Source organism: Ascidia mentula, chromosome 1, assembly GCF_947561715.1.
Source record: "Ascidia mentula chromosome 1, kaAscMent1.1, whole genome shotgun sequence".
NCBI lineage: Eukaryota > Metazoa > Chordata > Ascidiacea > Phlebobranchia > Ascidiidae > Ascidia > Ascidia mentula.
The window spans coordinates 3,704,646-3,846,467 of NC_138566.1; the positions used below are offsets into that span (position 1 = coordinate 3,704,646).

Here is a 141,822-nt window from a genome sequence, read left to right on the forward strand (position 1 = left end):
ATAATTTTGATAAAGCCGAATTCTCTACAAAAATGTGGTTTTTAACATATAGTTTAATGTCTGTTGTAGTCGTAACACGAGATGACCATGCCACGTGGGTTTAAATCGTTATCCACCCTATAAAGAGCTACTTATTTTGGAATACAAAATGATAACTACTTTTATGTATTTTTTAAAAATAAAGTTAAAATTCAACTAATGGTCAAATAGTCGACTACATGGAATACAAAGATGGGGTTACGCTTTATGTTTGTGACATACCGGAAGGCATGGATCTCCAGTACGTTGAACAAAGAATTAATGAAGTTCAAAGGTGTTGGTCAATTCAAATTGCCACGGATTATGATGGACAGCAAATTCCAAGACTAGCAGTTATTACTGTGACGTGTGATTCAGGTATGTGTTCAGACTGTAATGACAGTGTACCAAGAAACGACTGATTATTACGATTCAGATGTGAACCTTCTCATTCGTACCCACATCAGCACGGATTATCTTGGTCATAAACATTACTTACGTATTGCACCAGACATGGATACGGGTAAGTTGGTAATTTGTAATTAATCGGAATTGCTCTTCTGGCACTTAGTTTCTAAAGTGTTTATTTGAAACCAACGTTTCGTTCTGCCATCCGGCGAGACTTCTTCAGGGTTATGGTAATTTGTAGTTGACCAAACATTTCGGTAAAAAGTTTTTGTTGGGTTGGGTTGTGTTTCTGTAGCCTGTTTCGAGCTCGGCATTGGAAATTCTTTTGCCAAAGCGACATCCTCCAGAAATACCGCAGCAAGCAGTTTTCAACAGACAAAGAAAATGATAAGTCGCAACAGGATTTATTGCGAGGTAAGTTTTACGTTCTATGAGTTTTTTTCACATTAAGTTTGTAACTTATTTGCAGATCGGAGAAGAAAGTGGTAACTTCCAAACTAAGAAAAGAATCAGAATATCTTCTGGCGATATCTGCTTCTATAAAGTAATGCTTTGGCATTTAGTAACATTACATTCTTACCTTCGTTGTGCACGCATGCCTCTCAGTTGGTCAATCAGTTCAAAAGATTAATATTTTACCATAGAAATATCCTGCTTTCAGGTAAATGTAGTTGTCACGTCAACCTCGAATGGAAACCTTGCCACTTGCCAAGGTTCTGGAGTATCCAAAGCTTTGTTAAGACGAGCTGGAACCGAGTTTCAGGTAGATCACAACAAAACTTTTGAAACGTGGAGTAGTATACATTACTTTTAGGCTATGTACTATAAGTTTCTACCAATATAACCCGCTGCAAAAATTATCCTCATATATCATTAATTGCTTTACATCGGCATACAACAACGAAATCTCAAAGTTTGAGGCTTTTCTCTTTTGACTGTTTAATTGTTACATAGTAGTTGTTGCTTTTTGGTTTTTTAACTTTACTGCACGTGGTATAGCTAATACGTGGTGGCTTTGTATGTTGCAGTACAGTAAGTAAAATTGTAATAACAAGCATAAAAGATAATTACATGCCATTTTTAAGCCCAACCTGTTTGTATGAAAGCTTATTGGGGTAAACTGTATGTGGTGAATAACATTTACCAGTATTTTGTAGACACATATTATGCTGTTATAGTGTCGCGAGTTTTGTTAATTTCAGCACTTGCTATCTTTTTCTTACGACTCTCACTCGTCACGCCACGTGCTGGTCATTTGATTTACGAATAAAGAGCAAGCACGATATAACTTAAATGTTTTTACGCATTTACCTGTATGCATACATTTGTCTTTTTTAGAAAGCTTGTCAAACTGCCTACCGACCAGAACTCCAGTCAGGAGACGTGGTTGCGACCGGCGGATTCAACCTTGACTGCCAAGAAGTTTATCACGTGATACTAGACCACTATACCCGTGGCGCGGACGACGTGACGTTGAAAAGTGCCATTACTATGTGCCTGTGTATGGCGGAAAGTGCAGGTTATTCATCGATCGGTTTTCCTTTGCTGGGAACCGGGGGGTTTGGGTACCCTCTGGAGATTGTGCTTCGAAACTTTGTCGACGCAATGAAAAGTTTTCACGGGGGAAATTTACTTCAAATCGAACTTGTGACGTATCCCGGCGACGACTCCATTTTACAAGTTTGGTGTAAAATTTTTTTGAACTGGACTTGATTTCATTTTATAAGAAATTGGAAATTACTTTTTAATGTGTGTGATTTGAGAAAACAGACATTTAGGTTGTATTTTGATGCTGTTGTCATTATCCGAACTTCTTTTCACAATCAAAATAATGGCAGCAAAATTGATTGCTCCTATGCGGTTTTATGTGTTTGAGGTAAAATGCTACAAGTTTTGGCCTGTAAATGGCAAATGCAAAAACACACCTATATTTATTTGATTTGTATTACGGAGAAGGTTTATCTAAAAAAATCGAAACAACATATTCGGTTTTGTTTCAGATGATTCGGGAGTTTCTGTTTTCTGCTGATGAACTTAATGAAGGTAATTGTGTTGCGAAAGATTAATTCTCCTCTCGATACTAATACCAATAACATGTTTTAAACAGTATTTTTTATTGAAACCAACCTCACGTTAGACTCGCCGTCATCATCGACAAATACTAAAGACGAAGCTTCCCCTACAGCTTTGCGTCAGGTGTTGATTTTAAGCATTATTATGGGTCAAAAACGCAAATAGGTTTTAATAGGGAACCATAGAATAATTTTTCAATTTCGTTAAAATAAACTTTCGCTAAACCAGCACATCAAAAACCACGGTAGATGTGGAGTTAAACTAACAAGCTTAAAAAGTAAATTTGGTTCAATGACTACAAAATATTTACAAGTTAAAAATGTTAACGCTTAATTTCCAGAACTGCTTGCTCCAAGAACCGCTGATGCCCAAACAGAAAACAAGAAATAAACTCTGCATTTTAGTAAAGCAGAGCGCTATACCTTTGACATCTTGCGATGCGATTGTGAACTGCGCAGTAATGAAAACGCCTGATCAAGTAGTTTTCTCAAGTAGGTTGTATTTGGAAATATTTAAAAACAGTAGTAAATTAATGGTGTTTTGCCAATATATATAAACTCCCGTATCGGCTACAATTTTACTTTTATGTAATATTTTTGAGTAAAATACGTTTCATATTCTCTTTCAAGGACAAATCAACAAAGGCTTACTACTTTCCCGCAAAAAAGTTGTCGTAGAGTACAAAAATTCGATCAGTTTTACAAACATCATAGTGACGACAGGTGGAAATTTGTGCCAATATATGTTGCACCTACAGACACCCAGCGAAGATTTTGTATTGGAAAATCTACTTTTAGAATGCATGATTGAAGCTGACAAACGTGGGGCACGCGTATTGGCACTTCCCCAAATTGATACAGGTATCCACAGATTTTGAATGTTAAAAAGTCCTTGTTTGGAAACCTTATTTGGCTACACAACGTTACAGTGGTAGCTAACACACGTTACAAAATCACCAGAAAGGTTGGTTTCAGATAAAACAAGTTTGTCAGATGCACAAGCAGCAAAATGTCTTGCTGTGGCAATTGAAAAATTTAACAAAACCACATCAAAGGGTTTGGAAACCCTTGAAGTTTTGGTGCCTCAAACAAAAATGTTACATCTTTATCAAATGGAACTGTTTGGCGACATAGTGCATGACTGTACAACAGAATCAGGTTGGTGAATAAATCAGAGGCAAAGTGAGGCAAAGTTTTGTAGACCATAGAAAAAGACTTGTATGTTTCAAGCTACCGATGGTATTTCTGCACCAACTGCATCAAAGATGTTCGGCTTATCCAAATTCAAACCCGATATCGTTCCCAATATACCAGCATTTGTAAACCCATTTCGGAGCAACAGTAAGTCAACACCTACCAAATTTGATTATAAAACTGTAGAAATAAAACTATTGACGGTACAGATAAAGTGACGAAGGCATATGAAAGAGCAGCTGATGCAAACACAAACCCAATATACGGCGAATCAAAATTTGCAGGAGAAGCCGATTCTATTTGGGGTACTATTGCTTTTGAAACGAATGAAGAAAACAGCAAGAAGGAAACGGATTCCATATACGCCAAAATCAATTTAAAAGGCCAGAAGTCGAAAACCACAAATGAAGCAACTGCTAGGATGAACACAGTTGGCTTTAAATCTACAACAGCCACTGCAATAAAAGATGAAGGCAACAGCAAACCTGACGTTACTGGAACATTGACGAATCAAGTTGGCATCGGTTCTACATATATATTTTTTAAATTCATTTTATTATGCATGCAAGGTTACGTACACTCATGAATTCAGGCACCCATATTTATCTCTAGAAACAAGAGACTGATGACGAAAAATACGTTTCGAAAACAGTCAGCGACAAGGCAATAAAGTATTTGAGACTAGAGGAAGAACCTGAACTTCTGGAAATAAACAAAAACACAAGCGTCACCGTTAAAAAGATATCAAACAGGTAAAAATAATCGAAATCAGCCATTGTCCTAATCAGGAATATTTAATGTCCATTAGTTTTACAGGCATTTGTAAGATTACTAACTAGTTTACTTAGCAAATGCAAGCATTTTTATAGGCTAAATATTTAAAAATACTTTGCTTGTTTCCAAATCAGTATGGTTTTGGGCAAAACTATTTTGAATAAGTCCTCCATACTTATCATGCAATAGGAGAGATTAGAACAGTCTGAAAACTATCCGTCTTTGCATTGTTCAATGTGCGCGTTGGTTAAATAGTTCTATGCCGGCGAATCTACACCATTTCTCACCGAAAAATTTGCAAATATTATAGTGAGGTGATAGTGAAAGGTAAACCCGGGGAGTTTGTGGATGCCTACACCAAAACGGTTGATGCTGTTAATCGCTTTAAGGAAGCTCTAAAATTATCAGAAACCGTAACGTGGAAGCTCACTGAACCCAAAACTGATGAAACACAGAGTTTTTCCATCATCGCCAACTGTGAACTCGAAATGTTTTACAAGGTAATTTATGAAGCGCTTATTATAAGTGACGTGAGGAAGTGACTTTCGGGATGAAAATTGTTTAGAAGAATTGTTCTTCTTGCAAAAAATTTTTTTAGATTTTACAATAAACATTCTTGTAAATTAATAATCCTTGGCGACGACAGTCTCACTGAAAACAGTGTGATATCCGTTACGAGTAGTAAGTAAACATAAACGTAGTAAAATATGAAAGCTGGTAAAATACTCTTTGCCTAAACCGACAGCGAATTGTTTTGCAGAAAGATGAAAACGGAAAAGCAAGCGTATTGACGCAAATACGTGGAAGGCGCATTCAACTTGTAATTGACTTTTCAACAATGGAGGCCTCGGCAAATAGCACCTTATACAAATTAAGCCGAACAGAAAAACCGATATGTAAGTGGAATGTAGCAAATCAAACCTTTTTGCTATATTTTGTTTTAATGTGACACAAATTTATGGGGAATTCGCCTTACACATCATACAACTTCATCAATTACAGTTCTCGCCCAATACATATTTCGATATGTAAAAGAGTTGGCAGTAACAAAAAAATCTCTTAAATATAACAATAAATATCTCAAATTAAATGAACAAACTTTTCAGATAAACTTCCTTTGACTTGGATTGATATGCAAGGAGAAACTTTAATTAAATTCTTGGTGTCTGAAAATTCGTTTGAATATCAAAATATTCTTGACAAATTTACGAAAACCCTGAACCTCATACCAATCAAAGTAAGTTTTTTTTGTATGTGTTTAATTTTCCTACCGCTGAGAACATATGCTCATTATAGCCGTTTCATGAGCTCATTGGCAAACAAATAGTTTATCCGCAAATAACAAAAAATTTTAAATAAACTTTGCTTTAGTTGCAACGAATACAGAATCAAACGCTGTGGAATCAATATCAAGCTCAGAAACAAAAGGTTCAGGCTAAGTTTCCGAAACAACAAATTTCACGAGTGCTTTTTCATGGGACTCATGAAGGCGCATGCGACAAAATCCTTAAAGATGGATTCGACAGGAGTCACGCTGGAAGGAACGGTCAGTTTATATTTAAATATGCGTGCTTTATTTTGAAGATGTATGGAAATGCAATGTTTGGATTCAGCTCGTTTGGCTCGGTTTTCCTCGATCTGTATTTGTTTCAAGAATTATCTTAAATCCTAACTACGGTTTTTGTCTAAAATATTATTCACAAACATCTTATTCGGACAAATCGCACATATTACTTCTGTCGCCGCCTTTTGACAGGCAGAAATAAGAGAAAACCAGATTTGGCGACAGATTGCTTTTCGGTTATGAATTCGTCAGGGATCAAACAAACAAAAGTTATCTTAGTTCAAATAACTTCGAACCACAATTTCTTTATACAAGCAACACAAAGACATAAATGCAAAAGAACCATATTAATCGTTAGGAGCTAACAGACAGTTGCTTTTTGAACACTATTGTGCAAACGTTCAAACGTTGTCGTTTTTCCACAAACAACCATCAGAACGCGCCGATTTTTCCATGTTGTTGTTGTATTTTTCACAGGGACAGTATTCGGAAAAGGTGTGTATTTTTCTACCACCGCAAAGTACTCAACCAGTTACACCATGAAAAATGAAGATGGCCACAGACACATGTTTCTGGCTGATGTTGTGACCGGGAATTTCTGCGAAGGAAATTCTTCAATCCAAGCTGCTCCAATGCAAGAGGACGGGTCGCCATATGATAGCGCTGTTAACGATCTAAAAAATCCCAGTGTATTTGTCGTATTCCGTGACGCGAGCGTTTATCCGACCTATTTGTTGACTTACAGCGACGTGTTTTGTGCAACTCCCTTGTGATTTGCTTTTTGCATTGAAGTAAACGAAAATGGCACAGATTTAATTTCGCATGGTCTTCGTGCTTTTATGAATTTACGTTAACTGCTGTCAATTTGTCTTGCAAAGAAACATGTTTGTGAAGTCATCAAAATTTATAATTTATGCAGGATCTGCCAACGCTTTTAGGATGTATATCCGCATACATGTTGTCCCATTCAGCGTTACAACAAAAGAGTAAACGAAGCGTTGCGCTTTTCTTGTACCTGTGCAGAAGATATTCCATGTGCTTTGCTTCAACAAGAGTTTTGTTTTGTTCCAATATTCACCAAGCTTTGTTAATAAAACCGACAGCCGTTGAGTATAGTTTCCACTTTTACAGATTGTTAGTGCAAATAAGTTATCAAAAAGCAAACAGTGCGTGTGGACACGATTCGCGTGCATTGGAAGATAGGAAAAAAGTTTTGTGAACGCTGAGCTGAAAGGTTGGTCGGTGTGTTTAGCAAGTAAGCGGCACATTGTTTCCGAATTTGATGAACTGGTTTATGCGCTATCAGAAAATCTTCTGACACTGCAAGTAGAAAATCCACAAATACATACTTTTTGACAGGAAAATTAAATCTAGCATACTAGTGGTGAGAAGGCACCACTTGCCACAACCGTCTTGTCAGCATCATTTAGTAAACGTGTCGAACCAACCACAGCTCATGGGCAAACCTGAAATGAGTATACACGATAAATACATTGCAACGGTGGAAGAACAAATAAAAAGGTATGCAGAACTATATTGTGTAAATATTTAGTGTCAGTCGTGCCAGCAGTTCATAGGTAAACGGCTAATGTTTGACTATTGTCGTAACAGTATCTCTGCACGTTGTCAGTTCTGCTTTTAGGCTAATTCAGTTTGGCTGTAATTGTGAGCATATAGCCAAGTTGCCATACCGTGTTAATTTCTTAGCTTACCTTGTTGCGAGATCTCACTTAATCGTGCTTATTTAATATTATACACTGACTGTTAGCCAAATTGAGATTTTAGACGGACAAGTCAGGCAAAAAATGAAATTTAGATAAATCATCGCTTCTCGTCTACGAGGAAAGGTTGTCATTCTGACTCCGTAATTCACACTCTGTTCTCCGAATACAGGCACAATTTCAGTATTCCAGCATAATAAAATATATGCCTAATCTTAATTTTAATGATTTGCTTTTACCAGAAACGTTAGCCCAATTTTTCGTGCAAACCATGAGTGATTCTTCATCCGGAGATGAATTTCCTTTTTCTACTGACGATGAAATCGATACAAAATCCATCCGGGAAAGTCCCGTAGTCATCCGCTACCTTAAAACCTACTTGAGGCGAGAGAAGGATGCTTACGACAGACTGGAAGACGTAGAGTTGGATTTTAAAGATGGCGAAATAGAAATATCAGGAAATACCCGTGATGTTTCAAGAGGTAAGCTGATGTTTGTCTATTCATAAAGTGACGATTTTTTGTCATCTGTGAACAACCACCCTTTTCATTGTACCTTGATCGAACGTATCGCATAGCTTCGCGCTATCGTTTGAACAAACACAAGGCGTAATAGGAACTGTACAATTTGCAAACAATTGCAGGGCCCATTTGCGTGAAAGTAGTGAGTTAGTATCCATCAATAGATTGCTATTTCCAAGTTACCTATGGTGTCGGGCTGGTTGGTTAAAGTTTAAGTTAGTCATTCCTTGTGTAAATATAATTTTGTGTCGTTTGCGAAAAAGTAATAGTGCATGGTTGTTTTCAACGTTGGCAGCGTTCTACTGGATTCGAAATATTATTAGCGATTTGAGCAGAAAAAAGAAGTCAATCCAAGTTCCCGGAATTGCGAAATATCTCGCGGACAAAAATGGTATTAACTTACTGCAAAAAATCGCGAAATCCTGCTCATGCTCCCAGGAAATAAAGCAACCAAACCAACCAAAACTTGTACAAAATACAAGATATCTTTCAAGTTTCCAGGTACGTCCACACACCAACTTGCTGCTGGTTTAATCCTCCAGCAGACTCCAGTCATTGTTATTTTGTCATGCCATTCACGCTAATGTCTTCGTTACGTCGTATGTTGCCACCAGCTGAACCTATAGTTTTGTGGTATAACACATCGTGCTCTCTTTTTTAGCTCACATCAACCGAGAAGAGATCGACGACGCTGAAAATTACGTTTGGAGATATTACAAAGTTTCAGGTGCAATTCTTACACTGAATTAAACGCATGAACTGCAAAATGTTTTAAAACCGCACAAAGTATTATGGCTCTTTTGCGCATATAATATGATTTGGGTGAAAGCCGAGCCGACAGCGCTATTAGATCCCAAACAGTTGTTTTGGCCGTAGGTTCGTCTATGTTGATTGGTACATATCGACGGTGTACCACAAAGTGAAAATCTGTGTGCCTGCTAGTCTATCAGCTGGCATGTGCCACGATCACCAGCTGCACTGATGAGACCTTACAGTCGAAACAGTGTGTACACCTGTCTGCAGCTCTCATTGACTATTACGGCTCTTTTGCGCATATCATACAGAGTATGTTTTTTTTAGGCTGATGTCATTGTCACTTCGTCATCTGCTCAAAATATATCAAGTTGTGCAGGTTCTGTGATATCCCGAGCTCTACTTAAACAAGCTGGTGGTGAACTACAGGTATAAAGATATGTTCTATCATAATATAAGTCACGGTATCACGGTATGTTTGATTCATTTTACAATGCCACAATAATAGCTTGAACATAAATATGACCACAAATATAAACCTCACAACACTTTTTTGATGTTTTTTTGTAAAGAGTAAACAAATAAATTGCTAACGGTCCCCGGTTTCAGTTAATAATGGAATGAATTTGCTATGTCCCGACAGTCTTAAATCAAGGAAATACGTAGATATTTTAGGGATATTTTGACACTACTTTCGGTTTGGTGACTTCAGCAAACAATCCAGTTTTGTCCGCCTTACCCAAAGCACTCAAGCGTCAACTTTATATATAAGTGTTTACTCAACCAACATGACATTTGCATTCTAATTATCAGGAGGCATGTAAAAAAGCAAACAGAGGGAATCACAGCGTCGGTGACGTAATTAAAACACCTGGGTTCAAACTCTACTGTCAGGAAGTTTATCACGTGGTTCTGGATAACTTCGACCCCAGCAGCGGCGAACAAGTTTTGAAGAAAACTATCACGAATTGCCTAAACATGGCTGAGAAGTCAGGATATCGATCTATGGCGTTTCCTGCCCTCGGTGCAGGTGGTTTCCAGTTTCCACCGGAATTGGTTGTGAGGTGTTTTGACGAAGTGGTAAAAAACTACAATGGAAGCAGTTTACATGATATCTACTTGGCCGTATTCCCCAGTGACATGAATGTTAGAAAGGTATACAACATGTAGCAGATACCGGTTTTTGTAGAAGTTTTGAGTCTGAAGATTTGTGTGTCTGTGGGCATATAGAAGATAATTATTGTCCTTATTTAGTCATATATATATTTATTTATATATATAATTTTGATGCTGCAAGGTTTCAAAACGGAAAGCAAGTTAATATTAACATTTAATGAATTGTACTCTTGCTTATCAGGCAGCAGAAAATGTTTTGTCCATGAATGTCTCGCAAACTACTTTAAGCATTTCAAATGAAAAAAAAGTCGTGGTGTTTGTGAAGCAAGGAGATATTACTACAACCACCTGTGACGTCATTGTCAACTCTACCAATCGGTTTGATCTTTCTGGTGAGTTGGTATTGGTTCTGGATGTAGATTTTGCTCTTTATGAGTAGTTTGAAATTATTAGCGAGTATGATCAGCGAATGCTAACTAGAAACTGCTTCAGGTCAGGTAGGGAGAGCTTTGGTGGCAAAAGCTGGGAAGTCGATTGAAGATGAATGCAATAGCAATCCTTTAAAATCAACAACCAATATGCGGGTTACTTCTGGAGGAAACTTGTGTAAATATATCTTACACATCGACACTCCAACAGACACCGACGAACTGGAAAAGCTTCTCTATGAATGCTTCTGTGAAGCTGATGCATTAGGAGTCGACAGTTTAGCGATGCCACCTGTTGGTACAGGTAAAATTATTTATGTTCTAATATCGTCACATAGCAAGCATTTGAAATGCGTTACAAAAGTTTACCATTGAAGGCAACAATATATCCAACTAAACATACAGAATCACGCAATGAAATTTGTTCAGTTGAATGCGAGACTGAGCAAAAGTAAGCAAAAGTAAGAAGTTACTTTTCTTTGATTGTAGGTGGAATTGGTTTGGCCAGTGGTGTAGTGGCGAAATGCATGTCATCCGCTATTGACAAATTCAACGGAAGCAACCCGAAAAATGTCAAAAAGATCGAAGTATTCGTGTTTATGCGAAACATGGTACCTGACTTTCAAGGTCTTACCCAGGTGGGTGATAGGAAGAGAGTTGATTCTAGTTTCATTGTGCTGTTTTTTGAACTGGGAAGAATTGGATTACAACACGTTGTGTTTTGAATAGGAAAATTCTTCTTGCTTGCAGAATATTTCAAAATTTGCAAGCAAGAGCCTTAATTTTCTCAGTGTCTCTGTACGCCCAGGAGACATCACTTCTTCAACATGTGAAGCGCTTGTTAATTCAACCAGGCAGTTTAATTTGTCGAGTAAGTCAGTCACTATTTTCATTCTGCATTTTCCTGCCAGTGTGTAATTCTAGTTTTTAAAATTTAATTAGTTATAACCAAAGAAATTGGTAATATTTACCACTATTCATTTTACCGTGGTGATTTGCTGAACAAATCTACGGTAAATTATTTGATATTGATAATGCTCTTTATATGTTTGAAAAATTTCCAAAAGTACAATTAATTTGATGAAAGATTGGATGGCGTCAAAGATAATACCAAACATGGAATACAATACTATTTTGTGTTATTGATGGCATCTAGTTGGTTTTTACAAACATTTCTTGTCGAAAAGACAAATCGACTGAGTTTGGGTTGGGTTTAGATTTTAGCTGGCCATGATGTCAATGGACTGAATACCAAGTGAAATACAGAAAAAAAATGTCTAATGAGAGATTTTTTTGCCTTGCTTTAAAAGGTCAAGTAAGCAATGCGTTGATTGCTAAAGCAGGACAAGCCGTAGCACAAGAATGCTCAAACAATCCTATCAGCTCAACAAATAACATGCGGGTGACGTCGGGCGGAAATTTGTGCAAATACATCTTGCATCTAGCGACACCTAACGACACCAGTCAGATGGAGCAAGTGCTATTTGAGTGTTTTGTTGAAGCTGACAGACTGGGAGTTCAATCATTGGCCGTTCCTCCTGCAGGCACTGGTAAGTTGAAGATTTGTAACGTTGTTATGTGCAATACTACGCAGGGTGCTCAGCCTTATTTCAACTGCACTGTTTGCTGCCGTATTACAACAGTATTCCAGTAGAAACAACTAAATAAACTGTTTGTGTAAATGATTTCCATTACCATGATTAAAAAACACACATAAAATACCTTTATCTGTGCCTTATTTTATTTTTGGTTTGTAATGGGTAATGGAAAAAATCATGTTATGGGTGAACTTCCTACATGTCTGTGGGTTCAAATTATTGATTGTTCAGGTGCTATTGGATTATCAAGTGGTAAGGTGGCAAAGGGTCTTGCATCAGCCATCAACAAGTTTGATCAAAGAAAACCTAATAATTTGAAAGAAATTACCGTCTACGTTTATCAAATCGCCATGTTGAACGACTTTCAAAGAGAGGTGGCCAATATCCCAACGAAAGCATTGAGGTCATTCAAGCAACTCACAAGATCAGGTATTTGAAGGCAAATCACTACAAATCCAGTTATTCATTCTTAGATATGCTTTTTTTACATTTTCATTGGCACTTTTGTCATGAATAAATCACATATCTGTAATAAATTATATAAAACATATCAATGAACACTTTTACTATTGTACATTCAAATACTTACTCTCCGGTTCTTTGAAACACACTCAGGTTTTAAGCCAACAGATACTTCAACAGTTTGTGTCGAGTTCTGTTCCCGAAGCAAACACAACCTCGACAAGGTATGTGAATTGTTGTAAAATAATAAAAAAAACACCTTGGAATATTCCATCACGCCACACAGGCAATTGCAAAACTTGAAAAAGCAATCAATGAACTGAGTTTTACACAAATCATCAAAGACGAGGCAATAAAGAATTTCACACCCGGCGAAGAACAGGAACTGCAGAATCTCATGTCAAGCGAAAATATTTTGATCGAACAAGTTTCCAGGACGTGAGTCAATTGCTTTAGTGTTTTTAAACCAATGGTCTGTTCCTAAATTATTCCGTTGATTCCCAGTGAGTTGAAGATTCAGGGCTTAAAAACGAACGAGTCATCGGCATTCTCAAAAGTTAATCAAATCATAAGCGAATTCAAGCAAGCTTTACAGATATCGGATTACGTTGAATGGTGGTATTTACACCCGACCGACAACAAACTGAGAAAATTTCCTGTTCGGGCAAGCTTTGAACTTGAAAACTCATACAAGGTGAGCTAAAGATTGTATCTAGTTTTTTGCATAGATTTTAGTTGGACGCATTAGTTCCATCAAACTAAAAAAGTGACTAGACTAAGATATTGCAATCAAATTCCAGAGAAAGAGTAAGGAAAATTTTTTGTAAAACAAGATTGAATTAAATGTGAAGCAAGATTATCGTTTTTTTTATTTTAGAAAAACAACCAAGGTCAAATAGGTGTTACTGTTAACGACACGACTCCAAATATCTATCTTGCTGTTGACTTCTCAAAGATGGAATCGGGACTTTCCACCTACAGTGTTGAAAGAAGATTAGTCTCAGAAAGTGAGTGAATCTTATGTGTAATCATTATGCTTTATAACTAAATGAATAAGTACACGTTTATGTTTAGGACCTACTTGTTGGTGTGACATGGGAGATGAGACTGTGATGAAAGTTCCTGTAGCAGCAAATTCTTTAGAATTTACAAATGTTCTTCGGAAATTTCAAAAAACTTTACCTTTGACTGCAGTTTCGGTAAAATTAAAAAGGTTCTTATATATTTATTTTAACATTTAAATCAAGTTAGTTTTACGGGAACTGATTTTATTGTGTGCACACAAAATTATAGGAATGTCACATAGAAGAGATTTTTTTTCAAGAATTCGAAGTATTGTAGAATTCGAAGGTATTTTTTTGTTTATTTTGTAGTGATGTTATATTGCTGTTATTGTAGTGGTTTTGTATTACTTGTCAACTTGTCAAAGGCAATAGTATGTAAATGCTCCTTGAAAGATTCCAAGTTGTTACAATCGCGGATACTATAAGCTTGCATAAATCCAAAGCACTGTTCGTTTATTCTACTTAGCCATGTCAATGAATGTAAAAAATCAAATTTTTGACTTCTTCAGCTATACAGGATTCAGAACATTACTCAGTGGAAGCAGTTTCAGGCACAGAAAAAGAAGATTGAGAAGAAAATGCCAAAACAAACTGTAACCCGTGAGCTCTTCCATGGAACAGATTTTGCATCGAGTGAAATAATTTGGAAAGATATTTTCGATCGAAGTCATGCAGGAAAAAATGGTTTGTTGACTTTCATCATCCTTACACTATTAATTAAATGCTGAATTTTCATTTTTGCATGAATGTAATTTTGAAAAGGACGTTACGCTTTAAATTAAAATACTAATCAGCTTCGGGTCGGGACCTATGTTTTGCTGACAAACAGGCAAAACCAACTGTTCAGTATGGATTTATGTAGTGTGTTTTTGTACTTGTACAATCATCTATTATTTGCTACATAGAACCAATTTAACATTATTTTACCTAGGATTTCCCTATTTTTTGTGACATTTTTTATTTATACAGCAACCTTCTACGGGAAGGGAGTTTACTTTGCCACGACTGCCCTGTATTCTCAAACTTTTACGAGCGAAGATTCACAAGGGAATAGATGCATGTTCTTGGCTGAAGTAATTACTGGGACCTACTGCGTTGGCAGCGAAAAGACAATCAAAATACCGATGCAAGCCAACGGTATCCCATTCGACAGTGTGGTGGACAATGTTAAACACCCACAAAAGTTTGTGATTTTTCGTGACACGAGTGTGTATCCATTATATGTGCTCACTTATAAAAGTAGTATGAATTGTTAACTGACATTTTTACTCCATATGGGCGCAGATATTTTCTTTACAATCAAAGTCATACCACATAAAAAACCCACAACAATTTGGTCAAATCATCTGGCAAAAATAGCCATGATTAGCATTTTATTCATTTAAATTGATTGATGCTGGGCCAGGGGACTGTACTGCTAAACTTTTGTTTTCGTTTAAAGTTTTTGCAGTTAAATGCTTGTGTCGAGTATTTTATTTGTTCCTATGCATGTTTTGTGCAATATCTTGAGCTGAATTTTTACTTAGCACTTGGTTTCATCATGATATTTTTTGCAAATTTAATACAAAAGTTCAGTCAGTATTATTGGCAATTTTTAGCGCAGTGAAAATGCTTACTAATGTGCGTTGACTAGGTCTTACAAAGGTTAATATTAAGTGTAAACAGTGCCACAAGCTACTGAAAATCATAAAAAAACATCGTGGCTTTTTGCGTTAAACGAATAGAAACACCCGTATTTTTCAATGACACCAAAACCGACGGCATTTCAGAACATTACAAACACCAGCGAAGGGAATCGTTTTGACAACCTTTATTTTAAAGACTTGTGTCATCAACCTTGACGATTGGTGCGTACCTTTGGCAGGTTTGAAACAAGCAATGATGCAAAACGTAACTCAGTTGTGCTTTATCACAAAATCATGTTTGTACGAACACAGCAAATATTGGTGAACGTGATATCGACTCCTGGCTTAAATAGGTTGGTACGAAAGTCGAAGTTTTCGTAACGACGTCATGATTTCATTAAAAATACGCACCCAAAAAGTAACAATCAACCGCAACGCCACACACATGGAAGATTAACGGCCAGTGACACGGCTTTAAGGTTCACAAGAAGCAATTACGGTTAGATACTTGTGCCCTGTATTTTTTGCCTTTTTTCTAAGTTTGTAACGTGTAATCAGCCGTGTCACTGGCCGTTAATCTTCCATGTGTGTGGCGTATCAGCCATTTTCCCGACAAGTCGGAGCGAGATCTGAAAAATCAAGCTCCCGGTGAGGTTTGAACTCACGACCCTGGGCTAACCAGGCCCAGCGCTCTACCAACTGAGCTACAGGAGCTCAGTGGTTTCACGGGGTATACTGTGGCCAAGGTACACGGGTGCGCAAGCGCACAACTTGTCATGCGACCTTCACATGCGTAGAGGATCTCCACCACCGTAATCAGGCAACCCAGAAGTAATGCCATGCTTTCGCATAGCAAGGCAGGATCGCTACACTGCGCAGGCGGTCTGATCATAAGATTTACAGGTTTCGCAGCCAAGGTATTTCCAGATTTTAATGTTTAGTTTGAAGCGATTTAAGCCTTAATATAGAGCTCTAAACACGCACAAACAGCAGTTTTAAAAGGCGAGAAATCGAAAAAAATGCTCACTGCACGCTTTGGTGAACACTCTTTACGGCCCTCTAATGAGGTCGCCACAAGTTTGTAAATGTTCTGTAGTTTCGTTAGCGCAAGCCACATTGCAAACACTTCATTTACACTGAGAACATAAAAAACCCTTTTGTTGGGTTTACTGTACAAAAAAACGATACAAGTACACAACAAAAATAGTAGAAACGTATCGGTATACATTTGCTATGTGAGTGATTGGAAAGTTTGTGAAATGCCAACTAATGTAACATTGCTTTTGCCCGACGCAAACCTTTTTCACTCCTTTCAATCTCCTCTTTTCTGTCCTCTTCAACTATATCTGTTGCAACCCTGTAAGCTTGAATCGCTCTTTTGTAACAATCTATGCTTTCATTCAGTCGGTTTGTTTTCCTGCTAGCAAAACCAAGGTTGTGTAACAAATATCCGTACACTCGATGCTTTGCTGAGTTTGATCCAAACTGTTTCCCCATTTTTCGAAGTCCAAGTTTAATAGTTTCTCTCGACGAATAATCTTCGATTAAAAGGCGACTCCAACCAATCCCGTGCAAACATCGCACTTGACATAAACATGCAACTTCTTTCTGCACGTTTCTTACATTTTCGATTCGGAGTTTCATCTTTTCCATAAGTGGAATCACGTAGTCACAAACTATTCGTTTGTTTTTTTGGTTTTGAACGGGATCAGCAGTTTTCAGCAAATCCTTGTTGGCAAGTCCCAGTCCACCCTCCACGCAACTCATCACACCATCGACTCGTTTTCTTCCATTTGGATGCCTGCCGTACAGTTCCGACGAAAGATCATAAAATAATATCGATTTCAAACAATTTCCCTCTTCTCTTTTTGTATCTGCAATAGTTTTCAACTGATCTGCCGTTTTTCGGTTTTCCTTTAAAAGTTTGTTTCTTTCTTTATTTGCTTCGGAATACATTTGCCTTTTCAAGAAATTTACGTAGCGTCGAAGAAGTGAATTTAGATTTTTGTCTTCCTCTGGAACAGAAAAAATCACGAAATTAAACCACATTTAACATCAAACTTTTCGCGTGTACTATGCCGCTGATTTCAAAGTGTCAATGTCTCGGAACTTTTATGACGTAAATTATGACATTTTCTATCGTAAATTCCGCTTATCATCGATATTAGACATTAAGAAAACTTTGAAACTTCTTCCAATTATTTAACGTTATAATTCAAAGGTTGTTCCTTTTAAGTGAATACACAGCCAGTAAATAATGGGACAATATATTAGGTTACTTGTTAGCTGCAAGGATTTCCGCACGTTCCCTGGATTTTCTGTTTTCACACTCGATGATCGAGTTACATCACATGTGGTCGCAAGCTCTTCATTGCTTTGAGATTCTATTGCAAAAAAGTTAAATTTTAGGGACTTAAACAAGGTCCACATATCACATATAAATAGACGGGGATGAAAAGCACAACTTTATGCATTAGATAATTTTTCCACGCTGTCAACTCCTTTGGCATAGAAATTGTGTGACATTTTTGGCTGGTTCGAGACAAGATGGATGTTAGTTGACAAAAAAAAATCGCCAGTTAACAAAACTTTGAACGCGGGTTACTCGGCCGCCTTACGAGGTAGCAGCATGATTTTTTAACACGTTTAAGATCATAGGCTGACCTTTTTAACGATACCAAAATTACGAAAAAAAAACATATTCATAATCGGTTATGAATATCATATGCGTATTATGTCATAAATTGCGAAAGAGAGATTCGCCCAGTTAAATGTTAACGCAAATCATTCTACGCGCGTAACTCTTTCAAATGATGTTAAAATATTCAAAAAAACAATAAAACTTTTTGTGTGGCCCAGGTGCAACCATGTCCGATGGTATTGACTACGGTCAAATATAGCAGTAGTAGTATTAGGTAACTCAAAATAGGTATACACAGGATACCTGGTAGATCAGATGTTTTCTGTCCAACATCTGATTGCTGTTTTGAGGTGCTGGGAGAGGATTGTAAGTTAGCGCCCTCTTCACATGCGGAACTTGCTGCTTCATGAATCTCACCTTTTGGAATTAAAATAAACATATCAAATTTGACATTAAAGTGCTTTCAGGATTTTTTCATTTGGTACAGAAGACTAGCTCCTGAAAATACTTAAACATGTATAACATATTTATTGCAGCACTGTGTCTCAAAGAAGCTGAACATATTTTGGCATGCATATCATTACCTGGTGAGGTTGCGATTTTTTAATGCTTTGCTAAAACTTATTGTGGAGTGTTGTGTGGCCAAGGTACAACCATGTCTCATGGTGTCGACTACGGTCAAATATAGCAGTAGTAGTACTAGGTAACCCAAAATAGGTATACACATATTACCTTGTGGATCAGTTGTTTTCTGTCCAACATCTGATTGCTGTTTTGAGGTGCTTGGCATGAATGGCAAGTTAGCGCCCTCTTCACATGTGGAACTTGATGCTTCATGAATCTTACCTTTTGGAATTAAAATAAACATATCGAAATTTGACATTGAAGTGCTTTCAGGTTATTTTTTCAAACGGTACAGAAGACTAGCTCCTGAGAATAGGAATACATTTTACTAAGTGCATTCACAAGATGGTGCTGTGGAGCAGCATTTTTATCCGGAGAAAATGTAAGACACTTGGGTACATGCACAAAAAAAGAAAATTGGTAAATGGACAGATCTCATAACATTAGGTAAACAAATTTGGATAAAAAGGAAACATCTTGCAACTTATTGCGGAGTTTTGTGTGGCCAAGGTGCAACCATGTCCGATGGTATTGACTATGGTCAAATATAGCAGTAGTAGTATTAGGTAACCCAAAATAGGTATACACAGGATACCTTGTAGATCAGATGTTTTCTGTCCAACATCTGATTGCTGTCCTGTGGTGCTGGGTGAGGATTGTAAGTTAGCGCCCTCTTCACATGCAGAACTTGCTGTCTTATCAATCTGACCTTTTGGAATCAAAATAAACATATCAAAATTAAACATTGAAGTGCTTTCAGGATATTTTTATGGTACAGAATATTAAAACATGTAAAACATAGTATTTGCAGCACTGTGTCTCAAAGAAACTGGACATATTTTGGCATGTATATCAATATCTGGTGCTGTTGCAATTTTCTAATGCTTGCTGCAAGGATTTAGCCCATGAGCTAACAGTTTGTCACACTGGAAATGGATTCTTACCACTTAGCTGTGAAGTAACTTTTTGGTTTGATGGGGATTTAGTTGTTGTTTGATTGTCAGTGTCTTCACTTAGTGGAGGAGTTTCATTACCTAAGACAGATTATTGGGCAATTTCTTAAAATAGGAAAAACACCTTTAATGTTAATTCAATGAATCATGAGGTATCAAGGGGCCAAACTGTCGGCATTTTACAAAGTGAAGTTTTTTTGATTGCATTCACAAGATGGTGCTGTGGAGCAGCATCTTTATCCGAAGAGAATGTAAGACACTTGTCGGTACATGCATAAATAAAGATCTTTGGTAAATGGACAGATTTCATAACATTAAATATACAAATTTGGTTGAACAAAAAACATCTTGCAACTTATTGTGGAGTGTTGTGTGGCTCAGTTGCAACCATGTCTGATGGTGTTGACTACGGTCAAATATAGCAGTAGTAGTATTAGGTAACTCAAAATAGGTATACACAGGATACTTTGTAGATCAGATGTTTTCTGTCCAACATCTGATTGCTGTTCTGTGGTGCTGGATGAGGATTGTAAGTTAGCGCCCGCTTCACATGTGGAACTTGCTGTCTTATCAATCTCACCTTTTGGAATCAAAATAAACATATCAAAATTAAACATTGAAGTGATTTCAGGATATTTTTATGGTACAGAATATTAAAACATGCATAACATATTATTTGCAGCACTGTGTCTCAAAGAAACTGGACATATTTTGGCATGTATATCAATATCTGGTGCTGTTGCAATTTTATAATGCTGGCTGGAAGGATTTAGCCCATGAGCTAACAGTTTGTCACACTGGAAATGGATTCTTACCACTTTGTTGTGGAGTAACTTTTTGGTTTGATGAGGATTTAGTTGTTGTTTGATTGTCAGTGTCTTCACTTAGTGCAGGAGTTTCATTACCTAAGACAGATTATTGGGCAATTTCTTAAAATAGGAAAAACACCTTTTATGTTAATTCAATGAATCATGAGGTATCAAGGAGCCAAGCTGTCTGCATTTTACTAAGTGAACTTTTTATTGCATACACAAGATGGTGCTGTGGAGCAGCCTGTTTATTCAGAGAGAATGTAAGACACTTCATGGGGGAAATTGCACAAATAAAGAACATTGGTAAATGGACAGATCTCATAACATTAAATATACAAATTTGGATAAAAAAGAAACATCTTGCAAATTATTGTGGAGTTTTGTGTGGCCAAGGTACAACCATGTCTGATGGTGTCGACTGCGGTCAAATATAGCAGTAGTAGTATTAGGTAACTCAAAATAGGTACACACAGATTACCTTGCGGATCAGTTGTTTTCTGTCCAACATCTGATTGCTGTTTTAAGGTGCTGGGTGGGGATTGTAAGTTAGCGCCCTCTTCACATGTGGAACTTGCTGCTTCATGAATCTCACCTTAAGAATCAAGATAAACATTTTAAAATATGACATTGAAGTGCTTTCAGCATTTTTTTCATGTGGAACAGAAGACTAGCTCTTGGGAATACTTTAAACAAGTACAGCTTGTGAAAGATGTTAACATTTAAAAAAACAATTTCACCATTTAATGCACTGCTAATGCTGTATTGTAAACAATTGATATAATAAGTATTGTCCCATTTCCAGAACAAACAAAACCAATCTTGAGAGTATTCATTCAACCCATGATTTTGAATAGTATTTTGTATATTCATCAGGGACTTGTTGAATACACACCATTCGAGTAAAGACCCTATCACAGTTGTATAACATTGTGTTACGAACACATTGAACATACCTTGCAATTCTTCCACTACTTCCTCGTCATGTGATCGTTGTTCTGCAGTGACATCTAACACAAGTTCACTTTGAAACTCTTAACCAATACCAAGATTGTAATTTTTTTAATTTGAAATGAATTTTGCACATAAGGCAGGGCTTGTCATGCAAAATCTTTTTCAGTTTTAAATATTACCCCACCAGGGTGTCAAACTTATTCCGTCCTCTTTAGCTACATACCTAGAGTGGATTTAGTTTTTGTTTGATTGTCAGTGTCTTCACCTAGTGCAGGAATTCCATGGCTTAAGATGGATTCTGGGGCAGTTTCTTAAAATAATGTTAGCTTAGTTATATCTTAAATTAACAAGATGCTTTATAAGTAATGTATATATTGAAAAGGTTCCAATTATTCTCGGGAAACTTCCAGTAGTTTTAGGATTCCTCATAATACATATATATATATACCTGTATTTTGATTAGTATGTGTTTGTTGTGGCATGACATCAGAGGTTGTTTGCTTGTCAGAACCTTTACCTTGTGCATGGGATCCACTAATTAGGCAAGTGTCGGCTGTTTCTTTAATACAAAACACAGTTGATAGAACCAAGCATGTACTGTCTCTGCCTTAGTTTGAACAGACTAACCCAGGGGTCAGAAACTTATTGAAAGCAGCATGCCAGTTTACGAATTTTGTCCAGATGTAAATGCCTCATTCTCAAACATTTATGAAATGATACAGTGCACAAAATAATGTTGACCTTTTTTACGTACCTGCTCCACAATGGCTTATAGTATATATTATATACATATTTTTTGCTGTTTATCATTGCGAACATTTGGCCACAGGTTGCTAACCTTCTATAATAAATTACGGTATTTTACTTGTTTCCTGCTGTGAACAATGTGACAAGTTTCTTTCATGCTGCACTTGGTCACCAGAAGTCATTGTTGATAATTCATCAGCAACTGTTGGAGTTCCATTCTCTCCACTTGTAATCATCTCTAAAAGTTAAGAATATTAATCGTCTTTCGCAAATTAAAAGTCACTTTGTAAAAAATTAAATATATGTATATATACTTGTCCAGTTAAATAACTTCATTGATTACGTAAAACTCATACAGTATAGGCACTTAACAGTATTCAATCCACTTGTTTCTTTATATAGCATAGAGCAGATGAAATTATACCCGTTAAGCAAGGTTCAAATTGAACATCAATCACATCATGTTGTGTTTGAACATCGAGGATTCTTTGTGGTGCATCTGCCATCACTTGAATTTCAGTTTCTGCTGTTGGTTCTAGTACAACACAAACAATAATACACTGTGCTTAGTGTAATGACACATATGTGTTGGTGCGTATTGTGTGGTATATTTACATACCTGCAGGTGTTGAGAGTGAAACTCTTCGTACATGTCTACATGTTGCAGCACCTAATAAAATCATATCAATTTAGAATATGATTAAAAAATATACATTAAAAAACGCAACAGTATATGTAAGCAATTTACCTCCATATGTTTTTGCCCAAAGCTGGCGAAGTGTTAAGGTATAGTTAAGGTTGCCTGGTGAAGGTTTGATTTCCTGTATTTGCTCAGAAACACCTGCAGCCTCCTGCACTATCACTTGGGTGCAGTGTCGTTCAAAAATTTCATTTAGCATATTGCAAATTTCTGTCATCGTTGGACGTGAAGATGGAGTTTCTTGCCAACATTTCTTCATCATTTCTTCAAGCTTCTCCACAATTGCTTTTTCAATATCATTAAGCTCCATTTTCCATTCTCACACTGCATCACAGTTTGGTCTTAAACCATCTTGAATGGCTTCTAATAAAGTTCTTTGATTACATCTGGGATAAGGCATCTCACGGGTAAGAACCATGTGTACAATTAACCCAAATGCATAAATGTCAAGGCTTTTTGTTGGTCTCATAGTGAGATCACGGAGCTTTTCTGGTGCTGTGTAATAAGGTGTATACTGTGGGTTTTCCTTACTACTTCTAGCTGAAGGATCAACTGTTGCAGAACCAGTTAAGGTTGCGAGTTCTGCATTCCCAAAATCACACAGTTTAGCCATCAGCAAAATAGATATCAAAATGTTTTCAGGTTTAACATCTCCATGGATCAAGCGTTTTCCTGGTAGTCTGTGACAACATTCAAGTGCTTTGGCAATGTTTAGCAACAAGCGAACACGTAAATAAACGCCAAGATGAATTCTTCGATCCAAAAGAAGTGATTTCAGGTTTCCCAAAGAGCAATATTCCATGACTATTCCAACTGCATACTCCAAATTTACCCAGCCCAAAACTTTTACAATATTGTCATTGTTGACTTGATGAAGGCATGTTATTTCTTCCTTAATTCTGTAACATTTACAGAAGTTAAGCCAAACACAGTGTTAATTGGTCCAAAAATAGTTACACTCACGTGTTTACTACCAGTGCTCTATCTGCAGGTCCACCAGTTACTCTGTAAAGCTTTACAGCAACAGTTCTCTGCATTCCTCTGTGATAACCGTACCAAACTTCACCATAGCCTCCTGATCCAGCAACATGTTTAGACTCGTCAAACGTCAAGTCGTCGGAGTCAAGTTCCAATAACTAAAAAAGTGTTGGTCATATGGTGGTGTGATGAAAACCACCTTGCATGTACGAAGGCTACTAATGTCTTTCTGTGTGATAAATACGATTTCTTTTACCATCGCGTCAGGATTTAATTTCTGCAGACACCCAGACATATAACTTAACTCACGGATCAGCCCATTCGCTATCAAAAAGTTTAATGTCACAATATTGCAGATAAAGATTGGCTGAAGATGCATTGTTTTGAATAGGAGTTTTTCATCAAAATTCGTGTAAAAGCCATGGGCTTCTCGAGCGGGGAAAGGCAAAGAAAACGAAAACTTGTTTTTACTTAAACGCATGTGGCGCAGCTCTAAATTCTTTTGTGGAAAAAATTTAACGTTCAGGCAAAAGTGGAAACTGTTTAAAAATACAAATATACCGAGCACCAAAAACGAAAATTTACACTTAAGCGAAGAAAAACGTATGGAATTAACGGTAATCAGAGCGCCTGGCAGCAACTTTTGGCTGTTGCGCGCTTTGTTACTGCGGCAAATAAATCTTTATCGTATCGAAACTGACAGAGGACGGACATTAAAGCTTATCTGTTACGTTTTTACATAAGTACGTACACTAAATTCCATATAGGGCTGTAACGTTACGGCGAACATAGGTAAGCGTCCAAGATCAGAAAACTGGACAAAATCGGTAACCTAAACAAGTGACTGAAGCGGAAAACAAGGAGGGTACATATTTTCATCCAAGGGGAGTAATTGAAATCATTTAACCTGTACTGCGTCATCGATAGGTAACTTCATTAATTGTTACGGGAATCACGCTATACCTTGCACTGTGTCCATGATAGGCAAGTTTGTTAAACGTAAGAGTAGTCACGCTATACCTTGCACTATGTCCATGATAGGTAGGCTAAGTTTGTTAAACGTTAGGGTAGTCACGCTATACCTTGCACTATGTCCATGATAAGTAAGTTTGTTAATTGTTAGGGTAGTCACGCTATACCTTGCACTATGTCCATGATAGGTAAGTTTGTTAAACGTTAGGGTAGTCACGCTATACATTGCACTGTATCCATGATAGGTAAGTTTGTTAAACGTAAGAGTAGTCACGCTATACCTTGCACTATGTCCATGATAGGTAAGTTTGTTAAACGTAAGAGTATTCACGCTATACCTTGCACTATGTCCATGATAGGTAAGTTTGTTAAACGTTAGGGTAGTCACGCTATACCTTGCACTATGTCCATGATAGGTAAGTTTGTTAAACGTTAGGGTAGTCACGCTATACCTTGCACTATGTCCATGATAGGTAAGTTTGTTAATTGTTAGGGTAGTCACGCTATACCTTGCACTATGTCCATGATGGGTAAGTTTGTTAAACGTTAGGGTAGTCACGCTATACCTTGCACTGTATCCATGATAGGTAAGTTTGTTAAACGTAAGAGTAGTCACGCTATACCTTGCACTATGTCCATGATAGGTAAGTTTGTTAAACGTTAGGGTAGTTACGCTATACCTTGCACTATGTCCATGATAAGTAAGTTTGTTAATTGTTAGGGTAGTCACGCTATACCTTGCACTATGTCCATGATAGGTAAGTTTGTTAAACGTTAGGGTAGTCACGCTATACATTGCACTATGTCCATGATAGGTAAGTTTCTTAATTGTTAGGGTAGTCACGCTATACCTTGCACTATGTCCATGATAGGTAAGTTTGTTAAAGGTTAGGGTAGTCACGCTATACATTGCACTATGTCCATGATAGGTAAGTTTGTTAAACGTTAGGGTAGTCACGCTATACATTGCACTATGTCCATGATAGGTAAGTTTCTTAATTGTTAGGGTAGTCACGCTATACCTTGCACTATGTCCATCATTCATTCATTCATTGGTTTATTTTTGCCCAAAGTATTTCAGTTTAAAAGGATGGGGAATGCGAGAGTAGGGGCAGGGGGACGCTGGATGAACCTTCAGGTTTTCGGTGCCAAGCGTCACCCTTGGTGTAATTACTCAACAACACAAGATGAATAATGAAAACGAAAACATAAACATAAAGACGAACGGAAAAATTGTGCAAAAGTGAACAATGAAAATAAGAAAATTTTACAATAAGGAAATGTAAAGACGTTGTAGAAAACATAAATAGTAAATAACGAGAACAAAACAATCAAACAAACTACTTCAGTTACGCATGAGTACGGACAGATGCGTGCATGCTCTAGCGGCAGAAAGAAAAGCACGTGGGTCGCACATGTGCACGTGTTTTTCAACATTAAACATACTTTCAGTTGTATAGTTGCAAAAGATGTTGTTTGTAGTGTTTTTTTAAAGCAAATTTTCCAGAGTTTTTCATTTTTTGCGGCAATTCATTCCAAATTTTGGGACCTTGGTACAGCAGCGTATTCTGGGCAAATAGAGACTTCATTTTTGGAATAACATAATTTGAGCCATCTGCATGTCTGGTGAAATGGGAGTGTTTGTGCCATGACTGAGTAAAAAAATTATTGAAAAACAAAGGTAATTGATTAAAGTGATGCTTGTGCATAATTTGAGCTGTTTTTAGTTTAACAATTTCAGGGAGTTTTAGAATTTCAAGAGTTTTGTATATGGGTGTAACATGACATGTTGCCTTGTTATAGGTTGCAGTGCGAAGAATATTATTGTGTACAACATTTAAGTGGTGAAAGGCCTTTGCATTTCCAAAACCCCAGCAGGTGATTGAATATTGTAACTTCGAGTAGACACAGCTATAATAGGCAACCATAAGCGTTTGTAGTTTTACCCATTTCCTTAATTTATACATTACACCACAGAATTGTGCCAGGGAAGTCTCCAAGTGTTGAATGTGACTGGTCCAGTGAAGGTTGTCTTGGAGAATAACACCTAAGTATTTGAATTCTGATTTACGTAATATTGGAATTTGATCTAACTGAACAGAGAAATGGGTGTTTGTGGTGTTTTTACCGATCAGGATGTATGAGGTCTGGCTAGTGTTTAGTGTTAGTTTGTTACCGCTAAGCCAATTGGATACATGTTTTAAAGCATTATTTGTTTTTGTTTTCAAAGATACTGTGTTGTCAGCTGCCATGATGAGGCATGTGTCATCGGCAAATAAGGTGGTGGAAAATGTGCTAGCTAGAGGCAGATCATTAATGTACATCAGGAAGAGGAGTGGTCCTAGTGCAGAGCCTTGTGGAATTCCACATGTCATGGGTGCAAGTGATGAATTGATGCCATTAACAACTGTGTATTGGTGTCTGTTTGACAAGTAGGATTGAAATAATTGTGAAGTGATTCCCCTTATGCCAAATAATTTATCCATTTTGGAGAGTAGTATTTTGTGATCAACTGTGTCAAATTTGATAAGTCTAACGATATGCAGCATGATACAAGATTGTTTTCATTGTTTAACATTAGTTCATTGTAAATTTTGTGCAGTGCCAAATCAGTTGAATGTCCTTTTCGGAATGCAAATTGGTGTTCATACAATAGTTTGTTTTTTTCTAGGTAGTCATAAATTCTTCGATGCAAAAGTCTTTCAAATACTTTACTGAAAGTTGGAAGAAGAGATATGGGCCTGTAATTTGTACATTGGTCAGTTGAGCCAGACTTGTGTATTGGAATAATTCTGGAAATTTTTAATAAATCAGGATAAATTCCCTGCAGTAGACATTTGTTGAAGATGGCACAAATGTGAGGCGATATGATTTCATTTGCCATTTTAATGAATTTGGGTGGTATGTGGATGTGATGAGATTCTTTTTCTGTTTTTAGTGAGTGTATACACTGTGATATTTCATGATCAGTAAATGGGGTTAGGTAGAAGGAATTTTTTGGTCCAATCGTTTTCTGTGAGTGGCCATCATAGGTAAGTTTCTTAATTGTTAGGGTAGTCACGCTATACCTTGCACTATGTCCATGATAGGTAAGTTTGTTAAACGTTAGGGTAGTCACGCTATACCTTGCACTATGTCCATGATAGGTAAGTTTGTTAATTGTTAGGGTAGTCACGCTATACCTTGCACTATGTCCATGATAGGTAAGTTTGTTAAACGTTAGGGTAGTCACGCTATACCTTGCACTGTATCCATGATAGGTAAGTTTGTTAAACGTAAGAGTAGTCACGCTATACATTGCACTATGTCCATGATAGGTAAGTTTCTTAATTGTTAGGGTAGTCACGCTATACCTTGCACTATGTCCATGATAGGTAAGTTTGTTAAACGTTAGGGTAGTCACGCTATACATTGCACTATGTCCATGATAGGTAAGTTTGTTAAACGTTAGGGTAGTCACGCTATACCTTGCACTATGTCCATGATAGGTAAGTTTGTTAATTGTTAGGGTAGTCACGCTATACCTTGCACTATGTCCATGATAGGTAAGTTTGTTAAACGTTAGGGTAGTCACGCTATACATTGCACTATGTCCATGATAGGTAAGTTTGTTAAACGTTAGGGTAGTCACGCTATACATTGCACTATGTCCATGATAGGTAAGTTTCTTAATTGTTAGGGTAGTCACGCTATACCTTGCACTATGTCCATCATTCATTCATTTATTGGTTTATTTTTGCCCAAAGTATTTCAGTTTAAAAGGATGGGGAATGCGAGAGTAGGGGCAGGGGGACGCTGGATGAACCTTCAGGTTTTCGGTGCCAAGCGTCACCCTTGGTGTAATTACTCAACAACACAAGATGAATAATGAAAACGAAAACATAAAGACGAACGGAAAAATTGTGCAAAAGTGAACAATGAAAATAAGAAAATTTTACAATAAGGAAATGTAAAGACGTTGTAGAAAACATAAATAGTAAATAACGAGAACAAAACAATCAAACAAACTACTTCAGTTACGCATGAGTACGGACAGATGCGTGCATGCTCTAGCGGCAGAAAGAAAAGCACGTGGGTCGCACATGTGCACGTGTTTTTCAACATTAAACATACTTTCAGTTGTATAGTTGCAAAAGATGTTGTTTGTAGTGTTTTTTTAAAGCAAATTTTCCAGAGTTTTTCATTTTTTGCGGCAATTCATTCCAAATTTTGGGACCTTGGTACAGCAGCGTATTCTGGGCAAATAGAGACTTCATTTTTGGAATAACATAATTTGAGCCATCTGCATGTCTGGTGAAATGGGAGTGTTTGTGCCATGACTGAGTAAAAAAATTATTGAAAAACAAAGGTAATTGATTAAAGTGATGCTTGTGCATAATTTGAGCTGTTTTTAGTTTAACAATTTCAGGGAGTTTTAGAATTTCAAGAGTTTTGTATATGGGTGTAACATGACATGTTGCCTTGTTATAGGTTGCAGTGCGAAGAATATTATTGTGTACAACATTTAAGTGGTGAAAGGCCTTTGCATTTCCAAAACCCCAGCAGGTGATTGAATATTGTAACTTCGAGTAGACACAGCTATAATAGGCAACCATAAGCATTTGTAGTTTTACCCATTTCCTTAATTTATACATTACACCACAGAATTGTGCCAGGGAAGTCTCCAAGTGTTGAATGTGACTGGTCCAGTGAAGGTTGTCTTGGAGAATAACACCTAAGTATTTGAATTCTGATTTACGTAATATTGGAATTTGATCTAACTGAACAGAGAAATGGGTGTTTGTGGTGTTTTTACCGATCAGGATGTATGAGGTCTTGCTAGTGTTTAGTGTTAGTTTGTTACCGCTAAGCCAATTGGATACATGTTTTAAAGCATTATTTGTTTTTGTTTTCAAAGATACTGTGTTGTCAGCTGCCATGATGAGGCATGTGTCATCGGCAAATAAGGTGGTGGAAAATGTGCTAGCTAGAGGCAGATCATTAATGTACATCAGGAAGAGGAGTGGTCCTAGTGCAGAGCCTTGTGGAATTCCACATGTCATGGGTGCAAGTGATGAATTGATGCCATTAACAACTGTGTATTGGTGTCTGTTTGACAAGTAGGATTGAAATAATTGTGAAGTGATTCCCCTTATGCCAAATAATTTATCCATTTTGGAGAGTAGTATTTTGTGATCAACTGTGTCAAATTTGATAAGTCTAACGATATGCAGCATGATACAAGATTGTTTTCATTGTTTAACATTAGTTCATTGTAAATTTTGTGCAGTGCCAAATCAGTTGAATGTCCTTTTCGGAATGCAAATTGGTGTTCATACAATAGTTTGTTTTTTTCTAGGTAGTCATAAATTCTTCGATGCAAAAGTCTTTCAAATACTTTACTGAAAGTTGGAAGAAGAGATATGGGCCTGTAATTTGTACATTGGTCAGTTGAGCCAGACTTGTGTATTGGAATAATTCTGGAAATTTTTAATAAATCTGGATAAATTCCCTGCAGTAGACATTTGTTGAAGATGGCACAAATGTGAGGCGATATGATTTCATTTGCCATTTAATGAATTTGGGTGGTATGTGGATGTGATGAGATTCTTTTTCTGTTTTTAGTGAGTGTATACACTGTGATATTTCATGATCAGTAAATGGGGTTAGGTAGAAGGAATTTTTTGGTCCAATCGTTTTCTGTGAGTGGCCATCATAGGTAAGTTTCTTAATTGTTAGGGTAGTCACGCTATACCTTGCACTATGTCCATGATAGGTAAGTTTGTTAAACGTTAGGGTAGTCACGCTATACCTTGCACTATGTCCATGATAGGTAAGTTTGTTAATTGTTAGGGTAGTCACGCTATACCTTGCACTATGTCCATGATAGGTAAGTTTGTTAAACGTTAGGGTAGTCACGCTATACCTTGCACTGTATCCATGATAGGTAAGTTTGTTAAACGTAAGAGTAGTCACGCTATACCTTGCACTATGTCCATGATAGGTAAGTTTGTTAAATGTTAGGGTTGTTACGCTATACCTTGCACTATGTCCATGATAAGTAAGTTTGTTAATTGTTAGGGTAGTCACGCTATACCTTGCACTATGTCCATGATAGGTAAGTTTGTTAAACATTAGGGTAGTCACGCTATACATTGCACTATGTCCATGATAGGTAAGTTTCTTAATTGTTAGGGTAGTCACGCTATACCTTGCACTATGTCCATGATAGGTAAGTTTGTTAAACGTTAGGGTAGTCACGCTATACATTGCACTATGTCCATGATAGGTAAGTTTGTTAAACGTTAGGGTAGTCACGCTATACCTTGCACTATGTCCATGATAGGTAAGTTTGTTAATTGTTAGGGTAGTCACGCTATACCTTGCACTATGTCCATGATAGGTAAGTTTGTTAAACGTTAGGGTAGTCACGCTATACATTGCACTATGTCCATGATAGGTAAGTTTGTTAAACGTTAGGGTAGTCACGCTATACATTGCACTATGTCCATGATAGGTAAGTTTCTTAATTGTTAGGGTAGTCACGCTATACCTTGCACTATGTCCATCATTCATTCATTCATTGGTTTATTTTTGCCCAAAGTATTTCAGTTTAAAAGGATGGGGAATGCGAGAGTAGGGGCAGGGGGACGCTGGATGAACCTTCAGGTTTTCGGTGCCAAGCGTCACCCTTGGTGTAATTACTCAACAACACAAGATGAATAATGAAAACGAAAACATAAAGACGAACGGAAAAATTGTGCAAAAGTGAACAATGAAAATAAGAAAATTTTACAATAAGGAAATGTAAAGACGTTGTAGAAAACATAAATAGTAAATAACGAGAACAAAACAATCAAACAAACTACTTCAGTTACGCATGAGTACGGACAGATGCGTGCATGCTCTAGCGGCAGAAAGAAAAGCACGTGGGTCGCACATGTGCACGTGTTTTTCAACATTAAACATACTTTCAGTTGTATAGTTGCAAAAGATGTTGTTTGTAGTGTTTTTTTAAAGCAAATTTTCCAGAGTTTTTCATTTTTTGCGGCAATTCATTCCAAATTTTGGGACCTTGGTACAGCAGCGTATTCTGGGCAAATAGAGACTTCATTTTTGGAATAACATAATTTGAGCCATCTGCATGTCTGGTGAAATGGGAGTGTTTGTGCCATGACTGAGTAAAAAAATTATTGAAAAACAAAGGTAATTGATTAAAGTGATGCTTGTGCATAATTTGAGCTGTTTTTAGTTTAACAATTTCAGGGAGTTTTAGAATTTCAAGAGTTTTGTATATGGGTGTAACATGACATGTTGCCTTGTTATAGGTTGCAGTGCGAAGAATATTATTGTGTACAACATTTAAGTGGTGAAAGGCCTTTGCATTTCCAAAACCCCAGCAGGTGATTGAATATTGTAACTTCGAGTAGACACAGCTATAATAGGCAACCATAAGCGTTTGTAGTTTTACCCATTTCCTTAATTTATACATTACACCACAGAATTGTGCCAGGGAAGTCTCCAAATGTTGAATGTGACTGGTCCAGTGAAGGTTGTCTTGGAGAATAACACCTAAGTATTTGAATTCTGATTTACGTAATATTGGAATTTGATCTAACTGAACAGAGAAATGGGTGTTTGTGGTGTTTTTACCGATCAGGATGTATGAGGTCTTGCTAGTGTTTAGTGTTAGTTTGTTACCGCTAAGCCAATTGGATACATGTTTTAAAGCATTATTTGTTTTTGTTTTCAAAGATACTGTGTTGTCAGCTGCCATGATGAGGCATGTGTCATCGGCAAATAAGGTGGTGGAAAATGTGCTAGCTAGAGGCAGATCATTAATGTACATCAGGAAGAGGAGTGGTACTAGTGCAGAGCCTTGTGGAATTCCACATGTCATGGGTGCAAGTGATGAATTGATGCCATTAACAACTGTGTATTGGTGTCTGTTTGACAAGTAGGATTGAAATAATTGTGAAGTGATTCCCCTTATGCCAAATAATTTATCCATTTTGGAGAGTAGTATTTTGTGATCAACTGTGTCAAATGCCTTTGATAAGTCTAACGATATGCAGCATGATACAAGATTGTTTTCATTGTTTAACATTAGTTCATTGTAAATTTTGTGCAGTGCCAAATCAGTTGAATGTCCTTTTCGGAATGCAAATTGGTGTTCATACAATAGTTTGTTTTTTTCTAGGTAGTCATAAATTCTTCGATGCAAAAGTCTTTCAAATACTTTACTGAAAGTTGGAAGAAGAGATATGGGCCTGTAATTTGTACATTGGTCAGTTGAGCCAGACTTGTGTATTGGAATAATTCTGGAAATTTTTAATAAATCAGGATAAATTCCCTGCAGTAGACATTTGTTGAAGATGGCACAAATGTGAGGCGATATGATTTCATTTGCCATTTTAATGAATTTGGGTGGTATGTGGATGTGATGAGATTCTTTTTCTGTTTTTAGTGAGTGTATACACTGTGATATTTCATGATCAGTAAATGGGGTTAGGTAGAAGGAATTTTTTGGTCCAATCGTTTTCTGTGAGTGGCCATCATAGGTAAGTTTCTTAATTGTTAGGGTAGTCACGCTATACCTTGCACTATGTCCATGATAGGTAAGTTTGTTAAACGTTAGGGTAGTCACGCTATACCTTGCACTATGTCCATGATAGGTAAGTTTGTTAATTGTTAGGGTAGTCACGCTATACCTTGCACTATGTCCATGATAGGTAAGTTTGTTAAACGTTAGGGTAGTCACGCTATACCTTGCACTGTATCCATGATAGGTAAGTTTGTTAAACGTAAGAGTAGTCACGCTATACCTTGCACTATGTCCATGATAGGTAAGTTTGTTAAACGTTAGGGTTGTTACGCTATACCTTGCACTATGTCCATGATAAGTAAGTTTGTTAATTGTTAGGGTAGTCACGCTATACCTTGCACTATGTCCATGATAGGTAAGTTTGTTAAACATTAGGGTAGTCACGCTATACATTGCACTATGTCCATTATAGGTAAGTTTCTTAATTGTTAGGGTAGTCACGCTATACCTTGCACTATGTCCATGATAGGTAAGTTTGTTAAACGTTAGGGTAGTCACGCTATACATTGCACTATGTCCATGATAGGTAAGTTTGTTAAACGTTAGGGTAGTCACGCTATACCTTGCACTATGTCCATGATAGGTAAGTTTGTTAATTGTTAGGGTAGTCACGCTATACCATGCACTATGTCCATGATAGGTAAGTTTGTTAAACGTTAGGGTAGTCACGCTATACATTGCACTATGTCCATGATAGGTAAGTTTGTTAAACGTTAGGGTAGTCACGCTATACATTGCACTATGTCCATGATAGGTAAGTTTCTTAATTGTTAGGGTAGTCACGCTATACCTTGCACTATGTCCATCATTCATTCATTCATTGGTTTATTTTTGCCCAAAGTATTTCAGTTTAAAAGGATGGGGAATGCGAGAGTAGGGGCAGGGGGACGCTGGATGAACCTTCAGGTTTTCGGTGCCAAGCGTCACCCTTGGTGTAATTACTCAACAACACAAGATGAATAATGAAAACGAAAACATAAACATAAAGACGAACGGAAAAATTGTGCAAAAGTGAACAATGAAAATAAGAAAATTTTACAATAAGGAAATGTAAAGACGTTGTAGAAAACATAAATAGTAAATAACGAGAACAAAACAATCAAACAAACTACTTCAGTTACGCATGAGTACGGACAGATGCGTGCATGCTCTAGCGGCAGAAAGAAAAGCACGTGGGTCGCACATGTGCACGTGTTTTTCAACATTAAACATACTTTCAGTTGTATAGTTGCAAAAGATGTTGTTTGTAGTGTTTTTTTAAAGCAAATTTTCCAGAGTTTTTCATTTTTTGCGGCAATTCATTCCAAATTTTGGGACCTTGGTACAGCAGCGTATTCTGGGCAAATAGAGACTTCATTTTTGGAATAACATAATTTGAGCCATCTGCATGTCTGGTGAAATGGGAGTGTTTGTGCCATGACTGAGTAAAAAAATTATTGAAAAACAAAGGTAATTGATTAAAGTGATGCTTGTGCATAATTTGAGCTGTTTTTAGTTTAACAATTTCAGGGAGTTTTAGAATTTCAAGAGTTTTGTATATGGGTGTAACATGACATGTTGCCTTGTTATAGGTTGCAGTGCGAAGAATATTATTGTGTACAACATTTAAGTGGTGAAAGGCCTTTGCATTTCCAAAACCCCAGCAGGTGATTGAATATTGTAACTTCGAGTAGACACAGCTATAATAGGCAACCATAAGCGTTTGTAGTTTTACCCATTTCCTTAATTTATACATTACACCACAGAATTGTGCCAGGGAAGTCTCCAAGTGTTGAATGTGACTGGTCCAGTGAAGGTTGTCTTGGAGAATAACACCTAAGTATTTGAATTCTGATTTACGTAATATTGGAATTTGATCTAACTGAACAGAGAAATGGGTGTTTGTGGTGTTTTTACCGATCAGGATGTATGAGGTCTTGCTAGTGTTTAGTGTTAGTTTGTTACCGCTAAGCCAATTGGATACATGTTTTAAAGCATTATTTGTTTTTGTTTTCAAAGATACTGTGTTGTCAGCTGCCATGATGAGGCATGTGTCATCGGCAAATAAGGTGGTGGAAAATGTGCTAGCTAGAGGCAGATCATTAATGTACATCAGGAAGAGGAGTGGTACTAGTGCAGAGCCTTGTGGAATTCCACATGTCATGGGTGCAAGTGATGAATTGATGCCATTAACAACTGTGTATTGGTGTCTGTTTGACAAGTAGGATTGAAATAATTGTGAAGTGATTCCCCTTATGCCAAATAATTTATCCATTTTGGAGAGTAGTATTTTGTGATCAACTGTGTCAAATGCCTTTGATAAGTCTAACGATATGCAGCATGATACAAGATTGTTTTCATTGTTTAACATTAGTTCATTGTAAATTTTGTGCAGTGCCAAATCAGTTGAATGTCCTTTTCGGAATGCAAATTGGTGTTCATACAATAGTTTGTTTTTTTCTAGGTAGTCATAAATTCTTCGATGCAAAAGTCTTTCAAATACTTTACTGAAAGTTGGAAGAAGAGATATGGGCCTGTAATTTGTACATTGGTCAGTTGAGCCAGACTTGTGTATTGGAATAATTCTGGAAATTTTTAATAAATCAGGATAAATTCCCTGCAGTAGACATTTGTTGAAGATGGCACAAATGTGAGGCGATATGATTTCATTTGCCATTTTAATGAATTTGGGTGGTATGTGGATGTGATGAGATTCTTTTTCTGTTTTTAGTGAGTGTATACACTGTGATATTTCATGATCAGTAAATGGGGTTAGGTAGAAGGAATTTTTTGGTCCAATCGTTTTCTGTGAGTGGCCATCATAGGTAAGTTTCTTAATTGTTAGGGTAGTCACGCTATACCTTGCACTATGTCCATGATAGGTAAGTTTGTTAAACGTTAGGGTAGTCACGCTATACATTGCACTATGTCCATGATAGGTAAGTTTGTTAAACGTTAGGGTAGTCACGCTATACATTGCACTATGTCCATGATAGGTAAGTTTCTTAATTGTTAGGGTAGTCACGCTATACCTTGCACTATGTCCATCATAGGTAAGTTTCTTAATTGTTAGGGTAGTCACGCTATACCTTGCACTATGTCCATGATAGGTAAGTTTGTTAAACGTTAAGGTAGTCACGCTATACATTGCACTATGTCCATCATAGGCAAGTTCGTTAATTGTTAGGGTAGTCCCGTTATACCTTGGATTGTGACGCAATAAGTAGCTTTGTTCAACGTTAGAGTAGTCTCGCTATACCTTGCACTATGTCCATCATAGGTAAGTTCGTTAATTGTTCAACGTTTAACAAAGTTACCCATCACGGACATAGTGCAAGGTATAGCGTGACTACCTTAACGTTTAACAAACTTACCTATCATGGACATAGTGCAAGGTATAGCGTGACTACCCTAACAATTAAGAAACTTACCTATCATGGACATAGTGCAATGTATAGCGTGATTTCAATTACCCCCCTTGGATGAAAATATGTACCCTCCCTGTTTGCCGCTGTAGTCACGTATTTAGGTTACCGATTTTGTCCAGTTTACTGATCTTGGACGCTTACCTATGTTAGCCGTAACGTTACAGCCCCTTCTCCTAAATTCCGTGAATTTTAAAATCTTTTGCAACTTTCTGAAGTGACCTAGTGAACCTTTTGTTTCATATGCTGCGATTTTCCCCACTAACGAAACAGTAAACGCGCACATTAATGCAATGCAGCTGCCAGACGTGAGAGTTGGTTAATTACAGATGTTTTTCTTTTTTTACGTTTTAAGGCCCGTTTACACACGAACACAGTTTGGCACGGCACAGCACAGTCTGGCACACACCGCGTTTACACTACTGGAATAATCGAGCACGACTACCGGGATTTCCCTGTAATGAACACGAAACGGACAAGTGGCAAGTTACGTTGATTATTTTTTGAGGTTGTCGGTCTTGCCTTGCATTTCTCGGCCCCGCCAGCAATATCAGGTACAAATTGAAGTTGTCGCTATTGGCTGTACATATTCTTCAATAAAAAGCATGTACTGTTTTACATAGCAGTAATATTTCATGCAATGGCATGATAGGCAGGATCGCCCCACTGCGCAGGTCCTTGCTTGGCGATCACAGCTAACGTATCGCGATCATGAGGTTTTCAGGCTTGGCAGCCCAGGCAATGCAGCCCAGCTGGATCAGCCACTTTTTCCTGACAAGTCGAAGCAAGATTTGAAAAATCAAGCTCCCGGTGAGGTTTGAACTCACGACCCAGGGCTAACCAGGCCCAACGCTCTACCAACTGAGCTACAGGAGCTCAGTGGTTTCACGGGGTATATTGTGGCCAAGGTACACTGGTGCGCAAGCGCACAACTTGCCAGGCAACCTTCCCATATACGTAGGGGATCTCTACCACCGTATCAGATGTATGAAATATTACTGCGTTTTTTTCAAATGGCCGAAGAATAACGTTTTAGAATCACTGATTTAGTTCAAATATTTGCCTATTAGTCAACATAAGCAAGGCAGAATAACATGGCGACTTTATTCAATGTGTCCTGGTTTAAGTGATTTTTTCTTTGTCTGTCACAGTAGTTGTTTCTTTATTTTGATCATTAACCAACATGACACAGAGGTTAAAAGACTTTTTGTTTATCATACAGCGTGACTTGATTTCTTTCTCATTTCCAGATGGCAGTATCGTTAAAGCCATAAAACGTGTAGGCAAGTAAAACACAAAATCCCAAGTTAAACATAAGACTGTATATCTGACAATTTAGTGATGTAAGTGGACTCGTGGAAGCAAACACGTTTATCGTGCTCAGTAATCGCTACTCACGTGATGTATGTTCAGCAAACATAAAAAGTAAACCAGATTTCAACCGAGTATACGTTTTGCTATATGAAGTAACAGTGACAGCTGCATCGTACAGTTTGTATTTCTTCGCATCTGTTACGTTTACATGTTCACGTAACTTGGACATTTACACATATCATGAACATTGACCACAAATAGCCAAATTACGTCAATAAAGTTCGGGACCTCTCAAATTCGGATTGTACCTCGGTAAAATAGGATGCACATTTGTTGGTGACCTCATTTCTTTGTTTACGGTAGAATTGTGCCTTTGCAAACATCTTACGCTATTTTCACGCGATGTCCGTTGTTCTGTTTGATTGATAAGTGGTTGGCCACTCCATAACTGACCGCTTTCTGTCCGCACGAGATCTCTCACACGATTGTTTGCTGAAGGTTCGCTTCTCACGTAATTAAGATGGGCTGCTGTCCATCAAGATAAGAATAGCGTATGTCATGGTAACTTCGAACCGACTTTTTTCTCATGGTGACTTTTATCGTAGTGTAAATATATGTGTACGCTTCCTGGACTAACCTAGACACAGTCTTAAACTCGTCTCATGCTGAATCTCTGTTTCGGTATCTGTCTAAATTCAACTATGCTTTGCTTGTAATCAGTTTATCTCGTGATCTCGTAACTTGTAATTTCGATTCGATATACTCAACCAATATAATCATGTATCCTTAAACTAATATATGGTAAAGTAATTTTGAATCAGGTTTGTAATTGAAATCAGATCAGAAAACACAGAAGTTAGAACTCACGTGTGGCCTTATGTCAAATGAATTAGTCGAATAGGTTTCTGTTATTAAGGGTTAATTAATCTTGTTAATATCCAACGTTAAGTTAATAACATTTGGCATCAACAGCATTTACAATTCAAAACTTAAAAAAAATTATTGCAAAGGTCAACTTTTGGTGGACAAGCGAACAATGCCAATAGCCTGCACAAATACTCTGCAGTAAGTAGTTTTTGTAAGGTAGCTCACCTAGCACCATGGAAACAGCAGTTAACAGATGAACCACGTCAAAGGCACATTGTCTGCGTGGCTTGGTCTTCGACGATATTGTTTCCTAATGATGTCGTAAAACCCCTACGATGAGCCACCCATTGACGTAATCACAAGGCTACTAAAGTCTATAAACCGACCGTCGCCGTTTGGGATTTTGAAGTCAAGCCTGTTGAAGATAATGAGCTCTTTGTCGCCATCTCACGTTAAAGATATAAAAATGATTTATCGATAAAGCATTTATTGTATTATTTACTACAGTTTTAAAAATCAAAACACGATTACAAATATGACATAGCGAATACATGGGCAAACTGCGCTCGAAAATTGCCAGTTTCTGTTGGTATAAAAACTCAAATAAGAACTGCGGTTTGATGTAATTTTAGTGCACGTCTTTTTCGGTTGCAAATTTAAAACGTAATTAATATAAACAGGTAAGCTCGTCAAGCACTCTTTTTTCGAAAAAGATGTGTCAGTACGAGGGCATTTTCTTATGGAGATCACATGAACTATGGGTGGAACCTAGCCCTTACGGCAGAAACCTACTAGTTTTAAGGCAGACAGTGGTTTTTGTTGGCCCCTTTTTCTTATTCATGGGCCCCCTAGATTGAAGTGGACCCTGGTGCTACTCCACTCCCATGTGAAGCCTGATCATGTAAACCATAATAGACGGACAGTCTCCAATAACAAACACGGCCACTGTTAAAGACGCCTTTTGTTAAAAACGCTTTTGTGCGAACGACAGAAACCTGCCGATGGAGATAGGTATCGCTTTTGTGCTCGGAGAGATAGCAAAACAGAACTAGTTCTAAAGCAGAACCAGTGCGAAGTCATAGAGAATGCGAAATTCAATGAGATTTTGCAGGATATAACGCAGATAAGTTCGTTCAGTTTCATTGGATAGATATTAAATAAACTTTTCAAAGATTGTTTGCTATCATTGTTTTAAGTTCGACTCAGATATCGGCATGCTGGTACTACAGAGGTATACTACAATGGCTGTGTTTTTGTGTTAAAGGCAATAGGTTCCTTTGATTGTCTGCATACATTTTTGAAGTCAGATGTTAATGTTTTTCTTCACTAACCGAATATTTAATCCAGCACAAAGATGGCATTGAAAGGGTCCGACCCTCTGTATGTAAATGGAATTCCAAGCGGATACACTCTTTTTCAACTACGACTCGCAATTAGAGATGCCCTTGGGATTCCGGAAGAACCGGACTTACTTGATTTTGCCAAACACGATGACGGTAGCAAGATGGAAGGTTACGCCAAAGTAACGCTTAAGTATTTGCAAAGTAAGTTTACTTTGCCAAGCGATTGTTGCTTATGGACGATAAGTGTGACGCGGGCCCTGAAATTTACAGGCAATGAAAGGTTAAAGGTCAGCGGTTTGAAGATTAAGCATCGTGGTTTAGCTTACATTCTACATATATCAGACAGTTTGTTGACGACAGAGGCGGCCAATACATTACCAAACCATGCAGGTTGGTACATAATACTAACTTTGAGCAATTTGAATAAGAATAATTGTCATCGTTGGTTAAAGATAGTTAAAAAGTTCAAAAATTGTGTATGTGTAACCGACATTAATTAAGCGACCCTGAAATTCTGGAAAATATTCACCAGTATTAACCCTTTGCTGTCCGTGCACATCTCCCACTGCCCGACTTGCTAAATCACTTCAATTAATCGCCATCGAACGTCTGCCACGTAAACAATTACACTAGGTAACCGTTCAAAAACATTTTTTTTTGTGTTAAATGTTATGCAGCGCGAGGACCAACAAAACAACATTGATACTACAGCATGTTTTGTTGTGCGACGCAGTAAAATTGGAATATAGCCTATAGGTTTAATGCTGATATTTATTATTTAGAAATCAACATCAAAGCATTTGTACGCTTCGTGCTACCGTAGTTTCCTTTCGAAGTTGTAGTGTTTACATTGAACATAATGTCATGGGTAATTTGTTAGTGCATGGATGAAGAAGCATTGTGGTTTAATGAAACGGCGCGCAATAGAGAACGCCAAACTTTTGTTTTCTACCTTTGTTCATTAGGATTTAGTTACAAATTACCTCTGTCTGTGTAATGAATGACGCGTTGAGTGTCGGTTCCTCTTTTTCAAGCCGCGTGTTATGAATGTGTTATGAAATGTGTTATGAATGAAGAACTTTTCCGCAGTAAAGAATGCAACTAGCCTGTTTAATACATGTTTGCAGGAAACCTGCCGTCAGAAACACAATCATCATCAAAAACCTTAAAAGAAAAAACGATACCTTTCAACAAAAGTTTAGACTTATTTAAAAGACAGGTATGTTGCTTCTAGGGTTAACCGTTTCAAAAATCCATCGACATCCTTTTATTTTTACCCAACAATAATGAGACAGCTGTGTTTAATGCCTATATGTATGTTTCTTAAAAGGAGCATAATAGTTAATGGTGTATTGTGCTGTCGGACGCACATTCGTTGTTATAAAAAGCATGGACATATTTTCTATGTAATAAAAATAAAAAGTGACATTCACACAAATCTAAACCTGGTATTATTTGTGACAAGTCAACAAAAGGCTAACACATATAATTATTTCCTCAGGCGCTCAAGAACAATTTGTTTCAACATCCATTGCTCATACCTACCCGCCAAAAGAATAAAAAACTACAAGTTATTCTAAAGCAAAACGCTATAATTTTGACATCTTGCGAAGCGATTGTAAACTGCGCTATGAGGAGTTCTCCCTATCAAGTATCATTTATAAGTTAGTCGTAAAGACGTTTGCTTGAAAGGCTGATTAAACTGCCTTTAAATTATCAATCAAGAGTAAAATAGCAGTTTTTCACATTTGCAACTTCGGTATTTGCGTACAATCATTGCATCATACTTTTATTACAATTTTATATTTACTACATAATTTCCATTTATAATACACAACACTTACTCTTTCAAGGTCAAATCAACAAAGGCTTACTTGAAACTGCTCGAAAAAAAATTACGCAAGAATACACGAAACCTATTAGATTAACAAACACCATCCGAGTAACGACGGGCGGTAACTTGTGCAAATATATCTTGCATCTAGCGACACCCAGCGAAACATTTTTATTGGAAAATCGACTTTTGGAATGTATGATCGAAGCTGACAAACTTGGGGCACACGGTTTGGCAGTTCCTCAAATTGAAACAGGTACAAACAGCTTTAGCTCAATCCTCATTTTGCTCATCTACGAACCATTGATGTGAGCAACTTTTCTTAGATGTAGAGACTTTCCGATAAAATCATCACAGTTTCCGGTTTTAATTTCGCACGATTTATCACCAATATGAGCTCAGAGGCCTTAAAAAGCTCATATGTTTTTATTCTCATATTAGGTAGCTTTGTTTTTGGAAAAAAAACTTTGTCGGACGAACAAGCAGCCAAATGTTTTGCTGTGGCGATCGAAAAATTTAACAACACCAAATCAAAAAGTTTAAATGTACTTGAAGTCTTAATAATCCAATCAAAAGCATTACAACTTTATCAAAATGTACTTTCTGACCACATTTTGCAAGAACCTCAAATTTTAAGTATCAGTACAGCTGAGACAGGTAAGTGAATGAAATATTGTAGGACTGTATCAAAATCAGAATGCGTAAGTTTCTTAAAATTCGCTACTCGCTTGCAGGAAAAATTAATATTTCTACTCCAACAAAGACAATGGTTTCACCCAAAGAAAAAGATATCGGCATTTCAAGCAATGTCCCCAAAAATGCATTCAGGTATAAACTGTTTTAAATCAATACCAAATGTGCGACTTGCCAAATCCATTGTGGAGACCAGGTTTGGTGCAGAAGCAGCCGATGCCACAAACTTGACGAAAATTTCGAGAAAATGTCGAGCAAACGATAGGAAGGACAAAACAAAGACATTAATTTTACAGACCAAACGCGACGAGAACTGTGACGAAACTCAAAATGGCAGAAATCAATAACATCGGCAAATCTACTAAAAACACAACCGTCGTGAAAGCTATTGATACCTCGAACAAAGCCAGTGTAATGAAACTTACAGCGAATGATAAACCCATCCACTCCGGTTGCTGTTGGTATAAAAACTCAAATAAGAACTGCGGTTTTATGTAACTTTAGTACACGTCTTTTTCGGTTGCAAATTTAAAACGTAAATTAATATAAACAGGTAAACTCGTCAAGCACTCTTTTTTCGAAAAAGATGTTTTTCTTCACTAACCGAATATTTAAACCAGCACAAAGATGGCATTGAAAGGGTCCGACCCTCTGTATGTAAATGGAATTCCAAGCGGATACACTCTTTTTCAACTACGACTCGCAATTAGAGATGCCCTTGGGATTGCGGAAGAACCGGACTTACTTGATTTTGCCAAACACGATGACGGTAGCAAGATGGAAGGTTACGCCAAAGTAACGCTTAAGTATTTGCAAAGTAAGTTTACTTTGCCAAGCGATTGTTGCTTATGGACGATAAGTGTGACGCGGGCCCTGAAATTTACAGGCAATGAAAGGTTAAAGGTCAGCGGTTTGAAGATTAAGCATCGTGGTTTAACTTACATTCTACATGTAACAGACAGTTTGTTGACGACAGAGGTGGCCAATAGATTACCAAACCATGCAGGTTGGTACATATTACTAACTTTCAGCAATTGGAATATAAATAATTGTTATCGTTGGTTAAAGATAGTTAAAAAGTTCAAAAATTGTGTATGTGCAACCGACATTAATTAAGCGACCCTGAAATTCTGGAAAATTTTCACCAGTAATATGTTAACCCTTTGGTGTCCGTGCACATCTCCCACTGCCCGACTTGCTAAATCCATTCAGCTAATCGCCATCGAACGTCTGCCACGTAAACAATTACACTAGGATATAGAAAAAGTGATAACAAGGTTAAATGCCGAAAAAAAGTTTTTAAGGAAGAACTAATTTGTGGATTTTGTAGATGCTGTTTCGACCAGGCTTGCCAGAAATCGTGTGAATCAATTTACGATATCCCCAATCATTGATCCAGATATATTGGCCTATCTAATAAAATCAAAGAGCTTCATACAACTAGACCAAAGTCTTGAGAGCATAGCAATTCCTGAATTCATTCGGAAGGAAGAATCGGGGGATTTTTTGTTCCATCCCTTTGTTTGGGTATGACTTATAAATTAGATACATCTAAACATAAAAAGCAATTGGACATAAAAAGCAATATATATATATATATATAAATCATCTAAACATAAAAGGAATATAATTTTCTTGTGCTGACAAGCTGCATATATTACCCGATTGAAGTGAATTTGTTGTGTTTCTTTAGTTAGTCTGAACAAATTCTTTAGGAAAATGAAAAAAACATCTCTGTTGTTGGTCTTAAGGATGATATTCAAGGCGGGTTCGAATTAATTGGAGAATTTTTGCACGAAAATGTAGTTGAAAAAAAAGTGATGAAGAACACCGGGTTAGTTTTGGAAGTTTTAAAAACCTACCAGTCGGACTGGTTTGGAAACAAAAAGGAAGTAGATCTGGAGTTTAACTTTCCCAATTCATCTTTGACAATTCGTGGCACTCACAAGCACGTAGAAAATGGTAAAAAACATGATTTCGAACAGAAATTTTATATTATTTTATTGCATCCATGTATCCGTATTACGTGCGTGTAGTAATATAATAGATAACGCAAGATTATTAACCTATTTCTTGCCGACATCCGATTTAACTTTGTAGTGCAATCGTTACTGAAAAGTACTCTTCCCAACATAAGCATTGTTGAAACAACATTCAGTGATGTGGGACTCTCCGAATATATTAGGAGCACAAAAGGCCAGGCAATGATTACTAAAATCTCAAAAGAAAACTCGTGCTTTGCTTTGATTGACGAAAAAATCGGTAGAACTATTAGACTGTCCCATCAGGTAGGCCTACGGATTATTTTTTTTGCTATACAGAAATCACGTGTCAACTCAACGTGAGTTCGCGGTTCTAGTAACTCGCCTGAAAGCCGTCGGTTATAAAGTTTGTTTGTTTCCCCGTGTGACCTACAACATTTTTATACTAACGGCGTTTATCTTTCATACATTTTAAGACGTAAGTTAAATGCTAAAATCTATTTTAAAGGGCAATTTTCAAACAGCTGTTGGATCAGCAAAGGTAAAGCTTCAAATTTGTATAGCAGACATTTCAAAGTGTAAGGTACGTCAAGCTGCAATGTATCACTAACAGGTCAGGATGATACTGCACATACTTTCCAGGCCGATGTTATTGTGTCTTCGTCGTCTGCGTTGGGTTTACAAAGCTGTCGATCAACTATATTAAAAGTGCTGCTTGTCCAGGCGGGAAATGGTTTTAAGGTCATTATTGACACAACAATTAAGTTTTTCGAATAAAATATAAAACATTCGGATTCCAATACAAATTCATTGTCGCCTTGCAGGCACATCCATTTATCCGAACTACATATCTACTTACAGAAAGCCTGCGAAAACATTAAAACGAATTTGGATTTTGGGGAAGTTGTTTCTACTCCAGGTTTTAAACTTCGATGCAAAGAAGTGTATCACGTAGTCCTGCCTTACTACAGCCCAGAGAAAAATAAATCAAGCATTGATTGCCTTGAGGGAGGTTTAACAAAATGTTTGAAAATGGCTGAAAGCGCTGCCTATGCTACAATTGCCTTACCCTTATTAGGCACCGGTGGCTTTCAATATCCAATCAACATTGTGTTGACTACTTTAAGAAAGGTGGTTCAAAGCCACTACGGTGACCGCCTTTGCAAGGTTTACCTGGTCTTATCTCCTGGTGACACGAAAAATATCACTGTAAATGAAACTTAAGAAATGATCTAGAGATTTAAAACTCATTCAGTTGCTTTGGGTTTTAGAAACTGCAAGATTTTATGATGAGTGCACCTACAACTTTTAGTCGCAAGACGGTTCAGGTTTTCGTTAAACAGGGAGATGTTACAACAACTCTAAGTGAAGCTATAATTAACACCACATCCAACTTTGTTCTGACAAGTATGTTATCTCCATAATCACTCTTGATTTATTATTCAATGTGGGGAACGCAAACTATGTTAATTTGTCCATTCTTAAAACTAATCAGACTTACGGTAATGGATTACTCATTGATTGTCTCATTTATATATTAATTAGACCCCATTATGCTGCGTTATTAACTACAATAAGTATGCTGCTCATCAAACAACCAGATACAGCCAATCAGAATATTGCAATTTCAGGTCAAGTCAGCAATGCTTTGATCGCAAAAGCTGGTCAGTCGATTGTACAAGAATGCAGAGACAAAGCAATTTTTTCCACAAAAAACTTGAGAGTAACAAATGGTGGAAGCCTTTGCAAATATATCTTGCATTTGGCGATACCAAAGGAAATGAATACATTGGAAAAAGTATTGTTGGAATGTTTCGTCAAGGCTGACGAATTAGGAGTTACATCATTGGCCATGCCATCTATTGGAACAGGTAAAACCGTATATATTTAGACTTGGGTGATAAACCATTTCCAGCACATGACTATATTACCCAAATTTTAACAATAGACCTTTTCACATGTTTTACACCAGGTAGATTTGGTTTATCTGCTTCGAAGGTCGCGCGGTGCATAACATCTACCATTTCATTGTTTGATCAAAGTCACCCTCAACACTTAAAACAAATTAAAGTCTGCATCTTTGACAACCGACTGTTGCCTATTTTTCAACGAGAACTTTTATGTCAGAACTCAGTTTGTCCTTTGAGCGTTGTGGAAAACTTCATTACATTAGCGAAAGACGTTTGCAGTGAGTACCACATATGAATAGAAATATATTCACTTTAGAGCTGCAGGCAGGTGTACACACTGTTAGGACTTATGAGGTCTCATCAGTGCAGTGGGCGACTGTGGCACTGGACTAACTTAACCCTTCTAGCTTAAAAGCTAGCGCAGCGCCAAAATTACTTTGTAGGTCAAAACAATATGTGCAACTGACTGCAGATCTCAATAAGAATTATGGTTCTTTTGCGCAATAATTCACTTTAAATTTGCTACTTTTACCGCAGATGAGGAATCACTTCGAAGGTTTTCCAAGTTTATTTTGCCGAGATATGGTTTGCCAAGTCACAGTTTTGTCCGAATCATGTTTTGCTCACTTCGAGAGAAGAACGTCGACCAGGTAGTTTTTAGAAGCTACATTACCAAAAGGTCACAGCTAAAATAAAAAAAGTATAATCGTAATTTACAAACTGACCTTATGAAGTCATTACATTTGCTTTTTTTGTTCTTTAAACATATCATGGAACTACTGTGTTAAGTCTTCCTAATTAAATCATAAAATACAACAGGCATTTGATGCCACGAAAAAAGCAATTTCAAGTCAAAATGCAACCAGAAGGATTGCGGATGGCATTGTCAAAGACTTGACAAGATCTGAAGAAGAGAACCTTTTAGGACTAATAAAAAAGGACTCCCTTTGGATCACAAAATCAAACAGGTATATTGGCCAGTGGGGAAATTAAAGTATTGTCAAAAATCAGCACTCTTGTATTTAAATGAAAGTTTGTATTATTTGCATCTCCTGTTGTCTTTTTGGCAAACAAAGACACTGACTTTGTAAAAACACCTGCAAATAATCCCAAGTCGTTTGTTTGACGTTTTTTCAGTATATATACACATATATATATATATATTTCATCTGTATTTACGGTCATCATCAGTATCGCTAAAAACAAAGCGACGCAGGTAACCAATATAAATACAAGCATAAAAATGTAAAATAACTCGCAAACAGAAAAAATTGTATTTATTTTTAACGCCTTTAATTACCACCAAACATAACGTTTTGCAGAGAACTCATAGTTAGAGGGGGAAAAATTACAGTCCTTGATGTCCTCAACCAATGTTGGGAAATCGTCAATCAATATAAACAGGCATTGCAATGTGCGCAGTACGTAAGGTGGATGTTTCAAGACCCAAGGCGCAAAGAAATGGAAGAATTTACTGTACAAGCAAGTTTCAAAATAGAAGATGCATTTAAGGTAGGTTTATACTCATCTTGTATGTCAAAAAAACTAAGCCTGCTTGTTTAACATAACTGAACGATCTGTTATATAATTTAAGAAAAATGCAGATGGGAATATATCTGTCAAATCAAATTTCCATGGATTCACGCATGAGTTTATTGTAAATATGCATGAAAGGAAAGCTAAAGTGGCAGGCATCCAATGTGATGTAATAAGACACCACATAGGTATAATCAAAGTTTACTATTTTTTGAAACATTTGATTTGATCAGCATTAAATCCTACCAAGTTAATGTACTAAGCTACCTAATGTCCAATGCAGCTTGCTTTACTTTAAGTTTTTTTTAGTACCTGTGCCAATCCTTGTATTTAATTTTCATCCGAGTGCAAGTAGTACAAATAATTTTACTTTTTGTTAATATTAGTACCGGCGCCACCGACGTGGACTGATATGAAAAATCAAGTTTGTAAGAGGGTAAATGTGCATAAACATTCACGTGAGTTTCAAAGAATCTCTGATGAGATTGCGAAAAGTTTACCTGTAGACATATTTCAGGTAATCACAATTATTTCGCTTTGTGCCAAATTGCGAAATGTGATTTTTCTCTTTTTTGCAATAAATTCAGATCGAAAAAATACAGAATACAACACTTTGGAATCAATTTCAATCACAAAAACAAGCAATGGAAGTTAAAATGGCAAGGCAACAAGTCACTCGGGAACTCTTTCACGGAACTGATAAGGAAACTTGCGACAAAATTATTAAAAACGGATTTGACAGAAGTTACGCCGGAAAAAATGGTATTTTGTTCATTTGAAATACAAGCATTAGTGTTTCAAAAACGTGTTTTTAGCAACGCGTTACGGAAAGGGGGTTTATTTCGCAACTACTGCCAGATACTCCCATAATTACACTGACGAAGACAAAGATGGAAAAGAAAGTATGTTTATAGCTGATGTCGTAACAGGGAGTTATTGCAAAGGCAACCCCTCTATGAAAGTTGCACCGATGCAAGAAGATGGGACGCCATTTAACAGTGTTGTTGACGATTATATTAAACCGAGCATTTTTGTGGTATTTCGAGATGCCAGCGTCTATCCGTCATACCTTGTGACGTATAAGTGCAAAAAGTCGTAATACCCATAACATGCTTGTTTGGTGATGCCATTAAAAAAATACAAGATGTATTTATTGTAAATGCTTGTTGTATCCATCCGTTATTGTGCATCGGGTATTTCAGACCTACAGTTCAACACCGAAAGTTAATGTACTTTTTGCGGGATTGTCATTATGCATAATGTCCCATGGGACAGTCAGTATTATGGGCAAGTTTCAGCGCAGTGAAAATGCTTACTAATGTGCGTTATAATGTAAGATTGCAGTAGCACTTAATTTTATCTACAGGTAGCAATTAGACACACAGTGACTAGGTCTTACAAAAGTTGCAAAGGAAGTAAAGCCCTTCGAATTTGGTTTTTAACCGAGTCTGTTGTTACCGCCGTTTTGCTGGGACTTACGTTAAGCGTAAACAGTGCACCAAGCTAATAGTAACCGTAAAAAACGCTGGTTTTGTGTTCAATGTTATGAAGCATGAACACCAACAAAACTACAGCATGTCTTGTTATGGGAGCTTGTAAAATTTTATAATACCACGAAAAACCAACGAAAAAAATCCCAAACATTGCCTGCCAAATCTCTAATTATTCGAGATATCTATCCTGAAATTGTGCTACAGCTATATCCAAAATGGGAACGTTTAATACTGACATTTAGTATTTTGAAATCAATATTAAAACATTGTAACCTTAAGAAAGTGAATGCAGTTCGGAACATGCCAGAATCCTAAGAGGATATATCGCCTCGTGCTACTGCATGTAGTTTCCTTTCGAAGTTGTAGTGTTCACATTTAGCATAATGCCATGGGCAATTTGTCAATGCATGGATGAAAAATCATTGTGGTTTAATAAAACGGCGCACAAGAGAGAACACCTTTTGTTCATTAGGATTTAGTTACAAATTACGTCTGTCTGTGTCAGGTATAATGCGTTGAGTATCGGTTCCTCTTAATCAAGCCGCAGCGAGCCTTCTCTGTGGTCACGCTTCGCCAGCGTTGAAAAATAGGAAAAAGGTTTGGTGTGGGCTCTGAATGTGCATGTGGAATTGAGACCGCGTCACCGCGTTTGGACACAAGTGAATGAATTTCGTGTCATGGGTTTGTGTGCTCACTTGAAAGGTATTGGTGTGGCAATTAAGAAAGCAACCCATTTATATATAGCCTTAGCTGATAAATTATTGATGCTGCTTGCCATGTGTTGAGTAGGCTACAATTGCTGCAGTAGTTCAAGTTTTTGCCTTATCGAACCCGCAACAATTTACACCACAAACTTGGAACAAGAGGATAGATTGTACGACTGGAAAAACATCATAACAGGTATTTGTACAAGTGCTATCTGTTAACATTTGGTCTCAGCAGTGCCAGCAGAGGGGATTAATGCTCTCGCTCGTGTCTTAATATACTGCACGTTGTTATTTCCGCTTTTGTTTGCGTTCCGTGTTGCTAGTGAAATATAGTTATGCTAAGACTTTTGACTGGTTATTAAGTTCTTGTACACAATCATGTGCCACGAAATTATTGTAATGAAGTGTGGTATCAAAGAAATCAATTTTACAGTAGATTAGGACAAGCTGTAATGTGTTGTGGCTGAACATGTTTTATAACTTACACGACCTCAGTTTTGCATTTTTTGCAACAACGGTTCGTTCGCAGTTTCCGGGTCAACGATGAGCGATTCTTCGTCTGAAAGCGAGAAATGTTATTTTTCTATCGACGACGAAGTTGAAACGAAATCTATCCGGGAGAAACCCATTATCATCAGCTACCTTAAAACATATCTTAGGCAAGAAAAGGATGCTGATGAGAGATTGGAAGAAATTAAATTGGATTTTAAAACTGACGAAGTAACGATTTCAGGAACGGAGCATCATGTTGCCAATGGTAAGTTGATGGATTAGTCTGTTCCTAATGTGAAATTAGCGTGGAGATCATGCAAACGCACGTCGCCTTTGTTTGGCTGCGTGAGTGTATCTGAACAGTTAGTTAATCGCCAAGATACCCTTTGCTTTCTATGGCCGAATAAGCATAGTACCTCAACTCAGGATTTTAGTGATGGTAATATATGTTAGAGAACAGCATTGACGGACTAGAGGCAAAGGCAAAGCGCTCGAAGTTCCCCAAACCAGTGACTGCTGATATCATTAGAGAAGCGAGAACTTGGAAGGAGCAGAACAACAACAGAGACAAGCCGTCAATGCAAAATATTAAGAAAATCACTTGGGCCTCGCAGTTTCGAGCGCTACTGCAACTTTCCGAAAAAGAAAAACAAATGAAACCAAACTGCATTGTGACATATAAGAGACCACCATCTCTCCAAGACCTTCTGATACGCCCTAGGCAAATTGCCATTGGAAAATCTGCGGATAGCTCTGCAACAGGATCATATCCCTGCGGGCATTGTGCCATATGTGGCAGCCACGGTCGATATAGAACAAGCATGGTTAAACCATCCACATTTTTACAAACTCCAACTGGCAGTTAAGATTATTCAAAGCTTAACATGCAAAAGTTGTGGTATATATGTTGCAACTTGCAAGGAATAAGATGTGGGACAAACGAAAAATAGGTTTGACACTCGTTGGTCGGGTCACCGTGCCACATGGGCCAAGTTCGACATATCACAGCGCAACGATGGAACAGCGCTTTTGCATCATTTTAAAGATTGTCATCCACGCTCGTTTTTACAACATCCACCCATTTAAAGGAGTTACAAAGTCACTTTCGTTGAACAACCGCTAATTTGGACATGGCTGCAGATAAATGGTTAAATAAAATAAACGCAAATTAATATACAAAAAATGATTTTACCGCGGTGCAAATGATGTTTTTTTGTCCACATTGCTTTGAGCAGATACTGTTTCTTTATCTTTCCCGTGTTTTATCATCACCGTGTTTTTTTTTTTCCTGTGTCCTTATCTTTTCCGTGGTTTGTCAACGCTTCCACCCGTTGCATGTGGCAGGTTTTTAGTTGTGTAAAGGGCGTGTTGCGAGGTAGTGGAGAGCCTTTATTTTATTTGAACCTAATTCTTGCTCTGCTTTTATAGACACTGATGATGCTTTAAAAAGCGAAATATATATGTCTAACTGAACTAGACTGAAAGATTTTAACCTGAAACGAATGTTTCTTAGACAGTTGTAATATGTGTTAATCAACTTAAAAATAGCTCTGTCAAAAACGAACTATTTGCTGTGATAAGGTCCACTGGCATCGCAGCCAAGGCTTGCGGGCGAGCTGGATCAACCACATTTCACAACAAGTCGAAGCGAGATTTAAAAAATCAAGCTCCCGGTGAGGCTTGAAGTCACGACCCTTGGGCTAATCAGGCCCATCGCTCCACCGACTGAGCTGCGGTTTTGCGGGTATATTGTAGTCAAGATACACAGGTGCTTGCGCACAACTTGCCAGGCGACCTTTATATATGCGTATAGGAGTTCACCACCATCGATGCTGCATAGTGTTACACTTTTATTGATCACCGTTTTAGTGGCAATACAACTGCCCTTCATTAGGATACTGCATGCAGATGCACCGCCACTGCCAGTTATTTTTCCAGAAGAGTCGTCTACATTGTAATTGCCCATAATTATGCACATGTATTTGCAGCTTTCACCTGGATTCAAGATATCATACAGGATTTAATCAGAAAGGAGAAGTCAATCAAAGTTCCTGGAATTGCGAAATATCTCGAGAATGAAAAAGGAATTAACTTTGTACAGAGAATCGCAAAATCGTGCTCATGCACTCTGGAAATAACGCAGCAAAGCCAAATACTTGAACACACATTGGGGGATATCTCGAAATTCAAGGTTCAATTTTTCCTCAACGCTTTTTAATTCTATCGCGTATCAAACTTTCGTTTTGGTACGCGATTTTAGGCCGACGTAATCGTAGCGTCAACGTCACCACAAGACCTTGCAAGCTGTGACGGGTTGGAAACTTCAAAAGCTTTGTTCAAACGAGCTGGGATCGGTTTAAAGGTAAGAATCGCACAGAAAAAGCGTAAACTGGCATGACAAGAACGATAACCTGGCGTTTATTTTCTCATATCGTATTTCGATAACTCGGTCACTCTTTGTTTTATTTCCATCTCCCTTCAACTTGTCCGGAAACGTTTGGTTGCCAAGGTAACATACTTTAAAGAATTTTAATATTATTTGGTTTTCAAGGTGACAAATAGCTTTTAAAATAAAGCATATTGTGCTGCATCAATGTCGTTCGTAGAAATACGGTTGGCTTTTTATGCTTATATATACGACTCGTTTGTGTCTCTGGAATTTAATGCAAAACCTATATAGGTATAAATACGTAGTTACAAACCAATTACATACAGAATGAATGCCGAAAGGTCAGCATTCCGAAATTACAACCTGGTGATGTTGTGGCCACAAATGGGTACAACCTTTCCTGTAAAAAGGTTTACCACGTCCTTCTCTCACATTACAACCCAACCAACGGGGAACGATTGCTACGAAATTGTGTAAAAGCCTGTCTGGAGATGGCTGAAAAGTCTGGTCATACCTCAATCGCATTTCCATGCTTGGGTGTAGCAGAATTTTCGTATCCAACTGAAGAGTTTGTGAAAGTGTTGGAACAGGAAATCAAGTCCTTTGATTCTGTTCATCTTAGAAAAGCTTTCGTTGTTATTCCACCAGCTGACAATTCCATAATACATTTAAACTGTTTTAGTGTTTCTGTCCATCTAGGAAATATTACGTCATCCCAATGTGATGCCCTTGTAAACACAACCAAGCAGTTTGATCTCTCTGGTAAGATTATCGGAAAATGAAGGTTGTAGCAAACTTAAACCTACCACACAAAAACATGTATTGCAGGTCAGGTCGGAAAAGCTCTTGTCGCAAAAGCTGGGAAATCAATCGAGGATGAATGCAATAAAAATCCAGTGAAATCAACAACAAATATGCGAGTCACATCTGGAGGAAACTTGTGTAAATATGTCTTACACCTCGACACACCGACTGACTACAATGAATTGGAAAAACTTCTCTATGAATGTTTGTAGAGATGTGTATTGTTTGTTTGTTTGAATTGCGTGTTCAACTGCGATAATGCGTTTCCCTGACTCCTGACTCCTCTTCGTACTAACCAAACTTGTGTTAGTATGTTTTATTCACCAAGACAAAAGGATATATGTTCAGAAATACAACTCAACCCCAGAGTAGAATAAACAAACGTGATTCTACGCCAAGGCGTACCAACAATGTAGAATGAATGGTAAAACTACACTAGGCAAAAGCCCAGCGCAGAGTGGCGATCCCACAATGTGGAATGAATTCGGGCTACAGAAACCAGAGATTTAAAGACAATCATAACAGTGTAAGAATGTCGTCGCGTGAGCTACGATACTATCATTATGCGATTACGATCAATTCTTCCTGGGCAGTTCCGAGAACTGTGGTATTTATCTGGGCGGTACAAAACTGCAAGTCACTCTCCATTACCTAAATGGAAAATTACGTAAATGTGAACACTACGTCATGCATAAACGTTACATGTTTCTGTGAAGCAGATGCATTAGGAGTCGACAGTTTAGCAATGCCACCTGTTGGTACAGGTAAAAATCTGTCTTTAATTATAGTTGCAGCATTTTTAGTTAATATTATAAACAGCAACAATGTTTGAAAAGCCTGTTTTTATAAAGTCAGGGGTGCCAACGGAAAAAAATTTTCTAAATTTTATTTTGCAAATTTAATGTAATTGTTTTCTGATTTTTCATGGGTGATTTTATTTGCAAGACTTTTCCCTTGCATGAAAACCGATTAAAGTCGTGCGTTTTACCGCAGGTGGAATAGGTTTGCCCAGCAGTGTTGTGGCCAAATGTATGGCATCCGCTATTGACAAGTTTAACGAAGGCAAACCGAAAAATGTCAAAAAAATTGAAGTTTTTGTTTTTATGAAAAAGATGATACGTGACTTTCAAGGTCTGGCACGCCAAGCCCAAGTAAGTGTTGGCCAAATTTCCCACGAATTGGAAACTTCAAAACAAGCATTTTTTAGTTGTAGAATGTCCCCGAAGTGTCAAGCAAGGGCCTTAATTTTCTCAGTGTCAATGTACGCCCAGGAGACATCACTTCTTCAACGTGTGAAGCACTTGTTAATTCAACCAAACAGTTTAATCTTTCAAGTAAGTCAGCCATTTAATGCTCTTTGCATTTTTTCTGCCAAATACATAATTTTGGATTGTGAAAGAAAATTTAATTTGCGATGATCACAGATTTCTTTTTAATGTATACTTGCTTTGCTCGTCAAATCGAAGGTCGAATACTTGGTCCTTTGTGCATTGACATATGGCACTAATAATTGTCACAGAAAAATTGGCAATAGTCGTAGCAGAAGTTACGCTCCATTTTAAGTTTTCGTAATAGTTGGCCCAGATGAAAAACAGGAAACAAGGTAGTATGAGCAAGTTACTAATTTTTATATATTTTGTTTTTAGGTCAAGTAAGCAAAGCGTTGATCGCCAAAGCGGGCCAGACAATCGTGGATGAACGCACAAACAATCCTATCAGTTCAACAAATAACATGCGGGTCACGTCGGGCGGATATTTGTGCAAATATATCTTGCATCTAGCGACACCTAACGACACCAGCCAACTAGAGCAAGTGCTATTTGAGTGTTTTGTTGAAGCCGACAAACTTGGAGTTCAATCACTGGCCGTTCCTCCGGTAGGCACAGGTAACTTGGAGATTTATTACGTAGTTATCTGTACTTTCCCGTTTGCTGCCATATCACAATTTTTTTTAAGAATAACTTAGCTACATAAAAATTCACACTATCTAAGCAACTTTCGTTTCAAGCTAAAATCTGTCTGTCTTGTTAATAGATAGTGTATATATTTAAAATAAGGTGGAAATCGTCATGGCTACTTGCAACAGAATGGGAAATAATACCCAGAATCAATTCACATACATAAAAATTCGAAATGATTTTCATGGTACTATCATAAAATGTTGGTGTATAAATTATTGATTGTTTAGGTGCTATTGGATTATCATCTGGGACGGTGGCAAAGTGTCTTGCATCAGCCATTAACAAGTTTGATCAAACCAAACCTAATAATTTGAAACAAATTACCGTCTACGTTTATCAAAAAGCCATGTTGAACGACTTTCAAAGAGAAGTGGTCAATATCCCCACCAAAGCTCTGAGGCGATCCAAGCAATTCACAAAATCAAGTAGGCCTATTTGTAAGAAAATGCAGCGTATGCCGCAATTGGTAACGCTTTAGGTTATGGGTAGACTTCCTTAATGAACCTCACTTCAGAGTTTATGGTCCTTGACCCTCAAAGGTGTGAGACTTGGTGCTGAAATTTGGCAATCTCCTTTCTTCTGGTTTTGAAATAATCCAATCTTCCAATTAATATGTACAATTTTATTCTTATCAAGTGCCAATATGAAGACACAAGACAGACAACGTTAACTTTATCATTTTCACACAAGTAGTTTACAACCGTTTTGGCAACCGAAACAAATAGAATATGCGTTTTTTATTAATAAACACTTCATGGATAACAAAGCACATCACACGAACACATTTTGAACGAGCTGGTGAATTTGGCTGTGGGCCAACTTTTGGATTAGCAAGAACACAGATTTCCCCATGTTGATACTTGCCGGTTATCATAGATCCTTTGTGCACCCAATTGGGTACCAAACTGCAGAGTCGAACCACGTTGATCGCTCTTTTCACATGTATGATTGGGGTGAACGCCGAACCGATAGCTCTATCGAACAATCGTTTGGCCATTGTGAGCTCCACGTCTTTCGTATCTGTTGTTTGGTACCCAGTTGACAACGGATCGATGATTAACCGAAAGGTACCACAAAGCAGAAATTTTAGAAACATTTTTTAAGTTTTTCTTAAACAACGTCTCATGAAAAGATGCCAGAAAAAAGTTTGTTTTAATTTCATAATACTAACTACCTACTGTTGATAATATGGGGCAGACAAACAGTATTACTAAATTGCATACAATTACACATTTCATGCTTTCAAAATTTCTCAGGATTTCAGCCAACAGTTACTTCAACAGTTTGTGTCGAGTTCTGCTCCCAAAGCAAAGAAAACATTGACAAGGTATGTCGGTGCGATGCTTGCAGTTTATTTTTGTACTTAACTAAGATAATCATGTATAACCATTTTAATGCAATATAGCGATAATATACATCTATCCATGTGTTGTTTGTGTAACACTAATGTGAATGTGTCTTTCGAAAAGTGCAAAATATAAAAAAACTACTTTATTGCTTAATTTTATAATTTTGCATCACTCAGGCATTTGCAAAACTTGGGAAAAAAGTTGATGAAGTGAGTTTTACACAAAACATCAAAGACGAGGCAATAAAGAATTTCACACCCGACGAAGAACAAGAACTACAGAATCTCATGACAAGCGAAAATGTTTTGATCGAACAAGTTTCCAACACGTGAGTCAATTGCTTTGATTTTAACCAATGGTCTGTTTCTAAATCATTCTGTTCAAACCCAGTGAAATGAAGATTCAGGGCATAAAAACGAACGAGTCATCGGCATTATCGAAAGTTCATCAAATCATAAGCGAATTCAAGCAAGCTTTACAGATATCGGATTACGTTGAATGGTGGTATTTGCACCCGACCGACAACAAAATCAGAAAATTTCCTGTGCGGTCAAGCTTCGAACTTGAACACTCATACAAGGTGAGCTAACGATTGTATCCATTTTTTTGCATAGGTTTTTTTTTGGACACACTAGTTCCATCAAACTACAATAGTGACTAGACTGGGATATTGCAAAACAAATTTTAAAAAAAGATCAAGGAAAATTCCCTATATACTATATTTTTAAGTGTAACGCAAGATTGAATTAAATGTGATGCATGATTATCGTTGGTTTATTTTAGAAAAACAACCAAGGTCAAATAGGTGTTACGGTTCACGACACGACTCCAAATATCTATCTTGCTGTTGACTTCTCAAAGAAGGAATCAGGACTTTCCACCTGTAATGTTGAAAGAAGATTAGTCTCAGAAAGTGAGTGATTCATATGTGGAATCATTATGCTTCAAAACTGAATGAATAAGTACACGGAAACATTTTTTGAAACATTTTTTACGGCAGTGGAAAATTTGCCTTTTTTCCGTTCATAAAAATGTGTATAATTCGTTTTGCTTTCTGAAAAGTGTCGTCATTTTACCTTCAATACCGTTTATTTTTAGGACCTAAGAATTGGTGCAAAATGGGAGATGAGACTGCGATGAAAGCTCCTGTTGTAGTAAATTCTTCAGAATTTAAAAATGTTCTTCAAAAATTCCAAAAAACGTTAAATTTGACTGCAGTTTCGGTAAAATTATAAAAGTCATCATTATTTGTAGTGATGTTATATTGCTCTTATTGTTACGCTGGTATATAAAATATCAACTTTTCAAAGGCAATAGTATGTAAATGATTCTTGAAAGATTCCAAGTTGTTACAATCGCGGATACTATAAGCTTGCATAAATCCAAAGCATGCTCGTTTAGTTCACTTAGCCACGTCAAAGAACGTACAACAACAAATCAAATTTTTGACTTCTTTAGCTGTACAGGATTCAGAACATTACTCAGTGGAAGCAGTTTCAGGCACAGAAGACGAAAATTGAGAAGAAAATGCCAAAACAATCTGTAACCCGTGAACTCTTCCATGGAACAGATTTTGCATCGAGTGAAATAATTTGTAAAGATATTTTCGATCGAAGTCATGTAGGAAAACATGGTTTGTTGACTTTCATCATTCTTACACTATTGATTAAATGCTGAATTTTCATTTTTGCATCTACGTAATTTTGAATAGAACATTACGTTTTGAATTAAAATACTAATACTCTTCGGGGTCGAGACCTATACTTTGTAGACAAACAGGCAAAACCAACTGTTCAGTATGGATTAATGTAGTGTATTCTTTTGTACTTGCACAATCACCAATGATTTGTCACATAGAACCAAGTGAACATTGTTTCATGACGCAAACCTAAGTTTTCCCTTTTTTGTGATATTTTGTATTTGTACAGCAACCGTCTACGGGAAGGGAGTTTACTTTGCCACGACTGCCCTGTATTCTCAAACTTTTACGAGCGAAGATTCACAAGGGAATAGATGCATGTTCTTGGCTGAAGTAATTACTGGGACCTACTGCGTTGGCAGCGAAAAGACAATCAAAATACCGATGCAAGCCGACGGTACCCCATTCGACAGTGTGGTTGACAATGTAAAGAACCCACAAAAGTTTGTGATTTTTCGTGACACAAGTGTATATCCATTATATGTGCTCACTTACAAAAGTAGTATGAATTGTTAACTGACATATTTTACTCCATATAGGCGCAGATATTTTCTTTACAATCAAAGTTTTTGGTCAAATCATCTGGCAAAAATAGCCATGATTAGCATTTTATTCATTTAAATTGATTGATGCTGGACCAGCGGACTGTACTGCTAAACTTTTGTTTTCGTTAAAAGTTTTTGCAGTTAAATACTTGTGTCGTATATTGTTTGTTCCTATGCATGTTTTGTGCAATATCTTGAGCTGAATTTTTACTTAGCACTTGGTTTCATCATGATATTTTTTGCAAATTTAATACAAAGTTCTACTCGCTTCAAAAGTACCAGCTGGACACAAAGTGTTTTGATCGATAAGGAAACGAACAAACTTTCTTTATTTTAGGCTTGCTTTTCTGCTTGTAACAAAATGAAATTTAGGTATGTGGTGCATCATTTTAAAAAACAGAAGAAATTTAAAAAAACGTCCGAGGTATCCCCAGATTCTCCAGCATAAACTTTCACCGCCATGGAAAAGAACGTTATAGCGAATGTTCTAACAGGGAATTGTTGCGAAAGCAACGCCTCTGTAAAAGTTAAAGTGTAAAAGCACATACACAAAAAGATGGAATGCCATTTGACAATGTTGTTGGCAGTTTTATTGAACCAACGTTTTAGGGGTATTTCGCAATGCCAGCGTCCACCTGTCGCATCGTGTGTCGTATAAATGCAATAAATCGTACCTCCTTATAAAATACAAAAAGGCATTCATTGTAAATGCTTGTTTGCATCCATCCCGCTTTTGTGCATCTGAAATTTCAGACCTACAGTATCTCCGAAAGTGAATGCACTTTTTACAGGATTCTTGGTTCAGTCAGTTTGGCTATTTTTAGCGAAGTGAAAATGCTTACTAATATGCGTTATCATGCAATGTTGCAGTATTACTTAATTTTAGCTACGGTAGTTCCACACAGAGTGACTAGGTCTTACAAAAGTTGCAAAGCAAACAAGCCCTTATATTTGGATGTTACATTGGTTGGAGATACAAAAACAGTAATGGATGTGACATCATCGAAACGAGGCGCTCTGTTTTCCACGCCCAGGCTGGTACTGACATAACGCGTGAACATTGCACCAAGCTAATGGCAATAGTTAAAAACAGGGGTTTTTATGTTGAATGTTGTGGTACATAAGGATCAACAAAACAGCATTAAAACTACATCATGTTTTGTTATATGGGAGGACGAAAACCTTGTAAAAGTGAACAGGGGTTCGGACCATGCCAGAATTGTAAGAGAATATATCGCCTCGTGCTACTGTTGTTTCCTTTTGAAGTTGTAGTGTTTACATGGAGCACAATGCCATGGGAAATTCGTTAGTGTATGGTTGAAGAAGCATTGCGTTTCACTGAAACGGTGCACAAGAGAGTACGCCAATCTTTTGTTTTCTACCTTTGTTCAAATGGATTTAGTTACAAATTGCGTCTGTCTCTGTCAGGTATGATGCGTTGAGTACCGGTTCCTCTTTTTCAAGCCGCCAGTGCAAATAAAATCTATTTAGGTGCGAGCCTCCTGTGTTGTCACGCTTCGCCAGCGTTGAAAAATAGGAAAAAAGGTTTCGTGTGGGCTCTGAATGTGTATGTGGAATTGAGACCGCGTCACGGCGTTTGAAACAACTGAATAAATTTCGTGACACAGGTTTGTGTGCTCACTAGAAAGGTATTGGTGTGGCAATTAAGTAAAGCAACCCAGTTGATATCTAGCTTCAGCTAAGGAATTATTGGTGCTGGCTGGCATGTGTTGAGTAGGCTGCAGTAGTTTATATTTTTGCCTTAGCGAACACGCAACAATTTACACGCCAAACTTGGAACAAGAGGATAGATTGTACGACTGGAAAAACATCTTAACAGGTATCTGTACAAGTGCTATCTGTTAACATTTGGTCATAAGCGTTAACGTTTGGCCTTAGCAGTGCCAGCAGAGTGTGATTAAATGCTCACGCTCGTGTCTCAATATACTGCACGTTGTAATTTCCGCTTTTGTTTGCGTTCCATGTTGCTAGTAATATATAGTTAGGCTAAGTTAAAAACTTGAACGTTATGACTGGATATTAAGTTCTTGCACACAATCATGTGCTACGTAATTATTCTCATCAAGAGGTGTGGTGTAAAGGAAATCAATTCTGCAGTATAGACTAGGACAAGCAGTAGTGTGTTGTGGTTAAATATGTTTCACAACTTACACGTCTTCACTTTTGCATTTTTTTGTTCCTCGCAGTTTCCGGGTCAGCAATGAGCGATTCTTCGTCTGAGAGCGAGGAAAGTTATTTTTCTCTCGACGACGAAGTTGAAACGAAACCTATCCGGGAGAAACCCATTATTATCAGCTACCTTAAAACATATCTGAGGCAGTTAAAGGATGCTGATGAGAGATTGGAAGACGTTGAATTGGATTTTAAAACTGACGAAGTAACCATTTCAGGAACAGAGCGTCATGTTGCAAGTGGTAAGTTGATGGTATTAGTCTGTTCCTAATGTGAAATGAGCGTGTTAATCATGCAAACGCACGTCACAGCTATAAAATGTATACCTTTGTTTGGCTGCGTGGGTGTGTTTGAATAGTCAGTTAATTACTGCTTGGTTTAATAAACCCTCTGCATTCTATTGCCGAATAAGCATAGTACCTCAACTCAGGATTTTTGTGATGGTAATGCACGTTGCTCAACTTAAAAAAAGCTCTGTCAAAAACAAACTGTTTGCTGTGATAAGGTCCACTGGCATCGCAGCGAAGGCTTGCGGCCGAGCTGGATCAGCCAAATTCCCCAACATGTCGAAGCGAGATTTGAAAAATCAAGCTCCCGGTGAGGTGTGACGACCCTGGGCTAAACAGGCCGATCGCTCCACCGACTGAGCTTCGGTTTTGCGGGTATATTGTAGTCAAGATAAGCAAGTGCTTGCGCACAACTTGTCAGGCAACTTTTACATATGCGTAGGAGTTCACCACAATCCTATAATCTGACGGCGATGAAGTGTTACATGCTATTGCATGTGCCGTGGAGCGATGCTGCCTAGTGTTACACTTTTATTGATCAACGTTTTAGTAACTATACAACTGCCCTTCATTGGGATACTGCATGCAGATGCAACGTCACTGCCTGTTGTTTTACCAGAAGAGTCGTGTACATTGTAATTGCCCATAATTATGGACATGTATTTGTAGCTTTCACCTGGATTCAAGATATCATACACGATTTAATCAGAAAGGAGAAATCAATCAAAGTACCTGGAATTGCGAAATATCTCGCGGATAAAAAAGGAATTAACTTTCTACAGAGAATCGCAAAATCGTGCTCATGCACTCAGGAAATAACGCAGCAAAGCCAAATAAAACTTGAACACACAACGGGGGACATCTCGAATTTCCAGGTTCGTCTTTTTCTTATCGCTTTCTTTCATAAACTTTTCTTTTGATACGCGATTTTAGGACGACATAATCGTAACGTCAACGTCACCACAAGACTTTGCAAGCTGTGACGGATCGGAAACTTCAAAAGCTTTGCTTAAACGAGCTGGGAACGGTTTAAAGGTAAAAATAACACAGAAAGCATGTATCATGACTGTAAATAATTGCCTGACGTTTACTTTCGGACATTGTATATCCTTTCTAAGTCACAGTGCACTGTGATGTCATGACATCACAATGGTGAAGGCCAAATTTTGTTTTGTTTTTATCTATTTTTAACTTGCCCGGAAATGTCAATTTGACAGTAACATACAGTAAAGCAGTATAATGTTTTTTTAGTTTCCAAGGTCGCAAATCGCTTTCCAAACAAAGCATATTATACTGCATCAATGTCGTTCGCAGTAATACAGTAATACTTTGTGTGCCTACTGATACGATTGTTTCGTGTCACTGGAATTTAATGCCAAACCTAGTGACAAACCAGCACAGTACAAACTAAATGTATTGCATGCAGGATGCCTGTCGAACTGCAAGTGATCCCAAACTACAGACTGGTGACGTTTTGGCCACAAATGGTTTCAGCCTTTCCTGTAAGGAGGTTTACCACGTCCTTCTCTCACACTACAACCCAGCAGATGGCGAAGGCTTTCTGCGAAAATCTATAAAAACCTGCCTGAAGATGGCTGAAAAATCTGGTCATTCCTCAATCGCATTTCCATGCTTGGGTGTAGCAGAATTTTCGTATCCAACGGAAGAGGTTGTGAAAGTGTTGGAACAGGAAATCAAGTCCTTTGATTCTGTTCATCTTAGAAAAGCTTCCGTTGTGGTTCCACCAGCTGTTAATGCCATAATACCGGTAATGCTTAACTCAGAAAGCCACAAAATTTATTAATACGTAAACAAAAAATTCGTTTGTTGTGTTTAGCAAACATCAACTCCAAACGGATCGACGGCACTGAAAGTTACATTCGGAGATATTTCAAAGTTCCAGGTGTAGAAATTCAGTTTCTAATTTTTTCTAATCATTTCGAAAACTGAAGCTTGATTTGGGCATAAATTGCAAAATGTTTAAACCCTATTTACATTCGTCAAAATAAACATCAGTAAATGTTAAAGTTTTATTGTATTTCAAAGGCTGATGTCATTGTGACTTCGTCATCTGCTCAAAATGTATCAAGTTGTGCAGGTTCTGTTATATCGCGAGCTCTACTTAAACAAGCTGGGGATAAAATTCAGGTATAAAGATAGGTGCTATGATCTATTATATTGATTTACATTTTCCGTTGCGTTTTTTACATATTGCTGGTTCTGAAATATTGTTGATCATCAAAAACTATACAGCATAAAAGTTGCAAGCAATCTTTAAATTTGATTTAAATACAGTAAATAACCCGTCGTCATAATAATAAATACAATGTAGCAAAAAAGTAGAATCGTCATGGGTTTCGGTGCCAGGTTAAACAAGTTGAAGCAATATACCTCCTTTGCCTTAAAGTCTTACTTGGGAAGATATGGTTATATGAAGCGCAATTATAAACACTCTTTAAAATTGTCATTGAAATGGCTCCAGCAAATATACATAGTACAATTTTGTCCTATTAACTAAGGACACTGCCCTCAGATTATCGTTTTCTAGTCAACCAAGTTGACATTTGCATTTAAATCGTCAGGAAGCATGTAAGAAGGCAAGCAGCGGGAATCACAGCGTCGGTGAAGTAATCAAAACTCCTGGGTTCAAACTCTACTGTCAGGAGGTTTATCACGTGGTTCTGGATAACTTCGACCAGAGCAACGGCGAACAAGTATTGAAGAAAACAATCACGAATTGCCTAAACCTGGCTGAGAAGTCAGGATATCGATCTATGGCGTTCCCTGCCCTCGGTGCCGGTGGTTTCCAGTTTCCACCTGAGTTGGTTGTGAGATGTTTTGACGAAGTGGTGAAAAACTACAACGGAAGCAGTTTACATGATATCTACTTGGTCGTATTCTCCAGTGATAAGAACGTGACGAAGGTATACAGCATGTGTTATGATGGAATTAAGTTTTGTAACAACAGCAAACAATTGTGTGCTTAGCAAAGATTTAGGCTATAGTTCACACTTCTAGTGGCTGCTGCAGGATTTAAAAACCTAGAAATTGTGTCTTTGTTAGGCGGCAGAAAATGTTCTATCCATCAATGTCTTGCAAACGACTTTGACCATTTCAAAGGAGAAAAAAGTTATGGTGTTTGTGAAGCAAGGAGATATTACTACAACCACCTGTGACGTCATTGTCAACTCCACCAAACAATTTGATCTTTCTGGTGAGTTGGTACTGGTTGTGGATGTAGAATAGTAATAAGGAGTAGTTTGAACATGCAAGCGAGAAATCACTAAATGCTAACTAAAAATGCTTCAGGTCAGGTTGGAAAAGCTTTGGTGGCAAAAGCTGGGAAATCGATTGAAGATGAATGTAATAAAAAACCAGTGAAATCAACAACTAATATGCGGGTTACTTCTGGAGGAAACTTGTGTAAATATATCTTACACCTCGACACTCCAACCGACACCGACGAACTGGAAAAACTTCTCTATGAATGCTTCTGTGAAGCTGATGGATTAGGAGTTGACAGTTTAGCAATCCCTCCTGTTGGTACAGGTAAAATCATAGATGTTCTAATATCGCGTGCAACTAACTATGAAATCATCAAGCCTGTTTTTGTCTCCAATTAACATGCAATATCCAATTAACATGTTTGATTAATCATACAGTAGTCTGACGTATTCATTTTTTACTCTATTTTTTTCAGGTGGAATTGGTTTGTCTAGTGGTGTTGTGGGGAAATGTATGGCTTCCGCCATTGACAAATTCAACGGAAGCAAACCAAAAAATGTCAAAAAGATCGAAGTTTTTGTGTTTGTGCAAAACATGGTGTCTGACTTCAAATTTTTGACGAAACGCGACAAAGTGGGTGCTTTAAAACATTTTTAAATTTCATTTAAATGATTGTCTGGTACACCACATTTTTCTCTGTGTAAATATGTGTTTCTTGATTACAGAATGATCAAAAAACGCCAAACACAAGAGTAAACTGTATTAGTGTTTCTGTCCATCAAGGAGATATTACGTCATCCAAATGTGATGCCCTTGTTAACTCAACCAAGCAGTTTGATCTCTCAGGTACGATTACCGGACGTGTGTGTGAATTCCTACTTAAATGGTCGTTGTAAATATGAGCAAACTTAAACCAACTACACAAAAAACATCCATTTCAGGTCAGGTCGGAAAAGCTCTTGTCGCAAAAGCTGGGAAATCAATCGAGGATGAATGCAGTAAAAATCCAAAGAAATCAACAACAAATATGCGAGTTACATCTGGAGGAAACTTGTGTAAATATATCTTACACCTAAGCACACCGACCGACACCGACGAGCTTGAAAAACTTCTCTTTGAATGCTTTTGTGAAGCTGATGCATTAGGAGTCGACAGCTTAGCGATGCCACCTGTTGGTACAGGTAAAAATCTGTCTTTAATTATAGTTTCGGCATTCTTAGTTAATATTATAAACAGCAACAATGTTTGCAAATTTATTGTAATTGTTTTATAATTTTTCATGGGTGATTTTATTTGCAAGATTTTTCCCTTGCATGAACACCAGTTAAAGTTGTACGTGTGTTTTACGGTAGGTGGAATTGGTTTGTCCAGCAGTGTTGTGGCCAAATGTATGGCATCCGCTATTGACAAGTTTAACGAAGGCAAACCGAAAAATGTCAAAAAAATTGAAGTTTTTGTTTTTATGAAAAAGATGGTACCTGACTTTCAAGGTCTGGCACGACAAGCCCAAGTGAGTGTTGGCCTTAAAAATAAATTTTCCACGAATTGGAATCCAAACTTTCATGCAAGCAATTTTTTCTTGCAGAATGTCCCTAAAGTGGCAAGCAAGGGCCTTAACTTTATCAGTGTCTCTGTACGCCCAGGAGATATCACTTCTTCAACATGTGATGCGCTTGTTAACTCAACCAAACAGTTTAATTTGTCAAGTAAGTCAGTTATCGGATGCTCTTCGAATTTTTTCAGCCAAATAAATAAATTATTTTGGCTTGTGGGTTGAATTTAATTTGCTATAATCACAGATTGCTTTTTAATGTATATTTGTTTTGTTCTTCAAATCCATGGTCTAATACTTTTCAAGCAGGTCGTTTTTGCGTTGACGTAAGGAGCAAATATTTGTTATTTGGAAAATTGACAATTGTCGTAGCAGCAGCCACATTTTAAGTTTTTACAATAGTTGGCCCGGATGAAAAACAGGAAACAATGTAGCATGGGTAAGTTGCTAAATTTTATATCTTTTGTTTTTAGGTCAAGTAAGCAAAGCGTTGATCGCCAAAGCGGGCCAGACAATCGTGGATGAATGCACAAACAATCCTATCAGTTCAACAAATAACATGCGGGTCACGTCGGGCGGAAATTTGTGCAAATATATCTTGCATCTAGCGACACCTAACGACACTAGCCAACTAGAGCAAGTGCTATTTGATTGCTTTGCTGAAGCAGACAAACTTGGAGTTCAATCATTGGCCGTTCCTCCTGCTGGCACTGGTAACTTGGAGATTTATTACGTCGTTATCTGTACTTCCACATGATTGTTGGTGTTCAAATTATTGATTGTTTAGGAGCTATTGGATTATCAAGTGGTACGGTGGCAAAGTGTCTTGCATCAGCCATTAACAAGTTTGATCAAACCAAACCTAATAATTTGAAACAAATTATCGTGTACGTTTATCAAATCGCCATGTTGAACGGCTTTCAAAGAGAAGTGGTCAATATCCCAACCAAAGCTCTGAGGTCATCGAAACAATTCACAAAATCAGGTAGGCCTATTTGTAAGAAAATGCAACGAATGCCGCATTAGGTAACGCTTTAGGTTAGGCGTAGAGTTCCTTAATGAACCTCACTTCAGAGTTTATGGTCCTTGACCCTTAAATCTGTGAGGGGGGGAATTTCCTTTCTTCTGGTTTTGAAATAATTCAATCTTACAATTATTATGTACAATTTTATTTTTACCAAGTGCCAATTTGAAGACACAGAACAGGCAACGTTATCTTCGATCATTTTCACAAAAGCAGTTTACATGGCATTTAAATAGAATAGCCGTTTTTTATTAATATACACAGCATTGATACCTGCAGAATAATAAAGCACTTAGCATAACAACATTTTCAACCAGCTGGTGACTGTGGCAGTGGGTTTTTTCTAAAGCAAACTTTTGGACTAGCAGGCACACAAATTTCCCCTTGGTGGTACCTGCCGGTAGATCATGGATCCGTTGTGTGCCCAACAAAGATAGGCGAACCACGCTGATGACTTTTTTGCATATATATGATTGAGAGAAAGCGGAGCTGATAGCAATATCAAACAATCGTTTGGCAATAGCACCACGTCTTTCGTCTCTGCCTTTTGGTACCCAGTTAGGTACACAACGTATCGATGAATTGACCCGAATATACCAATAAAGTGGAAATTTACTTATGATAACAAGGGACAGACAAACAGTATTACTAAATTGGTTACAATTACATATTTCATGCTTTCAATTTCTCAGGATTTCAGCCAACAGTTACTTCAACAGTTTGTGTCGAGTTCTGCTCCCAAAGCAAAGAAAACATTGACAAGGTATGTCGGTGCGATGCTTGCAGTTTATTTTTGTACTTAACTAACGGATAATCAAGTATAACCATTTTAATGAAATAAGGCACTGATATACTTGTATCCATTTGTTGTTTGTGTAACACTAATGTGAAAGTGTCTTTCGAACTTAGTGCAAAATGTAAAAAAACAGTATTTTATTGCCTAATTTTATAATTTTGCATCACTCAGGCATTTGCAAAACTTGAAAAAAAAGTTGATGAACTGAGTTTTACACAAAACATTAAAGACGAGGCAATAAAGAATTTCACACCCGACGAAGAACAGGAACTACAGAATCTCATGACAAGCGAAAGTGTTTTGATCGAACAAGTTTCCAACACGTGAGTCAATCGCTATGGTGATTTTCAACCAATGGTCTGTTCCTAAATCATTCTGTTAATACCCAGTGAATTGAAGATTCAGGGCATAAAAACGAACGAGTCATCGGCATTCTCGAAAGTTAATCAAATCATAAGCGAATTCAAGCAAGCTTTATACATATCGGATTACGTTGAATGGTGGTATTTGCACCCGACCGACAGCAAACTGAGAAAATTTCCTGTAAGGGCAAGCTTTGAACTTGAAAACGCGTACAAGGTGGGCAAAAGATCTAATAACTTTTTCCATGGTTTTTGCTGGGACACACGAGTTTAACCAAAAATCATATTAGACTGGGTTGTTAATAAAAATATGTAGAATTCTTAAGACAAAGGAGACGAATTTCTTTTATTGCGAGAAAAAATTTAAAATGTAAGCACTGCAAAATTCTTGTGGCTTATTCCAGAAAAACAACCGAGGTCAGATAAACGTTACGGTTCACGATGCAATTCCAAACCTCTACCTTGCTGTTGACTTCGCAAAGATGGAAGCAAACACAGGAGTTTCAACTTGTAAGGTTGACAGAAGATTAATCTCAGAACGTGAGCTATTAAGATGTGCATTAATTACACAAATAAAAACACCCTGTACGTTCTAACAAAAATCCACAAAATGTTTGACACAGTAAATATCATCCAGATTTTTTATTGTTTTTTTTTTTAAATAAACCAACTTTCGACCTCTTCCACAAACATAAAATAACAAGTGTAATTTTTAAGGACCCCAAATTTGGAATGACATGGGAGATGAGACTGTGATGAAAGTTCCTGTTGCGGCAAACTGTTCAGAATTTCAAAATGTTCTTCAAAACTTTCAGAAAACTTTAAAAGTTGATGCTATTTCGGTAAAACTACAAAGATTGCCATATATTTATTTGGACATTTGACAAAAGTTAATTTTATTGTGTACATACAAAGGCATTTAAATTTCACTTTGAATAGATATTGTTTCCTATATAATCTCCAGCACCATTTGACATAGTTTCATGTTAATTAATATTGTTTGATGTCAACAAAATTGTATGAAGCGTCCAAAAAAAATGCACAGCAACAAATCAAATTTTGTATCATTTTAGTTGCACAGGATTCAAAACATTACCCAGTGGAACCAGTTTCACGAACAGAAAAAGAAGATTGAGAAGAAAATGCCAAACCAACCTGTAACCCGCGAGCTTTTCCATGGAACTGATGCTGCGACCAGCGAAATAATTTTGAAAGATACTTTTGATCGAAGTCACGCAGGAAAAAATGGTTTGTAGTCTTACCAAAGCAGGTTAAATTGTAACGGAAATAACACACGCTGAAATACAAATAATGTTGGTTTATGCAGTGTGTTGCCAGCAATAATAAATCCGCCAACTCTCTATTAGACACTTCGGGTTATCGAACCAAAACAGAAATTTATTTAGAAGTAAATATGTAAAGTTTCTACTTTCAAGTGACTTTTTATTTGTTCAGCAACGCATTTTGGAAAAGGAGTTTACTTTGCAACGACCGCACAATATTCACACCGGTTTACAAATGAAGATTCACAAGGCAACAGATGCATGTTCTTGGCTGAAGTAATTACTGGAACTCCATGTGTCGGCAACAAAGATACTCACACGATACCGATGCAAGCTGACAGTACCCCATTCGACAGTGTGGTAGACAATGTCAAAAACCCAGTACTGTTTGTAGTTTTTCGTGATACAAGTGTGTACCCATTGTATTTGCTCACTTACAAAACATAGCATTTTCAAACGTAAATAAACATCGTCGTCCAATCAGTTTTCAACTTTGCTTATTATTAACATCTGCCATACAAATTTAAATAATAAATTATGTTTATTTTGCGCGAAAGACCTCTACGTAAAAAAAGATACATTAAAAGTTCAAATGGCGCTGGCATTGATCAAACCATAGAGATTATCAAAGCGGGTACCCATGGTGCGGAGTTATAAGTTTTTTTATTCATTTTTCGTTGCTGGTTGTGTTGTTTTTAAAATCTGCTTATTTTTTATTATTGATGCAATTTATTATTTTGTACGTTATAGCACTTAATTTGAGGCCAAATATGATTTTGAATTGATGGCAATTATGTATAACTCCAGCTAGCGTTCCAAAATTGGTAATCATGTTGCCAAAGGCATGAAGCTCATTTTTATGATATTTTGGTTCATTCCATCTGGTCACGAAGTATTTAAATAATCAATTACGTATAGCTTTGTTGGTATTACAAATTGGCGTACACCACCTTTTTTTCTAGTTGTACGTGACGTGTTTTTGTTTTGCGATACAATTTTATAACACCTGCGCTACATTTTGAAGGCATATTTTAGGAGAAGTAAAAAAAGTTACAGTATTGGTAATCAAATTATCGATATCCTTTTATCAATTTTTGCGATGTAACCTTTACTGTGGCACAGCATGTGTCGCAGCTGTAGCGGAAATGTCAAATGATTATGTAAATAACATGTTTTTTTCCTTTCGGCTTACATATAATTACAGGAATACGAATAGTTGCACATCTCATTTGTCACATAACCAAGCCAGATATCTCCTGCGCAATCGTTGTTATTCAAATCGCGAGACCGTTATATGTCACATGATAGCTGATCACACCTTGGTATACGAGTCTTGTCGAAGGCAACTCGTTGTCCAAGTGCGTATGCATGCAGCTCACAGAAATCATATTATAGACTACAGTTGCTTATATATATGACTAATGAGACACGGGCCTGACGGCACTAATTTTTAGCGTTTGCTTGGCTGTAGTGTTTCTTCCTTGTTATCTGGGATGCACCTAGTTTGGTGCGTAACGGGTGACGGTGATTGCATAGTCATCACAAAGTGGAAGTCTTTGCTTGGCCGTTTGGTCGGCAAAGTCGTCTGATAGTCACACCAGCTGCACTGATGAGACCTCACAGGTCAAAATAGTGGCCATCTGTATGCAGCTCACGGATATCAAACTAGTTGGTGAATTCGGTGGGGCACTTGCAGAAATATGAATTCATATTCAAAAAACATGCAAATATATTCATAAACATGCAAATATATTCATAAACATGCAAAAATATCGTTTTTTCTTTCAAAAGTTTTTTAACTTTCTTTCATCCAATATCTATTACAACCAAATGTAAGCGCGTAAATGAAGCTTTTCAAAAATATTAAACTAATCCAAACGTTCGAAACGCTTGAATGCAAACAAACTGATTGCAATTGAAATGCATATACCTTCGCTATGAACGCGGTTTACATGTGGTGTTCCGGCACATACATGCCGATAAAAATTGCCACAAATTCGGTTGCAAGCTGTTCTTTGGGGATAACAATATTTTACGAATGAAATCAAAATTTAACTCAATCACTCCGAAGTGCTATGCAAAATTAAGCGGTAATTATCCATACCACGTCCGCCCCCCGTCTCTCTTTTAAGCCCTCGAGCCATATGCATACGCATCATATAAACTTTGGCAGATGAAACCTTGCACAAACTCCATCCTTATACAACAAAGCTGCACAATGCAGAATATTACTGAGTGGTATCAGTTTCAAGAACGCAGTAAAACATGGTATTTTGTTTGTTTAAAACACTTATAAATCTGGAAATGTCAATATTTCAAAATCATCTGTTTAGCAACGCGTCACGGAAAAGGGGTTTGTTTTGTAAATACTCCCATAATTACACTGACGAAGATAACGATGGTTAAGAAAGTGTGTATATAGCTGATGTCATAACAGGGAAATATTGCGAAAGCTACGCCTCTATGAAAGTTGCATCCATGCAAGAAGACGGGATGCCATTTGACAGTGTTATTGACAATTATGTTAAAACAAGCATTTTTTGTGGTATTTCGCGATGCCAGCGTCTATCCATCATATACCTTGTAACACACAAATGCCATAAGTCGTGATACCCGTTACAGGCTTGTTTGGTGATCCCTTTCAAAAAAAAAATGAGTGCATTTATCGTAAACCCCCGTTTTCATCAATCCCGCTATTCTGCATCTGATATTTGTGTAGCACGCTGATATTTCAGTCATAGAACACCGAAAGGTGATGTATTTTTTTGCAGGAGTGTTATTTAGGGACCGTCTGCAGTATTGTGACTTTTAACGCGTTGAAAATGCTGAATATATCGGAAGATATACCAATGAGTTTCATTATGCACTGTTGCAGTAGAACTTGAGCTACAGGTGGCAGTTGTACACGTAGTGATTAGGTCTTACAAAGGTTACAAAGCAACTAAGCCCTTTGGTTTTATTTTAGTTGGAGAATTAAACCCAGTAGTGATTATGACATCACCGAAGCCAGGCGCTCCGTTATTACTGCCCAGTCTAGTGCTGACGTAAAGCGTGAACATTGCACCAACCCAACGGTATGTACAATCTAGTTACAAATTGCATCTGTCAGTGTCAGGTATGACGCGTTGAGTATCGGTTCCTCTTTTTGATGCACACGCATTGTGAGCGTTGAATGGTAGGATAAATGGTTTAGTGTGGGTTCTGAATGTGTGTGGCGAAATAAGACCGCGTCACAGCGTTTGGACACAAGTAAATGCATTTTGTGCCACGGGTTTATGTGCTCGATGGAGAGGTGTTGATACGATAAGTGATCCAATAGTTCATACTGACCGGCATGCGATGCGCAGGCTACAGTTGCTGCATTAGTTTCTCGCTGTTGCTTTATTGAACCCGTCACAGTTTACAAGGCAAATTTGGACCAAAAGGATAGTTGGTGGAAAAAGATTATAAAAGTATCTTTACAAGTATTGTGTGTTTAGGCCTTAAGATTTGGTCTCAGCGGTACCAGCAGCTGTGGGTAACGCATATATCTGTCTCGTGCCTTAAATATAGACTGCGATAGACTGCGCGTTGTTAGTTCCGCTTTTATTCGCCGTTCAGTGTGACCTCTGAGATATAGTTAAACCAAGCTAAGTTAAACGTCATGACTGGTTATTAAGCTTTCGCACACAATCATGTGCTACGTAATTATTCTAACCGAACAGTACGGCGGTTAAGAAATTAGCAACATAAATTGTTTAGTAGATTAGAACAAATTGTAATGTGTTGTGGTTGAACATGCTTTAAAGCTTACACGAGCTCAGATTGGCTTTTTTACAGAAACAATTCGTCCGTACTTGGTTTAAACCATGAGCGATTCCTCATCTGACAGCGATGAAAGTTACTTTTCTCTCGACGACGAATTTTTGACAAAATCCATTGGCATCCGCCCCTTAAGTTCTATTGTTATTCTCTACCTCAAAACATATCTGAGGAGTGAAAGGGATGCGGATCAGAGATTAAAAGACGTAGAGCTGGAATATAAAAGCGACGGCTTAGTGATTAATGGAAAAGACCATGATGTTTCAAGTGGTAAGAATTCATCACATACATAACTAAGCCCTCATACACTATAGGGTTGATCTGCATAGCTCAACCCAACACATTTTACGGACATAAAACCACTCCCTACCTTTATTGAGACCAGGTTGTTTAAACACTCATTTCATTGCCAGCTGTAGGCTGCCGCGTCCAATACACTTTTATTTAGTATGAGTTATTAGTAATAAGTTACATGTTGCTCAACTCATAAATCTCTTTAGTCCGAAAATCAATTTACTGTGATGAACGTTTCATGGGGTTGTGCAATTGATGCACCACCACTGCCAGTGTTTTGTCATTTGAAACTTTTAAGTGGAAATTGCAATATGTTTGCCAATTTTACCAACAAACTGTAATATATAGCCAAGGACGATCGGTAAATGTTATTTAATGGAGGAGGAATCGCCTCCCCTTGATATGCTCCTGAATGTAGCACGTAAACAAATTTAATTAATTTCAAATTCAATCAAAACTGGAAATTTCGTATTATGTCATTGTTACACATTCTCCTTCAGTAATTTCAGTTTTGTGTTGTATACAAACAAGCAAACAATTGTGCATAATTGTGTTTCAACGTTTGCAGCGTTCCTGTGGATTCAAGGGGTCATACGCAATTTGAGCAGCAATGAAAAGTCAATCAAAGTTCCTGGAATTGCGGAATATCTCGCGGATGTAAAAGGAATTAACTTTCTACAAAGAATTGAAAAATCGTGCTCATGTGCACATGAAATAAAGAATGCAAGACAACTCAAACTTGAACACAGAACAGGAGACATCTCGAATTTTAAGGTTTATGTTTTTCTTATCGGTTTTAGTTCTATCGTGAATTAATCTCCTCTTCTAAAATCCGATTTTAGGCAGACGTAATCGTAAAATCATCGTCGCCGCAAGACCAAGCAAGCTGTGAAGGATCGAAAACATCAAAATCTTTGCTCAAAGGGTCGGGGAACGGCTTAAAAGTAATAATAACGCATGAAAACTAGCATTACTGGGGAGAATTGCTCGGTGTATACTTTTAGCTATGGAACATTGCTCATATGTCGCAGTGGCCCCATAACAGATAAGATTGGTCAAAGACCTCGCACATCGGGCAATTGGTCGTGATACGGAAGCGCATCAGAAGTTTATTAAGTTTTAATCCTATTTCTCTTCAACTTTCCGAAAACTTGAATTTGACTGCCACACTAACATTCATACATTAAAGCAATACAATGTTATTAAATTTCAGATGTGACAAATCAAAACAAATCAAAAAACATTGCATAAATGTCGTTAGCCGGATACAGTGCGGCTTTTCATTAATTAAGGGATTGGTTTAAGTCCTTGGAATTTATTGCCAACCTTGTTACAAACCATCACGATATACAAAGTGATTGTATTGCATGCCTGTCAAAGTGCAAGTGATCCACAGGTACAGCCTGGTGACGTTGTGGTCAAGGGATTCAATGTTTCTTGTAAGGAGGTTTACCACGTTCTTCTCTCTCATTACAACCCAGCAGATGGCGAACGACTACTGCGAAAATCTGTAAAAACCTGTCTGGAGATGTCTGAAAAGTCTGGTCATTCCTCAATCGCATTTCCTTGCTTGGGTGTAGCAGAATTTTCGTATCCAGCGAAGGAGGTTTTAAAAGTTTTAGAACAGGAAATCAAGTCTTTTGATTCTGTTCATCTCAGCAAAGCTTCCATTGTGGTACCGCCAGCCCTCAAAGCCACAATACCGGTAATTATTTACTTCAATCGCCATAAATTTTTTTCTTTATCAATAATAAACAAAATAAATAATGGACTAAATGCTTTACTTGAAGCAAGTGAGTATATTAGCCTGGAATGTTTTTACGAATTTAACACTGGGTATGGCAGACGTAATCTCATACTGTTCTTTAGCAAACATCAAGTGAGAAGGGATCGACGACACTAAAAGTTACGCTCGGAGACATTTCAAAATTTCAGGTACAGTTCTTCTTTTCTAAATCTTTCTTTGTTTAAATAAACATCACTAAATGTTAAAGTTTCATTGTATTTTAAAGGCTGATGTCATTGTCACTTCGTCATCTGCTCAAAATGTATCAAGTTGTGCAGGTTCTGTGATATCCCGAGCTCTACTCAAACAAGCTGGTGGTAAACTACAGGTATAAAGTTAAACACTATTTATAATAGTAATGTGTCACTTTTCGTCTCGTTTTTTCATTTTGGTTGGTCGAAATGCTGTATTATTGACGATCATCAAAATCTGCACGGCTTAAAAGTTGCAAGCAGTTTTTAAAATTGATTCAATGCATGTAGCATAAAAATAGAATCGTCATAGGTTTTGGTAGTAAGTTAGAGTGAATAAAAGGAACGTATTTCCCTTGACTTGAAAGTCTTACATCGAAAAAAATGTTGGTATCGTGCGCTTTTTTAAACAGTTTTAAACAGAAATAGTTTCAGGAAGTAACTCACTAAGTAACCCATATTTTTGCTGTTAACTAAGGACACCGCTCTCAAATTATCGGTTTTTATATTAGGAAGCATGCAAGAAGTCAAGCAACGGGAATCACAGCATCGGTGACGTAATCAAAACCCCTGGATTCAAACTTTACTGTCAGGAAGTTTATCACGTGGTTTTGGATAACTTTGACCTGAGCAGCGGCGAACAAGTTTTAAAGAAAGCAATCACGAATTGCCTAAACATGGCCGAAAAGTCAGGATATGGATCTATGGCGTTTCCTGCCCTCGGTGCCGGTGGTTTCCAGTTTCCAACGGAGTTGGTTGTGAGGTGTTTTGACAGAATGGTGAAAAATTACAAAGGAAGCAGTTTACATGATGTCTACTTGGTCATATTTCCTAATGACCAAAACGCGAAGAAGGTAAAAACGTGTGTTTTGATGTACATAAGTTTTGTAAACAACAACCTGTCGGTGAGTATAGCAAGATTTGGGCGACAATTATCCTCCTATAGCGACAGTTATGATTCTGCAAGGTTTTAAAGAAGTATAAAAGTTTACATGTTACATTCTTACTTATCAGGCAGCAGAAAGTGTTCTATCCATCAATGTCTTGCAAACTACTTTGAGCATTTCAAAGGAGAGAAAAGTCATGGTGTTTGTGAAGCAAGGAGATATTACAACAACCACGTGTGGAGCTATAGTCAACTCAACCAAACAATTTGATCTTTCTGGTGAGTTAATACTGGTCATGATTGTAAAATGTTATGTTTTACTTATAAACTGAGGTGTGGGTTGGAAACCCACTTCTGAATGATCTTATTGACGATGAAAGTCGCAGCGAAACGATATATATATATTATTACATATCAAATGGATTGAGCATCACAGGTCAGGTTGGGAAAGCTTTGGTAGCAAAAGCTGGGAAGTCAATTGAAGATGAATGCAATAAAAACCCTGTAAAAGCAAAGACCAACATGCGGGTTACATCTGGAGGAAACTTGTGTAAATATATCTTACACCTAAACACACCGACAGACACAAACGAATTGAAAAAACTTCTCTGTGAATGTTTCTGTGAAGCTGATGCTTTAGGAGTTGACAGCTTAGCGATGCCTCCTGTCGGTACAGGTAAAATTCGTCTTTAAGTATACTTTGCAGCAAACCTTTGATGATACCAATAGACCAATTTTTTGTTAAGATTTTAACATGAAATTGTGTTTGGAAAGGCTGACTTGATAATGTTAGGACTGTCAGTTAAATAGACTCTCCAAAATTTTGTTTCAAAGTATATATTGAAAGGTTTCTGATTGTTCCTTTCTTATCAGCGATTTTCTTTGCATGACTTGTACTCCTACCACCAGTAAAGTTGTTCGTTCGTTTTACCGCAGGTGGAATTGGTTTGTCCAGCAGTGTTGTGGCCAAATGTATGGCTTCCGCTATTGACAAGTTTAACAAAAGCAAACCAAAAAATGTCAAAAAAATCGAAGTTTTCGTTTTTCAGCAAAATATGGTACCTGATTTTCAAGGCCTGGCGCAACAGACACAAGTGTGTGTAAAAATAACATTTATTTAAATTTTGATTGTGCACAAAAACTTAAACCTAAACAATTTTAAACAAAACAACTTTTCCAAGAATTTATAGCCCGACACGAATCCTCCCAAACAAGCAAACTTTTCTTGCAGAATGTCTCAAAATTTGCAAGCAAGGACCTTAATTCTCTCAGCGTCACTGTACGCCCAGGAGACATCACTTCTTCAACGTGTGAAGCGCTTGTTAACTCAACCAGTCAGTTTAATTTGTCGAGTAAGTCGGTCATCTGATGCTCTCCGCATTCAAATTACTTTTTAATTTTTATTTGCTTTGCTCGCAAAATCCATGGTCAAATACTTCATATAGTGCACTTTGTGCGTTGAGATAAAACAATAATGATTTTGAAAAATATTTATCTAAAATTTAACATTTTATTTAGTTGGCACAAATGAAAAAATGGACACGAAGTGATATGAATAAGACAAATTTATATATTTTGTTTTTCAAGGTCAAGTAAGCAAGGCATTGTTGGCCAAAGCAGGCCAGACGATTGCACAGGAATGCTCAAACAATCCTATCAGCTCCACAAATAACATGCGGGTGACGTCGGGCGGAAATTTGTGCAAATACATCCTACATCTAGCGACACCTAGCGATTCCATCAAACTAGAGCAAGTGCTATTTGAGTGTTTTGTTGAAGCAGACAAACTTGGAGTTCAATCACTGGCCGTTCCTCCAGTTGGAACAGGTAACTAGCAGATGTATAATCTGTATTTATGTCACAGTCTTATTGACGAAACCATCACAGTTTTTTCCATAGACACTAAATTACGTCAAATTACCAATATCGGTACATTTTTCGTTGGATTTTATCAGCAAGTTATAAATGCACCTTTTAAGTAAAATTTCTACGCATAAATGTATGTGTATACAGGTTATTTTTTGTTGAAGGTGCTATCGGTTTGTCAAGTGGTACGGTGGCTAAGTGTCTTGCATCAGCTATAAACAAATTTGATCAAAGGAAACCTAATAATTTGAAACAAATTTCCGTGTACGTTTATCAAATCGCCATGTTGAACGACTTTCAAAGAGAGGTGGCCAATATCCCCACGAAAGCATTGAGGCCATCCAAGCAATTCACAAAATCAGGTAGGCCTGTTTGCATGCGAACTACCAGTTCTTACCTGCGGTCCAGTATCAAAAAAATAAAGCGTAAGCAAATATTTCAAAACCATTTTTTACGTTTTGTCGCAACTCACGGTTTTGTTAAGGTCACAGTCGCCCTAAAGAAATCTAACTGAATGGTGTGGATAATATAGAACAGGCAAACAGTATTACTAAATTATATACAAATAAAATTTTAAGGTTTTCAGCCAACACTTGCTTCAACAGTTTGTGTCGGGTTCTGTTCTCGCAGCAAAGAAAACATTGACAAGGTAAGCTGTAGGGTGCGTTTTTTTTTCATAAATTACTTGTTACAGTACGTTTTTGTTTAAAAATATGTTCGTACCTAACTAACGTATATTCTAATGTTAGCACTTATATGCAGTAAAGCGATATTTATATACATGAATCATTTTGTCACTGCAAATGTATTTAATTGTTGTTTGTAAAACACTAATCTGTCTTTCCTTGTAGGGGTATTACTCAATTTTATAATTTTACATCACACAGGCATTTGCAAAACTTAATAAAAAGGTTGAGGAACTTAGTTTCACACAAATCATCAAAGACGAGGCAATAAAGAATTTCACACCCGACGAAGAACAGGAACTGCAGAATCTCATGTCAAGCAAAAATGTTTTGATAAAACAAGTTTCCAACACGTGAGCTAATTTCTTTGGTGATTGTAGACCAATGGTCTGTATCTAAATCTTTATACTTCATCTTAGTGAATTGAAGATTCAGGGCTCTAAAACAAACCAGTCATCAGTAATTGCAAAAGTTAATCAAATCATGAATGAACTAAAACAAGCCTTACCCATATCGGATTACGTCGAATGGTGGTATGCACACCCGAACGACAACAAAATGAAGAAATTTCCTGTGCGGGCAAGTTTCGAACTTGAAAACACGTACAAAGTAAGCCAAAGATTATATATATTATTTCGCAAGTTTTCCTTGTAGTTCGATCAAACTAAAAAAGATATTAATCTAGAATATTACAAAACAGAAAGTAGTGAAAGCGAAATTTATTGTCCGCAAAATTCAAACATACATTGGCTAATTTCAATAAATATGTGAACATTGTTGTAAGATTCTCGTTTTTTTTTTTTTTAGAAAAACAACTATGGTCAGATAAACGTTACTGTTCACGACACGATTCCTAATCTCTACCTTGCTGTTGACTTCTCGAAGATGGAAGCAAACACAGGAGTTTCAACCTGCAAAGTTGAAAGAAGATTAATCTCACAAAGTGAGTCTCCTTTTCTGCGTGACTGTATTTTCACCTATAAAAGAAAAAAAAATATTTTTACAAATAATATTTTTTCAGGACCTACTTTTTGGTGTGACATGGGAGATGAGACTTTGATGAAAGTTCCTGTTGCTGCAAAATCTTTAGAATTTCAAAATATTCTTCAGAAATTCCGAAAAACTTTAAAGTTGAATGAAGTTACGGTAAATCTAAAAAAGTTGCAATATTTTTTTTCTTCCACGGTTGACAACAATTTGTTTTACGTGAACTGGCTTTGTTGTATGCGCGGGAAGCTATATAAACATCTCTAGAAGGGATGTTTGTTACAAAAATTGGGAATATTGCAGTGCTAATGTAGTGTTTCAGATGCCAAAGACAATACAGCATGGACACTGAATTTTTTTGTCTCGTAAATAATTGATTCTGGAAAGATTCCATGTTGTAACAAATCAAAGTTTTGTCTTCTTAAGCTGGAGAGGATTCAGAACATTACCCAGTGGAACCAGTTTCAAGAACAGAAAAAGAAGATTGAGAAGAAAATTCCAAACCAGCTTGTAACCCGTGAACTCTTTCATGGAACTGATGCTGCTACCAGTGAAATAATTTGGAAAGATACTTTTGATCGAAGTCACGCAGGACGAAATGGTTTGTAGTCTTTCGTATTTTAAACACGATTAATTCTATGATAAATGTTGTTTTTACATATATGTGTCTACAACACCATAAAAATGAACATGTATTTTGCACAAACTGCAATGAACTAGCAGTTCAATATGGATTTATATAGTTTGTTAGTTTGTTCAGCTATTTGGCACATAGAACCAAATTAACTTCATTTCAGAAAGTAAACCTATTAAGTTTTTCTATTTTTAGAGAATTTTTTTTATTTGTACAGCAACCTACTTCGGGAAGGGTGTTTACTTCGCTACGACTGCTCGGTATTCACAACAATATACGAGCAAAGATTCACAAGGGCATAGCTGCATGTTCTTGGCTGAAGTAATTACTGGGACCTACTGTGTCGGCAACAAAGATACCCACACAATACCGATGCAAGCCGACGGTACTCCATTCGACAGTGTGGTTGACAACCTCCAATCCCCCAACATGTTTGTGGTTTTTCGTGACACGAGTGTGTATCCCTCATATTTGCTCACTTACAAAACGTAACATTTTCAAGTCTGGATAGAAATTATGAAAAAAATAGTATCAATTGTTAACTGACATTTTTTACTTCATATGGGGACAGATATGTTTTGCAATCAGGCCAAACCACATAAAACCCATCAAATTTTGGTCAAATCAACTGGCAAATTAGCCAGGATGCAGTTTATTAATTCAAATACGACTAACGTTGGACACCTACTCTAGAGCGTTTTTTGTTTCCCTGTATGTTTACTGCAATATATTGAGGTGTTCTTTTTTCTTATGAAATTTTGTTTTACCCTATAATCACGTTTCTGCAAATTCAATACAACGTTAATAAAACTGAGACCTTTCAGGTCGAAACAGTGGTCATCTGTCTGCAGCTTATACACAAAGTTAATAAAACTGTTCAAACAATTCGGAAACGAAGGAAACACCTCTTGTTGAGCAATGTATTGCTGTTTACAACAAAATAAATTTTAGAAATGTGGTGCTTATTTAAAATAATATTATGAGCAATTTTCAAAAACCACTCTCCCTTAACTCCCCTACATAAACCTTCACCAAGGTTTCCAAAAAAATCTAGTGAGGCTGACAAAACTTTACAATTCGACGTGGTTCAGAAAATCACAAATATATCGCTTTGTGCCAAGTTTCGAAACGTGATTTTACACTTTTTGAAATAATTTCAGATCGAAACGATACAGAATACAACACTTTGGAATCAATTTCAATCAAAAAACAAACAATTTTTGTTAGAATTACAAAGCAAGCCACTTGGGAACTCTGTCACGGAACTGAAATAAAACTCTTGAAAAAATCGTTAAGTTACGCGAGATAAATAGTATTGAAAAGCTTACAAGAAAGTAAAACCTTAAAAAAATGGTTTAATTTCATCTGGAGTTATACATAAAAAAAACAGTGTTGGATATGTCATTTCCAAATCGAGGCGGTTTGGTTTTATCACCCAAGCTGGTACTGATGTAATGCGTGCACACTGCACCTTACTTAGGTCAGATAATATGCGTTGGGAAGTGGGTCCTTTTATTCCAGCCGCCAGTGCAAATAAAATCCATTTTTAAGAGCTCATCTACCTTGTCGTTGCGTTAGGGAACAAGGGAAGGAAATTCGGGTTCCTGATTTTTGTGCTCGCTGGAAAGGCTTTGATACGACAAGCGAAAAACTTGTTTATGCTTGATGACTTGCAATGAGTAGTTTACAGTAGTTGCCTTATCGAACCCGCTACAATTTAGACAGCAAGCTTGGACCAAAAGTACAGGTGAAAAAACAATGAAAATGTTATCTGTACAAGTGCTTTGTGTGTAGGCGTTATTATATGGTCTTAGCAGTACAATGCTAACGTTAGTTATTAAGTTGTTATTTTAGCTCTTGCACACAATCATGTGAAACGTAACTGATCGAAAATTTGGGTATAAAAAATCAGGAACAGAAATTGTGCAGTAGATTGTGTTTTGATTGAACATGTTTAGAAACTTGTACGTGATAAGATTTTCCTTTTTAGAAAAGATTTGTCCGCATTTTTCAGGTCAATGATGAGCAATTCATCAACTGAGAGCAAGGGGTGTAACGGGGATTCAACTCCCGTTGTTATCCACCAACTGAGTCCCATTGTTTCCCGGTATCTTCAAAAATATCTGTGGCAAGAAAAGGATGCTGATGAGATGTTGGTAAACGTAAAGTTGGATTTTAAACACAACGAACTGGTGATTAAAGGAAAAGACTGGCAGGGTGTTTTGAGTGGTAAGCTAACGGTATCATTGTACTCCTAAAGTGAAAGGTGTAGAAGACGTCACGCGGACGATTTACTGTGTGGTCGGCTGCATAGCTCTGCGCATTAAATTTTATGAGACATAAAACCAATCCCTACCTTTGTTGGATGGAGTAAGTGTGTTTGAACACTCCTTTAATTGCCAGCTGTAAGCTGTTAGCTTCTAGGCCCAATCCACTTTTATATAGGTTTAGGTACATAAACTTAGGATTTAGTGATGGTACTCGGAATTAGTGACGTTGCGGGACTTTTACATGTGTGCTCAAGTAACTTTGACAAAACAAAACTCTTTACTGCGATCAGCGCTTCTGTGGTTGTGCATCTGCCCTTCATCAAATGCTGGTTTTCCAACTAAATGAATTGATTTCCAATTAAATTAAGTCGTTTATTTTACAATTTTGTAAATGTGTCGTGATTACATATGTCCTATATGCTATTATAATTTTGTGTCGATAACAAACAAGTATTACTATTGCACATAATCCTGTACATGCGTTTATAGCTTTCACCTGGATTCAAGATATCATACACGATTTAATCAGAAAGGAGAAGTCAATCAAAGTTCCTGGAATTGCAAAATATCTCGCGGACAAGAAAGGAATTAACTTTCTACAGGGAATTGGAAAATCGTGCTCATGCACTTACGAAATAGAGCATCCAGGTCAAATAAAACTTGAATACAAAACAGGAGATATCTCGACTTTCCAGGTAAATGTTTTTCTTGTTATTTTTTAATCCTGAAGCTCATTAGACTTTTTTTCATGCGCGATTTTATAGGCCAACGTAATCGTAGCGTCATCAACGTCACATGACCAAGCAAGCTGTCAAGGATCCAAAACTACAAAAGCTCTGATTCATGCTGGAAACGGTTTAAAGGTAAGAAAAATCAGTTAAACAGTATGTAAGCTATCATGGCTACAGGCAATTGTCTGGCGTTTACTTTCAGCTGTCGTATATCACTAAAAATCACTATGGCAACACTACACGCACCATATGTTTCCACGGTGACAAATTGCTAACAGACTAAATTTTGTTGCATCGATGTTCGCAAAAATACAGTGCGGCTTTTTATCACTATTAAGACTGGTTCGTGTCTCGGAAATTTAAATACCAAACTTAGTTTCAAACCAGCATAATAAGAATTAATACTTTGGATACAGGATGCCTGTAAAACTGCAAGTGATCAGATATTACAACCTGGTGACGTTGTCGCCACAAAGGGGTTCAACGTTTCCTGTAAAGAGGTCTACCACGTCCTCCTCTCACATTACAACCCAGCAGACGGCGAACGCTTGCTACGAAAATCTGTTAAAACCTGCCTGGAGATGGCTGAAAAGTCAGGTCATTCCTCAATCGCATTTCCATGCTTGGGTGTAGCAGAATTTTCGTATCCAACGCAAGAGTTTGTGAAAGTTCTGGAACAGGAAATCAAGTCCTTTGATTCCGTTTATCTTAGTAGAGCTTCCGTTGTTATACCACCTTACGAAAATGACGCAAAACCGGTAATGGTTTAACTGTAAACGCTACACACAAAAAAATGAACAATAATTTTTTTTTACCCATGAAAACCAAAAGAACTATACTTGAAAAGATTACCAGCTTGAATAGTTATCACAAATATATAATTGGGAAATTGATCGTTTGGTGTTAAGTTATATTATCTCTTGTTGTGTTTTAGCAACCATCACCTCAGAAGGGATCGACGACACTGAATGTTACGCTTGGAGATATTTCGAAATTTCAGGTACAAATCCAAGTACCGAAGTCTAATTTTTGTGCATATTTTGAAAATTGTAAACCATTATGCAAGTTTTGTTATAATTTAAAGGCTGGTGTCATTGTTACTTCGTCATCTCCTCAAAATTTACCAAGTTGTACAGGTTCTATGGTATCCCGGGATCTACTCAAGCAAGCTGGGGATAAACTGCAGGTATAAAGTAAAGTGATATTTACAATACTAAATTACACTTTCCGTCGGCTTTTTATTTTGGTTTTACAATTACACTTGTATTCGAAAGAAACATCTGGCAATAGCACTCACAAATTTTTTGAACTATGCATCTTTGCAATAGCTCCAATAAATATCCCATTTTTTTGGCACTTTATATTAGGAATCATGTGAAAAAGCAAGCAGCGGGGATCACTCCGTCGGTGACGTAATCACAACTCCTGGGTTCAAACTATACTGCCAGGAAGTTTATCATGTGGTTCTGGATGACTTTGACCAGAGCAGCGGAGAAGAAGTGATGAAGAAAGCAATCACGAATTGCCTAAACATGGCTGAGAAGTCAGGATATCGATCCATGGCATTTCCTGCCCTCGGTGCCGGTGGTTTCCAGTTTCCACCGGAATTGGTTTTGAGGTGTTTTGACGAAGTTGTGAAAAGCTACAAAGGAATCAACTTGCGTGATGTTTACTTGGTCATTTTTTTCACAGACACAGGCATGGTTAAGATATAAAACGAAATTTCAGGGTGCAGTTATGTCGTAATAACACTTTATGTACAGTAGGTTAATGTTCTAGAACATGCTAGACTAGAAAGTTCAAAATTACATAAGTTAGATTAACAAAAATTTAACGGAGTTTTGAAACTAAGTAATTTTATGACTTCCATTTTGTGGAACATGGAATCACTGTGAATTAAGATCAAATCAACGCCCCAAACAGCATATATTACCGTCTTATCAATTTAATTAACATTCCATGCAATTACAGGAGTTCAGTTGTCTATGTGAAGTGAATGATAACAATCATTGCATAACAATGCTCTAACTTGTTAGGCAGCGGAAGATGTTTTGTCCATCAATGTCTCGGAAACGACGTTGAGCATTTCAAAGGAGAGAAGCATCATAGTATTTGTGAAGCAAGGAGCAACAACCACATGTGACGTTATCGTGAAGTTAAAAAAACATTTTGATTTGTCTAGTAAGTTGTTATTGGCTATAAATGAATACATTACTATCAATGAGTAGTTGGAAAATGTGAAGAAGAATCAGTGAAAATTAAACAAAAACTGCTATAAACGCTTTGCTGGAAAAAGAGAAGTCAATTAACAATGAAAGCAACAAAACTTCAATTAAATCTACACCCAATATGCGTATAACGCCTGGAGGAAACTTGTAAAAATATATCTTAAACCTAGACACACCGACTGACGATGAACTGGAAAAGCATATACTAGAATGCTTCTGTGAAGCTGATAGATTAGGAGTTGACAGCTTAGCAATATCATCGGTTGGCACAGGTAAAAATCCGCAATGTTTTGTGTTAAAGTTATAAAAAAAAACTTTGTTTGGAAAACCATTTCATAATGGGTTTGTAATGTTAGAAATTTCCATTGAAATAGAAGTTTATTTTGAATGTTTACAGACTCTCTGTGTACCACCAGTTAAATGTTTTCGTGCGTTTTACCCTAGGTAGAATTGGTTTATCCAGCAGTGTTGTGGCCAAATGTATGGCATCCGCTATTGACAAGTTTAACGAAGGAAAACCGAAAAATGTCAAAAAGATCGAAGTTTTTGGTTTTAGGCAAAACATGGTACCTAATTTTCAAGGTCTGGCGCAACAAGCCCAAGTGAGTGTAGGCTTTGGAAATATTTTCTTTTGTGAATGGAAGCCCGGTGCGTAAACTTTTAAACAAGCAGTTGCTTCTTGCAGAATGTCCCTGAAGTGTCAAGCAAGGGACTTAATTCTCTTAGTGTCACCGCACGCCCAGGAGACATTACTTCTTCAACGTGTGAAGCGCTTGTTAATTCAACCAAACAGTTTAATTTGTCAAGTAAGTCAGTCATCAGTAATGTTGGTTTGTGGAAGTCAACAGTTGGCCCAGATCAAAAACACGAAACGAAGTGGCATGAGTGAGTCACGTAATTTCATATATTTTGTTCTTAAAGGTCAAGTAAGCAAGGCGTTGATAGCCAAAGCAGGACAGACAATCGTGCAGGAATGCACAAACAATCCTATTAGCTCCACAAATAACATGCGGGTCACGTCAGGCGGAAATTTGTGCAAATACATTTTGCATCTAGCGACACCTAACGACACTAGCCAACTAGAGCAAGTGCTATTTGAGTGTTTTGTTGAAGCAGACAAACTTGGAGTTCAATCACTGGCCGTTCCTCCTGCTGGCACTGGTAACCCAGAGACTTATAGTTATTTGTTACCTGCACTTATTCCGTATTGGTTTGATGTCGTGGCCATATTAAAACAAATCCATTTGCTTCTGTATCACAAAACAGTTGTACAGAATAATTAAACTACATAAAAATTCAAAATGATACCATTATACGTGTGTTCAAATGACTAATTGTTGCAGGTGCTATAGGGTTGTCAAGTGTCATGGTAGCAAAGTGTTTTGCTGCAGCCATCAACAAATTTGATCAAAGCATACCTAAACATTTGAAACAAATTATCGTGTACGTTTATCAAATCGACATGTTAAAAGACTTTCAAAGAGAAGTGCTCAATATTCCAATGAAAGTGCTGAGGCCATCCAAACTAATCACAAAATCAAGTATGTCCATTTGTATACGGATGTACACTGCATTTATACATGCACTCCAGTATCTAACATAAAATTTAGCATAAATCTTGACAAGACATCAAAATCATTGGTTTTGTTGAGCTAAATATATCCATCTTGGTGGACAAACTGTAATACTAAAGTTCACATATTTGCACATTTCCTGCTGTTTAAATGTTTCAGGTTTTCAGCCAACAGTTACCTCAACAGTTTGTGTCGAATTCTGTTCCCAAAGCAAAGAGAAAATTGACAAGGTAATGCATTTTGTTTTGCAGATTCTTTGTCACAGTACATTTTTGTTTTGAGGTATTTTGGTAGAAAAAGGAACATAGATATCATTGGAACAAATGTATCTAATTGTTATCGTCATATAGGCAATTGCAAAACTTGAGAAACAAGTTCAAAAATTAAGTTTTACACAAACTGTTCAAGACGGGCCAATAAAATATTTGACGCCGGACGTAGAAGAAGAACTAAAAAATCTCATGACAGGCGAAAATGTCTTGATCGAAGTTTTTAGAAAGTGAGTCAATGGTTTGGGTGATTTTGAACCAATGGTGTGTAACTTATTCACTCTATTGTAATACAGCGAATTAAAGATTCGGGGCTTACAATCAAACATGTCGTCAGTAGTCTCGCAAGTTAATCAAGTCATCAACGAATTTAAACAAGCTTTACACGTGTCAGATTACGTAGAATGGTGGTATTTACACCCGACCGACAACAAAATGAGAAAATTTCCTGTGCGGGCAAACTTTGTCCTTGAAATCGCGTACAAGGTGAGCTAAAGAATCTTCCTCATATTTTAATAGTTTTCTTGGTGTCCCAAGAAACTAAAACATACTACGTTGGGTCATTGCAAAACGAAGCTGAGTTCTAGGGCGCAAAAGGTCAACATTGTTTGATTGCAGGGAAGAATTAAAACATGAATTCACGAATTTATGTCAAAAATGTAAACATTGTTAGATTCTCGTTGGTTTGTTCCAGAAAAACAAGCAAGGTCATGTACTCGTACACGACACGATTCGAAATATCCTTCTTGTTGACTTCACAAAGATGGAAGCAAACACAGGAGTTTCAACTTGTAAGGTTGAAAGAAGATTAATCTTAGAACGTGAGTCACGCTGATCTGCGTTCATGACGTAAATAAAAAACAACCAGTACGTTCCAACAACATTTCCACATAATGTTTGACACAGTGGAAAATCATCTAGATTTTAATTTGATGAAAATTGTTTTTGATGTTATTTTTATTTCAAATAGAAACTCCATTTTTACCTTTTCACAAACATGAATAACAAGCATAAATTTAAGGACCCCAAACTTGGAATGACATGGGAGATGAGACTGTGATGAAGGTTCCTGTAGCAGCAAACTCTTCAGAATTTCAAAATGTTCTTCAGAAATTTCAGAAAACCTTAAATGTTAATCCTATTTCGGTAAAACTACAAAGCCTGTCATATATTTAGTTGGAAATAAGTTCGTTTTATTGTGTGCACACGGAGGCATTTAAATTTCACTTTGAATAGATATTGTTTCCTATTTATTCTCCACCAGCATTTCTCATAGTTTCGTGTTAATTAATATTGTTGGGTGTCAACAAAACTGTATTAAACGTCAATTTATAGCAAAAAATGCACAGCAACAAATCAAATCCGGTATCGTTTCAGTTGCACAGGATTCAAAACATTACTCAGTGGAACCAGTTTCAGGCACAGAAAAAGAAGATTGAGAAGAAAATTCCAAACCAACCTGTAACCCGCGAGCTCTTCCATGGAACTGATGCTGCGACCAGCGAAAAAATTTGGAAAGACACTTTTGATCGAAGTCACGCAGGAAAAAATGGTTTGTAGTTTTACCAAAGCAGGTTAATTTGTAGTGGAAAAACACAGGCTAAAACCAAAAAAATATGGATTTATGCCACGTGATGCCAACAATAATAAACCGGCCTACTGTGCGTATTTTACGTCTGATTGTCGGTCCGAATTGATTTATTTGGAAGTAAATCAATAAAGTTCCTAACTTTAAGTGACTTTCTATTTATTCAGCAACATACTTTGGAAAAGGAGTTTACTTTGCTACGACCGCAAAATATTCACACTGGTATGCAAAAAAAAGTTCACAAGGGAACAGATGCATGTTCTTGGCTGAAGTAGTTACTGGAATCCCCTGCGTAGGCAACAGAGATACCCACACAATACCGATGCAAGCCGACGGCACCCCATTCGACAGTGTGGTGGACAATATTAAATATCCAGGAATGTTTGTAGTTTTTCGTGATGCGAGTGTGTATCCCTCGTATTTGCTTACTTACAAAAAATAGCATTTTGGAACATTCTTGAAACCAAACACTTCTTGCGTTAACATCTGCTGTACAAATGAAATCATGTTTACTCTCCTCAAAAGACTACAACGTAATTGTACTACTGGACATCGATAAAACCCCAAACGATACCAAGACATTTTTTTTTCGTGACCTGGGGGCTCCCTTCTCTCAGAATGAAGCGAAATGCGAAACATCGTTGGTTGTAGGACTACAGGGAAGTGGTGTTGTTTACTGCGAGATATGCGTAGCAGTTGTAGCGGAACGCAAATGGTTTTCTTTGGAACAGCACAAAATTTTAATTTAAATATCTTTCGAAGTTTTTATGAATAATTTAGATACCAGAAACGATAGTGTGAAATGGTAAAGCGTGTCGAAAATTCATTGTAATTTAGCTGATAAAAAACGCCTAACACTTCCTTGCACTACAGTTGAGCACAGCGCACACAGAACTCACCAAAAAAAGAACCTTCGCTGTAAATTATTTCCACTCGAGAAACGTTATATGTGTGTGTCGAGTGGGAATACGTTCCTGTGGCACTTACGTTTCTATATTTGAAACGCTTTAGCTTGGAATCAGCGTTTGGTTTCGTGTTAAGGTGACTATAAGATCCAGGCCATTCTATTGAATATACTGAACTTTGTAAAGGGAGTCTCCATGCATAAGGTTTGCGCCGGCCACTGTTACATCTGCCTAAAATTTGTTTGCCTTCTTTCAACTTTTTTAAACACAAGTTCAGTATATTCAATGAGATTTTTTACCAGACAATAACTTTGTCCTGAGGCTATGACTTTACTACTTTTCCAGGTTTTTGGAACAAGGATTGCAACGTTACGGAAGTAAATCTTCTGGTGGGTAGCCACAATTAAAACGCTCGACACGTTGGTTATACTTTCCTTCAGAACCACCAAATTTTATTAAAATTAATTTAAAAAGAATAATGTCGTAATGAACCTGGTAATTTTGAGAATAAAAATTCCGCAGGTTCCAAACATAGTAAGCAGTATTCCGCAGGTTTTCTAGCAATACAAAAGCAAAATGCTTGGTTAGCCAAACTATTCTGACACCTCGAGTTTGAAACGCTTTTGCGGTCTGTTTTCATACTGGAAATGAAATTTAAGTGAGCTTCTGCCCTTTTACTCTACGCGAGGTTTCCGTCCTCGCTGAGCTCACCTTACAACATATGCGCTACTCTTCGGAAAATGTTTCGCCCAAGTCAAACTCTGCGCCTGATAAGGTCTTCAGAGCGAAACACCGAGAGCGCTGCACTTTAAGCTAAAACCGTGACCCAAAGGTCGCTTTCCACGTTAATGAGTAATGACGCAACAAGCAAAAGGATATGTTATTAAAGTTCCATGTATTTTTTTTATATGTGATTGTTGATAAAGCAAAGTGTTTACAAAATACACAAAATACTCAAATACACTCGAAAATTCCTTGCAATCATGGTAAAGTGTTTGTGGTTATTATAATTTTGGCCACTTCTAAAAATAACAAAAGAAAAAAAATTTCGATGCATTTTCCCTTATTTGTGTTTAATCACGCAACTAATTAAATTTATATGTTTTGTCAGTTGTTCTGTGCTCGTGTTTCACATCACAGGCCTGATTTTCATTTCCGAACGTTTACGTGATACGGGACGCCATTCGTTTGAATCAAACGATCTTGACTCCTCCTTGTAATACCTTCCGTTCAGGTTGGAGTGATGACAACTCTTATACCACCAAGCTCCATAAAAACGAACAGCACAGTGTGCAACATGCTGATCATGATCTCGATCACGTGTACTAAATGACATCTGATCGTGAACTGCCAACTTATCACCTATCAATGCAAGTTGTTAAACACTTCAGTTGGTATCAATGTGATTAGTAAATCAAATCTGGATCCAAAAAACCAAAGGCCCCTGGCAGGCTGTCGATCGCACACCGTATCAATAATAATGTATTAAAATCCAAACACAGCGATCTTCAGACAGCTCAGATCGATTTATTTAGAGAAAAATATATTTCGCCTAAAACGGCATCATCAGTTTCTCCATTTACCAAAACTGCCAAAAAGGAAAAACAGAAAGGAAAAAGTCAAGAATCTAACGCAAAAAGGTTACGCAAGCTAAAAATAAATAAAAATTAAGTAAAATCTAAAAAAATATTCAGGTTCCAAGCATTAACTAAAAAATAATAATAAAAGTATGAATTAACTGCATGTGGTCAGACCTGTCTGTACTACTTTGCTTTCAAAAAACCACTGGCGCTGACACCGAGTGAGCACACAAACATACAGAAGCAACTGAATGTAAAAACAGAACAAAAGTGGAAGGGGAATGGACGTCACGAACTGCAGACAGGTAGGCCTGTGGGCGAACAGGTGTGACCGATAAGACTCGGTGAATGATAAGACGATAAAAACAGGTTAACAACACAAGAAAAGTCATCAACCCGTTACAGCGAAAACAAGCGCAAACAAAAACATAGTCCTACGGGCGGGGAATAGCAAAACAAACTAGTTTTTGTTTGCGCTTGTTTTCGCTGTAACGGGTTGATGACTTTTCTTGTGTTGTTAACCTGTTTTTATCGTCTTATCATTCACCGAGTCTTATCGGTCACACCTGTTCGCCCACAGGCCTACCTGTCTGCAGTTCGTGACGTCCATTCCCCTTCCACTTTTGTTCTGTTTTTACATTCAGTTGCTTCTGTATGTTTGTGTGCTCACTCGGTGTCAGCGCCAGTGGTTTTTTGAAAGCAAAGTAGTACAGACAGGTCTGACCACATGCAGTTAATTCATACTTTTATTATTATTTTTTAGTTAATGCTTGGAACCTGAATATTTTTATAGATTTTATTAATTTTTATTTATTTTTAGCTTGCGTAACCTTTTTGCGTTAGATTCTTGACTTTTTCCTTTCTGTTTTTCCTTTTTGGCAGTTTTGGTAAATGGAGAAACTGATGATGCCGTTTTAGGCGAAATATATTTTTCTCTAAATAAATCGATCTGAGCTGTCTGAAGATCGCTGTGTTTGGATTTTAATACACTTCAGTTGGTGGTTCAGATGTTAAGAGAACAGTGTATGTTGAATACATACAAGTTTTACGCATATTGTGAGCAACGTAGACAAAGTCGAAATAACACTACAATTGCGAAACCCTTATTTTTTTGTGTAAAAAAGTTTATAATTCAAAATTTTCGCATTTGAGCATGAAGACTTGTGACTTGTTTTGGGAGACATTTTTATGTTAATTTATTTATTTTGGACGTGTTTGCTCGCTTACCTGCGTCACCAGTGTATCCACCAACAGTCAGACGGTAATTCTCCCTTGATGAACCGATGCCGAAGTTGCTGTCAAGATGAAAAAATAGGAAACAAAACACTTAGGACATGAACGCACCCATGTAGTTACCTGTACTTTGCATAATACTTTGTGTTATCGAAATTTTGCAGATCAACGCGTAGTTCGTGACGTTTCCAACTTGTAAGTTCGTGCATCAACTCCAATCCTTATTTAATCAATAAGCGTTAAGTGTTGTGCATAGCTCGAAATATGCACTCATGTCGTCCCTGATGCATTTACTCTCAAGCCTACTACAACAGGGAGTATTTTTTGAACTACCGCTGGTGGCGCTAAAGAACTAAAACTGAATGTAAATTATACGTGACCACCAACGAAGCCAAACATTTTTTTGAGGATAATGCTCATGTCGAATTACCTAACCAAAATTCTCCCGTCAAGGAACCAAATCCTTTTTCATATGCTCTCCAGTTCCGATAGAAATCAGTTAAACCATCAAATCGTTTCTGCACTACCTGAAAATATAAAAAGAAAAACTAATTAACGTTTTGTTTTGTCAGTAAGTGCGTTTTAGTTTGATGTTTTTACCGACTAACCACGTTCGTTTACCATGTAGCAATATTATCGGTGAGGTATAGTTGTATATTCTTCATTTCTTATTATTAAAATTGATGTATAAACAAATAGAGAACGTTTGTATTTCTTGCAGAATTTGAATTTGAATTCATTTTGTTTTATTTGCAGCTTTGGTGCTTTTAAATAGTTCCTGCAACTTTATTCCTGCAACAACCTGCTTTTTCTAGAAGTTGTCATTCTTGGTCAAACCATTACAAATAACCAAAAAAAAACTAACCAGCCAACCACCACCATCAGTTCCCATATCGCAATATCCCTTGTATGGTTTAGGAGAAGATAAATTGTAGACTCCGCTTTGTGTCATTCCGTTTTGCAACGCATCCTTGCAACTGGCGTAAACAAAACGTTTCGTATCTCCTGCAAAAGAAAACGTAAGCATTTGTTTATGCGCCTTTCTCGTCGATGTAACTGATATCGGCAACATTACAACACAAAAAAAGAATTGTCACCGAACCTGAGGCCATCGTTATATTGTTTTCCAATACACGCTGTTATGATTCTAAATTCTCGACAGAAACGTTAACGCCTGTTGAAAAATACAAACTATTAAAAGTACTTTAAATCATTTTTTACTTAAGGTGTGTTCCAAAGTAAAAATCAATGCAGTTACAAAGTACAAATCAACAATAATTTCAGAAACAAAAATACGTTTGAGTTCAGTTTCCATTGCTTTCATCTTTGCTTCCAATCTCCTGAATTCGTCTTCCCAGGTGTTATTGGCACCGGGCTCTCCTTTCGGGCCCTGGACACCTCGAGGCCCAACAGCTCCCGGTGGACCCCGTTTTCCAGGAGGACCCGCTGGTCCTGGTATCGGATCTTCGTTGCCTCCTCCACAAGTCAGGATGACCTGATTCGCTCCTTTGCACAAACATGCAATTGGACAAATAACAAAGACTAGAGCGAGGCTTTGCAATAATAATTTGAACATCATCTTGCAGTTTAAAACATGTAATGCGATAACTTGAAGTACTTTTCGTGCCCTGTCTCGAGCGTCGCGTATGATTCGTGGCAGAAAAATAACTTGGTGGGTTCTTAGTGAAAACGTGGCAGACAAATTAATTGTTAACTACATGTCTGACGCACCAACGCCACGATTTGGCAGATTTCCAAAACGACTCATTTCAGGTTTACAGAAAAAAAGTCAGATTGAAAATTAATGCCTTCCTTGGCGCACAACGATGGTTGAGACATGACTTGCATGAATCTTCGGTCCAATAAAACGAAAATTTTACATCGCAAATTTGCATTTTAGTTTGCTTTACATCTACCCCAGGTGTTATGGAATTGGAGATATTATGGCTTTTTTTGCTCATGAGAATTCTCATACAATTATCTTGATAGTTAAGGTTTACATTAATCTGTTTTATTCTTTCTACGCCCAACAACAATTAAAAACCACGATCTGCTTCATGATATCCATATATTCTGGACACCAATTCAATACATTACATTTATCAATCTGTATCGATAACGTCATATTTCCGGAGCATTGTGTCGTGTTTCGCATTATTATGCATATCATGATAGCCATGCACCGTTACCACATCGTGTACGACCAGTTTCACAGCACTTTTTCCCCACTTTTTAAAGGAACAATGTTTTTCGAAGAAGCCACGACATGACTCGAACCTAATTATCATACGTTTTCTAAATAATCCACATGTCATTTGCATAAAATAAGCGGTCACTGAAGATTATTAGAGATCATTGGAGATTATTAGAGACAAAGCAAGTCCTGGTTGCCAAGGCGACTGGTGTATGACAAGAAAACGAGCGTTAACGAAACGAGATGGTGAGTGGCCGTATGTTAAACGGTGTCAGATTCGATGTAAGGTTTGTTATTAGTTGCCTCGTGTTTAATAATTTTGAATTAAATTGTTCAAGTAACCTTGTATTGATAATATCCCTTTATCCTAGAGTCAGATTAACGCAGTCGCATTAGCGCAACACAGCTGCAAGGTCGCCTGCAACAGGAGATAAAATAAAAAGAATTCACTGCTTGTAATCTCCTTTCATCTCCTTTCAAATACTTGCATTGTAAGTAATGCGGTAACTGAAAAAATAAAATAAAACACCGTTACGAAATTAGTAGAAAAGAAACATACGTCACCTGCAGTTGATAACAAAAATGAGATTATCCTTTGTACATACAGCGATACAGCAGCAATATCCTTCAAACGTTTACGAAATGGAATGAAACAAAGAGGAAACGGTCGCGCTTATATACAGGCGTGCGTCTTGAAAATAAGAAACTATAGAAGTAATAATACAAAAGTATTGAAGCGTAACAAATGACAGGAGACGCGTAAAACATAAAAAAGACGACAAAAGAAAGTCGCACGGCAGCAAAAACGAACCTGTGTGCTGCAGTCAGACTACCGTTAAAACACCAATGTTTGTGTTCTGGATTAATATTCGTATGGTTCATTGATACAATCAATTTATTAACGGTGTTAAATTTGCCAGTTTGGGTGTAAAGCCAAATTGTTGTTCTGTCGTAGTTGCGGCTGATTCTTTTTCATGTCAGATATCTTGCATTGGGTTTCAGGTCCTCCAGCGCGAATATAAAACTGATTAAGAGCAAATATTTGCGTAGTTGCATTGTACGCATAATGTAAATATTTGCTGCATGCAATGTATCAGTTTTCGCCAACGTTATCGGTCTCGTGGTGTTGGCGAACTTTGGCCTGAAGCATTGTGGCAACTGTATCACTGGACTCGCATTGTGTGTACTTATTTCGTTTTATTGGGCAAGCAAGTTAATACGTTGCAATGTGCTGCGGAGATAAAAACAAGCATATGCTTGATACATCATTTTACTGTTGCATGTCTGCGTCTGGTAGGACAGTGACAGTAACAGTGATGTTACATGTTTAATAATGTGGCATCTGTTAAACTGACTTTTACGATTAGATTTCTATTATTTTTTCCTGATCAGATCAGTGAAAAATAGAACTAAGATACTAAATTTAGAGATGGAAATACAGATACATAAAGAAGTTCACCGAAAACCAGTGAAGTTACTTAAGTACGAGCAAATAGCGTGTTTAAATACGACTAAAATGAATATTAACACAATTGTAATAAAAATAACTTCAACATATTTTAGTGTGCGCTGGTTAACATTTGCTATGATTTGTAATCTGACACCTGAGATTTAAAAGGCTGCCAACACCTGTCTGATCATATGTGACTATAATATGGAAGAGGTGAAAGAATTCACACTGTTTGTATGTGATATTCCGAGATACCTTGGTAACTATTCCTTGGCTATTGAAATAAGAAAATTAATCAAATCCGCCGAAAACTTGATGTCCATAAACATTGCACGAGACAACAATGGACGGATCATCGAAGGGCTGGCTGTAGTTGTTGTCAAACATGACACAGGTTGCGTATGTGTTGCAAAGTTTATTCTAGCTGTAATTTTTGATTTGTTTTAGAGGCCGCAATTCTCATCCGCAAACCTATTTTCTTGTTACACCGTGGTGACGAATACGAATTAAGCGTCACAAACAGCAAAGAAACTGGTTCGTGTAAACGAGAAAGAAATTGAAAAAAATATATATCGTAATGTTTATATTATTTTCGAAGCTTGCTTGTGGCTTGGCACTGACATTTCATTCATCGAAGATACGTCGTCAAAGTTAACTCAGCATCACATTAAAAGACATTTCACTTCATAAGGTAGAGAGGAAAACAAAAACTATTCTATCCTCAGAATGTGATCTCGAACACAACGCCTTCTGATGCTGGAATCGGATCAAATCAAGCGCTATGCCTTCTGACGCCGGAGTCAATGAAATTCAAGTGCAACGCCAAACTGCTGTGAAATTTGTTTCGTAATATTAAACTACTATTTTTTCCTTCTTTTCGTCACAAAATGTGTTTCTTAACTTTGCTACTTTTCTCTTCCAGCCTCCCTGGTAAACATTAATTATAATACATTATGAACCCAAGAAAAGAAAAATGAGAATTATGCTAAAGACTGAAATCTGTTGCTGTTCACACGTTGTTCCCTGTTTGTGTCGCGCCCAAGTGATTTTTGACATATTGCGGATTAAATTATTCGCTCTTTCCGAAAAAAAATAAACACTGGTTCAAACAGTAGCACTGGTTCAAACAGTAGCACTGGTTCAAACAATAGCACTGGTTCAAACTGCAACACTGGTTCAAACTGTAACACTGGTTCAAACAGTAGCACTGGTTCAAACTGTAACACTGGTTCAAACAGTAGCACTGGTTCAAACATAAGCACTGATTCAAACTGCAACGCTGGTTCAAACAGTAGCACTGGTTCAAACAATAGCACTGATTCAAACTGCAACACTGGTTCAAACTGTAACACTGGTTCAAACTGTAACACTGGTTCAAACTGTAACACTGGTTCAAACAGTAACACTGGTTCAAACAGTAGCACTGGTTCAAATAGTAGCACTGGTTCAAACTGTAACACTGGTTTAAACAGTAGCACTGGTGCAAACTGTAACACTGGTTCAAACAGTAACACTGGTTCAAACTGTAACACTGGTTCAAACAGTAGCACTGGTTCAAATAGTAGCACTGGTTCAAACTGTAACACTGGTTTAAACAGTAGCACTGGTGCAAACTGTAACACTAGTTCAAACAGTAACACTGGTTCAAACAGTAGCACTGAACCATATATCTTATTCAAATGCTTCACACTACAAGGTTTTTGCGATCAATGCAGTCATAATTTTAAAACCAATTAGGGCACGATCCCGCATGATTAAATTGGAATTGCTTTGGTGGTACCAAAATGTGTCTACGTTGCGAATACATTTACGGAAACATGCGTTTTCAATGATGAAAAAAAATACATTCGACCGCAGACGATATTGTTTGTATTTTTTGTTCCAACGCAAAGGTGTTTACTTTGTTACGGCGGTTTGCTTTTAACATCAGTAAACTCAGCAATTCGTCATATTCAAACGTCATAAAATTGAACATTTACATGAACATAATTAATTAGCAATGTAGTCAACACAACATAAATGCATTTGTTTAATGTAGAAGGGCCCAGGAAAGAACTGGAATTTTTTTTTTAAATGCGTAACGTAATGTACTTTGGGTGAACATAATACAAGCTTTAATATCCACAGGGTAACCATTTTAGGTATATACGAAACTTTAAAATTCACAACGAAGTTGAAGAAAAAACGTCAGTGTAACTGAGCAAATATGAGGGATAAACACTGGCGTCACGAAATACTACATAAATATTCGGATCACTTGGGTCATCAACAACGCTATCAAATAGGGATCCATCTTCTTGTATTGGAGCTACGTGTGTAGATGTCGTTCCCTGGCAATAGGATCCTGTTACTACGCTTGCTAGAAACATACATCTTTGACCCTGTGAAGGCGCTGGTATTGTAAATTGGTGCGAGTACTTTGCGGTGCTTGAAAAATAAACTCCTTTTCCATATCGTGTACCTGCAAATACCTGGGTTGTGTTTATACAGTCTGCTGTTTCAAAGAACATACTAACCGTTCCTTCCAGCGTGGCTCCTGTCGAATCCATCTTTGAGGATTTTTTCGCATACGTTTTCATGAGTTCCGTGAAAAAGCTCGCAGGTTATTTGTTGGTTCGGCATTTTCGCTTGGACTTTTTGTTTTTGAGCTTGAAACTGATTCCAGAGTGTTTGGTTCTGTATTCTTTCCAGCTTGACATAAGTAATATATACAGTACTCGTAAACGTATAACCAGCGGAATGGTAGTTACTCTAATAATTTACAACAAATATTTTGATTTTGTCACGGAAAAAGTCATGTTGGTTTATCTCAAAATATGTTAACTAAATCAATTGTGGCACCCACACCCATTTGTGTTATAGCCTCAAACATACTAGACAACAATTAAAATATGGTCAACGGTTTTGAAACAAGGTTACCTTAATTGGAATGAAATCCAGGGTTGTCGTAAATTTTCGGAGAACATTTTGATACTCGAAAGAATTTTCACTGAGTGATACTTTTTTCAACGTTTCGCCCTCCATGTCACCCCAACTAGTTGGCATTTGTTCTGAACAAATATATTTTGCAACTTTCTGTACTTCCTATAAATATCGCGTTGAATAACGTCTTTAAAGGATAATTTGTAGCAGTACTTTTATACTGCTTTGCATTCTATTGTGCCAAAAACAAAAACGCTAGAAAACAAAGCTCCCACAATGATTCATAAGTTAAATTATACTTACGCATAATTATCTCGTTCCTCTGTAACAAAAATACTGAACCCCCAAAGTATGCTTCCATCTTCCTAAAGTCAGCTAAAACAGTAACTCTTTTTTGTCTGATTAGCGTGACAAGTTTCGTATTTCCATTCTCATTATTCTGGAGAATATATAAGCATGAATTTTAAGACCGTTTGTGTTTCCAAACGTTAATGCATTTACCACTTCTTACTCTATAAGCTGTTTCCATCGAAAAATTTGCAGCCACAGAAAAACCATTGGTTGCATTTGTTTTTGGGTCAGTGTATTTCCACACAATAGACTTGGATAATTTTATTTGTTCATTAAGGGTGCTTAGTAAGCTGGCAACGTGAGTATATGCTTCCAGGACGTCCAACGGATAGCCTTTAATTGACAGCTCGCTTTGCAAAAAAGATAAAAAGATATGTAAACTACAAAAACGTGTTACATATTATAATTGTAATTTTTTAATTTCTATCATAGTATCTTATGCTGTCCATTGGAAAAATAACGGGCTAATTAACCCTTGATATTATGACTAATCAATGCAACAACAATGGCAATTTACAACAAAACTATTTAGTAGATCTGCCCTACCATTCCGAACTCTTTTCAATCAACACGTTACCAGATTTCATCAGATCTACCATTTCTGGGTCATCAACGCAAATAGAATGTTTAATGGCAGTATCTCGTATGGTTTTCACAACAAGCATTGTATGATCCTTGTCGGTGTTCTATGGAACGAAAATATTTGACTGTGATTCAACATTTTTGCTGGATAGATACGATGGATCTTTTGGTGATTTCCGGCACAGATACCTGACTTGAAATTATCTTGTCATCTGATTTCGGGCCAAGCGGTGTTTCTGGTTCTGATGTTGTTGTTTTTGTGGTCGTTATCGACGGGATATCTGCAAAAAACTTTTATAAATATTGTGAAAACGTTTACCAACTCTAATTTCTGTGTTGTGGCAACGGTTTAAAACAAAATGACAGTGGCTAGTCCGATTTTGTCATGAATTATTTCTTCTATTTCCCGACCTTGGTTTTCATCACTTGGGGTTGCAATTGCTTTTTGGTAGATTTGCATGTTCTTTGCCAGAAGCACATAAATTTCAATCCTTTTCAGACTACTGCTACAGTTTCCTTTGAACTGCCGGACTGCTTCAGTCACACATTTGGCTGATTGTTCGAACGACAAACCGATTCCACCTGACAAGCCAGTAGGATCCAGTTACAAAACGTTTTAAAAGGTATCCATAAAAATGGGCGAACTAAATTTCGTAAGTTTTGTTTATATTTTCATGCTGAAAAATGGCTTTCAAATCTTTAGCAAAACTTGCATATCCTTCAGCGATTAGCCATATAGCAAATTTCGAAAAATCAAATCATAAAATGTTTACATTTTCGAAAAAATGAATACGGAAAACAAATAGGATATTAGACTTTACCACTCCGATAAGTTCATTGGTTTATTTGCACAGAACTACCGTAATTTCCAAAAGTTTGTGGCCTATCTCATCCGTCTGCAAATTCTACGAACTGGAAACCATGGTAAAACGTACAGCTTAAATATACTGCACCTGTTCCAATAGAAGGAAGTGCCAAACTTCTAACTTCAAATTTTTGGGCCATAGAAAAGCATTCCAACAGAACATTTATCAACAATCCAGGATCACTGGGTGTTGCTAAATGGAAAATATATTTCCACAAGGTTCCACCAGTGGTAACACGGATATTGTTGGTTTGTATGATGGGGTTGGCAAACTCCCCGATGAGTGATTTACCTCCCTTTGCGATAAGGGCCTGGGATATTTGACCTTTAAAAAAGAGCAAAACCATTTTTTTCCTGTAATCAAAAAAAAATTGCAACAAAAAATGAGACATTACAATCATTACTTTTCGAAAAAGTTTGCATCATTACCTTTCGAAAAAAAACTTTAAAAAATTTAAAGTTGGTTATACTTACCAACTAACTGAAATAATATAACTTTTAAACCAATCACAAAAACGTACTGGAAAAGTTGAATTGTTTTGTGGAGTTGACTATCACATCGCTACATGTTGTTGTAATGTCACCTTGCTGTACAACAACATTGATTCTATTTATGTCCAAAGTTTTGGAGTTTCTTGTAGCCTCCGCTAAAAGAAAATCCTGAACCGTCTAAAATTATGTACCATCTTAGCAAATAGCTGGGCAAAAATAGCCTACAAGACGTTTTTTTTGCAGGTGTGATACTCCCATTAAAACGTACCTGCAACATATTGCCACTATCAGGAAAGACAAGTAGTTCTTTTTGTTGCAGTTTTTTTCCAGTAAAACTCTTCATTGCGTCCATAAAAATTCGCAACACTATATCCAGTGGATATCCAAACCCTCCCGAGCCCAGCAATGGAAACGCTATAGATGAATATCCAGCAACATCTGCCATCCATAAGCAAAGCTTTATTGCACATTCTAACTCTGTCTCGCTCTCTTTTGATTTGTAGTCTTGAAGTATTACGTGAAAAACCTTTTTGCAACTCAGATCAAATCCTGGCGTGCAAAGAACGTTGCCAGGTCTTAAGTCTGGTCGATTTGCACTTTGACAAGCTTCCTAGACAGGATAGATTTTGGCCAAATTGGTCATTTGAAATGTAGCAAAGGTATTGCTATCATATGGTTATCTCTTTTACTATCATAAACCTACCTGTAAGCGTTTTCCAGCAAGTTCCAGCAAGGCTCTTGATATAGTGGACCCCTGGCAGCTTGCAAAATTTTGTGGTGTCGTCGACGTAACAATGACGTCAGCCTAAAATTTACAATCATGTGGTTTTTATCTTTTTCGTTTGTGACCGCTAGAATTTGTATTGTAGACCGCATTTTGAATAGATATGACGTTTAAAATTTACGGATTATAGCTGTGTGACAAAAATGATGTCATGGTTTTGCCTGTTCTACCTTGTTCAACGAAATGTCTCCGCTTGCGATGATAAATTTCATTTCATTTACAGATTGTTTCTTTTTTTGGTTCATCTGCAAATAAATCCAGCTTCATTTACTGTGTTGTTACCGACTAATTGTATTTTAAGCACAAAGACGTACCAAATCATGAGAAGCCGTGTCGTCAGTGAATGTGGTGTCAACACCAACCCACGAGGTAGCTTTGAAAACAAAACATTCAGAAAATCATAAAATGTCTCTCAACGTCTGCTAACACATACCGGTTTCTTTACTCCTTGTGACACTTAATTCATATGTTTTACCACAATGTCGCAAGGTAAGAGGTTTACGCATGAGAACACTTGCATCTAAAATAAAACTAAATCTACAGCAACAACAGAAAATTTTACAACACATGTGAACGCTACCTGATTCAAGTTTGACGACAATAATGGCTAGTCCTTTTATAAGTTTGCCGTTCTCGTCTGTCGCCACCTTGATTGACAACAAGTTGTCAAAGGAATCTATTTTGTTTGTTATTTCAATAGACAGGTAGTAGAGACCAAGGTCGTTTGGAATATCACACACAAACAATTCGACGCCTTTTGCGTTGTCCATTGCTGCAAAGCATCACAATTTGTTTCTTCCTGTGAACATTTGATGAAAATTAACTTTGGAATCGAACATGATGAAAGATGTTTGCTATCAAAACCTATGAGAGCTGAGCTTCAAACCGCATCTGTTTGCTACGAAATTGAACTAAAGCTTTTGTGTCAACATCACATTGCCATAGTCAAGCTTTACACAAAAACACCACCATACATTGATTTTTCTAACTGTAGCTATACTATAGGTGTTCCAAAACCAACAGCTTTGACGCCTGTAACTTAGAAGTTGCATTGCTTGTGCACCTGACATTGTAAAAACAGTTGTTTGGCGAAACGTTCAATGCTCTTTGTATGTACTTCGTGTACACCTCAACAAATAGAGTGTAACGAGGGCCTCTGTTAGCTTTACATGAAGAGGCTGTGTGTTAAACACCAGTCAAGGTCAACAAAATGCCAGGTACAAGCCGAACCCATTACAGAGTTTATATTTCACGGGAAATCGTCGTTTATCCTTTCCAACGTATGTTTGACTTTTCCAGTCCGGCGTGGAATTTTACAACCTTTACTTTTTAAAAACCACCCTTTGTTGTAGTTTTCCGCCTCAAAAATGTTGGCATGTGATTTTCCACGCCGAAGGAAAATCTAATGTGGAAAATTACATGTAGTTTATGTGGTAATTCCACCTTCGTAGGTTTCCATGAAAATTGCCATTCAAAAGTGTTTGCCACTCATATCAAATGCTCAAATAACCACATAATATGACTATCATGAGGTTGTGTGTTAAACATAAGTCAAAGTCAACAAAATACCAGGTACAAGCCAAACCTACTGGAGAGTTTCTGTTTCGCGGGACATCGTCGTTAATCCTTAAATTTTGGGCGTTGTCCACCGCGTAACTAACAAATAAAATACACACAGTAAAATTGCTTTATAGCATGCCAACTTGCATAAACAACACAACCAAATTATAAGTAGAGGACTCTCGCAACAGTGTTGCTAAACCAGGGTGTTTTTTAAACTACACAATATTGCTTAATTGGTTTTGCTGTTAGTGAGTAATGTTGATTGACAGCATTACGCAGCATGGCACCACTATCAATATTTAACCAGTTCAAGCGAACAAATGGCATGCTTTCGACCGTCTACCTTGACTAAACATGTTACATATGTAGTATTCATGATTGTGATATTATGGAGCCAATCGCACTAGGAGGTTGCAATCCTACTGAAATCAGCTTCACAAAATTTTTAACCCTTTTCGGCCCAGTTCCATTGAACCCTGTGGCCAATCCTGTACCAAATCGACATTTTCCATTTTTTTTGTAAGACCAACATAGTTTGTTAGCAGCACCTTTGATACACATAAAAAGGTTTTGGGGGGGTTATATCCACCGTCGGTGGACCAGGTTTACGCTTACCACGCTCCAGTCGCCAGACAGAACGCAAGGCGATCGCCTTTTTTAAGCATAAAAAACACGCAGTTTCGGTACTAGTTCATTGGATGACTTTAGTTATTAAAATAACGCAAATTTCAAAGTACACCTGAGGGAAAACCATGGTACGAGACTTGTTTTTGACCTTGTCTCCCAAGGGATGACCTTAGACCTAAAAGTGCTAAAGTTTGCTTCGTGGGTTTAATTACTGGATAATACATGCGATTTTGTACATCTGCGTGTATGAATGCTTTCAAAACAGAAAAATCCTTGCGACAGAAACGATGGAAAATGTTGGTATAATGCACATTAAACTCCTTAATTAAGTTTTCCTCAATACATGGTATAACTTGCAACAAAATATTCCACGAAACTTTACGAGTTAAAAATTATTTTCTTTTTACAAGGTCATTGCATACATATTTCAAATCAATACTTTTTGTAAATACAACAAGTACATTACTGTATGTGGGTGAAATGAATTGTTTGCAAGACTAAGTACTACACGGGACTTTTTATAGTATTTTCGTCGAATTTCACAATTCCGAAGCTAATCAAAATAAAAACAACTGCAGATAATTAATAGAGTGACCTAAAACCTCTTTAAACAATGTTAGCATATGTCGGAGACGGTAAAATACACCTTTTTATCGTTTGATTTTTACAAATGTCAGTAATATATTGCTTTGTAGGTCAGTAAGTATAAGGGATAAACGCTTGCATCGCGAAAAACAGCAAAAATATAAGGATTGTCCACATCGTTCACCACGCTATCAAACGGTGTGTCGTCGTCTTGAAGCGGAACTGCTGCGAGATCAGCGGATCCTTGACAAAACATACCGGTAATAACTTCAGCCAGAAACATACGAGAACATCCAAATTCGTCCACATCGGTATAGCCGTTTGAATACTCGGCGATGGTTGAAAAATATACTCCCTTTCCGTAAAATGTTGCTGTAAACATGTAATAACATTTCTTCAATATAACATTTTACGTATTTGGAAATATGCACCATTTTTTCCTGCGTGACTTCGATCAAAAGTATCTTTCAAAATAATTTCACTTGTCGCAGCATCAGTTCCATGGAAAAGCTCACGGCTTACAGGTTGGTTTGGCATTTTCTTCTCAATCTTCCTTTTTTGTTCTTGAAACTGATTCCACAGTGTAATATTTTGTATTCTGTGCAACTAAAATAGTATTTGGGGTAATTTATTCACGCTAAAAAAAATCCTTAAACTCCTACCTCAATTGGTATCAGTGGCAAAGTTTGCCTAAACTTTTTAAGCGCTTCCTCATATTCACTCGAACTTGGGGACACGAGGACCTTTTTGGTTACTTCTTCTTCCATGTCTTCCCATACATCAGGGACGGTACCTACAAATATTGTTGTTTTAGCCTATATTTCGAGCAGAGTATCAAACAACCTAAGGCCGGGTCCACACTCACGCTTTGCGCCGGCGGATTCTTTGTTTGTTTCATTATACGCCGACGTGCGGGCGTACGCTAGGGACATTGAAACAAACAAAGAATCCGCCGGCGCAAAGCGTGAGTGTGGACCCGGCCTAACGGCGAAAGAAGCAATGCAGGGCGGGGGGGTGCTCTAGTGTGTTAGTTAATAATGCAAAAATACATCTTTGTTTCATTTCTTGGTCTTAAATATGTCAAGCAGGAAATTTGTTTCGGCTATAAGTTGAGAGAAACTTTTGGTACAATTGACTTTGTAGTTTATTAAGTGCATGTCACGAAATGCCATAAATCATTCTAACGTGTTTTTCGTAAAAGGCCAAAACAAAAGAACACATAGATAACAGCCAACTCTTCCTTGATTTACAATCACCGTTTGTCCCCCGACCCAAACACCCATTTGCGATATTGAACTAAAATGATGCATATTGCGTGGTATTTATGTGGTAATTAAGCACTTACTTTCATTAACTAAGCTTCTTGCCACCTTTAAATTTTCAAATCCAGATGTTGCTGTCATCGTCGAGAAATCAACAACTACGTCACTGAACATTTTGCAGAAAACTCTTACTCGTGCATGGCCTTGATTATCTATCTGTATTTTGTATTACGATTAAACATAGCTAAACATTACCACCTTCCAATAATTAACATAAAATATTTTTGTAATTTTATTATTACCTGAAAATAAATAACAAGTGTTGAAACTTATTTCAAGCTTTCAATCCTACCTTGTAAGCATTTTCCAAATCGTAGTTCGCCCGAACTGGAAACTTTTGCATGCGATTCGTGTTCGGGTCGCAAAACTTCCACGATACGTACTCTGAGATGTGCAACGCGTGTTTAAGTTGATTAATAATATCCTTGACCATATTGTAAGACTCCATGACATTGGTTTGCAATCCTTGAATTGTTAAATCCCTGCCATAGAGAATTTTAGTGACGTAGCGTGTTACCGTGTTTAGCAGGATCTTAATTGAAACAAACGCTCAAGTGGTATTTGAAATTCAATTTCTGAAAAAATACTGTGACGAAATCTTACGTGCTGCTAATTTTTTCGATGAAAACATTTTTTGTTTCCATGATGATCGATATTTCTGCCTCTTCGTCCGGCGTCAAATCTTTTATCCAAATATCATTAATTGTTTTTGCAAACCGTCCATTATCCGTATTGTCTTGCATCTATAATAACGACATTAAACCGCAATACAATATAGACAAGGCTAACAAAAAGACCAGAAGAAACACAACGTTTGTAAAACGCACACCGAACGGATAGAATACATTATGCTCAAAACGAGTGGCTGAAGCATACATGATATAAAATCAACTAACCTCGTCAGCACAGTTGACGTAATTTTCATTTGAAAAAGCTTCTAAGCCTTTTATGATTCTTACTGCAATGTAAAGCCAGGCAAAGTAACAAATAGAGTCGCTACATGCTCTTTCAAAACGCTGTTTAATAAAAAAAATATTTGCGCATTTATTTTCATATAAAGGCCTACATTTTGGTCATAGTAGTCGAAAATGTCGTTTGAATCAAAGCAATTTTTACTCCCAATAATAATAATAACACCGTTGAAAAATGAATATGTCACTTGCAGTATTTTTTGAGGCAATCCACAACTTCGTTAACTTCCTTAACATCACAAGAAACCGTCACCTGACCTTCTGCTGTCGAATTTAAGCTTTAAAAAAATTGAGACAGGCAAAAAATTAATATTTTGGGGTTTCACTGACGTTACTCACAACAACCATTACAGAATAGACAAACATATTATAGTACCTTTCAGCCAGGAAAACATTAAAATGCTTAAACTCACATAATGTACACTTTAACTTCTTTGTCTTGGGCAACTTTTATGTCACACAAACCCTCGTCCCCTTCCAGATCAATCGCATGCCGAAGATTCAAAATATCAGTTGGTTCCCATTTTGCAGGCCACACGCAAAATCTGTCATAGTAACTCTCTAAAGCCGAGATGCAGTTGCGCTCGAAAAGTTCTTGATTGTATTTCAAAAAGACTTCCGCATCCTCCAAAAAATAATTTGTTGACAGTAAATTGGTTTGTTAAATTTAGATTTAATGAATAGGTCTTAGTATTTTTTCAAGAGAAAGACCTTCAAAGAACAAATTTAAACATATTTTACAACGCAGTGATGTTTCATGCACGCTGCACAAATCCCTACTTCACAGCGATCGTTTCGAGATCATTGGGTTTACAGGCTTCGCAGCCCAGGCATTGCAGTCTAGCTGAATTAGCCACTTTTTTCGATGTCTGATTGTAGATAGAGATTCGTACATGTGAACGTTGCCTGGCAAGTTGTGTGCTTGCGTAATAGTGTACCCCAGTCACAATATACCCCGTAAAACAGCTAAGCTCCTGTAGCTCAGTTGGTAGAGCATTGTATCTATTTAGCCCAGGGTCGTGAGTTCAAAACTCACCTGGAGGTTAATTTTCCAAATCTCGTTCCGACTTCTCAAGAAAAAGTGGCTGATCCAGCTAGCCTGCGAAGCCTGTAAGCCTAATGTTTTTGTAATAGCTATGACCTTTTACAGAACCATGCAAAACAAATTACTGCTTTACATAACAGAGCTGTTGCGCTATTATTTTGTTGCAAACTGAAAACGATAAGAATATCTGTACCTTGAAACATGGCTGGAAACTAACTAATGCGTCCCCTGTTTGTTTGATAAATTTGACCTTGGCTACACCCTCGAGTTTTTTTGTGAATTCGTCAAACCCATTTTCCGTTTCCAGAGCGAATTTCCACATGCATTCATTAACATTTGGGGAAAATGTGAACTCCTTTACGGTATTTACTGCAATACAGATCCAGGGTGAGAATGTTGCTTTAAAAGTCAATCGAGTTTGGGGACTATCAGTTGTAAGAGGTTATGTAGTAAAACAAACATTTTCCATTCCTGATTGAAAATCAATAAATAATGATACTCACTTGTCTGCACATGTTTCATCAAAATCTCGCTAATATGTAGATCGTGAGTTGAACCACCATAGTTGATTTTCAAACCATAGGCTTTTATTGCTTGAAGACCTAATTCATACGTGGTGTGAGTGCGGTAACAAGTACAAGTTTTGGCAGGAATATACTTTTTGATCATCACTGTCCGATATGCTTGAAATATAATTACTATAGCCTGCAAGTCTATAAACAAATTTTCACAAAAGTTGCGCTTTTAAAATTATAATTATGAAACTAATACACCTGGCCACCATGTATGATACGTAAAGGATGTTCCACATATATAGCATACAGGGTAAATTTCAATGATCTTACTTGTGATACAAATACCTACTTGCCAAGTCGTGTAGTGTAACTTCCGCACCACTTTTATCCTTGGTACCATCTTCCCGTTCAATAAATTGCACCTTGTGGGGCTCTTTCTTGTTTCTAAGTGAGTCTCTGATTGCGAGTCTCAGCAAAAAAAGTTTGTATCCATCTGGTATCCCCTTGACGTGAATGCGGAAATGTTTTTCAGATGACATCTTGATGTACAAGTGTTGCCTTGATATTGCACTATGCTTACAGCTACAACATTATCATATATCTTTCTTTTTTTAAAGATTTTGATATGAGTTTAATAGTAAACAATTAACTGCCTCCCATTTCAGGCCTAGATCCAACAGCTGAACAGCAGGTATACGTTTTTAATTGTGCTAGAAGAACAGATTGCCTGACAGCAACAGCAACATAATATCAGATCGAACAGACTGATGTCGCTGGCGGCAGTACAAACAATGCGCGTAGTCAAATATTTGCATTTAAAGAGTCTGCATACTTTCGATTACAAATGCGGCTGAAACCAAACGAAAAATGAAAAACTGCAAAATTTAGTGTTGTCTTGAACTAAACGATCGTTACTAAGCTGTCACCAAACTATACCCCGCATCCTGGATCTTGCACGCCGAGCTTGTTTCCTCATAAGAAAAGATAGATGTTTGCTCTAGGTATTGGGTCTGCCAACAGCAAAGTTGGGCTGATTAACAGAACACCTCTTGTAAGCCTGGTTAATTATTGATAGTGTGGCGAACTCATTAAACGTGCCACAAACTGTGTGTACTGAAGCCCATGCGTGCGTTTATGATCTCTTAATTGAAGTGCCTACAAATGAAGCTGCAACCGCCTTAACTGGTGGCCCCGACGTGATAAACAACGATTTTCTGTTGAAATTGATACGCAAGATTAAACGGAAAATTCAGTTCGCACTAGGAAATAAGACAGACGAAACAACGTTCTATCACGTGGTATTTGCACTAAACCAGGACACAGCACGTCGACTCATAGACATTTTAGAACGGCTACCTCAAAAAGAAAAGTATACAGCCATCAAAGCACGCCTGGACACTTGTTTTTGCAACACATGGTCTAGGACAGTGCTTTTCAACCTGTTGGACCATCCGCTCTGGTGCGGATATGAAAATTTGTGGTGCGGATGGTAAACATGGTGCGGATGAGTGCGGATGACAATCGCCCGATAAGTAGGCTTTTTAGTCTAGGAATTTTTCATATTTGGTTACGTACACTCGCTTCAATAAGCAACGCTAATCTTTCCCCTTGAATCGTCGGTAGGTTTCCAATCGTTTAAATTTCGAAACTGTTGTTTTCTTGAGTCACAAACTGTTGAAATGTATTTGTACAAAACGGTGCGCAGGTTTTATAGCCAAAGCAAACAGGCAAATATCGCCAGGAACGCAATTAACCTTACTAAGTCGCGCAGTAATTCCACAGGCGCAAGTCACATTGCAACACATGTTGATTACACGGTGAATCTAAAACGCCCTTTGTCAGGTCAACTGTAGGACACAAAACGATATAATTACACAACAGAAACGCTCAAGAGAGGGCAATTTATCATGCCGCCTGGAGGTTAGAATTAGTTTTACATTTTATGCGTTTGGCCGCATTGTGCGGATGAAACTTTCGTGCCACAGAAAAGTACTGATGGTCTTTAAAAAGCACTGGTCTAGGACATTCATCTTGTTCTTGCAAGTGGGGATATTCCTTGTCCCCGGGTTTTGGCAAATCGCGAGGATTTATTGTGGCAGGCAAGAACCACGACGTCTGAGTTTTCTGCAAGCAAAGAAAAGAAGCGTGCTACTCGGCAAACACTTGGCAAGCCCGACGTTGCAGGCAATGAGGAAATGTTTTATTTGGCTCCACAGCTGAATAATGTTGCCAACATTCCTTTTCCACACAAACATTTTTGGCGTCCTTTCAGCGTTTGTCCACGCCACAGTTATCCGACTCCATTCCAAAGCATGGTATAGAGCATCACATTCAAACCACTCGACCAGCCGTACATGCTCGCGCGAGACGTCTTCCAACTGAAAAGTGGTCCATCGAGAAGTCGCATTCCAATAATGGATTTAGGAGTTGTTCGCCGATCATCCAGCCCCTGGTCGTTACCGCTGTACATGGTACCCAAGTCTCCTCGTGGTTGACGACCCTGTGGAGACTATCGCCACCTCAACGCAGCGACTCAACCTGGTCGGTAGTCTAATCCCCACATCCAAGATTTCGCCGCTCGGCGGGATCACCCACAGAAATCTGTAAAACTTTGGACATCACAGCAGTTACAGTAAGGTTTAAAACAACTTCCGTTTGCACTTAACCATGACGTTCCAAGCAGTACTTTTTTGCTAACGAATTTCAGGCGAAAAAAGGCCATACAACTTTGGTATTTTTTTTAATCTAACAAAATCGCAATGATAAACTACGAAACAGGTTTCTCTGAAAAAACTTTACTGAACAAACTAAACTACAATTGATGAGAATACAAGATCCTACATTGTGGAATCAGTTTATATCCCAAAAACAAATGGTGCAAGAGAGACTCAACAGTAAAGATGTTACTCGCCAAGATTTTCACGGGGTTGATGCAAACATCTGCGAAGCAATCCTAAAACATGGCTTTGATCGACATCACACAGGAAAACATCGTAACTTCAACGTTTTATTACGTAAATTGAAATTAACGATTTTGTCCCAAACAGAGTACGCTTTTTTCGTTTAGTTACTCTGTACGGCAAAGAGGCTTTTGCAAAAAAAAACGGAAAATATTCTCAAGGTTATACGAGAGGAGATGAATAAGGAAACCGATGCATGCTTCTGACTGATGTCACAACTGGAATTTTCTGTCGAGGATCTAGCTAGACCTACGTGGCCCCACTACAGATGGAAAAATTTCGTGGTTTTTCGCGATGCGTGTGTCTATCCTGCTTACTTGTTAACCTACAAAGATTGATACAATTCTGCTAAATTTATTTTCAACAACTAAGAGATTGTGTGATGGAAAATTTATTGTCATTTAGGAATTCATTTTCCTCCCGCACGAACTTATTTTGAGTGCAGTGATTTTTTGTTGTCTTTTTGTTTTCTACATTTCGTGCATCGCAATTTTCAATGTGGTTCCAGTAACGAACCATAAATCAGACCTACAACTGGAAATATTAGTGTTTCATGCTTCTGGAACCTTACAAATGCATTTTTTTCTCGCAAGAATGCTCAATTAGTAAACACTATTTTTAGCTGTTGGTTGGTTATCAACCTGTAGCTCTTTAGAAGTATTTTTTGCCAATAAAAGGGATTTACTGATGAACACCAGGTGAAATTTAGAATCAGGTATGCATTATGCCATTTGCAAATCGAGCATACAAAGAAAAACGCTTCGTGGCACAAGCAACTTGTCACGAGACATAGAACATGCGAATAATTAATTTTTGCAGCATATTCTGCCATTTTGAACCACATATGATGTTTGCTACGAAATAAGAAATGTTTCAAAATTACTACATACATGTTAAGAGTAGCCAATATTTCCTTAAGGATGGCCAATATACATTTTTTCCGAAAGAAATTTTCGAATTGCCTCCAATATCAAATAGTTTTAAACCAAGTAACACACATTGCAGAAAAAGATATTAGGCAATTGAGAGTCTGATTGATGTTTAATTATTAACCAACTGTAATTTACCGAAGTCCCATACTTCGTCCCTCTCCAACTCTCCGCGTTGATCGATTGCACAAGGTTCAGGTTTGTAGAAGACTGTTGCCAAGACGTCACAAAAATAGTTTTAATTAATAGATGAAAATGTGAAAACCTTTGCACCCACAACAGTATTTTCAAAACTTTTTGAAGAACTGTGACAAATGATATGATATTAATTCAACTTACTGAAGTGCTGCATTGCGCAAGTAGAGCAATACCTTGTGATGTGTGTTTGCAATGCAAACAACGCTACATAATCACCAAAGCTAACTCTACCGCGCAGAATTCAAGGCCACTAGTTTGCACTACTGAACAGTAAGGAGGTTGGGTTTGCCAAATACCTGAAGATGTGGTGTGCTTTGCAGTAGCTGTGGAGAGTGCAACAACGCGACTATTGGTTTTAGCTGCCTATCATTTGTAATAGAGTGTCTGTCAACGGTTGAGTAAGTCAGGCCTTGTTTAACGTCTGAGTTATCTATGTGTAAATGAGCAACACAGTTTGGAAGCCAAAATTTGGTCATACACTGTGTTTATGTTCTTCTTTTCCATAAGCAGTCTACGTTAATCAACTGGAGCTTGGTCTCGACCCGAACAGACTCATGTTTTTCCCATGTTTTTCGTCCCTGTGTAGAAATGTAACCACACAGTGCCAACAATGGTGCTATTAATGTATCGTGAAAGTATACATATCTAGCAGACCTTACATGTTGAGATCAATTCTGTTCTGTCTGCCGGAGCTCCTTGAATCATATTATTTTGTCATTAAACGTGTAAGAGCTCAAAGGGTGAAACCTAAAGCAATCGAACCTCATAACCACAGAAGTACGTTGTATCATAGACTCAGTCTGACTATAAATTGTGTTACGATGTTGTAGTCTTTACACATATTTGCATATTGTCAAAGCAAAGTTTGAGTATCGAGATGTCTTCTGATAAACTTCCTTGTGTCTACGTCAGTGGGATTCCAGAAGGATGTAAGGTTATTGGCGTAAAACGACGATCTTTAAGTAAAAAACCTCCGCGATCTTTATTGCAGTAAGTGTCGTAAAGGAATTTAAAGTTTCCCCAAATGTCGATAATTGCGTGTGGAAATTCGCCCTGGAAACGGAAAATGGTTACGAAGATTTTGCGGAAAATCTCGAAGGAGTGGCGGAAGCATATTTTATCAACAGGGTTGGAGTCTCCCTAGTTCGTTTTCAGCCATGTGTTGAGGTACAAATGTTCTTCTGCCAAAATAGTTGAAACATGGTAACTAACTAGAATACAGAACGGTTAGAAGAGTAGTTCTCAAGCCAAAATAGAAATTTGTGTTGGTTGCAGTTTTGTGTTGGTCACGACCAAGAACTTTTCGAACGCCACTGTACCTCGGCCATGAAGAGTTATTTCGACACATTCTGCTCATGGTCTGCAAAATGCGACCAAATTGAGACGTTGGAACTTCGACAAGATTTGGGTTTAACTAATGACGAGGGTGTGTGCAACGTTGAAGTTGGAAATGATAAAGAAGTTGAATTGTACATCATGTGAGTTACAAGGATTTCCCTGCTTCAGTTTCATGATAGGGCAAAGATTAATTAACTTTACGAACACAGCTTACGCAAGGATGTTACTTTGAAAATAACCATCGGTAGTGTTTGCTAAATATGGTAAAATATGGTATTTTCATTTCGAAGGTTTAAATCAGCAATCAAGCGTTATATGACAGTTGCTTGTAACGTAGAAGATGTTGGAGATGTTATGCAATACATTCGAAAATACGGTATGTTAACTATGAAAATGCTATCAGTGTTATTTGTTCAGCTAAAGTCGAAAATATTTCGGTCATCGATCAGACCATAGACTACTTTTTGCTTTCTCTCGGGTAAAGGATATTAAAACAGAGTTTTCTTGAAGTAAGCAAACAGTGATTGGGGCTAAAAATCTCTCTTCTTGGTTATATATTGTAGTGAAACCTGCAGTCTCGTCAGACGTTTCTTCAGACGAACGTGATGTCTTATCTGAGGAGGTAGTTTTGTTTTTCACTGTTTTTTTTTAGCATATTGCGATGAGGGCACAAATTTTTGCTCCTGTATGTCATTCATGCAGAGCCGTCAGCAACATTTACACATTTAAACAATGTCGCAGGGTTTTTGTTGACTCATGGATAGCGAGGTTAATTTACAAAATCATTTTATTGCAGATACAAGAAAATGAGGATCAAATGTGGTTTAACGAAACAATGGATTTTTTAATAAAAGACATGACGTTGGAAGAACGTACAGAAGTTGTAAACATCTTGAAAAAAGAAAATGTAAAAATTAATAAAGTTAGCAACACGTAAGGCTTTGCCATTTATTTTCAAAGAAACTGTAAGAATTTTTATTTACACCCGGGTAAAGTATACACTCGACAAATGACCATTCATTTTTAACGTAGGGAATTAAGAATTGAAGGAATACAAACCAATGTGTTGGAGTCTTACCATAAGGTCAAGGATATCATGAACCGACAGACACACGCATTGGACATCTCACACTTTGTGTCGTGGAATTATATGAAGTTGAACACAAACCGAAAAAAGCAGTTCCCAGTTCGGGCAAACTACGAATTGGAAAACGCTTACAAGGTAGAAAAATTTGCAGCACTTTTCATATGTTTACGTAAAAGCCTTCTGTTATATATTTTCATACTTCAATGGAATTATTTTCAAAAAAAAACATTAACAAAACCTTTATGTTACATGCCACTCTGATCTAACAAACTTTGATTTCCATGATGTTATGAAACCTAGATAAACAATGAAGGCGAAACTCGAGTTGCAGTTTGCGACGATGAATGTAATGTTAAAATGAATGTTGATTTCTCGACGATGACAGGAAAATCGGGAGACGAAAATTGGATTATTGAAAGAAATTTAATTAATCAGAGTGAGTGTGATGAGAAATCATCAACTTTTCCGCAAAATTAAAAACTATCGCAATAGATGTTCTTCGCAAGAAAGTTTTGCATTACATTTTAGAACAAATCAAATGAAACCCTTTCTTTCACATTAGCTACAAACCAACGTTTGGCTCGCTTTTTTACTCAGCATCAAATTTATTCGCTATCACCACAACATGTGCACCACATAAATAGAAACAATATGATACACACTATTTCTAGTAACAATGCCAGCTTCGTGGGAGGACATGGAAGACGAAGTAACCAAAAAGGTTCTCGTTCAACCAAATTCAAGTGAATATGAAAGAGTTGTTTCAAGGTTTCAGCAAACTTTGGATCTTACACCAGTGAAGGTAGGAAAGTCTAACTTTTTTGGCAAATCGATCGTTATTGGGTGTATTGCAGCTGCACAGGATTCAAAACATTACACAGTGGAAGCAGTTTCAAGAACAGAAAAAGAAAATTGAGAAGAAATTACAGAACGATTGTGTAACTTGTCACCTCTTTCATGGAACTGATGCGGAAACCTGTGAGATAATAATAAAAGATTCATTTGACAGGAGTCACGCAGGAAAAAACGGTGCTCTTATCTATAAAGTGTGTTTTTAGTACTCTGAGTCATGTTTTTGTTTTGTAGCCACCGCTTATGGAAAGGGCGTTTATTTTTCACCGATCTCCAAAGTTTCAAACCATTACACGAGTGAAGACGAATCTGGATGTCGTTGCATGTTTCTCGCTGAGGTAATAACCGGCATATTTTGTCAGGGATCCCCCAACCTCGAAGCAGTCCCGCTTCAAGACGACGGCACACCGTTTGATAGCGTGGTGAACGATGTCGACAATCCCTTTATTTTTGTCGTTTTTCGCGATACGAGCGTTTATCCCTCATATTTGCTGACATACAAAGCATCTGATAGTTATGCTACTACAACTTCGATTTCCTATGCTTAACTTCTTTTCTGTACATTTGGGCCTCTCGAAAATGAATGCAAAAGCTTTGCTGTGGATATTAAGTTCGCCAACTATAATCACGAATGCTATTTTGTCCAAACGTTGATTTTGAGCAAGTGATACCAGAGTGTTTCCTCGCGCTACGAAAATATTATAAAAATGTGATTTGGTTCCACTTTCGCCTGCTGAAGTTGTAGTTTGGTTTGTCAAAACTCAAGCGTTGTCAACCCTGCGCTGTCGACAGCCTATGTTACATTGTTTGTAAAAGAAATATCGCGGGGCACATAAAGAGAGCAATGCAGAATCAACAGAGGAGTGCAAAACGCCTGTCTAATGTTTGCTTGTCACATTTCCTAATTTGCTGAGTTGGGGCAATCAACCAAGTTGATTTAAACCCAAACATATGACTGCTGTGTGCGCACGTAGACTGTGAAATGTAAATATCGCCAGCCTGATAAAATCGTTTGCGCAAGTTTTAGACTTTGCACTAGGGTCTGTTTGGTGTATTTACTGACATGCAGTGGCTCTGTCATGTAGTAAGGATGAAAGGTAAAATTTACTAACAAATCGTTGCCAGGTATAACAATAAATCATTCAAAATAAAAGTGAGGTATTCGTTATAAAAGTGAAACCACTTTGTTCAGTGTAAGTTTCTACATTTTCAAGAAAGTTTTTTTTATACATTTACGGCCTATATGGCGTTTACCACGTAACATATGTTACCGTCTTTATTTAATGTTATTTGGTAAACTTTTTATGGCAGCTCAAAGTGAAAAAACAATACAAGAGGTATCTGTACACAAACATTGTTAATATTTGGCTTCAGACGGGACAGTTAATAAGTTACGCCTAATTCTGACTCCTGTCGTGACAGACATGGTACTTCACAACTTTCTTTTTTGGGCGTTGTTCGATCAACGTAAAACGTAGACACAGAGCTAACCTAACAGAAGCAATTGTTTGAAAGGGTAACATAAAATTTAGTGTTGATGTTGCGACTTTTTCAGCTTAACGATGAGCGATTCTTCATCTGAAAGCGACGGCAACATTTCTTTGTCCGAAACCGAAACGAAATCCATTCAAGAAAGACAAATTGTTATAAACCACCTGAAAACATATTTGAAGCAGGAAAAGGATGCTGATGAGAGATTGGAAAGCGTAGAGTTGGATTTCAAAGCAGACGAATTGGTTATTTCAGGCAAAGATCTGGATGTCAACCTCGGTAAGTAGAAGGTGTTAATCACTAGAAGAATCTTGCGTTAAATCTTGCTGAAATTCTAGGCAAGAAAGTAAAGGGTTGTTGTTGTTCTATATTTAAATGTACCTGTAATCAGGGCCTTGAGACAAGGTAACAAGGAACGGCACAGTAACATCGTTTCGATAGAAAATGTCTTCTAACCTTTACTAAATTTAAATGAATCAAAGTTTTGAGAACACTGTTCACGGCACATTTCAACATTGTAGAAATCACCATAGGCGAGAAATATAATCTGTAATTATAATTGTGCGTTTGTAGCTTTCGCCTGGATTAAAGAAATTGTTCAAGGTTTGATAATAGATGAGACGGTAATAAAGGTCTCCGTTGTTGGGAGATACTTCGCCGAAAAAAAGGGAATTCATCTTATCGAGCGAATTGCAAAATCGTGCTCATGCACTCCCGAGATAAAGGAGCAAAACCAACTGAAACTACAACTTACAACAGGAGACATCTCAAGTTTTCAGGTTTACTCACGTTTTTCCCTACAATATTCAGAATGTAAAGATTGCTCCACCTATGTAGGCTGACGTAATCGTTACGTCATCGTCGCCTGATAAGCTAGCAAGCTGCCAAGGGTCGGCAACAACTAAGGCTTTGCTCAAACAAGCGGGAGAAAACTTGAAGGTAAATGCTTTCGGAAATTAAGCAAAATATTTGGAAACTAACAAGAATGGCTTCCGGTAAAAAAAACGTGCCACCGGACATAATTTGATGCAACACCAACGTGATTTGCCATGTAAGTAAAAATCAATAAGTATTGCGTTTAGGTTGCCTGTCAAACTGCGAGTGATCCGAAATTACAGCCTGGTGACATTTTGGCCACAAATGGTTTCAAACTTTCCTGTAAGGAGGTTTACCACGTCCTTCTCTCACATTACAACCCAGCAGATGGCGATCGTTTGTTGCGAAAATCTGTTAAAACATGTCTGGCGATGGCTGAAAAGTCTGGTCATTCCACAATAGCGTTCCCAACATTAGGTGCTGGTGGTTTTTCTTATCCGGTACAAGTGGTTGTGAAGGTCTTGGAGGAAGAAGTTAAATCATTTTATCCTGTTCATCTTAACAAGGTTTTTCTCGTAGTCTACCCTGCTGAAAACGTATTTATACCGGTAAGTATTTTTCCATGTGATTAAGACAAACGTAGCATGGACGGTTACGATTGGCTGCAATAATTACAGTTATTTCCTACCATGCAACAATTACATAAAAGCAGTTGTGTTTCAAAAAAAACCTATACTATCTGGTGTCTTTCTTTCTAAAGCGCTTGAGAGTATTTCAGCAAAAAGTGCACTTTTTTTTAGCGAATAATACACCGCGGTGGAAAAATAAAACTCAACGTTACGTTTGGAGATCTCTCGAGGTTTCAGGTTTGATTGCTTCTTTACCGGTTTGCTATATATTGTGAGATGTATTTCCATTATTGCGTTTGAGGCTAGATCCGTGGTATCAAAATCTAGCAGCACTTAATCACCAACTAGGCCTTTCAACTAAAATAGCTGAAGACAATTCCACTCTATCGGCGATTTTTGTAGACTTGTTGTCTTTGACGTCACTATATCGCAACTGTGACATTAACTCTTTGTACATTAAACTAGCTGAGATAGTTGACATATAACATTAAGGTTGATGTTATTGTCACTTGTTCGTCCGCTGAAAATTTACCGGGTTGCGTTGGCTCTGCGACATCCCGTGCGCTGCTTGAACAAGCCGGAGATGAACTTCAGGTAAAATCTAGAGGAATAATTAATTCAAAATAAATCTCAGTTGGTTTCGACTTGGAAAATGTTTACTCAACGTGACCAGTACATTTTGTTGATCAGGAAGCGTGTGAAAAAGCCAGTAACGGAAATCACACCGTCGGTGACGTAATTCCAACTCCCGGGTTCAACCTTGATTGTAAAGAAGTTTATCACGTGGTTCTGGATAACTTCGACCCCAGCAGCGGCGAACAAGTATTGAAGAAAGCAATCACGAATTGCCTAAACCTGGCTGAGAAGTCAGGATATCGATCTATGGCGTTCCCTGCCCTCGGTGCCGGTGGTTTCCAGTTTCCACCGGAGTTGGTTGTGAGATGTTTAGACGAAGTGGTGAAAAAACACAAAGGAAGCAGTTTACATGATATCTACTTGGTCATATTCCCCAGTGACCTGAACGTGGCGAAGGTACCAAATGTGTGCTGACATGTATGTTTGTGTGATTTTCCTATGGCGTGGTAGTAAACTGCTGCGTATAACAAACAACAAAATCCTGTGTAAAATTAAAGCTACAAGCACAATTGCTCACTCTTGTTGAAAGGTGATTGGGTCTTTTATATGCAATACATTGTAATAAAAATAAATGAAAATAATAAAAATTACTTTTTACGCAGTTTCGGTAATTCTTTGTTACTGTTCATTATATGCCCGCATAACACAAGTATAATTTAGGCAGCAGAAGAGGTCCTGTGCATTAGCCTACGGCAAAGTACGTTGAGTATTTCGAAAAGAAGAAAAATCACAGTTTTTGTCCAGCAAGGAGATATCACGACAAGCAACTGTGACGTCATCGTCAACTCAACCAATCAGTTTAAACTTTCGGGTGAATTTCTTTTTTTTATTGTCGATATCTGAAATTAGTGCAAATTAAGACTAAACAAAAGGCCAAAAACTACTAAACTAGGAATAAAAAAATTCTTGTTGCAGGTCAGGTCGGATTGGCACTTGTCGCAAATGCTGGAATGTCAATCTTGTACGAAATCATTGAAAATCCCGTGAAGTCAACAACTAATATGCGGATCACATCTGGAGGAAACTTGTGCAAATATATCTTACACCTCAACACACCGACTGACTACAATGAATTGGCAAAACTTCTCTTTGAATGTTTTTGTGAGGCTGATGCATTGGGAGTGGAAAGTTTGGCAATGCCCCCTGTTGGTACAGGTAAACTTTTGTTTCAAATTTTGAAATATCGTCGAAATGTGTTCCGTTTGAAAAAATGTATGATGACCTCAGACAAAATAAATTTTGTATGTTTAAAATGAAAATATTGATTCGTGCAGGTGGAATTGGTTTATCAAGTATCACGGTCGCCAAATGTCTAGCCTCGGCCATTAACATGTTTGACCAAAGCACACCTATAAATTTGAAACAAATTATGGTGTACGTTTACCAAATCGTAATGTTGAACGACTTTCAAAGAGAAATAGTTGACATTCCAACGAAGCCACTTAGAACATTCAAAGAAACAGGTATTCGTATTCAAATTCACGAACAGATACCAAATTATAAATCAACATATATTTTCTTTCTTCCCAACACGTACATGCACCAATTTTGCCAAAGAAACGCACGATTTATATACATTTGAAGCACACCGCATTATTACAATTTTTCAAACACAAATTGCAGTTTTGTGTTCTGTTACATAAACAGTGGTCTATACTCAGAGGACACTGAACTGCATTTTCCTACACAGGCCATCTAAACTTCCCAAGATATAAACATTTTATCAAGGTTTAACTCCAAGCTGGTGCTTAATCATTAAAATGCGTTTAAATTACATGCCTGTAATTTTTTTGTGATTTACCAAAACACATTTTTTTCTCGCACAGTTTCATCGCCACAACCTCTTGGTGTTGAAAAAATCGTTGCTTCTAAAAGTCGTGTCCGGTTTTGCTCGAAAAGCAAACAAAACACCGACAAGGTAAATGGGTTGCCAAAACCTTCAATCTGGCTTTTAATCATAAAATACAATTTATATCAGTAGATTCCATAGAGCTTAGTAGTGTTCATTGAAGTTAGGCGTAAAATCAGCAAGAATTTTTTAGAAATTTTTTCTTATTGCATAGGCGATAGCATTGCTTGAGAAAAAAATCGTTGAACTGAGCTTCACACAAATCATTAAAGACGAGGCGATAAAAGACTTGACGCCCGACGAAGAACAAGAACTACAAAATCTCATGACAAGCGAAAATGTCTTGATTAAATACGTTTCCTCCACGTAAGTGTATTTGAGTTTATTTCTGTAAATTAACATATTGTCACTCAGTGGAGATATTTAACCATTGATGAACGCAGAGAACTGAAGATTCAAGGCCTAAAAACCAACGAGTCATCTTCTTGTTTGAAAGCCACTCAAATCATAAACGAGTTTAAACATGCTTTACACATATTGGATTATGTGGAATGGTGGTATTTACACCCGAGCGACAACAAGAAGAAGAAGTTTCCTTTGCGGGCAAGCTTCGAACTTGAAAACGCCTATAAGGTAATTCCACTACATCAATCCAGATCATTTGAAATGTTAGTCTTGTCCTCTGCAGAAAAACAAGCAAGGCCAGAAAAACGTTACTGTTCACGACACGATTCCTAATCTCTACCTTGCTGTTGACTTCGCAAACATGGAAGCAAGCACAGGAGTTTCAACTTGTAAGGTTGAAAGAAGATTAGTGGCAGAAAGTAAGTTTAAATCAATTGCCTCAGGATTTATCCAAAAATGAGAAGCAATAGAGGACGGTTTGCATTCTCTTATGTTATTTTTTTGTGTTATTATGAACAACAAACAATATGATTAAAACATCCACTTCATGCAAATAAGCATATACAGCCTTTTTTGCCGCATATCTCGGTATCCCGAAATGTAATTATGAAGGGTTTAGATATGAAATTTTGACCTGAAATTATTTCGCGGCAAATTGAAGTAAACAGACTGTAGGGTGTAACATTGTTGTAGAACCGGACTACTGGGACGAAATGGGAGACGAAATTACCAAACAAGTTACCGTTGTTCCAAACTCTCCAGAATTCCATAATGTTCTTCAGAAATTTAGACAAACTCAAAATTTGAACGTGGTTCAGGTAAACCTTCTGATAGTTATTTAATTTGTTTGCAATATCAATTCATTTAAAAGGCTAAGGTTATGATGGTTGCGAAACCTATTAAAAGTGATGATGATGCCAGTGTGAGCAATTATGTAGTCAAGCTTAACCACTGCGATTTTCCAAAAAAACAGCCTCTGGTATTTTTTTTCTTTTCAGTTACACAGAATACAAAATATTACACTGTGGATCCAGTTTCAAGAACAGAAAAAGAAAATTGAGAAGAAAATGCCAAACCAGCCTGTAACCCGTGAGCTCTTTCATGGAACTGATGCAGCGACCAGTGAAAAAATTTCGAAAGATACTTTTGATCGAAGTCACGCAGGAAAAAATGGTTTGCAATGTTCATTCTTTCGTTGCACATTAACTAAATATTTGTTCGTATACACGCTTTCAATCTAAGTGCGAACTGTCTAGCTGGTGGTCTGTTGCGACCTATTATGTCAAATATGAGTCTCGAATCGGATTTAAACACTATTATTTATGATCCTATTTGATTAGCGCATTTGACATAAGATCGCACGTGAGGTTCTAATTGTTGTGTTTTCCTAACCTGACTTAATTAACTCTCGATGCAAACACTACACCAATATTCATTTACCATGAACAATTTTGGATACGAAATTAACATGCGCAATTATACCAACGCCAAACTGAGTGAATTTACGCCCAAACGTCCAGACAGAATTGAACAAAACCGAATCACAAAATAGTAACCACTAACTCACTCACACTGCAAACCACGCACACCCATTATATGAAGCGAGAATACAAAAGACCAACGGTCAGCGGACAGTTTAACAAACACAGGTCGTTTGAAAGACGATACAGGACAGTAACACAAGAAAAACGTCTAACGTCTCTAAGCGCCTTACGTCTCTACGCTACCAAACCAAACACTTCAAACTAGCCAATGAAATCACTTAACAACGCAACAGTTGCTTGGAAACTACACATGTCTTAACATCAATATGACACCAAAACAGTTGAGAAACAGTTGGAAAGGACACATAGGACACAAATCACGTGAATACACAACCGTTGCTAACGCTGCAGTTTGAAATGAACACGCCTGGCAAGACGACCCTACTTATGACTTTACCCAAACCAATTATGAGAAATTCCGAACAATGACATACTGGCCATGCAACCTACTTCCATAAATGCAACGTTGATATACGTTACATGGTCGTTTATTGATAACATCATGAGAAGATTTTGTTCCTGTTGGACAAGAGTCACTTTTCTCCAGATTAAAAAAAATAACCCAAGAAAACATTATAACAATGCTAATTATTATGCCAAACGCCATACGTATTATTTCACGACATTTTTATTTGTTCCAGCAACGTTTTATGGAAGAGGTGTTTACTTTGCAACGACTGCCCAATATTCGCACGGGTTTGCAAGCGAAGATCCTCAAGGACACAGACGCATGTTCTTGGCTGAAGTAATTACTGGAACTCCCAGCGTCGGCAACAAAGATACTCACACGATACCGATGCAAGCTGACGGTACTCCATTCGACAGTGTGGTAGACAACCTCCAATCCCCCAACATGTTCGTGGTTTTTCGTGATGCGAGTGTATACCCCATGTATTTGCTCACTTACAAAACGTAGTTTTTGTATTTTCGTCGAACAAACTTAATCTGTTAATTATAATAGCTATCCAAGGCCACAAACTGTTTATAATATGCCTTGTTCATTTTTTACTGCTGTTTTCGAACTTCAATTGTTCTCAATTTTGACAGCTATCTACTGGCTAAAATCCGCATTTTTAGTATAATTTTATCTTCGTTACTCAATATAAGATTACTTTTGTGTTTAACACAATCGGTATGATACCCTCAAATGTCCGGTTGATCGTAAGAAATGTACATATTGTACATATCTGTATTTACCACAGTGCAATTAACTGCGTTATCGTGTTGCCGAAAATGCATCATTTCAAAATGGCAATGATGTGTAATGCAAAAATAAAAAATTTTGAAACTGCAAATCATGAAGCTTAAAAATAAATATAAATTTCCTTAAAATGAAAATAAAGTTCGATATTATTTAAACTTCTCATAAGGAAACAAATGCGTTAACGTCAATGATGTTATTTTTATTTACTTTGTTTGTTTTCTTGGTTTATTTTTTCATTTTGCAATTTAAAAAAAAAGTAATGTAAGTCAGCATTAATCCTGGCGAATGTCCAAAAACAATCTTAGAATGATGTCTTCAATTAATTACAAGAACATATTGATGTATACTCACCAACCCTGTTAATTATTCTCCGCTGCAGGATCATCTGACAAGCCTGATCAGTGACTGTCTTCTGATTGCGCTCAAGTGTTTTGACATATGTTATATTTTCACTACACGACCTTCCGGTTCCTTTAACTACATCGTGTGGTAATAATTGCGCAAAAACATCAATTGAATCCTGCTATTAAAATGTTATCAATCAGTTATTGTTAAAACAGTTCACGAAATACCTGACATCTCTAAAACGTAAGAAATGGAAGAAGCCCAAGCTGATTGCTGACCACCCTCATAATTCAGAACAGGTGTCAAGCGATTGACGTGGGCTTTGTACCGAACTTTGCAATGAGTGACCACACAGTACTTGTACACAAATATTTGCTGTTATGCACATCTGATATTTATGCCGGAGTGATAGCAGGTCACATCGTTTCATGTAAATGTCGAATTCATGTACCGCAAAGAAGTTATATAAGTGATTTCACTCCAAAGGCAGTATTTTATTTCTCACATACCATTTCCACAAAGTATTCTAGGAAGTTGATGGTGAAAGCAGTACAGCATTAAGTCCAAAATAGATATCGATTTTTTTGGGAAAAAACTACCATGGCCAACTACTGGGCAACAACGCACAAACCAAATGGAGCGCTTCCATCCCCATATAAAGAGTGTTTTGCCTAATTGATTCCAGTATGTTGGACGAAATATGCCTTGTTGCTTAGTGTTCATACCGATGACCTATCTTTTTCCGAGATGTCGCTATCAAACGGTATGCACCATTTTTTCCTGCATGACTTCGATCAAAAGTATCTTTCGAAATTTGTTCACTGGTAGCAGTGTAGGTTTTATGTTATGTTTACTCAGTGATAACACAAAACCTAACTATAACTCCAAAAAGACTCCAACACTGTGCAATTAGTAATTACTGGGATGTATTAAAATTAGTAAGACATTCGAATACTCACAATAAAAGATGCAATTTCAATGACGAAGATCGAGTAAATCCAATTGGCGTTGAGACAGTACAAATGTTCAATGTTACGTTTTTGGAAATTGTCTGGCTTTACAGCCCAAGCGGTCAATTATAACGACTAACTTTCAGGCGTGTTGACCGGGTAAAAATGTCATAAACAAACGTAGATTATATAAAAATCATAAGGCTTTGGTCAGCGGAAAAGTCCGTTGTTAACCAAGATGAATTTCTCTCACGTGCTAGAGCGGGTTTATCAGATTTATAACGCTCGAGTATCATGACTTGGCGAATTAAAGAGTGACGTGCGTTAATGAACGAATGTTGGTTAAACAAACAAAAGCGATAACATACAATTTTCATTATCTTCTACAGCAGCATCAGTTCCATGGAAAAGCTCACGGGTTACAAGTTGGTTTGGAATTTTCTTCTCAATCTTCCTTTTCTGTTCTTGAAACTGATTCCACTGAGTAACGTTTTGAGTCCTATGCAGCTAAAATTCATCCAATGTGCTAATACTATGAAGAACTATCTCATATTCGCTCGAATTCGGTGAAACGAGAAACTTTTTGGTAACTTCGCCTTCCATGTCTTCCCACTGCAGCCAAGGTGGCATCGTTACTAGAAGTGTCGTGTCTTATTTTTTTTTCTATGTGTGTGTTGTGCAATGCATTGTGCCGCGTGAAGAACTGTTTGAAGTGACATATATAACGTGACATATTTTTTTAGTTGATTTGCTTTACAGTAAGTAGGTATATTCAATGTGGACTTTCAAAAGTTCAAATAGGTTGGGCTATCTGTTACGATAGCGGACAAACAAAACACTATACGTTCATTGATCAAGTTGGTTTAAAAATATTTTCATATTGGAGGCGCGGAGAAAAATTGTAATTGGAAACCCGTAATATTGGCCACACTTTTAACATGTATGTAGTAATTTTGAAGTTTTGAAACATCTGTTATTCCGTAACGAACACCATGTGTGGTTTAATGCGACGACAGGTGCGTTTGTTTTTACAGTTTTCTATTTAGTTATAATGGTTGACCTATAACCGTGCGATTTCATTTGGGCAGTCGTTGGTTAATAATATTTCTTTTCTGCAAGTTTGTGGAAGAATATCCGTCGTTAGTATTATGCCATTACTACTTAAGCTAGTGCACTTTTTCTTGCGGTAAATAAATTGCCTTTGAAAGGTTCCAACAACATCAAATAACAATATTTTCAGTTGTATGTAACTAGTTTACATGTAAAGTATACTTTCACAGCAGACTTAACACAGGGCCGATTCATGGTTCGTTTGTGGAACCACATTGAAAACATGAAACGCAGAAAACAAAAAGACAACGAAAGAAATCACTGAACTCGAAAAAAGTTCGTGCAAGAAGAAAGTGAATTCTAAAATTATAACATATTGTCCATTACATAATCTCATAATGGTTGAAAGTAAATTTAGCAGAATTGCATCAATCTTTGTAGGTTAACAAGTAAGCAGGATAGACACTCGCATCGCGAAAAACCACAAATATGGTCGGATTGCTGGGATTGTCTACCACACAATCGTATGGCGTCCCATCCATCTGTAGTGGAGCCATGTAGGTTTCGCGAGTTCCCTGGCAGAAAACTCCAGTTATAACCTCTGCCAAAAACATCCACTTATTTCCTTCGGCGTCCGACCGTGCATAACATTCGGAAAAGTCTGCATTTTGAGCAAAATAAACTCCGTGGTGACCGTACACAGCGCCTAAAAAAAATATATATATATATATACATGAATGTGAGTGGAACGTTTAATTGATTATTGCGTTACCGTTTTTCCCAGCGCGATGCCGATCAAATCCATGTTTCAAGATTGCTTCGCAGGTGGCTGCATCAGTCCCGTGAAAAAGTTGACGAGTAACGTCTTTACTTTTGAGTCTCTTCTCTACCATTTGTTTTTGGGATATAAACTGATTCCACAATGTTGGATTTTGTATTCTCATCAACTGTAGTTTGTTATAAACGTAAGGTTTTTTCAGAGACACCTTTTTTTGGTAGTTTATCATTGCGATTTTAAGATTAAAATAACTGACAAACTTGCAATGCTTTCTTCGCCGGAAATTCGTTAGCAAAAATGAATTGCTTTGAACGTCATTGCATATAAAGTGTAAACAGAAGTTGTTTTGAACCTTACCTTAACTGGTGTGATGTCCAAAGTTTTTTTGTATTTTTGGAGCACCTGTCGATATTCGGCGCTAAATGGAAGTACTCTAACCTTTTTGTACATTTCACCTTTCATGTGTTCCCATGTTTCGGGAAAACCTGCACATGATCATAAACATGTGGTCATTGACAACAAATTAAGTACAAAATTTTTTTCCTTAACGCTTATATTTGGCGTGATAAAATAAAACAAAAATTCTTAAAAACGTAAAACTTTGTTTCAGACTTATTGTCAGTGATTTTCTATCATCTACGTAATTAGTGGAATAGACAAATGTAATTACTTTCCGTCATTGAAAACAAAAGAATTCTTTTGATTTTGTAAGTTGTGCAGAATACCCTTGACTCCATGTCTGCAAAACCAACGCTATGAATAAAGCCTAGGAATCCTGCTTGGACGGAGGTTCGACCTTTTTTGTTTTTCTGAAAAACACAATCCCACATTGCCTTTCATAAAACTAATTAAGTTGAAACTATTTAGCTTGCTGTAGATAAAAAACATAACATTATTTTGGTTTCTATATAAGAGTGCAAGTCAAAACGGCGAAAAAGGGCATTACCGTAAATAAAATTTATCAAGGCCAATTGCTGTGTAATTCTGTCTAGGTTTGTCAAACAGTAAACGCAAGAAAGGGGCTTTTTATGTTCGCAGTGCATTTAACGTATCTTGCAATATGGCTTGCGCCAGCGGAATTATTGTGCACCTCAGTATGTTTTATTTGCGCCCCAGGTATATATTTGCATGTTTGCGTTTGGATGTAAAATCTGCGTACCGTTTGCAATAATACGCTTCAACTGTTTTTCTCCAATAAATTGTTGCTGATGCGGCATATTTAATTGCCTAATACTGCTCTTCTGGCAAATTTTATTTTATTTACGTTTCTCAATTTTGATCAAGCATCACCGAGCCACGGAACTTGGTATTATGTTAGGTTATTCCTCACCCTACGCGTTAATTCCATACCTTGTATGCAGTTTCAAGTTCATAGTTTGCCTGAACTGAGAACTTGACCTCCGGTCCACTTTCACCCAGATAGGTCCAAGATACATATTCAGAACATAGTCGGATTTTTTGTAACTTTAAAATGATTTCAATTACTTTGTGAGACGCTTCTAACACATCGGTTTGCAACCTGCGAATTATCAGTTTTCTAAAATAAAATCATATATAAGTAGTCCTACTGACTGTTCGTAAGATAGAAGTAAAGAAATATAAAAACCTTCACCTTTAAAACGTATTTATTTCGCAATTTAAAAAGCAATATAAAACAACATGCCGAAGTTGGGCAATCTTACCTGACATATTTTATAACAACTACAACGTTGTAATCTTTCCTGGTTTTATGAAGTTCTTCATGTTCATATAGGGTCAGGTACTCAATAACGTCGTCTTCAAAGACTTTTTCAGTGGTTATCTCTTCTAAAATATGTTGCACCGCCACGAACGCCTATATTTTGATTAAACGTCTTTAGAAACGACAGTAATAATGTAAAGTAACCATTTCTTTTAAACAAAACCTTATCGATGTTTGCGTTCGATGCTGAACAAAACAAAATCCGAACTGGATCGAGACCTGAAAAAAGCACAAAAAAGGTTAATTGTAGTTGTTGAAATCATAATTTGTTTTGCTGATTTAATATCACATCAACCTGTTGAAAGTAGCGATTTTCCAATGCTATCACCAACAATTTTTTGGTCCACTGATATCATCCCAGTCTGCACACGTGTGCAGTCGAATGAAAATGTTTTCCACAGAAATATGTAAAATATATGCAATGATATTTTTTAAACCGATATTGATAAGCACTTATCTTTACCGTGATGTCATTATTCTGGTTAAATAGGACCAGAAAGACGTTGCAAAGGTTAATGCCATGGTTACGATTCACTTCCTTTTGTAGAGTAGATAAAACTACATCTATTGGGAATCCAAAACCACCAGCACCCAGAGTGGGAAATGCGATGGACGAATAGCTCGAACTTTCAGCCATATTTAAGCATGTGCGAATGGCCGTTCTCAAAGTTCTCGTGTCGTTTTCTGAGCAATAAAATGGAAGCAAAACATGATAGACTTCATTGCAAGGAAGTTTAAAGCCTGGGGTGGCCACCACGTTTCCGTCACTGAGCTGATCATTGCACTTTGCTTCGCAGGCCCTCTGCAAAATACACTACAGTGATTTACTTGCGTCGTACAAGAAATAATTCCATTTATAAAGCTTTTACCTACCTGTAGTCCCACACCGGCTTGTTTGAGAAGAGCTTTAGATATTGCAGATCCTTGGCAACTTGAAAAGCTGTAGGTTGTTGTAGAAGTGACCATAACGTCGACCTTAAGTTTGTTACTTTTAATGAAAAAATTACACTTGTACAAATATAAAAACTTACAATCATTGTGGTAATGTCACCATTTACCACATGGAGTTTTTTTTTGATTTTGCGTCTCGAGAATGGAGGTTCTTTCTGTGAGAATACAAAAAGCAGTTTGAGAAAAATATATCAGCTGAGCTTTCTACAAATGTGAAAATGTATTTAGAAGCAGTTAATTTTACATATTTTACCTGGAATTTTGTCTCTTTGAATGGCGTATTCACATTTTGGGGGTCAACCACCCCAATGCTTCGGTTATTCTCCCCGATTGTTGTTATCCGAATACGACCTCTATCACTTCTGAAGTATTCCGCCCAGTAGTCAGATTGACTACATGTCATTTCCTTTAGGATCAGTTTCTTGACCACCTTCCTCAGTATAGTACCAGCTGCAATCAAACGCAACAAAATGCAATAGGTCACAATTATTACAATTGTTTTGTAGCAATCAGACAAAACAAAGTTAGGGATATTATAAAAAATTACACAAACTCGGTATTTTGTAAATGTTTTGCCAAAATGTATAAAAAAGTATTTTCGTCACCTGGAGCTGTTGATGCTTTGGGGTGCATAAAACTATGAAATTCTATATTTCATATGATAAGGAAAGTGGAGCCAATAATACGAATTGTGTAAGCTGCAGACAGATGGCCACTGTTTCGACCTAAAAGGTCTCATCAGTGCAGCTGGTGTGACTTTCAGAAGACTTTGCTGACCAAATTGCCAAGCAAAGACTACCACTTTGTGGTGACTATACAATCACCGTTATCCGTTGGGCACCAAACTAGGTGCAACCTTACGGAGAAAACAAGGTGGAAACATGGCCAAGCAATGCTCAACCAATAGTGCTGTCAGGCCGTTTGATAATCACACCAGCTGCACTGATGAGACCTTTTAGGTCGAAAGAGTTGGCCATCTTTCTGCAGCTTACACAATTTTATATTTCAAGTTAAAACTTGCATAACATTCGTTGCTAATACAACTGGAAATTTAACAATGCCTTCACTGTGTTCATCTTATAAGACTGGATTCCATTAAAAAACAATCGTCTACACTTACCAGCGTTAACTTGTTTGTTTTTTCCAGTGATCTGAATGCGAGGTGGGTTCCGTTTGAATACAAACTCAGACTTGTTGAAAGTGTTGTATTTTTCCAAATGTTTGATGACCACCTCACGTTCTGCAAACCATCGCGTTACATAGGTTTCGTCTAATATGTATTCACTGATATCTTGATGCGCTTTGTCCAAACTTCCTTGCAAGCCCACTATGTCAATGGTCGAAGAATCCGCCTAAAACATCTTTTGCTTCACGTAAATGATATTTGGTTGCATTTGTCACAACTTGGACTTACGTTTTCATACACTGCGATAGAAGAAAAAGCGCATGTACGTCGTTTCAACAGATCCCATTCTAAAGATTTAACGATCTCCGGAAATCCTTCTTCTACTTCAACAGTTTTTTGTTCCACAATTTGCATCAAAGCGTTCTTTATTTTGTCCTTTTCGCTTGGCTCAAGAAACACTAGAACTGCCTTGTTGTCCTCTATTTGCAGAGACACTGCGCCAGACAAACAAAACTGATTAGACAACATCGACGAGCCTTTAATTCAATTGTTACACAGAGCACTGGCTGTACAGAAACTTACAATGATTTAAAACATTATAGTGAGGAGCAATTCTTAAAAAACTTTTTTCGAGAGTAAAGCATTTTTTCCTAAACTTTGGTCATTGTAAACTTACCATAAACTTTTTTTTCTGACAAGGACGACTGAATGTTTTTTAATACACCGGATCCGTCATCATAGGCTGCCTTTAAGTGTGATAATATAAAGTCTGAACGTTTTCCTATATCCGGAAGATCTTCTGATTTTAAATTCTGTGAATGTAAAATTACACACTTACAAAATAATATACACGGTTTGATGTACATTTTTTACCTTGATAGTGTCGTTTATTTTTGATCTGGCCTCTTCAACATTTGCTCGAATTCCAGTGAGTGAAATATTTCCACCAACTCCACTAATATCTTTGGCCAATTTCAAATCAAGCGTTTCTTGAAATTCTTCTTTGATTTGAGAAAATATGTTGCAGTATAGTAGGGCTCTGAAGTAAGCAAAATAAATACTTCGAATAATTTTTCATTGTTTGGCTACTTTTTTCCTTTTTGGCCAAATCTGACGGTAAATTCATGAGGGCCCCCTATTTGACAATATTTTTCATCTCAAGATGGGGCTTCATTGGCAAGGACTTCTTAATTTTTTGTCTTTTATGCAAGATTTTGAAACGTTTCCATTTGACACAACACGTATAAGCGAATAAAGATCACTTCAAACCTGTAATCCCGCTGTGATAAAACGATTGTTTCATCCAACTTGTCGTCACGACTCTACCAAAAAATAATTTACTAACATAACTAACATACAGTGACTATAGATCATGAGTTTCACTGGCATTACAGTGATAGTGTTGCACCCAAGCTGGTGCAAAGGGCCTAAGTATTGGACAATCAGGTCTTGTTATGTGATAGTACGAAACACTTTCGCGTTGTAATTCGTAATGAAAGTTATAAAGTTTTAAGATAAACAAACAAATGAACTGATTTTAACTTATATTAGTTTTGCATTTTGCTTAGTTGTTTCCCAACTGTCTATTTTAGTTTTGTCAAAAACGCAAATTTATTACGAACGAAATGGTAATGCCATCGCTCGCATGTTTAAAGTTTACGTTTTAGAAAAACATTGATACCCTTTACCATTCTTGGTGCTGGAACTGGTGGGCAATTGACTTCGTCATCTCTCTCCGATGCCGAATTTCTCCCTAAGTATGAAAATGGTAAAAAATAAACATATATTAGGGATGAACTGTCATCTCATATCATGCAATTTTAAAAAACAAAACGAAAACACATATCATTTGAGGCCGGGGGACACGAGAACAAATAAAACAACACACAGTTCAATGGGTACTGTTCAATAGGTTTGTTCGAAAGCTAATTTGAAACATTTGCCCGACCAGATATAATAGCTAACCTGTGCTAAGTAAGCAGAAAAACAACTTTAGCAGGTGACAAAACGATATTCCGTTGAACACAATGTAAATATTTAACTTTTGTTGCGACATCGACTCGCTCGGTCCTTGGCATCAGTCAGATGCTGTTTGTGAATTATAGTTTGATTTACATGCTTGATTTTTGAAAACATCGACATGAAATGCACCCACACTAACAATTGTAGTTCCACATAAGGGTTACACAATGAGAAATATTTTTTGCAAGGTGTGGTCCGAATAGAAATTGACGACAACGCTTAAGAGCATGACATTGACATTTCAGACGAATTTGTTATTCGCATATTTAATTTGCATTGCATTTTGTGCGATTATGCAGAAGTGGTGTAATTAGTGCACGTTAATAACAGAGTTTCACAGTTAAATAACATTGTGATAGTGCATACTTGCGACAGCACAGATGCATTTTTTCGCTTTTTCGCAGCAAAGTTCGCCTGTTTTAGTAAAACTTTTTCAATGCGAACCAGTATTATTTGTATGTGTGAGTCTACAAGCTTCTTATTTCTTGTGTGAAACTTCAATCTATCTGTTGGTGAAAACCTTGCTTCGCTAGGCCCAGTAAAACGGGAGTCTGTTCATTTAAAAATACACTTTTTTGAGTCGACATATTGATCCGGGTTTAAAACTGTTATCAGCCATTGTAATATTAGCATTATCTTTTCAATCTAACTTTGGATGTCATATTTTAAAATAACAAGTCACTTCTTATCTAGATTATGTTATTAAAGCGTAATGCGACCGGACTATGTTTTGTAGAATGAAATATGGTTTGTGAATTGAGATCATAATATAATAAATCTAAGCCACATAGAGCATTATACAACAGTACCGATGTGAAGTCCATATTCCGAAAATTCCAAATAAAAATCTTCATCAGTCATGTTGAAATCAAGATTGTAATGACGCATCCGAATCTGTGTTTTGGATGAAATCACAAAACACTACATTTCAATAAAATTAAATGATTTACTTTATAAACTTTCCGTGCATGAGAAAACAAAAGCGTTAACGTCAATGATGTTATTTTTATTTACTTATGATTTTTTTCTTGCTTTATTTTTTTCATTTTGCAATTTTTTTCACGGTTGTAAAATAATGCGAGTCAGCAACAATCCTGACAAATGCCCTCAAACAATTTTAGGATTATGTCTTCAACTGAATATGGTATAACTTTTGAATTACAAGAACATATTGATGCATACTCACCAACCCTGTTAATTATTCGTCGCTGTAGGATCATCTGACCAGCCTGATCAGTGACTGTCTCCTGATTGCGCTCAGGTGTTTTGACACCTGTTATATTTTAACCACACGACCTTTTGGTTCCTCTCACTTCATCGTGTGGTAATAATTGCGCAAAAACATTAATTGAAATCTGTTTGTAAAATGTCAGAAGTCAGTCATTGTTAAAACGGTTCACGAAATACCGGACATTTCCAAAACGTAAGAAATGAAGAAGCCCAAGCTGATTGCTGACCACCCTCGTATTTCAAAGCAGGTGTCAAGCGATTGACGTGGGCTTTGTACCGGACTTTGCAAAGGGTGACCACACATTACATGTATACAAATATTTGCTCTGATGCATTTCGCGTATTTCCTCACAAGGAAGACAAAACACTAGGCGAAATAATGAATACTTCAAAATCAACCCAATGTTTAAAGTCTTGCATTTTCTGTAACTAAAGATCGATAAAAACGGAAATGATGATGAACGCAAGATGCATTGAATTATTAAAGCCCACAGGATCTTTGCAAATATATTACTTTATTTAGTTTCTTTTAAGAAGTTCTTGCAACACTTATCAACTTTAAATCATCTTTATGAAATGTTTTTATAAAGCCAACTGGGACTTATTCGGTCACGCTTTTGCTTCAAGCTTTTGGGACATTTTAATGTCAGCAATTCAGTGGGTACGGTGAGTATACAATGCAGGATAAATGTCATCTTTCTTTGTAGTTACTTTGCAGTAACGTTGATCGCGTTAGATCAGTCGATCTTTTATTTAACTTGTTGATCGCTTCTGATATTGTGTTGTTTTAAAAGCCACAAAATAGGAAATACAAATATTTGACGAGTTTTTTTGACCAAATGCTCAACTTTCAATATCGTAACAGAAATTTGTCGATTATATTCGCTGTTGGCCACCCCTTGTTTGTATTTTGTTGATGCTTTTTTTGCCACCAAAAGTAAGACATCGTTATGTGGGTTGCAAGTAATCGCCTGTTCTGATTTGTGGCTCAGTTGCAAATCCGTATAATACCAAATGAGTATACATAGAAGGCATACACTTGTGAAAACCGTACGCGGTACGTGTGCTTTTTGTAAAATTTTATACCACACTCATTGGTGACGATATTGGTCACATTTGCGCCAAGTCGTGCGCTCTGACATTTGAATTTATACTCAATTTAATGTCATTTGGTATCTTCTTGATCGAAGATTTAATGTGGAAGTTCGTCACCATGTTGATGCAATTGTTTCCCTTGTACTTTACCGGAGTGGTTTTTCAATTAAATTGTTGACATAAATCTCCACAAGTATGCGGATGTATAAACACAGTAAAACGAAACTAGTTGCGTTTAGTAAACACTTCATTGAGTGCAGTAACCCACATTTGCATACAGGAGTTGTTTTTTACCTAGCGTAGATACCCAAACTACTTCCCGGTATTTGTAACAAAAAACTTACACAAGTTGTATTACAGATTATTAAGTTCTGCCAATGTTTCGATTTTGACTGATAACAAAAACTTTCGCGTGTAATTACAGGCCCACCTTGATAGCGTTTAAATTGCATGATTTGGATTGTTTGCCTGATCTCAAAGTCCTTCTATTGTTTGTCAATCAAATGCCTATCTCTCTTCTGTTTACCCAGGGTACATAAAATATTTTGCGATACAATTCTGGCGGGATTATGCACTATTGCTTTGTCACTGAGCTATATGATTTAGCTGTCCTATTTTGTAGGATGGAATTTATTTTTCGGATTAACCAAGCAACTGCTCAGCTTCATCTGTTATTGTGTGTTAATGATTTCCAATGTTTTATTGCACTTTGTAACATTTGCAGAACCGTAGGCACAGCAACGTACCGACAGCTGTTAGTTATAGGCGACAGAAAACCTGGCAGGCACAATTAACTGAACTGGATTAAAGTAAATTGTCTGTATGCATAGGCTTATGAAGGCACTGTAGTAAATATTTAATGTGATGATCGTGTTTTGTGATGTCCTCTGACAAACTTTCTCGGGTCTACGTTAACGGAATCCCAGAAGGTTTTAAACCGTTTTTGTTAAAGCTTGCAATCAGGGACTCACTTCAACAGATAGACGAACCGATATCAGTCAAATTCGTTGAACGGGAAGACGGCACAATTGAAAGGGACTCTGCAGAAATCAAGCTAAATTATGAGACAAGTACGTTAAATTGTCATTCGACATGTTGTAATATTTCTTAATCAGCTTAGCTGTAATGCAACAAACAGACAAGCAATTTTATTGCTTTTAAGATTCGTTACGTCACTTTCATTACAGTGATTCTTTTTAGTATACAAAAGACATATGTTCCAGTGAATTCATATAACATTATAATCAACGCATTTGTAGGCGCCGAAGTTTTATTGTCCAGTGGATTGAAGATCAAGCATCGTGATAACCTCCATTTACTTGATATCACTGCCAGTTTGAAGAGATCACCTCCCATAAACTGTGTCAACATCCAGCCTGGTCAGTGTTTGCTGTCATATTAATATTTATTGGCGCACTCAATGCATTAGAGATTGTACCAGCAAACGGTAATTCGTCAGTGTGACTGTTACATACAGTTCCTTAGACTGGCATTTAAGAGCTAAGAATTGTACAAAGACTAAGAATTTTCATCCACAAGATCGCTTCCGTTATTTTGTAGTCAGTAATGTAGGTAGAAAATCCAGAGAAAGAAGAAATAGAGTTGATGTGGAATATTGGCTTCCACCGAAACAACGGACTGAATCTACCAAGCAGAAACGAGACGAATCTTTTCAACAAGTACGTACGCATGAAACTAAAACCAATCCAAGATACCGAATATCTATGATGACTTTTCTTGACAGATGATCGTTTGAACATGAAAATAAAAAGTATAGTTGTCTGAATAGACAATAGTTGATCAAAATCTAACTTGACGCAACTTATTCGCAACCAGCTTTACAGATCTTACAGGGCGATCATGCCAATCATTCGATTGCATGAAACATAGCAGTTTTACATACTTCAGTATTCACCATTTCAATACATTTTTAGAATTGTACATTTTAAAAGCAGAACCAAATCGAATTAAATCGGAGCGACCCCATATATGACACTGTGTACGAAGAATCAACAGCAGCAAAAAATGAGGACCTTACTAAAGCACCCGAAACCGTGAGTTCACCAGTAAATTTCACGTAGCACTTGTGTTGTTCAACGCAACGATTCAACTCTTGCAGACTGAAATTGCTTCGTATTCTGACAAACAGTGTAAATAATATATAATCACATTTCAAAACGAACAAACTTTATTAATTCAACACAAAATGTTTAAAATATACCTTTCAAAAGAGAAACGAATCCGACTCGAATTCCTGTGAAGCGGTTCAAGATGCTGTCCACGAAGAATCGTTAGTAATACACGACAAAGTCTCATTAAAAAAAGGCGGCGACAAGGTAAGAAATGTTTTTATTCTTTTTTCACACAAAATAGTGTTTATTTCCAGTATACGTTTTTGAATTGGCGACATTGGATTACTTTACAAATGCAAACTTCTCAAACTGTTTGGTTTGAAAGGGTCGGAAAATCATTCCGGATAAACCAAAAGTATCCCAACCCGCGACAAAAGCCTTGAAACACCCTCTTCCTTACTTGGAAGGTATAAAAACTCGCATAAATTTTATTCCTAACCTTAGCATATTTAATATGGAAAGCAGTGACGGAATTTCGACCTAACCCGAAAGTGGAATCTGATGTAATTGAGTTCATTTCCAAATCTGACCGTGGCTTAGAGATGTTCCGGGATGAGCTTAGAGGTGTAGCTGAAGTCACAATCATCAGAAAGGGCAGAAACACAACAATTGGTTTCGTTCCCTGTGTCGAGGTACAAGTACTACTCCCAAACCTGGTTAAAAGTTTGTTTGAAATGCTAAGGTTCTAGTCGATCTCGTTACGGTTACCCGCTACTGTTCTTGTCATTGATACGAGCTGGCTTATTGTCCCGTATGCAATGCATTTCCTCAGAAGATTTTGATTTTGTTTGGTTAAAAATTGGAATAACTTTTTGTAGGATTCTAACATCAATTTGAAATACAATCAAGCCCATTATGAACTCTGTTGTACCTCAACGATGACCCGAGTTTTCAAAACTCTTTGCTCAAAATCGAGAAAATACGAACCATCGAGTGTGGTTAATCTTCGGCAAACGCTGAATTTGTCCGAAGACGATGGGATGTGTAAGGCCAACGTAGGACGTAATAGGAAGGTGGAGGTATTTGTTAGGTGGGTCGCGAGTTTTTGTTCCGATTGTGACTAGCACATACTTAAGTGTTTGCATTCTCGCATATCGCGCTTATTACTTATCTCGTGTCCCGTGATGTGTACCGCAACGTAATGTTTGCGTCTTATTGAAGACTGTCTTATTGAATTTAAGTATTTACTTCCAGATGGAGCCCACCGCAATATTCCAATTTAACGCTTTATGGTTTTATTGAAGATGTCAACGATGTATTTGTTTATATCGAAAACTATTGCAACTTTGTTGAAGATGTGTTAGATTTGCCACACCGACATTACAGGTTTTGTTATACTTTTTTCTGACCCAGTTACAAAAATTTAACTTCCAGTGAAAACTTTTAGCTATGTCTGAAGATCATTAGACAATAATCATAAACTTTGATGGTCCAATGAGTAAGGCTAAAGTGTGGCACAGAAATGTTAAATACGGGTGTCAAAATTCGTAATTTTGAAAAGCATGAAACATAGGCCTTATTTTGAGTGAAAGTCGATGTGTATTAACCCGTGAAGAAGGCTTTATTAGTTAAATAAAACCGTAGCAGTGCGCACAAGTGTAATATATCTTTGTTCATAGAGCATTAAATGATTGCAACATCTGGGCTCACGTCGTCGAAAACTTCCAACAAAACCTTGATTTAAAGTTAGAAAAAAGTGCAGCTGGCGGAAAAGTAATAATCAAAGGAAATCGATCACACGCTGGGGAAGCCAAAGATTTCATAAACAACACTCTTATGGTGAAATCAATGTAATTTTGTACTGTTTCCTGTAAAGCATTAAAGGTTTCTAAACCTCCCAATTATAAGAGAAATACTCCCATCATTTTTCTTGCCAGGGGATCCGTAAAGCCTTAGTTATTTGTAAGCATTATCGATTTTTTAACAGGATCTGATTACGAAAGAACTTCCCGCCATGGGTAAACGCTTAGACTTCCTTCGGTCGCTCTTGAGTAAGCGTTCAGATGGATCCTCTACAGACACAGTCGATTTTATGGAGCTAATACAATCCTCATTTGCAAAAGAAAAAATTCGTGGTTTGTTTTGGGGGATCTGGCTTCATACTTTAAGACAATAAACATCTTTAAACAAGACGTTCAATTTCTAACAGCTATCGATGTAGATTATTCAACTGCTCTTAATGATGGAATCCCAGATATATTTTTTAATCACCATGGTCTTTTATGTAACTTTTGTATAACGACTGCGCCAAAGAACAAATATGAATTTGCCTTAACAATCTGAAATGCTTGTGTATTGAATTGTAAAACTTCACATGAAATCTCTTTCTCCAATGTAACAACATTTGCAGTGTCGTTACAAAC

General features: G+C 37.2%; 11 protein-coding genes across 13 annotated transcripts; 8 read left to right on the forward strand and 3 right to left on the reverse strand.

The window, feature by feature from the left end:
* The first annotated feature begins 218 nt into the window (after positions 1-218).
* Positions 219-6,803, forward strand: LOC145889759 (protein mono-ADP-ribosyltransferase PARP14-like). The gene is made up of 18 exons (XM_082980826.1): positions 219-396; positions 455-541; positions 722-840; positions 896-970; positions 1,088-1,189; positions 1,765-2,106; positions 2,427-2,469; positions 2,534-2,622; positions 2,840-2,990; positions 3,474-3,656; positions 3,729-3,839; positions 3,902-4,206; positions 4,305-4,444; positions 4,777-4,966; positions 5,227-5,362; positions 5,573-5,703; positions 5,838-6,012; positions 6,508-6,803. The coding sequence occupies exons 1-18, from the start codon at positions 219-221 to the stop codon at positions 6,801-6,803; spliced, it is 2,853 nt and encodes a 950-aa protein (XP_082836952.1).
* Positions 6,804-8,022: 1,219 nt separating this feature from the next.
* On the forward strand, positions 8,023-14,949 carry LOC145889853 (protein mono-ADP-ribosyltransferase PARP14-like). Its single transcript, XM_082980935.1, has 17 exons — positions 8,023-8,233; positions 8,934-8,992; positions 9,353-9,454; positions 9,839-10,180; positions 10,383-10,533; positions 10,634-10,873; positions 11,059-11,207; positions 11,299-11,440; positions 11,880-12,119; positions 12,399-12,596; positions 12,783-12,853; positions 12,916-13,067; positions 13,134-13,323; positions 13,507-13,636; positions 13,704-13,828; positions 14,203-14,377; positions 14,663-14,949. Exons 1-17 carry the CDS (start codon positions 8,023-8,025, stop codon positions 14,947-14,949), a joined length of 2,964 nt encoding a protein of 987 aa, XP_082837061.1.
* A 1,635-nt stretch (positions 14,950-16,584) lies between these two features.
* On the reverse strand, positions 16,585-23,056 carry LOC145889957 (uncharacterized). The gene is made up of 16 exons (XM_082981037.1): positions 22,795-23,056; positions 22,666-22,716; positions 22,471-22,581; positions 22,165-22,284; positions 21,748-21,858; positions 21,523-21,609; positions 21,302-21,355; positions 20,827-20,940; positions 20,352-20,441; positions 19,979-20,116; positions 19,528-19,617; positions 19,179-19,292; positions 18,692-18,805; positions 18,263-18,376; positions 17,598-17,702; positions 16,585-17,333 (listed from the first exon to the last, which is right to left on the reverse strand). Exons 1-16 carry the CDS (start codon positions 23,054-23,056, stop codon positions 16,585-16,587), a joined length of 2,424 nt encoding a protein of 807 aa, XP_082837163.1.
* A 9-nt stretch (positions 23,057-23,065) lies between these two features.
* Positions 23,066-23,983, reverse strand: LOC145890063 (receptor-interacting serine/threonine-protein kinase 1-like). Its single transcript, XM_082981136.1, has 3 exons — positions 23,924-23,983; positions 23,710-23,882; positions 23,066-23,645 (listed from the first exon to the last, which is right to left on the reverse strand). Exons 1-3 carry the CDS (start codon positions 23,981-23,983, stop codon positions 23,066-23,068), a joined length of 813 nt encoding a protein of 270 aa, XP_082837262.1.
* Positions 23,984-40,020: 16,037 nt separating this feature from the next.
* LOC145917911 (uncharacterized) lies at positions 40,021-49,311 on the forward strand. 2 transcript variants are annotated; one of them, XM_083003220.1, is made up of 26 exons: positions 40,021-40,409; positions 40,479-40,598; positions 41,336-41,427; positions 41,710-41,872; positions 42,062-42,298; positions 42,484-42,699; positions 42,777-42,870; positions 43,032-43,196; positions 43,356-43,552; positions 43,622-43,741; positions 44,066-44,262; positions 44,451-44,697; positions 44,836-45,023; positions 45,226-45,300; positions 45,360-45,458; positions 45,579-45,926; positions 45,989-46,124; positions 46,349-46,588; positions 46,690-46,905; positions 47,165-47,277; positions 47,447-47,595; positions 47,950-48,139; positions 48,222-48,351; positions 48,550-48,680; positions 48,751-48,925; positions 48,979-49,311. In XM_083003220.1, exons 1-26 carry the CDS (start codon positions 40,220-40,222, stop codon positions 49,260-49,262), a joined length of 4,512 nt encoding a protein of 1,503 aa, XP_082859346.1. In that variant the 5' UTR covers positions 40,021-40,219; the 3' UTR covers positions 49,263-49,311. The 2 variants fall into 2 exon arrangements, with proteins under 2 accessions (XP_082859346.1, XP_082859347.1); XM_083003221.1 differs by having other exon boundaries at positions 44,487-44,697.
* Positions 49,312-50,301: 990 nt separating this feature from the next.
* On the forward strand, positions 50,302-71,115 carry LOC145917912 (protein mono-ADP-ribosyltransferase PARP14-like). 2 transcript variants are annotated; one of them, XM_082978860.1, is made up of 25 exons: positions 50,302-50,358; positions 61,252-61,442; positions 61,810-62,037; positions 62,752-62,957; positions 63,016-63,117; positions 63,509-63,850; positions 63,920-63,985; positions 64,129-64,230; positions 64,665-65,006; positions 65,146-65,296; positions 65,392-65,631; positions 65,783-65,940; positions 66,033-66,153; positions 66,249-66,488; positions 66,660-66,817; positions 66,893-67,013; positions 67,333-67,572; positions 67,647-67,844; positions 68,576-68,646; positions 68,851-69,002; positions 69,069-69,258; positions 69,446-69,581; positions 69,759-69,883; positions 70,115-70,289; positions 70,497-71,115. In XM_082978860.1, exons 3-25 carry the CDS (start codon positions 61,824-61,826, stop codon positions 70,769-70,771), a joined length of 4,125 nt encoding a protein of 1,374 aa, XP_082834986.1. In that variant the 5' UTR covers positions 50,302-50,358; positions 61,252-61,442; positions 61,810-61,823; the 3' UTR covers positions 70,772-71,115. The 2 variants fall into 2 exon arrangements, with proteins under 2 accessions (XP_082834986.1, XP_082859348.1); XM_083003222.1 differs by lacking the exon at positions 50,302-50,358 and having other exon boundaries at positions 61,200-61,442.
* On the forward strand, positions 50,320-59,573 carry LOC145890168 (protein mono-ADP-ribosyltransferase PARP14-like). Its single transcript, XM_082981227.1, has 17 exons — positions 50,320-50,556; positions 50,893-51,120; positions 52,844-53,046; positions 53,116-53,217; positions 53,571-54,006; positions 54,073-54,252; positions 55,042-55,199; positions 55,262-55,382; positions 55,695-55,934; positions 56,237-56,434; positions 57,266-57,336; positions 57,535-57,686; positions 57,749-57,938; positions 58,142-58,271; positions 58,457-58,581; positions 58,817-58,991; positions 59,287-59,573. Exons 2-17 carry the CDS (start codon positions 50,907-50,909, stop codon positions 59,571-59,573), a joined length of 2,982 nt encoding a protein of 993 aa, XP_082837353.1. The 5' UTR covers positions 50,320-50,556; positions 50,893-50,906.
* A 3,057-nt stretch (positions 71,116-74,172) lies between the features above and the next one.
* On the forward strand, positions 74,173-75,745 carry LOC145890268 (uncharacterized). The gene is made up of 4 exons (XM_082981313.1): positions 74,173-74,395; positions 74,988-75,193; positions 75,262-75,363; positions 75,633-75,745. Exons 1-4 carry the CDS (start codon positions 74,173-74,175, stop codon positions 75,636-75,638), a joined length of 537 nt encoding a protein of 178 aa, XP_082837439.1. The 3' UTR covers positions 75,639-75,745.
* Positions 75,746-75,947: 202 nt separating this feature from the next.
* On the forward strand, positions 75,948-86,684 carry LOC145890358 (protein mono-ADP-ribosyltransferase PARP14-like). The gene is made up of 25 exons (XM_082981381.1): positions 75,948-76,124; positions 76,289-76,354; positions 76,432-76,533; positions 76,909-77,250; positions 77,411-77,561; positions 77,719-77,958; positions 78,219-78,376; positions 78,514-78,634; positions 78,870-79,109; positions 79,313-79,510; positions 79,727-79,797; positions 80,036-80,187; positions 80,254-80,443; positions 80,642-80,777; positions 80,856-80,980; positions 81,248-81,422; positions 81,673-81,886; positions 83,446-83,684; positions 84,215-84,420; positions 84,490-84,588; positions 84,873-85,214; positions 85,391-85,456; positions 85,541-85,642; positions 85,824-86,066; positions 86,493-86,684. The coding sequence occupies exons 1-25, from the start codon at positions 75,948-75,950 to the stop codon at positions 86,682-86,684; spliced, it is 4,347 nt and encodes a 1,448-aa protein (XP_082837507.1).
* A 5,465-nt stretch (positions 86,685-92,149) lies between these two features.
* LOC145912787 (ryncolin-1-like) lies at positions 92,150-95,412 on the reverse strand. Its single transcript, XM_083000350.1, has 6 exons — positions 95,130-95,412; positions 94,699-94,838; positions 94,264-94,360; positions 93,957-94,053; positions 93,828-93,895; positions 92,150-92,382 (listed from the first exon to the last, which is right to left on the reverse strand). Exons 1-6 carry the CDS (start codon positions 95,410-95,412, stop codon positions 92,150-92,152), a joined length of 918 nt encoding a protein of 305 aa, XP_082856476.1.
* A 28,592-nt stretch (positions 95,413-124,004) lies between these two features.
* LOC145890426 (protein mono-ADP-ribosyltransferase PARP15-like) lies at positions 124,005-125,751 on the forward strand. The gene is made up of 3 exons (XM_082981515.1): positions 124,005-124,109; positions 124,290-124,464; positions 125,477-125,751. The coding sequence occupies exons 1-3, from the start codon at positions 124,005-124,007 to the stop codon at positions 125,749-125,751; spliced, it is 555 nt and encodes a 184-aa protein (XP_082837641.1).
* Positions 125,752-141,822: the final 16,071 nt, after the last annotated feature.

What these genes read in the sequence shown, in the direction of transcription:
- LOC145890358 (XM_082981381.1), top strand. Translation starts at nt 75,948, where the DNA reads ATGTCTGAAAAGTCTGGTCATTCCTCAATCGCATTTCCTTGCTTGGGT. An exon ending in AAGCTGGTGGTAAACTACAG is followed by an intron (nt 76,534 to 76,908) that starts GTATAAAGTTAA and finishes TTTTTATATTAG; the next exon opens with GAAGCATGCAAGAAGTCAAG. An exon ending in AACCTCCAATCCCCCAACAT is followed by an intron (nt 81,887 to 83,445) that starts GTTTGTGGTTTT and finishes TTTCCTTTTTAG; the next exon opens with AAAAGATTTGTCCGCATTTT.
- LOC145912787 (XM_083000350.1), bottom strand. Translation starts at nt 95,412, where the DNA reads ATGATGTTCAAATTATTATTGCAAAGCCTCGCTCTAGTCTTTGTTATT. An exon ending in AATGGAAACTGAACTCAAAC is followed by an intron (nt 94,839 to 95,129) that starts GTATTTTTGTTT and finishes TTTCTTTTGCAG; the next exon opens with GAGATACGAAACGTTTTGTT. An exon ending in GACGGGAGAATTTTGGTTAG is followed by an intron (nt 94,054 to 94,263) that starts GTAATTCGACAT and finishes TGATTAAATAAG; the next exon opens with GATTGGAGTTGATGCACGAA.
- LOC145890168 (XM_082981227.1), top strand. Translation starts at nt 50,907, where the DNA reads ATGAGCGATTCTTCGTCTGAAAGCGAGAAATGTTATTTTTCTATCGAC. An exon ending in CAAGCAGTTTGATCTCTCTG is followed by an intron (nt 54,007 to 54,072) that starts GTAAGATTATCG and finishes CATGTATTGCAG; the next exon opens with GTCAGGTCGGAAAAGCTCTT. An exon ending in GGAAAAACTTCTCTATGAAT is followed by an intron (nt 54,253 to 55,041) that starts GTTTGTAGAGAT and finishes GTTTTACCGCAG; the next exon opens with GTGGAATAGGTTTGCCCAGC.
- LOC145889759 (XM_082980826.1), top strand. Translation starts at nt 219, where the DNA reads ATGGAATACAAAGATGGGGTTACGCTTTATGTTTGTGACATACCGGAA. An exon ending in TGATCAAGTAGTTTTCTCAA is followed by an intron (nt 2,991 to 3,473) that starts GTAGGTTGTATT and finishes GGTTGGTTTCAG; the next exon opens with ATAAAACAAGTTTGTCAGAT. An exon ending in CTGGAACATTGACGAATCAA is followed by an intron (nt 4,207 to 4,304) that starts GTTGGCATCGGT and finishes ATTTATCTCTAG; the next exon opens with AAACAAGAGACTGATGACGA.
- LOC145889853 (XM_082980935.1), top strand. Translation starts at nt 8,023, where the DNA reads ATGAGTGATTCTTCATCCGGAGATGAATTTCCTTTTTCTACTGACGAT. An exon ending in GTGACATGAATGTTAGAAAG is followed by an intron (nt 10,181 to 10,382) that starts GTATACAACATG and finishes CTTGCTTATCAG; the next exon opens with GCAGCAGAAAATGTTTTGTC. An exon ending in CAAGCAACTCACAAGATCAG is followed by an intron (nt 12,597 to 12,782) that starts GTATTTGAAGGC and finishes AAACACACTCAG; the next exon opens with GTTTTAAGCCAACAGATACT.
- LOC145889957 (XM_082981037.1), bottom strand. Translation starts at nt 23,056, where the DNA reads ATGGAGCTTAATGATATTGAAAAAGCAATTGTGGAGAAGCTTGAAGAA. An exon ending in TTCACTCTCAACACCTGCAG is followed by an intron (nt 22,582 to 22,665) that starts GTATGTAAATAT and finishes GTGTTGTACTAG; the next exon opens with AACCAACAGCAGAAACTGAA. An exon ending in TTGTTCACAGCAGGAAACAA is followed by an intron (nt 21,859 to 22,164) that starts GTAAAATACCGT and finishes TTTGTATTAAAG; the next exon opens with AAACAGCCGACACTTGCCTA.
- LOC145890268 (XM_082981313.1), top strand. Translation starts at nt 74,173, where the DNA reads ATGAGCGATTCCTCATCTGACAGCGATGAAAGTTACTTTTCTCTCGAC. An exon ending in AGACCATGATGTTTCAAGTG is followed by an intron (nt 74,396 to 74,987) that starts GTAAGAATTCAT and finishes CAACGTTTGCAG; the next exon opens with CGTTCCTGTGGATTCAAGGG. An exon ending in GAGACATCTCGAATTTTAAG is followed by an intron (nt 75,194 to 75,261) that starts GTTTATGTTTTT and finishes ATCCGATTTTAG; the next exon opens with GCAGACGTAATCGTAAAATC.
- LOC145890063 (XM_082981136.1), bottom strand. Translation starts at nt 23,983, where the DNA reads ATGGTAAAAGAAATCGTATTTATCACACAGAAAGACATTAGTAGCCTT. An exon ending in GTAGCCTTCGTACATGCAAG is followed by an intron (nt 23,883 to 23,923) that starts GTGGTTTTCATC and finishes ACACTTTTTTAG; the next exon opens with TTATTGGAACTTGACTCCGA. An exon ending in AGAGCACTGGTAGTAAACAC is followed by an intron (nt 23,646 to 23,709) that starts GTGAGTGTAACT and finishes TAAATGTTACAG; the next exon opens with AATTAAGGAAGAAATAACAT.
- LOC145917911 (XM_083003220.1), top strand. Translation starts at nt 40,220, where the DNA reads ATGGCATTGAAAGGGTCCGACCCTCTGTATGTAAATGGAATTCCAAGC. An exon ending in TAGACTTATTTAAAAGACAG is followed by an intron (nt 41,428 to 41,709) that starts GTATGTTGCTTC and finishes TTATTTCCTCAG; the next exon opens with GCGCTCAAGAACAATTTGTT. An exon ending in TGGATCACAAAATCAAACAG is followed by an intron (nt 47,596 to 47,949) that starts GTATATTGGCCA and finishes AACGTTTTGCAG; the next exon opens with AGAACTCATAGTTAGAGGGG.
- LOC145890426 (XM_082981515.1), top strand. Translation starts at nt 124,005, where the DNA reads ATGGGAGACGAAATTACCAAACAAGTTACCGTTGTTCCAAACTCTCCA. An exon ending in AAAATTTGAACGTGGTTCAG is followed by an intron (nt 124,110 to 124,289) that starts GTAAACCTTCTG and finishes TTTTCTTTTCAG; the next exon opens with TTACACAGAATACAAAATAT. An exon ending in AAGTCACGCAGGAAAAAATG is followed by an intron (nt 124,465 to 125,476) that starts GTTTGCAATGTT and finishes TATTTGTTCCAG; the next exon opens with CAACGTTTTATGGAAGAGGT.
- LOC145917912 (XM_082978860.1), top strand. Translation starts at nt 61,824, where the DNA reads ATGAGCGATTCTTCGTCTGAGAGCGAGGAAAGTTATTTTTCTCTCGAC. An exon ending in CAAACAATTTGATCTTTCTG is followed by an intron (nt 65,297 to 65,391) that starts GTGAGTTGGTAC and finishes AAAATGCTTCAG; the next exon opens with GTCAGGTTGGAAAAGCTTTG. An exon ending in TTTTGACGAAACGCGACAAA is followed by an intron (nt 65,941 to 66,032) that starts GTGGGTGCTTTA and finishes TCTTGATTACAG; the next exon opens with AATGATCAAAAAACGCCAAA.